This window comes from Haliotis rufescens, unplaced genomic scaffold, assembly GCF_023055435.1.
Source record: "Haliotis rufescens isolate VD_foot unplaced genomic scaffold, xgHalRufe1.0.p SCAF_10, whole genome shotgun sequence".
NCBI lineage: Eukaryota > Metazoa > Mollusca > Gastropoda > Lepetellida > Haliotidae > Haliotis > Haliotis rufescens.
The window spans coordinates 41,185,901-41,310,171 of record NW_025963780.1 but is presented as its reverse complement, the minus strand read 5'-3'; the positions used below and the strand labels follow the sequence as shown (position 1 = coordinate 41,310,171).

Sequence of the window (124,271 nt, the reverse complement as noted above, 5' to 3'; positions counted from 1 at the left end):
TAAAATTATTATACTTATTAAAAGATAACACATGGCATCACTTACTTTATGGTGGTTTATAAGGCCAGAAAACATATATTATTGCCTCTCTGCATTTCTTTCTTAACGGTCCTTAAAAATATAAACAAATATATTTGGTGCGGGCTGATTAAAGTACAGCTTAATATGTATATATAAATACTGACTGTTCACACACACACACACACACACACACACACACACACACACACACACACACACACACACATATATATATATATATATATATTAAGCTGTATAGTACTATTTATACTGACTTTATACAGCGCACTTTCCAATTTATTACTGCTCAAATGCGCCTCGACCATCATAGATCTTGTTATTATTCCGCTCACTTGTCAGTGTGCAATGATTCGTGAGAAGGTGGATCGTCACATAACCATCTCCTACCGGGTATCCATTCACAGCTGGATGAACAGGGGCATACTTCGAACAAAGTCTGAGGACACCACATGTGTTACATGTGATTGTGTGTGTCTAGCAGGTAAACCCAGCAGGTCGGAGTCATGCAGCCGAACATGGTCACATGTAACGTCGTTACGTCGGCCGAACATGGTCACATGTAACGTCGTAACGTCGGCCGAACATGGTCACATGTAACGTCGGCCGAACATGGTCACATGTAACGTCGTAACGTCGGCCGAACATGGTCACATGTAACGTCGTAACGTCGGCCGAACATGGTCACATGTAACGTCGGCCGAACATGGTCACATGTAACGTCGTAACGTCGGCCGAACATGGTCACATGTAACGTCGTAACGTCGGCCGAACATGGTCACATGTAACGTCGGCCGAACATGGTCACATGTAACGTCGTTACGTCGGCCGAACATGGTCACATGTAACGTCGTTACGTCGGCCGAACATGGTCACATGTAACGTCGTAACGTCGGCCGAACATGGTCACATGTAACGTCGGCCGAACATGGTCACATGTAACGTCGGCCGAACATTGTCACATGTAACGTCGTAACGTCGGCCGAACATGGTCACATGTAACGTCGTAACGTCGGCCGAACATGGTCACATGTAACGTCGGCCGAACATGGTCACATGTAACGTCGTAACGTCGGCCGAACATGGTCACATGTAACGTCGGCCGAACATGGTCACATGTAACGTCGTAACGTCGGCCGAACATGGTCACATGTAACGTCGTAACGTCGGCCGAACATGGTGACATGTAACGTCGTAATGTCGGTCGCGCTGAGTCCTTGGATGGGGGACCGCGTTTCGGCAGCTTGGCTCCTGAGAGTTTCTTGGGTTTGCCCTACACTGAAGGACATGCAACACATGTGGCGTCTCCTTGGACCTTGTTCGAAATGTGCCTCTGTTCACCCAGCAGTGAATGGGTACCCGGTAGGGTGAGATGTTAGCCTTCTAGCGCATAACAGGCAGCTCTGGTTGTATACTCCCCAGGGAGCTGAGAATGATTCTTGAGTACACAATGACCTAGTGACCGGGGTAATAATAGCGCTTTGAGCAAGCCCCTGAGTGGTGTGGAAATATTCTCAATATAAATAGCCTGTTATTATCATTATTATCATTACTCTACGCGACCGACTTTGCTTAACTTCTGATTTGTGACCTGTGCTCTCTACACTATACTACGTTCCGTCACACGTTTCATGAGAACATTGACGCACATCACCCATACAGGAACTCGCTGAATTTCAACATGTCCATGATGTAGAGAAGGGTGACCGACGTGTGACCTTAGTGTTGTTTCATAGGTGAAATATACACGCACACTGTGATACTAAGTGTCACGTTTCCCGTCAGCTGTGACGAGTGCGTCGTTCCCAGGCCTGGCAGAGCTCGAGGCACAGAAAGCAAGCTGATTTTATGAATGCTTCTAATCCTTCATCACGCGCATGACATCAACGAGGAGTTACAAGGAAATGTTGTTGTTTTTACAAAATCTTGTAATAATTCTGAAAGTTCCAGAAATAAGCCGATAGTAAGGTGACGTTTGGTGAAAGTGATCGTTGGTGGTGACATTAAATGAAAGTAATGGTCGTGGTGACATTAGGTGAAAGTAATGGTCGTGGTGACATTAGGTGAAAGTAATGGTCGTGGTGACATTAGGTGAAAGTAATGGTCGTGGAGACATTAGGTGAAAGTAATGGTTGTGGTGACATTAGGTGAAAGTAATCGTCGTGGTGACATTAGGTGAAAGTAATGGTCGTGGAGACATTAGGTGAAAGTAATGGTCGTGGTGACATTAGGTGAAAGTAATGGTCGTGGTGACATTAAGTGAAAGTAATGGTCGTGGTGACATTAGGTTAAAGTAATCGTCGTGGTGACATTAGGTGAAAGTAATGGTCGTGGAGACATAAGTTGAAAGTAATGGTCGTGGTGACATTAGGTTAAAGTAATGGTCGTGGTGACATTAGGTGAAAGTAATGGTCGTGGTGACATTAGGTGAAAGTAATGGTCGTGGAGACATTAGGTGAAAGTAATGGTCGTGGTGACATTAGGTGAAAGTAATGGTCGTGGTGACATTAGGGGAAAGTAATGGTCGTGGTGACATTAGGTGAAAGTAATGGTCGTGGTGACATTAGGTGAAAGTAATGGTCGTGGTGACATTAGGTGAAAGTAATGGTCGTGGTGACATTAGGTGAAAGTAATGGTCGTGGAGACATTAGGTGAAAGTAATGGTCGTGGTGACATTAGGTGAAAGTAATGGTTGTGGTGACATTAGGTGAAAGTAATGGTCGTGGTGACATTAGGTGAAAGTAATGGTCGTGGTGACATTAGGTGAAAGTAATGGTCGTGGTGACATTAGGTGAAAGTAATGGTCGTGGTGACATTAGTTGAAAGCAATGGCCGTGGTGACATTAGTTGAAAGTAATGGTCGTGGTGACATTAGGTGAACGTAATGGCTGTGGTGACATTAGGTGAAAGTAATGGCTGAGAAATGGTCACCAACCCATTTAGAGTAAAGTTGAACATAGTGAGCGCGTGCTAGCTGTTTGGTGTGTCAACAAGGTCAATGGGGGTCTGTGGTTGAAACTCGCGCTGGTGATCCTTGCCCTCAGTCCCACACTGGTCATCTCTGCTGGGCTTAAAATAGGGAACACGAGTGACTCGCAGTACCGGTTAAACAATAGTTTGTTGATCAACATCACAATCAGCAACATTCCAGCTTTATGACGGCGGTCTGTAAAGATTTGAATCTGGACCAGACAATCCAGTGATTGACATCATGAGCATCAATCTCTGCAATTGACATGCATCATCCAAGTCAGTAAGCTTGACCACTCGATCCGTTAGTCGCCTCTTACGAAAAGCGTGAATTGCTGAAGACCAATTCCACCTGGGATCTTCACAGGCCCTGCTGAGCTTGACCAACCGATCCATATGCTCGCCTCATACGACCAGCAGAGGTTACTGGTGATCTAACCGGCAATATCTATCTCTGTATAATAGGGACTTGATACTTGAGTCTGTCAGTGGATATCAATATAAGTCACAGTCAGCACTATTCCCTTGTGAGCAACCATCCACGCTATCGGGTTTGATGACAGGCAATCAACCAAGTCGCCGAGCCTGTTTGTCTGTTGTGTAACGCCTCACAGCTATGAAACAGCAGTGGACATAGATTAACCCACTAGTCCCAGTTAGATACTAGTAGTTATATTGCGAGAGTACATGTTTTTTTAAACATATGTAAATGAGCGGTAAAGATACCATTCCGCAATTTAACATAAATATCCCACTCAGACACAGTGTACTGATTCCGAGACGACCAGTCCTTGTTTAAGCACCTTATGACGAGCGCCAGGCAAGATAACATCAAGTACCATCTTTTAACGTCTTTTGGTGTGATGAGGCCAGGGATTGGCTCTCCGGGCGGACGCTCTGCCACCGGACCACAAAGGCGGCGGTATTTGAGCAACTTTTTCACCGAATTTATCAATATCACAGCGTACATCTGTGCGTGTGTGTGTGCATCGGTGCCCATGCCTGCTCGTACTCGTCTATACTTACACCAGTTTAACAGTGCTAGCCAACTCATTACATGGATACTCCAATTAAGGACGCATATGTAATACATGTACTGACTTTGAACCAACCAGTCTTTGTTTTATCCCCTTATAGCCGACCACCAGGCAGGGTAACAACAAGTTCCAATAACATATTGTGTTTGGGGCGTGTTTTCATTTCACCTGACTATAACAGTTGCCAAAAATATTTTTTTGTCAACTCTTTTACTTTCTTTCTAATTTCAATTGTCTGTTTTTTGTCTGTCTGTCCAACAACAAAAATAGTTAGCCACACACAACTGTTACTTCTGCATCTTTAGAGGTGGTCGGGTAGCCTAGTGGTTAAAGCGTTCGCTCGTCACGCCAAAGACCCGGGTTCGATTCCCGACATGGGTACAATGTGTGAAGACCATTTCTGGTGTCCCCCGCCGTGATATTGCTGGAATATTGCTAAAAGCGGCGTAAAACCATACTCACTCACTCACTCTGCATCTTTACCAATGGAATTTGTGCAAGCAGGGTGACAATCAGTGTGACCTCATGGAAACAAAAACAAGAGATTGTTGAATATATAGAGATCAAGTTTATTTTTTTATAAACAAATACCAATATAAGTAACTGACAAAACAACAACTGTGATTTGTTTTTGTTATATCAACACTTCAGAATTCTTAAGGATCGCTGTACAAAAATTATAAAAAATATTACTTGATTAAAGATAAATAACCTGTTTTCACTGTGTGCATGTCTTCATTACAGGATTTAGGAACCCAATTTACCAAAACAGATACCGGGTAAGGCAAAAGGTGTTTTTAAATCACGCCAAACAAAACAGGCAAACAAACGTGGCCATGGCTTCTGAATAATAACATACACAGAGACAAAAATATATATGAAACTCCATGTCACTCTTATTCACCTCGTACTTTCCTTCTGACGAAAGATATTCATGGTTTAAAACAAAACTTCACTGAAAAAAATATTTGTAATTGTAATTTGTAAAGATTTGGGCAATATTCTTGCATTAAAATACTGAAAACCTACAAATCTAAACACATTTTAAAAAATGCATTTCCAAGAAAACTCTGGATTAACCTTACCTTCGTCTAAATTATTAAAAAGAAATGGTTTGGTGATGCATGGAGCAATACATTCTGGGATGTTTAATTTTACATACATGTACTGGTATTTAATAAGATTGTCAATACAAGTTTCAGTGTTGGCTGCTAAATATGGTTAGTCACATAAACTTCTCCTCAACGCCGAGTCTCAATAAAGTCCTCTAATTTCAAAGCTGCATTGTAAACGTCCCTGTATTGACATATTAGTAGTGAGCATGACAACATACCAGTTCCCCACAGACAGATCACTGGCGAACAACGGCTGAGATTCTTGTACTGGTTATCTCCCCTGAATACATTCAACACTTGTCTTGGTTCTCAGACAACAAAACTATTGCGTTGGACAGAAGAAACATTTGGGACACAGATTTACATCGAAATTTGAAGTTCGAATAAATACTGAAATTGTATGCCTGCTTACTGTAAATCACCTCTCTACATGTACTACAAATGAGATTTTGTTTTGTTTCTTGATTAACGCTGTACACAGCAATATTCCAGCTATATAACCATGGTCTGTAAATAATCAAGTCGGGACCAGACAATCCAGTGATTGACATCATGAGCATCAATGCATGCAATTGGGATACGATGACATGCATCAACCAAGTCAGCGAGCTTGACCACCCAAGTCCTGTTAGTCTCCTTTAAACATTCAAAATAAATCACTATCATGTACAATAGTTGACATCTAATTTGCATCCAAACATTTGATTATGAAATATTATGCGATTTCAATATGCAAGCTGATTTGTTCACAATATTATTTGTTTGTTTGTTTGTTTGTTGTTTAACGCTGCACTCAGCAATATTCCAGCTATATGACAGCGGTCTGTAAATAATCTAGTCTGGACCAGACAATCCAGTGATTAACATCATGAGCGTCGATCCACGTAATTGGGATATGAACAAAAATAACAAAAAAATGTTTGTCAAGAACTTGTCTCCTTAAAGAATACGTAAACTGAGCCCTGATCCCAGCAGGCAGATTTATGTGTGTGTGTGTGTGTGGGGGGGGGGGGGGGGGGCACAAAAAATATACTACTCATAGGAGTCAAAGAAAACCTGATTTTCTCATATGACTTTGTAATCTGTCTGTGTTCTTAACTTCTTTTGAGCAGTATACATCTGAAGTATCACGTGTAAATATCTTATCCAAATTTGTCGACCACACACTTCCCTCAACTTTTCTTTGGTTAAATTTAATCTCGGCTACTTAATGAATTGGCATTGGTTGGTTGATTGTTATGGAAAACTATTGTCAATACTTCCCAGCTTTCCATACACACCTTTATCCACATGTATACTGTTTCCGCCATTTTAGGGTCTGGAATAGGCCTGGAAGATGGGCCAATTCTAATAATGCTTCTTTTGGTGAAAAAATGACTTTCCACATTTATGCAATTTAGAGTCAGCGGATCCGTAAACCAAGGAGTAATAAAACAAACACCTCGCGTGTACAGGACACGAGTCCAGGTCAAATTACTCCTTTTCTTAGTTTCTTGACAACAAGGGGTGGTCGGGTAGCCTAGTGGTTAATGCATTCGCTTGTCACGCCGAAAACCTGGGTTTCGTTTCCCCACATGGGTACAATGTGTGAAGCCCATTTCTGGTGACGCCCGCCGTTATATTACTGGAATATTGCTAAAAGCGGTGTAAATTCACTCACGTATTCACTCACTCTTGACAATAAAACAAACTTTATATTTAAGGGCTGATCAGCTAAAACACATTTTTCTCAATCAACCACACAATTTCAATATTACTATGTTTACCTTATCCTTGATATTACAGTAAACACAAGAACACACAAAAAACAACTGGTCTGGCCTCAATTAGTTATGTAATGTCACATTCTGCAATGTGTATTCAAAACTTCCTGTATTCTATTTTGATTCTCCTCATATCAACTTAAACTGCTCTGCAACAAAAACAAAGCAACACATATTAAATGCATAAAACGTGCCGAGTCAATGAGGTATTAAGTAACTAATGCGAGAATCACATTCATTAACAACATTTGACACATGGAAATAGTTTTAATTTACAAAATGAACGTGAACATTATGTACATTCACTGATGCACCAGGGACACAGTTCATTACCATGGTTACTTCAAGAATCAGAAACGGAAACATTTGTCAAAGTTTTACACAGGAAAATGTGATAATTTTATTATAAGTGACAAAATATATATTTTGTAAATACTAAAAGTTTAAGGACATTTCTTATAGCACATGTTAGTATCTGGTGCAGTAATTACCGTGGACAATTTTCCCTTCAACTCATCCCAAATCTGTATGCTTCAACTTGTATGGTTTCAGTTCAATAAAATTTCTAGGAGATGGACTGATTGTCATGAGATATCGTTCAAATTTGCTTCAAATGTTACGTGAAAATTTCCTATTGCAATTTGTCTCCAGGAAAATCACTGACTTTGCAAAATTATCCTCATCCAGGGATGCCTCCATTACAAGAAAAATAAAATATATATAATATAAGATGAGGTCCAAAGTTGTTGAACTTAAGATCACTTGGAAGTTAAGTTAAATAAAGCATGTGAGAGAATCTGATGATAGAAGACGTTACGACAATGGTGATGCTGGCATGGACAAGGGACTTAACTCTGCACAGGGACTAGCAGTGTAATGAACCATATAAATTTAGATGTTTGGAACCTGCTTTCTGCTGATTCTAAAACAGCTTGTGAAACCCATAAGCAAGGCAGTGCTGGCAATCTAAAGATACGATCGAGGCAAAACCGTTTTTAGTACTATCAGCAGATGTTGGTACCAAGGGACACAACTGTTACCAAATTCGGCATTACGCCACTGAGCTGAAGCAGTTTTTGTGAAAAACAAATAATAGATTTATTGCATTGCCAGTAAGTTGATGGACCCATGCAAAATATGTCGTTATGCAATAAAAATGTTATGCCCACATATATAAACACATCTTTAAGTCCATACCAGAGAAGTAAATAACTGTTTAAAAGGCAACAAAAATATGCCTAAAAAATTATCGGTAAAGGTTTGTCCAGTCAGGCATAAGTTCTTTTCTCATTCTGGACATCAAGAATTTGGGCAAGGTGACAAAGGAAACACAACCAGTTCAAAGGTCAGGGAAAAAACACATTTACTGTTAAAATATTAATATTTGTGAGATTTGCACAACAGCTTTTTATCTGGGAGGTTTCTGACTAATTTGCTACAAGTATTTGAGATGGTTTGCTCCAAATGACACAATAAGGCAGGGGCAGGGTCTTGGATGCTCAAAACTTCTGGCCCAATAACAAATTACTGTTCCCTAGACCAATGTGTGAAATAGCTGCCTGCCCAGTAGCCCGTGGCTAGCAAGGTATTCTGAATAATTCCTCGTCTGACTGGCTACTGCCCTCAAACACACATGTCACACAATCATATACACCACAGCAATTTCTCCCTGAACGTATCCTAGAAAAACAACATCATTTGTCTCACTTCATACCATGTCGGATTATCAGGATTAACTACAGATTGTGATCAACTACAGATTGTGATCAACTACAGATTGTGATCAACTACAGAATTGTGATCAACTACAGAATTGTGATCAACTACAGATTGTGATCAACTACAGAATTGTGATCAACTACAGAATTGTGATCAACTACAGAATTGTGATCAACTTCAGAATTGTGATCAACTACAGAATTGCGATCAGGACACAGGACAACTGTCACAGGTCATCTGTCACAGGGCAACTGTCATAGGGCAACTGTCACAGGGCAGCTGTCACAGGGCAGCTGTCACAGGTCATCTGTCAGGGCAACTGTCACAGGGCAACTGTCACAGGTCATCTGTCACAGGACAACTGTCACGAATGAGTATCAATCTTGAGGACATCACATTTAACAAAGTAGTCCTGAACAAATCCGTGCCTTAAATTGGCAAAGGAGGACTGGCTATTGAGTAAGTATGATAAAAACACCTTTAAAAGCTAACCTAATTCTGGAGACATGTTGCTATGTCTCGAGCCAAACAGCATGACCTGTGTCACGTCCCAACAACGGCGGGAATAACGAAGACGTCGCGGTTCGGAATATGGACTATAACTTGTGGACCTACAAAACCGTGTGAAATTCAGCACATGGATAATGATGCCATGTGATTTCACCCGATCATAAGAATATACTTTCAGTCCAAATTAACACATTACTTGTTAATGATGTGAGTACTTGTGTATCCTTGATATGTGATTGTCTGACCAATGGTCAAGTTGTATATTACAATTAACATTTCACCCTTTCACTCCAGTAACACCTGTAGTCTCAGACAACAAGCCATTTGCCGAACCAGGCTAGAATTTCTTGGCTCGATCGTAGCGCCACCAGTGGCTATTACGAGTGATATCACTTGCATTTGCTTCAAACAAAATGGCGGTGCCCAGTCAAGACGATCTGATCGATAATCAAGATCTTTATTGTAATAAAACAGAAGTGCATCAAATCAGTTGAGCACCTTGACTTAAAACATGAAAAGATTTGGAAAAATATGAGTGGACACCCAGTTGACGATGCACATGCTCTGCAAATCTTGCAATCAAAACATTCGGCACGGCAGTTTATGAATCAGATGTCGATATCGTTACAAGATTGGGATTGGAGTATGCATAGACTCATTAAACCAGCCAAAATATAACTCCATAATTCCAGCCTAGTTTGGCAAGGGTGGAAACTGAACTTTTAAAGTGAGTAAACCCTCTTGCCTTGGTATGATGGTCTCATATAACACACTGAAAACAATAATGACATAAACTAGGGGCTAGTGGTCCACGAACAGTGTAGAATATGCTTAATTCTACCAGATATTACACAACAATTGCAAAAAGTAGTTAATCAATGAACTGACAACATCTTCTTAAAGCTGCAATGCTATTTCAAAATTAGGATAAAATATATCCCCACTTTACTATTGGAGGAGAGATAACAAAAACAACAGCTTGACAAATGCAGTCACAGAATCAACGTGGCAAAGGCTGACCTCACACTCACTCTGAAACACACTGAGCGCCATCAACAAGGGCAGTTACCTCGCTTGCTGAGGAGACGGCACCACTGATAGCTTTGTTCAAGTGTCACTGAGGCTTAAAGTACATATGCATCATGAAAGCTTTGGTTCCATATGGTCTACTTCTGTTTTATCTGGGCCATATTCAGCTTGTAGTAGAAACCTTGCTTGGCCATAAGGTCAGTGTGACGCCCCTGCTCCGCCACCTTGCCGTTTCGGATGACGACGATCTTGTCTGCGTTCTGTATCGTTGATAGTCTGTGTGCTATCACAATGCTGGTGCGGCCCTCCCGAGCCTTGTCCAGGGCTTCCTGTACCACCTGTAATGCATATGTGAGACCATCAGGTGAGGTGAGGTGAAATGGTGTTTAACGTCGCGTCCAAGATTATTGCACTTATACAGCAACGTGTATGCATTGTGTGTGTGTGTGTGTGTGTGTGTGTGCGTGTGCGTGTGCGTGTGTGCTTGTACGAGTCCGTATATATCACGTCATATATGTTAGAGGTAACATGCCGCAGTTTAACAAATAATCCAGTCTGGACCAGACAATTCAGTGATCGATATTGCAATGAACGATCCATGCTGTCAGGGTACCAGGACCAATTGTAACCCACAATCCCCATGGGAGACAAGCATGGGGAAAGGGTTTATCATTGCAAAATACTTTAAATCCCAAATTTTAAGACACTTGAATAATTTCAGGTCCTGAACAAACACAGGAGCATGATCCTCACCTTTTCACTTTCCGTGTCCAGGGCAGATGTGGCCTCGTCAAGCAGCAAGATCTTGGGGTTCCGGACTAAAGCACGGGCAATGGCCACCCTCTGTTTCTGCCCCCCACTCAGCTGGGCTCCCTTGTCTCCGACGTTCGTCTCATAGCCCTGTCAACATGAGGTACACATCTCACACCACATCAATGTGAGTCTCATAGCCCTGTCAACATGAGGTACACATCTCACACCACATCAATGTGAGTCTCATAGCCCTGTCAACATGAGGTACATATCTCACACCCCGTCAACGTTCGTCTCATAGCCCTGTCAACATGAGGTACACATCTCACACCCCGTCAACGTTAGTCTCATAGCCCTGTCAACATGAGGTACACATCTCACACCACGTCAACGTTAGTCTCATAGCCCTGTCAACATGAGGTACACATCTCACACCACATCAATGTGAGTCTCATAGCGCTGTCAACATGAGGTACACATCTCACACTATGTCAACGTTCGTCTCATAGCCCTGTCAACATGAGGTACACATCTCACACCACGTCAACGTGAGTCTCATAGCCCTGTCAACATGAGGTACACATCTCACACCCCGCCAACGTTCGTCTCATAGCCCTGTCAACATGAGCTACATGTCTCACACCACATCAACGTTAGTCTCATAGCCCTGTCAACATGAGGTACACGTCTCACATCACGTCAACGTGAGTCTCATAGCCCTGTCAACATGAGGTACACGTCTCACACCACGTCAACGTTAGTCTCATAGCCCTGTCAACATGAGCTACAAGTCTCACACCACGTCAACGTTAGTCTCTTAGCCCTGTCAACATGAGGTACACATCTCACACCATGTCAACGTTAGTCTCATAGCCCTGTCAACATGAGGTACACATCTCACACCACGTCAACGTGAGTCTCATAGCCCTGTCAACATGAGGTACACATCTCAAACCACGTCAACGTGAGTCTCATAGCCCTGTCAACATGAGGTACACATCTCACACCACGTCAACGTTAGTCTCATAGCCCTGTCAACATGAGGTACACATCTCACACCACGTCAACGTGAGTCTCATAGCCCTGTCAACATGAGGTACACATCTCACACCCCGCCAACGTTCGTCTCATAGCCCTGTCAACATGAGCTACATGTCTCACACCACATCAACGTTAGTCTCATAGCCCTGTCAACATGAGGTACACGTCTCACATCACGTCAACGTGAGTCTCATAGCCCTGTCAACATGAGGTACACATCTCACACCACGTCAACGTTAGTCTCATAGCCCTGACAACATGAGGTACACATCTCACACCACGTCATCGTCAGTCTCATAGCCCTGTCAACATGAGGTACACATCTCACACCACGTCAACGTGAGTCTCATAGCCCTGACAACATGAGGTACACATCTCACACCACGTCATCGTCAGTCTCATAGCCCTGTCAACATGAGGTACACATCTCACACCACGTCAACGTTAGTCTCATAGCCCTGTCAACATGAGGTACACATCTCACACCACGTCAACGTTAGTCTCATAGCCCTGTCAACATAAGGTACACATCTCACACCACGTCAACGTCAGTCTCATAGCCCTGTCAACATGAGGTACACATCTCACACCACGTCAACGTGAGTCTCATAGCCCTGTCAACATGAGGTACACATCTCACACCCCGTCAACGTGAGTCTCATAGCCCTGTCAACATGAGGTACACATCTCACACCACGTCAACGTCAGTCTCATAGCCCTGTCAACATGAGGTACACATCTCACACCACGTCAACGTCAGTCTCATAGCCCTGTCAACATGAGGTACACATCTCACACCACGTCAACGTGAGTCTCATAGCCCTGTCAACATGAGGTACACATCTCACACCACGTCAACGTTAGTCTCATAGCCCTGTCAACATGAGGTACACATCTCACACCACGTCAACGTGAGTCTCATAGCCCTGTCAACATGAGGTACACATCTCACACCACGTCAACGTTAGTCTCATAGCCCTGTCAACATGAGGTACACATCTCACACCACGTCAACGTCAGTCTCATAGCCCTGTCAACATGAGGTACACATCTCACACCACGTCAACGTCAGTCTCATAGCCCTGTCAACATGAGGTACACATCTCACACCATGTCAACGTTAGAGAGGAACATCAATATTCCACGTTGCCAAAATGTACAGCGAATCCAAAAGTGTAATGTCTCGACTCATCATTCCTTCAAGTTGTATGGCTATAACTCAAATATACAATGATGTTCAGACATACGGGGGTAGTATATAAAGGTAGAACATAAGTACCTGATAAAACACATACAGTCAACTACGTTTATGACGAACACGGTTATAACAAAATGATGGATATAAAAAACTTATTTTTTGGTCCCGGTCGTTTGTTTATATGCTGTATTTATTATGCTCATAACAAACTGCGGTTATAACAAACTAAAATTAGTGGTCCCTTTGAGTTCGTTATAACCATAGTTTACCGTACTACAATGGGGATCGTACATAGACTTCCCTGGGACGAGCATGTTTCTAGGAAGACATGAACAAGTCTGAAAACACTTCTACCAGACCGATATTTATACTAACTTACACATGGAATACTCATGGTGTGGGCAAGTTGACAAATGACAACAAGGTTAGGTTGTGTGGAACAACCATATTAGAGATAAACATTTAGCTGACTGTTATGTTATGGTTTTGAACTACCGTATTCGACATAAAAAGCGCCAACATGACAACTTCTTTAATACTGTAAAGGCTACGTTTTGGTAAAGATCCTTATACCGTCAAGCTTGACAACGGATTAAGGAACTATACCGTAACGTCACCTTTACAGTATTAAAGAAGCTGTTATCCATAAATTGTTTCTACTTTGTCACCCATCAAGTTCTAAGTAATGCCTATCAAACAGTTAGCAAGTGATATCAATTGTTATAGATGAATATTGCAGGGTATTGAATACATGTGTAGAAGACATTCATTTCTTTAGCAAGGGTAATAGCTTCATTTTGGGCTCAAAATCGTAACGATGACGCCAGAATCATACATGTTGGCACCTCTGTGTGAGTGATATTCTTCTTTAACATCGTAGTCAGCAATACTCCAGCTATATCAAGGCAAGCTGTTACTATTGTTTGTTCGTTGTTTTACGCCTCACTCAGCTATATGACGGATGTCTGTAAATAATCAAATCTGGACCAGACAACCCAGTGAATGACATGAGCATCGATCCACGCAATTGAGATCAATGACATACATCAACCAAGTCAGCGGGCCTGACCACACGATCCCGTTAGTCGCCTCTTACGACAAGGATAGACAAGACTAGCAAGCTATTAATAATCAAGTGCGGCCAAGCCAACCAGTGACTTTTAGGTCAGTAAATATTCGAGTCTGGCCCAGATCATCCAGTGATTGATATCATGAGCATCGATTCATGCAATTGGGATTGATGACATGCATCAACCAAGTCAGCGAGCCTGACCACCCGATCCCGTTAGTCACCTCTTACAACAAGCATAGTCACCTTTTACGGCAAGCATGGGTTGATGAAGACCTGTTCTACCCCAGAATCTTCACGGGTCCAATTAGCACCATCAATGGAATTCATACACTGATGTTGGGGATCATTTCTGATCCAGAATCCCCATTCAGTTTACCAGCAATGAAAGTGATGGGAACAAGTCAAATTTTTAAGACTTCATGATTTGACAAATGCAGCTTACCGCCGGTAATGAGCTGATGAAGGAGTGGATGTTGGCAGCTCTTGCTGCTTCGATGATTTCGGCCATGGTTACCTCCCTTGAGTTATCACCATATGCAATATTTTCGGCAATGCTGGAGTCAAAGAGAACCGGTTCCTGAGATACTATACCGATCTGAGATCTCAGCCACTGGAGATTCAACTTCTTAATGTCGTACCTGTCCAGGCTCTGAAAAATAGACATCAGACTTTATGAGAGAGATGGCAGCAATCCCAACAACGAGCAAAATGGGGGAAAATTTAGCTAAAATGTTCAAAATTGGGATTTTTAAAAGTTCTTATTTTCCTAAAATCAGATGCAAATTAATTCTATCAGGGCATTCAATCCAGTATAAACTTAACAATAAAGCATCTTCCTCTATATTGGTCCTGTTATCAATGAAATAGTAGTCACTTTGATAAAGACAAAGCAATAGTTCTATAACTGCATGAATTGGGAAATGCTAAATTCCAAATTGGTAACTTTCACTGACATTTGCTGCAGACTTGGGGCCGAATATCGGCCTCTGAGCAGGTCTGGATAAATCCCTACTGGAGCACCATACACAAGGGACCAGCCACGGCAGATAACCCCGTTATGACATGGACCCCCTACTATACTTACCACAACACCGGCTTCAGGATCGTAGAAGCGCTCAATGAATTGTACCTTACAGTTATGACATGGACCCCCTACTATACTTACCACAACACCGGCTTTAGGATCGTAGAAGCGCTCAATGAATTGTACCTCACAGTTATGACATGGACCCCCTACTATACTTACCATAACACCGGCTTCAGGATCTTTGAGTGCTCAATGAGCTGTACCTCCGCGAATATGACATGGACCCACCACTATACATACCACAAGACCGGCTTCAGGATAGAAGGAAGCGCTCAATGAGCTGTACCTCACAGTTATGACATGGACCCCCAACAATACGTCCCACAACACCGGCTTTAGGATCGTAGAAGCGCTCAATGAGTTGTACCTCACAGTTATGACATGGACCCCCAACAATACGTACCACAACACCGGCTTCAGGATCGTAGAAGCGCTCAATGAGCGCAACAGAGGTACTTTTGCCACACCCACTGCTTCCTACGAAGGCCAGAGTCTGACCAGGTTCTATGTCCACCGTCAGACCCTGCAGAACCGTCACGTCTGGGCGGGTCGGGTAGCGGAACCTCACGTCACTCAACGCCACCTTACTTGAATAGTTATCCTGAAAGTGAAGCCAAGAATCAAACACCAAAAGTCAAATCTTCAAACTCATTGAAAGTTAAGTGTTAACACAGTTAAAGTTTGTAGACGTTTACCAGTTTGGAGAAACCTACAAGGACTAAGATTCATACTGGGGGAGAATCTGGGATAAGAACCCATGACCAGCAGATCCTGCCCAGCAAAGGGAGGCAACTGCCTACCACTTACCCCGAGCTTCTCTCCTTCTGTGGACTCACTGTCAATAGTGGGTTCGCTCTTAAGTAGAAAGACAATCCTCTGTGCAGACACCTTGGCCTTGGCAGCGTCGGGGGCGAAGGCACTGGCCTGTCCAATGGCCATGGCGCCAAATACAATAGCACCAAATACTCTGTGTGGAAGATGAGAAGGACTCAGTGAGAAATGACAACAAAGTAGAATCAAACATCTAAAAGGTCTTGTTATTACGTCGGCCATATTTGGTGGCGGGGCTTACTAAAATCACAGACAATGAGTTACATTTGTTGTGGCTGTATGTTGAGAAGGACTCACTTGAAGACATCTACATAATCTGCCTCTCCGTTCTTGATAAGGTAGGCGCCAAAGTAAAAAGCAGCTGAATGAGCAAAGAAGACAATAGCCTGGGACACCCCGAAGGATATTCCAACCATGTGAGCTTTCCTGAGGGCTGCGTTGTAAGGGATAGTCAGCTTCTGCTGGTACAATGTGTAGAACGTGGGCTCTCGACTCAATGATGCAACTGTGCGGATATTCTCAACAGATTCAATAGCCACCTGTAAATGGAAAATATCAGGAACAGGTGTAACGGTTGAGTATGTATGATGCCACTTTTAGCAATATTCCACCAGCATCACGGCAGACGGCACCAACAATTGGCTTCACATATTGTAACTAGGGGTGTCACGATAAATCGAAATATCGATATATCCCTATTGGTAAGCACTTAAAGTCAATAAATCAATTGTTAAATCAGTTTCCAATCAATAGTATCGATTTCAATTAGGAATATCGATAGTTTCGATTGTTTTAGTTTCAATAAAATACATGAAATGCTGTTCAAATTTGTTTTTCATTTGATCATGAGTGGTAGTAATTTACACATGGTAATGTTGAAGTTTCTTTTTCTTAAATTATTAGGGTAAAGAAAAAGCAAATCAGTCATATCTCAAACTTTACTTTTTATTTGTTGTTATGGTTATCACATTCAAAGAAAACTTCAGTTCAAAGGTTTAATTCAACTCTAAAATCCATCTAAAACGATACACTGAAAACTATCGATATTTATCGCAATAGTTGCTTGCAATATCAATAGTTATCGCAATAATTTCTTTCAATATCAAAAGTTATCGCAATAGTGATTTCCAGACCAATAGTCACCCCTAATTGTAACCTAGCGGCGACTTGAACCCACGCCTTTAGCATGGAGAGTGAACGCATTACCCGTGAGGCTCCCACAAGGCCCTGTTGTACTGGGGCCAGTCAGTGTACTTGTTTGTTTGTTTGTTGTTTAATGCCTCACCCAGCAATATTTAGCTGTATGATGTTGGTCTGTTTGTTTGTTTGGTTTGTTTGTTGTTTAACGCCGCACTTAGCAATATTCCAGCTATATGACGGCGGTCTGTAAATAATCGACCCTGGACCAGACAATCCAGTGATTGATATGAGCACCGATCCACGCAATTGGGATCGACGTTGGTCTGTAAATAATCAAGTGTGGACCAGACAATCCAGTGATTGATATCATGAGCATCAATCGAAGTAATTGGTAAATAATGACATGCATCAACCAAGTCGCCTAAACATGGTTCAAAGCACCATTTTCAGTAGGGTTTAGTGTATTATATGGACCTCTTAGCTGAGCTTACTAGACCAAATAGAATCGTACTGGCTCGGTCAGGCCTTACTAGTGGGCCAAAGTAACAGGGCATCACCTTGCCAGCATCCTCAAGAGCTTCTTTGTTCTTGCCGGCAACTCCAGCCAGGACCTTCATCTCGATGAAGCCGGACGCCATGATGAAGGGTACAAAAGCCAGGATGACCAGGGTCAGTTTCCAGCTGAAGATGAAGGCGATGACAATAGCACTGCCCATGTTAGCCAAGTTCATGACGACCATGCCAAGTTGGACACCGGTAGCCTGCAGAGGAAATCAGTGGATATCAAATAATTATTTTCGATGAAGAGTGTGTGAGTATGGTTTTACGCCGCTTTTAGCAATATTCCAGCAATATCACGGCGGAGGACACCAGAAATGGGCTTCACACATTGTACCAATGTCGGGAATCGAACCCGGGTCTTCGGCGTGACGAGCGAACGCTTTAACCACTAGGCTACCCGACCGCCCCTTTTTCAATTATGAATTAAATGAGGTAGGTGGAACGCTGCCCTGAACAGTATTTCAGTTATAGGGTCCTAATCAGGGCAAATCTCAGATTGGAACTCACAATCAGCGGATCCTGCATATGTCCGGTGTGACAGACCAAGGATCCTAATCAGGGCAAATCTCAGATTGGAACTCACAATCAGCAGATCCTGCATGGGTCCGTTGTGACAGACCAAGGATCCTAATCAGGGTAAATCTCAGATTGGAACTCACAATCAGCGGATCCTGCATGGCTATGGTGCTGACAGACCAAGGATCATATATAAGAAGTCCATCATCCACTTACCCCCTGCACTCTTGAAGCATCTGTGGCCAGTCTGGTGGTCAAGGCGCCCAGGTTATTCCTATGGTCATCAAACCAGGAGATCTCCTACAAGGCATCAGTGTACAATGAAGAACAGTTCCATACAGTGCTTAAAGACAGACTACGCCAATATTGCCAGTCCCAAGTAAATTGTGCAAACATCACTTTGTACTGTAACAGAACTAGAAGCTGAAAAATTCACTAATTACACGGAGACAATGTGTCAGCAAAAACAAAAAAGCAGCAGATTCTGATACATCACACTTCCTTGTTCTCTAATTTTCTGGGGAAATATGAACAGTAATATCGTCAGGATTGATTTAGGGTTAACTCCCTATAAAAGAAAAAAAACTATTTCTTTCATTTATCCAAATTGTGCACCACTTAAGATAGGCTTAGCAGTAAGACAGTTGAATAATTTGAGCTGTCCTTATTTAAAAATACATCAACATATTCATTCATGGACATACTGAAATGAAATAACCGAAAATGTTGGAAGGATAAATTCATCGGCATTTTCTTTCATGGATATAATGACAAGAGTCATCAGGAGATCACAAATCCCCCCCACACACACACCCACCCCAACTTCAGCCCTTGGTTGATATATGTACCAAGTTTGGATGAAAATGTTTCACGGATTTCAAGTTATGATCCGGAAACGAATTATGGATGGACAGAGGGATGTATGGACATACAGACCAGATGATGACCACATAAAAAGTTACAACAGACTGACAGCCTTCACGAGTCAGCATGCTTGTTTTAAAAGGCGACTATGCTCGTTGTAAGAGGCGACTGACAGGATCAGGAGGTCAGACTCGCTGACTTGGTTGATGCATGTCATTGATCCTAATTGCGTGGATCGATGCTCATGATATTAATCACTGGATTGTCTGGTCCAGGCTCAATTATTTACAGGCCGCCTCATATAGCTGAAATATTATAGCTGAGTGCGGCGTTAAACAACAAACCAACCAACCAATCACGAGGCGGCTTATTCTTACCTGTCTCAACATGGCCTTGAAGACATTCCTCCGAATTCTCACTGTCATGTTCTCACCAGAGATACCAAAGAAGGCAGACTGAAACAAAGATGGATTCCCCATGACACTTGGATTATTTACACACTGATTGTTGTCAACAGAAACTCTCTTAACATGAATCTTATGTTGTCTTTATACTGCGACTACTGTATTGTTTCACTATAAGGCATACCAATGTTTTTATATTTTTCTGGTATATATTGCAATTCATAAGTTCGTTAAACCACTGGGTTGAAAATGTAAAATCTTGAGCTCGCAGTTGCACATTTTCAACCAAGACCTTAGAGTGATTTAACCATAACTAAAAGTGAGTGAGTGAGTGAGTTGGGTTTAACGCCGCTTTTAACAGCATTCCAGTTATATCACGGCGTGTCAGCTTAATGTGGGAGGAAAGCCCGAAGCGATGCAGGTCTCAGACGTTTACCACTTCGGTGAAACCCACCGTGCTGACAAACCTAGAAACATAATCGTGGCGAACCAAGATTCGAACCCACAATCATAGGTTTCTGGTGTGCCCAAGGGACGCAACTCTGCACAGCGAATCGCGGTGCCTTAGACGCCTGGGCCACCCGTGCCCCCCATAACTAAAAGGAAGTCAAAAAGTGATACTCAAGGCAAGGACCAAAAGTAACAAAGTCGGCGACTTCAATCCTGCTTGGACTAAATAGCTCAGTTAATAATAGTCAAAGAAACAAGACTATTTGCCTCTGAAAGAAGGCGATGAACAACTTTATCTGTACCCCACCTGGATCTTTCTCAATGTCAGCAGTGCAGTTACAGAATACAGGCATGTTTTGTTTGTTTGTTGTTGAACGCCCCACTCAGCAATATTCCAGCTATATGACGACAGTCTGTGAATAATCAAGTTTGGACCAGACAATCAAGTGATTGACATCATGAGCATCAATCCACGCAATTGGGATACGATGACATGACATAATCAAGTCAGCGAGTCTGACCACCTGATCCCGTTAGTTGCCTCTTGCGACAAGCCTAGTCGCCTTTTACGGCAAGCATGGGTTGTTGAAGACCTATTCTACCCCGGATCTTCACGGGTCTACAGGCAGGTGATTAGTGTGTCTACTCTATAGGCTGTGCTCACCTGTGCACAGGTCTACAGGCAGGTGATTAGTGTGTCTAATCTATAGGCTGTGCTCACCTGTGCACAGGTCTACTGGCAGGTGATCAGTGTGTCTACTCTATAGGCTGTGCTCACCTGTGCAAAGTTGGTAAACAAGGACAGGACTCCAAGTCCCAAGAGGATAAGGGCATACATTCTCACATCCCTGTCTTGTTCCTCGACAGATTTCTGGTAGACCTGCAACAGGAAATGGCATCCTAGTTTGATTCTCATCCACGTGATGTTTCTACACTCTTCCTTACAACACCTCCAGGGTCACTTGTGGCAATAATCAGATACGCTAGACTCTGATCATAATTGCAGTGATAAAACGAGAGAGCGCCTCCTTTTTCATAACCAGAAACATTCATGACCAACTCGTGTTATTCCGGGACAAGCCAAATAGCGACTCGTGACCCTCTCATGGCCATTTTTTGCAACAGGGTTCCGTCTTAGTGCAAAGGGGCATAGCTAAAAGAATTGTCAACTCGTTGCGTAATGATTCACGTATATTTCCCACATGTCATATATATTCCAGATGCCATTTAAGACACATCGGGACTTAAGGTATTATACAGTATGATTGAACACATTTAACTGTGTCTTGGGTATATGTTTAGATGCAAGAGATATGTAAATCAAACATTATTCCTGAGGGATTCTTTGGCGGAAGTACTTGAAGTCACACGCTCATTTTAATTGGTTTGTGGTATTTTCGCAAATAACATTCATTGACTGGGAGACAAATTTTCTTGCAGGTTACGGAAAGAGGCGAGTGGTGACGAATGAACCAGAAAGGGAGAGTTCCGTTCAACCAGAGGGGGCTGTATTAAACTAGTCATAGATGTAGTTCCATATACACGTTATATGAAATAATCAAGTCTGGATCAGACAATCCAGGGATTAACATCATGAGCATCAATCAATACAAGCCTTAACCACCACATCCCGTTCGTCGCCTCTTACAACAAGCATTCGTTGCTGAAGACCAGTTCCAACACGGATCTTCGTGTTGGCTTACCCCAAGAATATCTGCAAATATGACGGAGAAAGCAGGCTGGATCCCGCCATTGATGACAGCAGCAAAACAGCCGAACAAGATGTAAAGAGCTTCCGGCGAGTTCAACCTCAGGATCTCTATGAAGGACACTTTGGGCAAATCCTCAGCCTCTTCTTCCTGGTGAAATAAAATCAGATTGATGAAAAGATCTCGTTAGTTCACAAGTTTCCGTGATGTAAAGTTTTGATTTCAAAGAACAATGGTGGAAGTGATCCCTATTGGCAACTTGACACTTGATGTGGCCTCTGAGAAAGAGATTCTTAATAATTGATAAGATTTTCAATTAAAACAAAGATCATTCTTGATTGCAATGTTCCCTGGCAACATCCACATAATCTCAACACACGTAAAAAAAACCTGTTAGTCTAGGACTAAAATAAGCAAAGAATTGGTTCTCAGGCAATGACTTTTGAAAATATAGTGAGGACGGGCCGACTTATTTTGTTTTTTTTTTGCTTGTTCAAACTAGTATGTACATGTACCCAAATAAACAGTTGTGTACCATCAACCTTGGAAAGGGCCTCCCTATGTAAACAAGATAACAAATTCCTATTGCCGCCATGACCACAACACGAGATGCGCAGTAAAGCAGTGTGCATTCAAAAGGAAATAACTTTTTGCCATATTGGATCGCATTGTATTAGGATTTTTACATTTTTTTGAAAATGGAAATAAAAACGAAACGTGCGGCAGACTTTATGATGCTGTGGGCGGTGCCTGAGAACCAAGACTACTACATTTTTTAGCCTTATGAGAAAAATTCAGTGATCTGTACATGACCACAATGTTTTTTTGTGTTTTTGGAACAAAAACATACCTCTTCCTTCTTGTCCTTGGACTCTGAAGTCAGTCTCTGACGTGATTTCTTCGGGGTCTTCTCTTCCACAGATACTGCATGTTTCAGATCCACTTTGCGATCTCGCCCGGATCCCACTCGAACCATCATCTCGATCTCATCATCCTCATCTGGAACAACAACCCAGGGCATCAAACATGCTGCATGCTTCAGACTGGATTGCCACTATACTGCTGAGATATTTGGAGATATTCGGTGAGGTGAGGTGAAAATGGGTTTAACATCGCGTCCAAGATTATTGCGATTATATAGCGACGTGTGTGTGTGTGTGTGTGTGTGTGTGTGTGTGTGTGTGTGTGTGTGTGTGTGTGTGTGTGTGTGTGTGTGTGTGTGTGTGTGTGTGTGTGTGTGTGTGTGTGTGTCTGCTTGTACTAGTCCGGGCTGATGCTGATTTATAGTGCTAGCACACTGAGATACCATGCCGCAGTTTAACATGAATAACCCACTCAGACACAGTAAACTGACTCCGAGCCGACCAGTCCTTGTTTTAGCTCTCTAATGCCGAGCGCCAGACAGGGTAATAACAAGTACCATCTTTTAACGTCTTTTGGTATGACGCGGCCGGGGATCGAACCCCGGACCTTCTGCTCTCCGGGTGAACGCTCTACCACTAGACCACGGAGGCGGTGCAGATATATTTGGAGCTGCAGAGCAGAACATGTGACATCTTCACATCTTTGAGCAGTATATGTTTATTTCGACCAAACAAAACAAAACAGTTAGATGAAAATCTTTAAATCCTAAAGTACACAAACAGTATGATTCCCCAAACCCAGGAAGCTGTGATCAATGATGGTTATATTACCTGGAGTTGCCGCCTCTTCAGAGAGCATGATAAACACAAATATGAGAGATGAACTCAACATAGACGACGCAAGCAGAAACACTTGGAATAATTTACATAAAGCAATAAGATTTTCAGTTAACTACGTTCTTAAATCATTGTTTATTTCATCTGTTATGGCATCTGTGTTTTGTTTGTTTGTTTGTTTAATACCGCACTGAGCAATATTCCAGCTATATGAGGGTGGTCTATATAAAAATCGGGTCAGGACCAGACAATCCAGTGATTGACATCATGAGCATCAATCCACGCAATTGGGATATGATGACATGCATCAACCAAGTCAGCGAGCCTGACCATCCGGTCCTGTTAGTCACAACTTACAAGCATAGTCGCAAAGGCATCTGTGGCCACTGCTAATGCACACATAGGATGAATGTTTAGTAACAGAATATTTCAACAAGTAAAGGATGAGGTGAAATGGGGTTTAATGTCGCGATTAAGATTATTGCAATTATATAGTGACGCGTGTGTGTGAGTGCATGGATGCTTGTACTAGCCCGGATTATTGCCAATTTTATAGTGCTAGCTCTCCAGGCAGACAGTCTACCACTAGACCACGGAGGCATCTCTAGGCAGGCGCTCTACCACTAGACCACGGAGACATCTCCGGGCAGGCGCTCTACCACTAGACCATGGAGACATCCCCGGGCAGGCGCTCTACCACTAGACCATGGAGACATCTCTGGGCAGGCACTCTACCACTAGACCATGGAGACATCCCCGGGCAGGCACTCTACCACTAGACCATGGAGACATCCCCGGGCAGGCGCGCTACCACTAGACCACGGAGACATCCCAAGGAGGGAGCTCTACCACTAGACCACGGAGACATCCCCGGGTGGGCGCCCTACCACTACACCACGGAGACATCCCAAGGAGGGTGCTCTACCACTAGACCATGGAGACATCTCCGGGCAGGCACTCTACCACTAGACCACGGAGACATCCCTGGGTGGGCGCTCTACCACTAGACCACGGAGACATCTCCGGGCAGACGGTCTACCACTAGACCAGGGAGACATCTCCGGGAAGGTGCTCTACCACTAGACCACGGAGACATCCCCGGGTGGGCACTCTACCACTAGACCACGGAGACATCTCCGGGCAGACGGTCTACCACTAGACCACGGAGACATCTCCGGATGGGCGCTCTACCACTAGACCACGGAGACATCCCCGGGTGGGCGCTCTACCACTAGACCATGGAGACATCCCTGGGAGGGCACTCTACCACTAGACCATGGAGACATCCCCGGGTGGGCGCTCTACCACTAGACCATGGAGACATCCCCGGATGGGCGCTCTACCACTAGACCACGGAGACATCCCCGGGCAGGCGCTCTACCACGAGACCACGGAGACATCCCTGGGTGGGCGCTCTACCACGAGACCACGGAGACATCTCCAGGCAGGCGCTCTACCACTACACCACGGAGACATCTCCAGGCAGGCGCTCTACCACGAGACCACGGAGACATCCCCGTGTGGGCGCTCTACCGCTCTACCACTAGACCACGGAGTAAACAGACGATACATACCATCTTCTGGTTTCTTTTCCCTGGTCTGAAAGTAAGATCGTAAATTTTCAGTTCTACATATTCAAATCTAGGTATTATCAAGGAACATTGTTACAATTATTTCTCCATGAATATTAGAATGACTGATGTACAAGTTAACAGAAAGAGTTGCATGAAACGTGTAGTAAAAGCCAGGACATACCAGTTCACAGAAACTAGGACCAGGTTAAATGAAAGGTAAACAATGAAACGACAAGATCGACGCAAAAGGAGAAAAAGGATTTAGGTCGATACATGAATTCTTTGTACTTGTAACTGATTGGATGACTTAATTTTACTTTTTCCAGTTTCTACTGTTAAATTTGGTTGAGTAGAAGGGTTGAGTTAAGGAGTTGAGAGGTTGAGTGGAGTTGTTGAGTTATGGGGTTGAGAGGTTGAGTTGAGGGGTTGAGTTGAGTGGTTGAGTTCAGTGACTGTTCCCATTATGCTTATGAGAAAGTGTGAAGATGGTTTAAAATGCTGAAAATATAAGGTTTTGAAGGAACTGTTCACTTGACATGATATTGCACAAGAAGCAGCAAGCATTTTTTTAAGCATGAAAACAACAAAAGCAAATGAACACAAACATTGGAATTTATCCCAAAACAAATATTTCCAATTTCTTTAAATTATTCAATTATCATATTATATAAAATAATTAATTTACCTATTTATAAAATTAAACAAAATGTGTTGTATATTCATCCCAACTGGACAAAGCTTAATGCCGGGGGGGAGGTGAAGGCCACAACATGGTAATTGAAGCAAAAAAGAAAATAGTGGAAATTGAAAGGGATAAAATGCAATTCAAGAATTTTGAAAAAAAATGTGAAATATTCCAAACAGGAGCAGTAACCATAGTAACAGATCGACAAACCACCGACAGTGTGAAAAAATTGTTTCATGACACAAACAAACTCAGCTGAATCTCTTTGCCAAAGTATTCCTTGGTGTAAAAAAACAGCTTTGCTTGCCCAACTCACCAGGCAAGATACATGCTACATTCATCCACAGCTGATCTATGTGGTGTTGAACTCTGATTTATCAAATTCTCAGCTGTGTGGAACTGATTGTCCAGCACTGGCCAATCCTTCAATCTTATCGGAACTCTGATATGTCAAATCTGATGGGTGAAATTTTCAGTCGGCTCAAATTTATCCTGTTGTCTGTACCAAACAATTTAACCCAAACTTGGCTCTTTGCATAAATTTCAGTACATTTCTGCTTCATCAGCATTTATTAGCGGATCTTACAAAACCAAACAGAATTTTACTAGACAGGGCTCCTGGTTAGTGGCTGAAGTCTCAGACTGATACTGTCTGTCTAAACTGAGAAATTACAGAGTCATTTATTATCTGGAGTCAAAACCTGAATTCGCTGCATGTTTAACATTAACTTATTCATTCCGTATGACAGATCTTTCTTCTTCTGTTGTGAATGATGGACTCAAACACCCGGAGAGTCAAACTGTTTCTCAGGTTCCTCAGAGTTTGACACAACAATGTTAAACCATGTGTTATTTTTTTCCACACTTTTTACACAATTTATTATTTGTCTGGTTTGATGAATATGTATGGAATATGATTTGTCTAGTGACTTGAGCCAATCTCATTAAAATCAGATCTTAATTCTCGCTACTGCTAAACAAAGATCTGAGGACATCCCATTACGGGTCACGTCAGAACGACCTTTCGCGAATTTTGACCGACCAATGAAATGACTGACAAAAAATCTACATTAAACAATCAGAAGGCAGCTTTCTTGAGCTTACGACACTAGTTTCAAACTGGCAACTACGCTCCGAAACATATTTTGACGTATTCTTGATTAAAAATTCTAAAACTGATAAGAACATTCTGGAATTGCTCATAGATGGCCGAGATTGTAAGGATATAATCATAAAACCCGAAACTGTCGTTCGGAATACCCCGTGTTAAATATATCGTGGTTGCATGATCAGAAAACACATTCCTACTGTCACTTTCATGATCTGGTAAGCGATGCTCTGATTGGTTGGATGAAAGGTCGTTCTGACGTGACCCGTGAGGGGATGTTCTCAGATCATTGTTTAGCGATAGTGAAAACTAAGATCTGATTTTAATGAGATTGGGGACTTGAGCTTACTGGGTGGGAATGACAGCAGAACTTGATGATGGAAAATTGATAATTTCATTAAGAAGCATAAATAATTCTACTTGTCCATAATCATGTTAGAACTCTTTCAAAGAATAGAAAATTAAGACATATATGCAAGGAAAAGGTTGAATTACAGAGAAACTGAGTGATAGCGGTAAGTTGAATTACAGAACAAATCGATCCGGGGTAGAATAGGTCTTCAGCAACCCATGCTTGCCGTAAAAGGCGACTAGGCTTGTCGTAAGAGGCGACTAACGGGATCGGGTGGTCAGGCTCACTGACTTGGTTGATGCATGTCATTGATCCCAATTCCGTAGATTGATGCTCATGATATTAATCACTGGATTGTCTGGTCCAGACTTGATTATTTACAGACCGCCGTCATATAGCTGGAATATTGCTGAGTGCGGTGTTTAACAACAACAAGCAAACAAACAGAACAAATCTGAGTAATAGAATAAAGTGGATTTACAGAACAAAGCTGATTGTTAATAGAACAAAGGAACATGTCAATGTGGAAAGAGAATCAATGAACCAGGAAACATGACAATGCGGAAAGAGTATTAATGAACCAGGAAGCATGACAAACAACATCAGGGAACATGGCATCATCGATTGTACCAGTGTATTAGCTCTCCAGTCTATAGGAATACATACCCTCAACCCATTCACCACTACAGCTTCATATAGGAAGCAATGCCACTAAGTCCATCTCTCCAAAGTCATTGCCTAAGAACCTATTTTTTTAAGCCTTAACAGTTTCTGATTTTTTCAGCAAAGGGTGTCCCCCATTTAGGTAAGAAAGCATTAGCTGCCGAAATAGAGCTTAATTTCAGGTAACATTTTAAATGAGAAAGTGCTTTTTTCTGTAATTAGGCCCGGGGCTTAAATCCAGGAAGTCCTGGTATGACAGTGAAAAGTCCCAGGAGGCAATGGAGCATAACACACTGGATGATCGAGTCTTGTTATCATCATCAACAATATGGATACAGTTGAACCTCTTCAAAATTCCTCATCAAAATTTAGACAGATCGTGGTGATTCGAATTTATATGAAACTCCGGACAATAAGAATTGTTCATTAGAAATTACATTTTGTATCACTTAACTGATGATGGCAACCAATAAAAGCATGTGATGGAGATGGCGAAGCTACAGATTGTATCTAGCATGAAACAAATGTCTAATGGACACTGCAAACATTGATGGTAACTGATACCCACAAACAATAAAACCTGTATATTGATAAATGTGTCTGTTTTTTAATAATACCAAATTACTATTTCATGTCTTTGATTAAGACATTGAGATTCAAGTGTGATATTTCCCCATCCTCTTGTTCTGCTACTGGATTACATGCAGGAAAAACTTTCAAAAACAAAACCTTCAACAAAAAAAAGGGGCAAATTCCTTCTGGTAATATTTCCTACATTGCAGTGCTGAGGACCAATGTTTCCTGCTTAACGTCGCTGGGAACAGTATTCCAGTTATATCACGGCGTGTCAGCTTCATGTGGGAGGAAAGCCCGAAGCGATGCAGGTCTCAGACGTTTACCACTTTGGTGAGAGCCACGAGCACGGGTATGGTGCTGACAAACATGGAACCATATCCAGACCAAATAAAAAAAGACAAAACTCCTTTAGATCAGCCACCATTCTAAATATGGGCAAAAATAAATCACACAAAAAAGTCATCTACCTCATTATACCAAAAAAAGGTAAATCCTAAAGTTTGTAACTACAACTAACATTACCCATAGTGAGTTGGATTTCCACAGCTGTGAACAGCATTGCAGTTATATCAACGTCTGTCAGCTTGATGTACAATATATGTAGGTGTACCGTTTTCCACGTTTTGACTAAACCAAACGATTCCCTCTAAATACCTTCCAAGAATGTGAATAAGTAATGGTACTTTTTCAATAGTCAGAGCTTTTCATTCAATAACAAGGTTTCTTAATATAACATATAACAACATATAATATAATATAATATAATATAATATAATATAATATAATATAATATAATATAATATAATATAATATAAACTTATATAAACTTATATAAACTAATATAATATAATATAATATATATAACAACAAGCAGGACCTTTACCTATGAGATATCTACCATTATGCAGATTATGTAATACAACCAATCCATTGAATCTCTAATTGTGTTCTATACCATTCTTCACGGGTTACAAACATAACAAAACCATGGAAACATGGAAACAGAATGCTTACATCGTCTTTGGTCTGAAAATACAATGACAGTTACACATTAGCAGCTGGGTAGGAGTGTTGAGATATACAGAGTTCGAGAAGTTAGGAAAGTGAGGTATTGCTCTACTAGCACCATCTTACAGAGTGAGTGAGTGAGTGAGTGTGGTTTTACGCCGCTTTTAGCAATATTCCAGCAATATCACGGTGGGGGACACCAGAAATGGGCTTCACACATTGTACCCATGTCGGGAATCGAACCGGGTCTTCGGCGTGACGAGCGAACGCTTTAACCACTAGGCTACCCGACCGCCCCAATCTTACAAAGGGGTTAGAGGAAGTGAGTTAGTGCGGACTTTTCCGGGGTTTCAAATTGACTTTATTACTTCCGGTCAAGTAATTAATAATCATATCTGATGAGTGATAAGTTCCAGATGTAGCGTGAGTGAGAGTGTTAGGGACAGCACACTTTGAACAGTATTTCAGTTCTATCAGTGTATAAGCTCAAATTACTGTTGTGCAAATACTTGTCATTAGGTCGTGAAACCCAACACTGTTATGGTGTTGACAAACCCAGTATCATATTCAGGGCAAACCTGGCATTCAAACTGACAAACATCAGAATCCTGCTTGACAAAGGGAGTGAACTCTGGAATATTGAGCAGAGTGACAGGCATATTGCCAGACATATTAATAACAAGTTGATCTTGAAGCTCACCTGGTTCGTAACAAGCTGATAATAGATGCCCTGCTTGGCCATCAGGTCGTCGTGAGTGCCCTGTTCGGTAATCACACCCTCATTGAACCCAGCGATAATGTCTGCTGTCCTGATCGTCGAGAGACGGTGAGCAATAACAATGGTCGTCCTTCCTTCTCGAGCCTGCAACACAAGTAGAGTGAGTGAGTGAGCTTGGTTTTATGCCGCTTTTAGCAATATTCCAGTAATATCACAGCGGGGGACACCAGAAATGGGCTTCACACATTGTACCTATGTAGGGAATTGAACCCCAATCTTCGGCGTGACGAGCAAACGCCTTAACCTCCAGGCTACCCGACCGCCCGCAACACAAGTAGAAAACAGTCTAAGAACAAACACTAAAATATTTCTGTTTTTCTGATTACATGGGCCAAACAGGTGTAGGTCGATAAAAAAGTAGTAAAATATTAAGTTTTTTCTGACAATGTTCAACACAAATGGCTTGTTTAGTACTGATGTTCGTGCAATGTTCAGCTTGAGTTTCTCAGACACTGACTGATTGTTATCCAACATGTCGTGAAGATGACTTCTAAATAAATCCTATGGAGGTGTCTTACTGATAACTAGCAATCTTCTATGGAGTTGCCCTTAAATCTTAACCATGAGTCCCCTCAGTTCCGGGGACTAGACTGCCTCCGTGGTTTAGTGATAGAGCGTCCACTCGGAGGTCCCCTCAGTTCCGGGGACTAGACTGCCTCCGTGGTTTAGTCATAGAGTGTCCACTCGGAGGTCCCCACAGTTACGGGGACTAGACTGCCTCCGTGGTTTAGTCACAGAGTGTCCACTCGGAGGTCCCCACAGTTCCGGGGACTAGACTGCCTCTGTGGTTTAGTCATAGAGTGTCCACTCGGAGGTCCCCTCAGTTCCGGGGACTAGACTGCCTCCGTGGTTTAGTCATAGAGTGTCCACTCGGAGGTCCCCACAGTTCCGGGGATTAGACTGCCTCCGTGGTTTAGTCACAGAGTGTCCACTCGGAGGTCCCCTCAGTTCCGGGGACTAGACTGCCTCCGTGGTTTAGTCATAGAGTGTCCACTCGGAGGTCTCCACAGTTCCGGGGATTAGACTGCCTCCGTGGTTTAGTGATAGAGTGTCCACTCGGAGGTCCCCTCATTTCTGGGGACTAGACTGCCTCCGTGGTTTAGTCATAGAGTGTCCACTCGGAGGTCTCCACAGTTCCGGGGACTAGACTGCCTCCGTGGTTTAGTCATAGAGTGTCCACTAGGAGGTCTCCACAGTTCCGGGGATAAGACTGCCTCCGTGGTTTAGTCATAGAGCGTCCACTCGGAGGTCCCCTCAGTTCCGGGGACTAGACTGCTTCCGTGGTTTAGTGATAGAGTGTCCACTCGGAGGTCCCCTCAGTTCCGGGGACTAGACTGCCTCCGTGGTTTAGTGATAGAGTGTCCACTCGGAGGTCCCCACAGTTCCAGGGATTAGACTGCCTCCGTGGTTTAGTCACAGAGTGTCCACTCGGAGGTCCCCTCAGTTCAGGGGACTAGACTGCTTCCGTGGTTTAGTGATAGAGTGTCCACTCGGAGGTCCCCTCAGTTCCGGGGACTAGACTGCCTCCGTGGTTTAGTGATAGAGTGTCCACTCGGAGGTCCCCACAGTTCCAGGGATTAGACTGCCTCCGTGGTTTAGTCATAGAGTGTCCACTCGGAGGTCCCCACAGTTCTAGGGATTAGACTGCCTCCGTGGTTTAGTCATAGAGTGTCCACTCGGAGAGCAGAAGTTCCAGGGTCCATGGCCAGGTCATACAAAAGGACAGTCAAAGATGGTATTTGTTGTTACCCTGTCTGACGTTTGGCATTAAAGGGTTAAAATAAAGACTGGTCAGTTCAGAGTCAGTATATCTGAGTGGGGTATTCATGTTAAACTGCGGCATGGTATCTCCGTGGACAAGCACTATAACTGGCATTAGTACGTATTGTGCAAGCAGCCACACACACACACGTGCATGCACGTCGCAATTGCGTGGATCGATGCTCATGATATCAATCACTGGACTGTCTGGTCCAGACTTGATTATTTACAGATCACCGTCATATACCTGGAATATTGTTGAGTGAGGCGTTAAACAACCAACCAACCAACCAACCAACCAACCAACCAATCAATATAAGTGCAATAATCATGGACGCGACTTTAAACCCCATTTCACCTCACCTCCACTGGAGTGTAATATATCTGAAATATACACAAATACTCACATGATCTAGGGCATCCTGCACAATAGATTCACTCTCAGTGTCTAGAGCTGACGTGGCTTCATCCAACAGTAGGATGCGGGGGTCTCGCACCAGAGCTCGGGCGATAGCGACTCTCTGTTTCTGACCTCCACTCAACTGGGCGCCTCGATCACCAACCATAGTGTCGTACCTCTGAAAACAAATACAGGGTCATATTTACACAATATGTGGCACTGAAATACTGGATCGGCTTTCTTGGAAATATTGGCTGCAGTGTCCTGGGGACGGAATAATAGCAACCAAGAATTCCTGTCTGAATACAGGAGGCAGACAGCTAATGACATGGGAGATATCAACTGAAGACAAGCACTGCAACTCACGGCACCAGTATTGCTGAATATCAAAAAGGGACAGTCAAGATACATTGAACACAAAAATTCAAGTATAGTTCCACCACTATATACATTCTTTTGAAAAAGTAAACCTAGGGCTGTGCATTGGCCAAATTTATTTATTGCAATATATTGTGATACAGTTATCTGTATTACGATACATATTACGATATATTGGGTGGCCCATGATAAAGTCGTGAGTCACCTTACCTCGGGGAGGCCCATGATAAAGAAGTGAGTCAGCTTACCTCGGGGAGGCCCATGATAAAGTCGTGAGTCACCTTACCTCGGGGAGGCCCATGATAAAGTCCTGAGTCAGCTTACCTCGGGGAGGCCCATGATAAAGTCCTGAGTCAGCTTACCTCGGGGAGGCCCATGATAAAGTCATGAGTCAGCTTACCTCGGGGAGGCCCATGATAAAGTCATGAGTCACCTTACCTCGGGGAGGCCCATGATAAAGTCATGAGTCAGCTTGCCTCGGGGAGTCCCATGATAAAGAAGTGAGTCAGCTTACCTCGGGGAGTCCCATGATAAAGTCGTGAGTCAGCTTACCTCGGGGAGGCCCATGATAAAGAAGTGAGTCAGCTTACCTCGGGGAGGCCCATGATAAAGTCGTGAGTCACCTTACCTCGGGGAGGCCCATGATAAAGTCCTGAGTCAGCTTACCTCGGGGAGGCCCATGATAAAGTCCTGAGTCAGCTTACCTCGGGGAGGCCCATGATAAAGCCGTGAGTCAGCTTACCTCGGGGAGGCCCATGATAAAATTGTGAGTCAGCTTACCTCGGGGAGGCCCATGATAAAGTCGTGAGTCCGCTTGCCTCAGGAGCCCATGATAAAGTCGTGAGTCACCTTACCTCGGGGAGGCCCATGATAAAGTCATGAGTCAGCTTACCTCGGGGAGGCCCATGATAAAGTCATGAGTCACCTTACCTCGGGGAGGCCTATGATAAAGTCATGAGTCACCTTACCTCGGGGAGGCCCATGATAAAATTGTGAGTCAGCTTGCCTCAGGAGCCCATGATAAAGACGTGAGTCACCTTACCTCGGGGAGGCCCATGATAAAGCCGTGAGTCAGCTTACCTCGGGGAGGCCCATGATAAAATTGTGAGTCAGCTTACCTCGGGGAGGCCCATGATAAAGTCGTGAGTCCGCTTGCCTCAGGAGCCCATGATAAAGTCGTGAGTCACCTTACCTTGGGGAGGCCCATGATAAAGTCATGAGTCAGCTTACCTCGGGGAGGCCCATGATAAAGTCATGAGTCACCTTACCTCGGGGAGGCCTATGATAAAGTCATGAGTCACCTTACCTCGGGGAGGCCCATGATAAAATTGTGAGTCAGCTTGCCTCAGGAGCCCATGATAAAGACGTGAGTCACCTTACCTCGGGGAGGCCCATTATAAAGGTGTGAGTCACCTTACCTCGGGGAGGCCTATGATAAAGTCGTGAGTCAGCTTACCTCAGGGAGGCCCATGATAAAGTCGTGAGCATTGGCGTTTTTGGCAGCAGCCTCTATTTCACTCTGCGAGACGCCCTCCCGGCCATAGCGGATGTTTTCAGAGATGGAGGTGCCAAACAAGATAGGTTCCTGACTGACGATGCCAATGTGTTCACGCAGCCAACAAATATTGAGATCTTTAATGTCGATGCCATCAAGCATTACCTGAAAGTTCAAACGAAGTTAGTGGTATCATGGAAATGTATTATCTAGATATCCTTAATATATATTTTTCTCTTTACAGAAATATCCTTACTTGACCTGGGACCCGTTTCACAAAGTGATTGTAGCGCTACAACTATCGTAAGTCTATGTTAAAGTATAGGAGTACGATAGTTGTAGTGCTACGATCACATTGCAAAATGGGATCCCCCTTTTTTCAGTTTGTCTGAAGCTTAAATATAATGTTGTATCCGGTGCCTTGTCTTTCCAGTCATGTTTCAGCAGGAATGCAATGTACTGTAAATCATGAAATTATTGTGAGCAGGAAATTAATCTCTCATGAAAATGAGAATAGTAAACAATATTTTTTAATCAAATTGACGAAACTTGTGAATTGCCGTGCCTTAGATTATTCGGTCACGAAACTTGTGAATTGTCGTGCCTTAGATTATTCGGTCACGAAACTTGTGAATTGTCGGGCCTTAGATTATTCGGTCACAAAACTTGTGAATTGTCGGGCCTTAGATTATTCGGTCACGAAACTTGTGAATTGTCGGGCCTTAGAGTATTCGGTCACGAAACTTGTGAATTGTCGGGCCTTAGATTATTAGGTCACGAAACTTGTGAATTGTCGGGCCTTAGATTATTCGGTCACGAAACTTGAGAATTGTCGGGCCTTAGATTATTCGGTCACGAAACTTGTGAATTGTCGGGCCTTAGAGTATTCGGTCACGAAACTTGAGAATTGTCGGGCCTTAGATTATTCGGTCCCGAAACTTGTGAATTGTCGGGCCTTAGATTATTAGGTCACGAAACCTGTGAATTGTCGTGCCTTAGTTTATTCGGTCACGAAACCTGTGAATTGTCGTGCCTTAGTTTATTCGGTCAAGAAACTTGTGAATTGTCGGGCCTTAGATTATTATTTGGTCACGAAACTTGTGAATTGTCGTACTTCAAATGACTCAGTCACCCCATACCCCGCGGCAAAACTGTTTACTCACAGATCCGCTGGATGGGTCGTAGAATCTCTGGATGAGCTGCACAGTGGTGCTCTTACCACAACCACTAGCTCCCACCAGAGCCACCGTCTGACCTTGACGAACCTCCAGGTTCAAGCCATTCAGCACCTGAAATAGTGTGTGGTATGCATTGTCATTACAGTAATCTTGAAAAGTTTCCCTGTAACCCCAAATGTTTGTTTGTTGTTTAACACGCACTCAGCAATATTTTAACCCCAAATGTAGAGACATTTATATGTTCGGGTGTGTCTTTCGGAACGTCCCTATCATGATAACCGTATTCGATGTAATAAGTGCCCCGCACTAATAAGCGCCCACGGCGATATTTGATAATATATGGCTAGTGAACAATACCAGTTAGCACCCTTCCTGAATGATCAATGTAAACAAGAATTATTGATTCGTGTATAATACTCTCTCATGTGTTATATGCACCCTTATTATGCACCCTAATTATGGGCAATTAAATTCTGGAAAAATATATCTGTCGTACATAAACATTTCAGGCTGTCTGCATAAACAGTAAAATTTATCTTTCAACTGTTTTTTCACTAAAATAATATTCTAATAAGTGCCCCCTATGTCAAATTTTTATTACCTCAAAGACAGTGTAGTGAAATGGGAAAAAGTTTACAACTTACTATTTCCCAGATGAATTTGAGTGTGTTTGATCAGTGGTTCGAGATTGCAGATGAATGGAAAAGCATTTCTCACTGTATTACATTCTCACTAACTAATTACATGAAAGCTGAAATGTAATAAAAACCCAGTTGAGCCGGGGGAAGAGTATTCAGCACCGTAAAAGTCATGACAACAGTTGGTAGAGAGGTCAACTCCATGCATGGTTGTAGGCCGCCTAGCACAGCGGGGAGCTGTGACTGGAGGCATGATAGTGTAAGAGCTCCACGAATGGGCTGTTGTTGTGAGGAGCTTCAGGTCAATGACTTATTCCAGAATAGGGGACGCATTTGTTCCCAGAAATGCAGCGCAACATAACCTGAGTACTACGCACCTTGACATCTGGACGGGAGGGGTAGCTGAAGTGAACGTTGTTGAATTGTATTGTTCCACTCAGAGACTGTGGCTTCTTCCCTGCAGGGGAGCTGCTGTCTATCATCGGTTGCTACAACACACAATAGGGGGACGTAAGTAATTGTTCCTTAATGTCGCAGTCAGCAATAGTCACTAAGAACTGACTTTCACTGACTGTCTATCATCGGTTGCTACAACACACAACAGGGGGAAGTAAGTAATTGTTCCTTAATGTCGCAGTCAACAATAGTCACTAAGAACTGACTTTCACTGACTGTCTATCATCGGTTGCTACAACACACAACAGGGGGACGTAAGTAATTGTTCCTTAATGTCGTAGTCAGCAATAGTCACTAGGAACTGACTTTCAATTTGTAGGAGTTCACTGGAGTATGAACCTTCATTAGAGAGAGGGCCAAACTGTAGTTTGAACAAGCAACAAAAAAAACCTGCCCACACTATGTTTTCAAAAGGTATTGCCTGAGAACCAATTCCTTTATTTTTTTAAGCCTTATGCCTACCAGATCTATGAGCTTGAAGATCGTGTATGCTGCTCCTCGTGCTGTGGCTAGAGCTTGAAGACTTGGAGCTGCATTTCCCAGGGAGAACGCCCCAATCAACACGGAGAAGAACACCTGTAAGTACACATTGATGCATCTCAGGAGACATCTATGACATCAATATTGTTCCAAGGCTGTTGTGTTGTCGAGTTGCAAATTTCACTTCAAAATTTGTCTTGTTCCTGATTGGTATCTGATATTGATCTTGAGAAAGTAAGTTTACCTCAACTCCCAATGTGTAACATGCCTGGTCTTAGAAATGCCTCATGGCGCCAAGTTTCGAAGTACATGTATTTAAAAGGTCGTGTAGCCATGTTAAGAAACAAACCTGGTCTTTGGTCATACTATATTCGGCACCCTCACGACCCTTGTCTTGAAGAACTTACAATGATGATGTAACCTTGTCTTGAATTTACAATCATAATGTACCCTTGTCTTGTAGAACTTACAATGATCATGTACCCTTGTCTTGTAGAACTTACAATGATCATATACCCGTGTCTTGAAGAACTTACAATGATCATGTACCCGTGTCTTGAAGAACTTACAATGATCATGTACCCTTGTCTTGTAGAACTTACAATGATCATATACCCGTGTCTTGAAGAACTTACAATGATCATGTACCCATGTCTTGTAGAACTTACAATGATCATGTACCCGTGTCTTGAAGAACTTACAATGATCATGTACCCGTGTCTTGAAGAACTTACAATGATCATGTACCCGTGTCTTGAAGAACTTACAATGATCATGTACCCGTGTCTTGAAGAACTTACAATGATCATATACCCTTGTCTTGAAGAACTTACAATGATCATGTACCCGTGTCTTGAAGAACTTACAATGATCATGTACCCATGTCTTGTAGAACTTACAATGATCATATACCCTTGTCTTGAAGAACTTACAATGATCATATACCCTTGTCTTGTAGAACTTACAATGATCATATACCCTTGTCTTGTAGAACTTACAATGATCATGTACCCGTGTCTTGAAGAACTTACAATGATCATGTACCCGTGTCTTGAAGAACTTACAATGATCATGTACCCATGTCTTGTAGAACTTACAATGATCATATACCCTTGTCTTGAAGAACTTACAATAATCATATACCCGTGTCTTGTAGAACTTACAATGATCATGTACCCGTGTCTTGTAGAACTTACAATGATCATGTACCCGTGTCTTGAAGAACTTACAATGATCATGTACCCGTGTCTTGAAGAACTTACAATGATCATGTACCCGTGTCTTGAAGAACTTACAATGATCATGTACCCGTGTCTTGAAGAACTTACAATGATCATGTACCCGTGTCTTGTAGAACTTACAATGATCATTTTTCCGGCCTGGTAGTTCTCTGGCTCGTCCCTCACCAGCTTGGTGCCGTACCAGAATCCAAGAGCGTAAGCCGAGAACATCACCAGCCACACCAAACCCAGGGACAGCCCGTTGGTGTAGCCCTTCCGAACCCCAAATGCTTTGGCCTCATGAAGGTTAGAGCAATATCTGAAGAAAGCAGTATCATATCACTATAATGTTAGGCTAATCTACCAGACATTGTGTCTTTGCGAAAAATTGTCTTTGCCAAACATTGTGTCTTGGTAAACATTGTGTCTTGTTAAACATTGTGTCTTTGCCAGACAATGTGTCTTTCCTGAACATTGTGTCTTGCCTAAACATTGTGTCTTGGTAAACATTGTGTCTTTGACAGACATTGTGTCTTTCCTAAACATTGTGTCTTTGACAGACATTGTGTCTTGCCTAAACATTGTGTCTTGGTAAACATTGTGTCTTTGACAGACATTGTGTCTTGGTAAACATTGTGTCTTTGGTAAACATTGTGTCTTTGGTAAACATTGTGTCTTTGCCAGACATTGTGTCTTTGTCAAACATTGTCTTTGTCAAACATTGTGTCTTTGCCAAACTTAGTAAAATCTAAATATTTTTTACATTTGTATACTTATCCTGCATTACTCCGTATTGCATTTACTGCTATGTTTGACAGAGAGACGAACTGTGTGAGATCCAGCTGCTGAAGAAAGTTGTCCCAACCAGCCCAGGAGGCAGCGCCCTCTCACAGTCGGCACGTGACCCGGAAGTCATGACGTCACACCAAAAGACATAACTGCTTTAAACATAACATCTGAAACTTCGTGGGGAGGTAGCGTAGCGAAAGGGAGGGAACTTAGACTTCGTAATGCAGGATAAGTATACAAATGTAAAAAATATTTAGATTTTACTAAATTTTTTAACTTATCCTGCATTACTCCATATTGCATCTTTATCAGACGGCTTGGCCGGTGGGCATACTTGCAGATGTGAACCATATTAAACCCTCGTCAAGGTCCGATGAATCCGCACCGCATACAAGTGATGACCGGAACATCTACGACCATTCCTGTCTTCAGGAAACAAGAGTCGATGCAAAAACGAAACGCCCGAATAGGTAACCGAAATACAATGAGGCGTGTAGCCAAAATATATAACTTACCGAAGAGCGAAAGCGAAACGCAGTAGAACCTAGAGCTAATCTGAGGTGATAAACACCAGAGAGTTCGACGGGCCCCGCTCGGGGAATCGAAGAATCAGCGGCGTCGGCGGCAAAATCTACGACCAATCCCAAGAGCGAATGCGAAACGCAGGAGAGCCCTCTAGGCTGGAGGCAACACCGATGAGGTCGACGGGCACCGCTCAGGTACCAGAGAAGCAGCGGCGTTGGCGTCGGCGCCGGTGTCCACATCTACTACCATTCCTGTCGTCAGGAAACGAGAGTTGATGCAAAAAGTAAAACCCGGATAGGTGACAGCAATAGAATGAGTCGGGTAACCCAAAACTAAAACTGACCTAAGAGCGAATGCGGAACGCAAGAGAGCCGTCTCGTCTGGGGTGATAAACACCAGAAAGGTCGACGGGCCCCGCTCAGGGTATCGGAGAATCAGTGGCGTCGGAGATAGATGACCTGTTGGGCTACAACCAGGGACCAAAACTGTGAACGCCGGCGACAACTTTCAAGGCTACATCACGGAAGTAGTGGTTGGTGAAGGCGGTGTCCGATCGCCACGAACAGGCTTCCCTGAACGACGGGATGGAACAGTATACCGTGAAGAACCAGTGTAAATACGATCGCCCTGATCTGATTTTATTTCAGGTAATAGCCTTTGGGGGGAGGGTCCAATCCGGCGGCTCATACGCTTTAAGGATGACCGCCCGGAGCCACAGGGAAAAGTATTCCGGCTGACCAACGACAGCGACGAAGGGGAGACCGGCAGAAAAAGGTGTTTCCTAGACTTGCGGCAGTCTTTAGATCGTAGAATAACCTTCAGTGCCCTTACTGGGCATAATGACGCTCATCCTCATCCTCGGCACCCACACTGGACGAGGGGGGAGGGGACAAGGAATGATCTATCAGGCTGTCCTGGGAGTTGAGTCTTTACGCTGACGTCCAAGTACGGTCCATGATGAACGGCGCCCTGGGTACCGCATTCGAACCGGGCATGGGAGACGTCGAGGGCGTGCTGTACATGGACTCGAGCGGCAGTAGTCAAAACCAGTAGAAACACCCGTCTTCTACTTAAGGTCGAAGAAGGAAGACGAGGGGAGTGGTTCGAAGGGCATTGAAGACCACATTCAGATCCAACGCAGGCGGTCCGAACTTGGTCTTCAGGTCTTCAAGACTGAACGAGCGCAGCCAGGCCCGTAGGTCGGGAATTTTCGTCTTTCTCCGATCGTCCGGGATGGCCAGAACGGAGTACATGGCGACCAGGTATGTGGGGGTGGTAAGCCCTTCAACCGATGGGTGCTACACAAGTACAGAAGGAACTGATCCAGGATCTGCGGTGACGCTGTCATCGGATCCTGGTGTTTGTCAGAACAAAATGCCTGGAACAAGCATCATTTATCAGCATACAGTCCCCCTGTAGATGGACGGTGGGCTGAAGCAATAGCCTTGGTCGCTCTAGCTGAATAGCCCTTGGCTTTCTGCATGTGTGTCAGGCGTGCAGACGATAACATGCGGGTATGAGGGTGTGGCAACAGACCGTGTGGATGGAGCAGAAGGTTGGACCACACCGGAAGTTCCAGGGGTTGTCTCTGGCTATGTTTCGGAGGTCGATAACCCAACTTCTGGCTGACCAATAAGGCGAGACCAAAGTCAATGGCAGGGGTCGAGTGGCCTGGATCTCTGAAGAACCGTGGGAGGGAGAACCGGAGTCGGAAAAGCGTACGCGCGTAATCCTTCTCAGGAACGATGGAAGGCTTCGACTGCCACAGCGGCTCTCGGCACAGGTGGAATGGAAGACGACAGCTGGCCACATTCAGATATGAGGCAAACAGATCTAGGGTTGGGGTGTCGACCGTTTCACATAGTCTGGCCCGAGGCGCCGGAGAGGGTGAGGCGTCGGAGAGCTTGAGGCGCCTGGAACGCCGAAGATGGTGATTCTCGGGGGCGCCGGTCGAGTTTGTGGCGCCGGGAGAGGGGCGAGAACTCTGGGTCTGCAAACACCACACTACGGTGACGTCGTCAGTGGACACGATCAACAGGGCGTGACCGAGAATGCACTGTCAGCAAGTGCCGTCCTGGATAAGCATTTATCTCGAGGCTGTTGCTGTGCCAATGGTGTTGATCTCTGGATCACAGGTGGTCACAATGTGGGCTGGCGTGGGCCACTAGCCACTGACAAGGTGGCAGGGGAGGTAGTCAGCAACAGGGGTCTGCGATTGCGTACCGTCGGTACGATTCGGAAAAAGGTGTGATCGCCTGCGAGCCAACCTCAAGTAGACGAAGTAAACCAGCTTCACAATCGACCGCCGGGGCATCGACGTAACCGGGTAGTAGGAAGTCGAGGCAATATGGCCATTGCACGAAGTAATGAGATCGTTTTCATCCCTGAAGCGGCGTATAAGTACTCCTGTTCTTATATCGAGGTGACGATGGAGGACGACAACACGATACGAGGCAGGTATGCAACAGGGGTCAGTGGGACGGCCGAGGGACTTTAAGTATCAAATCGACACTGTGTCCGGTAGTCAAGGGGGAAGATAGGAAGGTGTCGTAGTCGAAAAGATCAAACCGGACGAAGGAAGGCGATCTTTTCCATCCCTTGAACGCGCTATCGTTCTTATAGCGAAGGGTTGATGAAACAAGGTTCCTCGTGACAGCCGTGTTGGTAGAGGAGGTCTATTGTTTCCAACATCCGTGCATGGATGGACTGCGACAGGCGCCTGGTTGAGTGGTATCACCAAGCGTACAGGTAGACATGGAAACCAATCTGTAGAAATACATGGCACCCCTTGCCATGGTAAGTTGACCTAAATCCGGTCGGAGTTGTTGACAGTCCGAGTACTTGACACGTGACATGTAAATCACTCTGCGCAGTAGCCGAGAAAACCGCCTTGGAGTCGGAACTGAGGTGCAAACTCCACACACAGACAATCCTCAATGAACTGTGTGAGAGACGATCAAGTGGTGTACCCGAGTTTTGCGATAAAACACGGAACCCCATGGGCGTCGTGGAAAACCCGGGGAGCGCCGAGGAAGAGTCTCTCTCAGGAACGCTGGCGCTAGGGTAGGGTAGAACAGCGTTGATGTCTGCGATGTCGACGAAGTAAACTCTTTGTAAGTGGATGTCGTCGTCGAATCTGATACAGACGCTGTTCACATGACGCTCTGTTTCGATGGAAACCCGCAGGTCATCTCTCCGGAATCATAGCGCTTTAAACGACGGGATTATGGATAACGTCTCAGTGGGCAAGTTGAATCAGACCAACTGTCTATTGGTTGAAATGATTCCACCCAGGAAGTAGAACGATAGTCACGATCCCGAAGACCGACGGGAGAGTAGCGAAAGGAGCGGCGACAGTTGTTTCACCATGCTTCTCCGTGTGACGAGTTATGAGACGGCAGCAAGAGAAGAGGGCAGTGGCGCCGGGGAGGCGATTGCCGATGGTGCCCCTTAAGCCGCAGTAGAAGATCGGATGATCGGCTCGTTGATCTGAGCTTGATAAAGCTTGTTGATCTGAAGCTTGTTGAGCGCCGAAGACATCAGAGGATGCGGAGGCGCCGGAGCGCGGAGACATCAGAGGCGCCGAGACATAAGCGGCGCCGAGTCATCAGAGGCGCCGGTGGCGCCGAGTCATCAGCTTGTCATGAACAAGTCATGAAGCTTGTTGAGCACCGAGTCATCAGAGGCGCCGAGTCATCAGAGGCGCCGGGAGCGCCAAGACATCGGAGGCGCCGAGTCATCAGAGGCGCCGCGTCATCAGAGGCGCCGGGAGCGCCGTGTCATCGGAGGCGCCGAGTCATCAGCTTGTCATGAACAAGTCATGAAGCTTGTTGAGCGCCGAGACATCAGCGGCGCCGAGTCATCGGAAGAGCCGGAGGCGCTGAGTCATCAGAGGCGCCGGGAGCGCCGAGACATCGGAGGCGCCGCGTCATCAGAGGCGCCGGAGGCGCCGCGTCATCAGAGGCAAGTTGGCAAGCCGGGAGCGCCGGGAGCGCCGGAGGAGCCGTGTCATCAGAGGCGCCGAGTCATCGGAGGCGCTGGAGACATCAGCGTTGATGGTGTTGGAGACCGTGAACGTTCGTATGTCGTGCCAGGGGAGGCAGACTCTACGTTGGGAGCGCTGGAGCCGCCGGTGGAGTAGGAGACCGTGAACGGTCGTATGTCGTGCCATGGGAGGCAGACTCTACGTTGGGAGCCGCCGTGAAGCTCCGCTGAGCGCTGCTGCCGTCAACGTAGGTGGGGGTCGACGAGCACGTTGAGCGAGGTGTGTCCTGGATACTCGCATGAGCTGAAGGACCACAGCGACGAATGACTGCAACATCGGCACTGCCTTGTGAAAGTACAGGGCGTCGTACAATCACGGCAGAAAGGGGCGGCCCCGACCAGATTTGTTCCCGCGGAAACAAGTGCAGCGAGGCAGAAAATCTGGAATTTAAGCAAAACATAACTATGTGGCAAAGCCACAAAGTGCGGGAAGCATAATGTGTGGCCAATCACAAAGTATGGGAAGCATAAAGTAACTCAAAAACAGTATATTTTATTAAAGTTTATGAGATAAACAAGTACGCTAAAAGGGAGCGAAAAGGCAAAGCCTTAAGCAAACACGTAACCATGTGGCAAAACCACAGAGTACGGGAGACATAATGTAACTCATAAACTTCGTATTATATTGAAGTTTATGAGAAGAAACAATTACGCTGAGAGGTAGCGAAAAGGCAAGGCTTTAAGCACACCAAAACAACATACATAAATGTAATGTATTACCCAAGCCAAAGAGAGAATTCAAAACGCAGAACACGACATTACGTGGCCACGTGGTGAATGGCCAAAATGGCGGGAAAGAAAACAAAATGGCGGGAACAACATTGCGCCCGTAAATTACTGTGACGTGAGCCACAGACGAGCGATAAACGTTACAATTTACGAATGGGAAGACCCTAAGGTCACGGCCCATAACAGGTAACAATGTAGCAGCATATAATGAATGTAGAAACACGCAAAATATAAAAAACAAATAATAAGCTTTAATTTCCACAAGGGATACAAAGTACGTCCGTCCGTGGAGGTGACAAAGCAGTTATGTCTTTTGGTGTGACGTCATGACTTCCGGGTCACGTGCCGACTGTGAGAGGGCGCTGCCTCCTGGGCTGGTTGGGACAACTTTCTTCAGCAGCTGGATCTCACACAGTTCGTCTCTCTGTCAAACATAGCAGTAAATGCAATACGGAGTAATGCAGGATAAGTTAAAAAATATTGTCTTTGTCAGACATTGTGTCTTTGCCAAACATTGTCTTTGTCAAACATTGTGTCTTTGCCAAACATTGTCTTTGCTAAACATTTTGTCTTTGCCAGACATTGTGTCTTTGGTAAACATTGTCTTTGTCAAACATTGTGTCTTTGCCAAACATTGTGTCTTTGCCAAACATTGTATTTGTCAAACATTGTGTCTTTCCTAAACAAACACTGTGTCTTTGCCAGACATTGTGTCTTTCCTAAACATTGTCTTTGCTAAAAATTGAGTCTTTGCCAGACATTGTGTCTTTGCTAAGCATTGTGTCTTTGCTGAACATTTTGTCTTTGCCAGACATTGTGTCTTTGGTTAACATTGTCTTTGTCAAACATTGTGTCTTTGCCAAACATTGTATTTGCCAAACATTGTGTCTTTGCCAAACATTGTATTTGCCAAACATTGTGTCTTTCCTAAACAAACATTGTGTCTTTCTTAAACAAACACTGTGTCTTTGCCAGACATTGTGTCTTTCCTAAACATTGTCTTTGCTAAAAATTGAGTCTTGGCCAGACATTGTGTCTTTGCTAAACATTGCATCTTTGCTAAACATTGCCTTTGCCAAACATTGTGTCTTTCCTTAACACTGTCTTTGCCAAACATTGTGTCTTTGCCAAACATGAGTCTGGTATCATACTGAGTGGACGTCACATAAAAACTGGTGACACAATCATGATACGCTAGTCGGACGTAACAGTTGGTTGGTTGGTTTGTTGTTTTACGCCTCACTCAGCAATTTTCCAGCTGCATGACAGCAGTTTGTAATAAATCGAGTATAGACCAGTCAATTCATTGATTGATATCATGAGCATCGATCCACGCAATTGGGATCGATGGGAGGCTTCAACCAAGTCAGCGAGTCTGACCACCCACAACAAGCATAGTCGCCTTTTACACAATCATGGGTTGCTCAAGACCTATTCTCTACCCAGATCTTCACGGGTCAGTAATTCATGTAATGGTCCCTCAAACCATCATACTTGCATCAACTTACAACTGCAGACAGGCTTTGATTGACCGATTGACCACTGACTGACTTACCGGTTACATTCCTTCTCCTGGCCACCGAATGCTACAACGGTTCTGACAGCGCCAAGGACCTCCTCTGCTACGGCTCCTGCCTTTGCATACGCTGCTAACTCCTTACTGGTCATGGATGCCATCAGCTGCAATACAAAACCAGAAAGTGCAATGGGGTTTACGTAGCGTTTAGGATTATTGCACATATACAATGATGTCTCTGTTGGTATGACACATATTTATTTGCACAAGTGGGGGGCACGGGTGGCCCAGTCGACTAAGGTGCCGCAATTGGCTGTGCAGAGTTGCGTCCCCTGGGCACGCCAGAAACCTATGATTGTGGTTCGAATCCCGGTTCGCCCCGATCATGTTTCTAGGTTTGTCAGCACCATACCCTTGCTCGTGGGTTTAACCGAAATGGTAAAGGTCTAACACCTGCATCACTTGGGGCTTTCCTCACACTTTAAGCTGAAACGTCGTGATATAACTGGAATACTGTTAAAAGCGTCCTCCTGCTCACCCATAAAATAAATGGATCAACGTTAGAACGTAGAACAAGTCCTGCAGTCCTTTCGCTATAAGGTATCATCATAAGGACTTGTCGACTAAATACTGTTAGTTTCCATCGCTGTGGGTGAGTGTGATGAGTTTAACACCATGTTCAACATTGCAGTACTGTGTATTTGGCATAAGGCAAGCATACTGGCCGAGGGTGATGACTCGTGATGAAATTGTGTTTTTCAAGTCCATAAAAACAGGTATTGATCACATATTTTAGTAGTGATGTGGTGTATTTAAATTTTATATATAAAAAAACACACCAAAAAACAAAACAAAACAAACAAACAAAAATTCTCTGTTCAAGAATAACGTCCGAACACCATAGCGATAGAATTGAGAATGACGGTGCTAGATATGTCAGTTGATCAGGTCGCTGGGGTCGTGTCGCACAGGATTTTAGTGGTGCGTGAACCATGATCACAGTGGTGATTGGTGATGTAAGGGATGTGTTTGGGTGAGTGGTGTTTTTTGAAGCTGGAAACTTTGTTCTAGGACATTTCCACACCTAGATCGAAGAATAAGAAGAAATGCATAGTGTGAGATAGGATAAGTATTAGATAAGTACAGGTATTCATCACATATATAGTGTATGATTGTTTTGCTGTATGATAACTAGACAAACGTCTGTCCACTCACCCTACTCATGAGCGTAGCAGAGATGACCAGTGCGGGGCTGATGGCAAGGATCACCAGCGTCAGTTTCCAGCCGTAGTAGAAGCCGATGATGAACCCGGCGAGGGAGCATGACAACCATTGCAGGAAGTTACCCATCTTGTCCCCAATGCCATCATGGATCTTGTTGATGTCACTGAAAAGAGAAAACGAACCACACCACATATATGATGATAAATATCAGTGATTTTGTTTGTTGTTAAATGACTCTCTCCGAAATATCCCAGCGATTTGATGACCGCCTGTAAATAATTAAGTCTGGTCAACACAATCCAGTGATTAATATTGCAAGCAACATTCCTCACTATCAAGGTACAATGACATGTTATAAACCAAATCACCAAACTCGAGCGTGCAATGCATGAGGTGGCCTTTGACATTTAGCATAGGTTGAGGAGGAATATCAGTGATTATCATCAAGCTCTTAGCTTTCAAGAGACCTCATCTTCTTGAGGCAAGGGAGTTAAATGACTATGAAAGTCCAGTTTCCACCTTGCTGAACTAGTTATGTATTGGCTGGACTAAATGAGTCAAAATAGCAGAACAAAATCAACATCCTGTTCGTAAAGTCGTGCAGATTTCAGTCGATTGCAGGATTTGCAAAGCATGTGTACCGCCAACTCGGTGTCTCCAGATATTTTTCAAATCTTTTCATTTTTTAAATTGAGGTGCTCAAGTAATTTCATGCATTTCACGAGGAAAGACCTGTTTTATAATACTATGGATCTTTATTATCGATCTGACTGCCTTGACTAGGCGCCGTCATTTGTTCTTAAGCAAAGGGACATAACTTGTAATAGCCATTGGTGGTGCTACAATTGAGCCACGGAATTCCAACCTAGTTCGACAAACTGGACTTCGATGGTAAGTTAACTCCCTTGCCTCGGGAACATGAGAGACCTGTACCCTGGTCCTCGCCACGACAGACTTGCATCCTTCAGGAACGTTGATGTTATCAATTAATTTCTGAGGTTTCTTATTATTTGGGGGTTCAAACACGCGTAATGTTAACAATTACCCAATCTCTATTTTCATGTATAGCTTGAACTATTTCATTTTGTTTGTTGTTTAACACTGCACTCAGCAATATTTCAGGTATATGATGGCGGTCTGTAAATATTCGACTCAGGACCAGACAATCCGGTGATTGATATCATGAGCATTGATCCATGCAATTTTGGATATGATGACATGCATCAACCAAGTCATCGAGCCTGACCACCTGATTCCGTTTACGACAACTATTTCATTATCTGACAAAAAATAGACACACTTCATTACGACACCTCAAAGCTGTCTTATGGATTCACAGGTGATGGAGAAATGCATTGCATACAAACTAGCATACAAACCAGCAAGACCCGTGAAGATCCGGTGTAGAATAGGTCTTCAGCAACCAATGCTTGCCATAAACGGCGACTATTCTTGTCGTAAGAGGCCACTAATGGGATGGGGTGGTCAGGCTCGCTGACTTGGTTGATGCATGTCATCATTTCATGCATAGAAACATGCATGATGTCAATCACTGGATTGTCTGGTCCAGACTTGATTATTTACAGACCGCCGTCATATAGCTGGAATATTGCTGAGTGCGGCATAAAACAAACAAACAAACAAACAGGCAAAGTTTTATCAATGACCACATCCATCTTCTCCATCAATGTCTACCAACAATTGGAATATCCAGATGAAAACAAGACTCACTCAGACAACCTGGTGTTCAGCTCCCCGACCTCATTCACATCATACCAGCTGATGTCTTGGCGGAGGATGTTCTTGAGGAACGCCAGTCTAATCCGATGTGATTGTCTTTCGGCGGCAGTCATCCAGAACGCAACATGGCCGTACCCCATCACGATCACCCCCAGAGCAATATCTGAAGATCATAGAATCACAGCACGACATGTTCATCGATGTTCCAGCCTGTGTAGAGCATTTTCAACAAAATGATGACACTTTGCAAGGCCGTAAGACAAGAATTACAGACAATTTCACACGGAAAGCTGTCTTCGAGATTATTAAAATTCACCTGTAGACAGTTAGATCTATGGCTGTTGAATCTAAATATCCATCTGGCCAATAACATCACAGTTACTCCATACAACCCATATCATCATAGTTACTCCATACAACCCATATCATCATAGTTACTCCATACAACCCATATCATCATAGTTACTCCATATAACCCATATCATCACAGTTACTCCATACAACCCATATCATCACAGTTACTCCATACAGCCCATATCATCATAGTTACTCCATACAACCCCATATCATCACAGTTACTCCATACAACCCATACCATCATAGTTACTCCATATAACCCATATCATCACAGTTACTCCATACAACCCATACCATCATAATTACTCCATACAACCCCATATCATCACAGTTACTCCATACAACCCATACCATCATAGTTACTCCATACAACCCCATATCATCACAGTTACTCCATATAACCCATACCATCATAGTTACTCCATACAACCCCATATCATCACAGTTACTCCAAATAACCCATATCATCACAGTTACTCCAAATAACCCATATCATCACAGTTACTCCATACAGCCCATATCATCACAGTTACTCCATACAACCCATATCATCACAGTTACTCCATATAACCCATATCATCATAGTTACTCCATATAACCCATATCATCATAGTTACTCCAAATAACCCATATCATCACAGTTACTCCATATAACCCATATCATCATAGTTACTCCATATAACCCATATCATCACAGTTACTCCAAATAACCCATATCATCACAGTTACTCCGTACAGCCCATATCATCACAGTTACTCCGTACAGCCCATATCATCACAGTTACTCCATACAGCCCATAACATCACAGTTACTCCATATAACCCATATCATCACAGTTACTCCATATAACCCATATCATCACAGTTACTCCATATAACCCATATCATCACAGTTACTCCATACAACCCATATCATCACAGTTACTCCATACAGCCCATATCATCATAGTTACTCCATATAACCTACATCATCACAGTTACTCCATATAACCCATATCATCACAGTTACTCCATACAGCCCATATCATCATAGTTACTCCATATAACCCATATCATCACAGTTACTCCATACAACCCCATATCATCATAGTTACTCCATACAGCCCACATCATCACAGTTACTCCATACAGCCCATAACATCACAGTTACTCCATACAACCCCATATCATCACAGTTACTCCATACAGCCCATAACATCACAGTTACTCCATACAACCCCATATCATCACAGTTACTCCATACAACCCATATCATCACAGTTACTCCATACAACCCATATCATCATAGTTACTCCATACAGCCCATATCATCACAGTTACTCCATACAACCCATATCATCACAGTTACTCCATACAGCCCATAACATCACAGTTACTCCAAATAACCCATATCATCACAGTTACTCCATATAACCCATATCATCATAGTTACTCCATATAACCCATATCATCACAGTTACTCCATACAGCCCATAACATCACAGTTACTCCATATAACCCATATCATCACAGTTACTCCATACAGCCCATATCATCACAGTTACTCCATATAACCCATATCATCACAGTTACTCCATATAACCCATATCATCACAGTTACTCCATATAACCCATATCATCATAGTTACTCCATATAACCCATATCATCACAGTTACTCCATACAACCCATATCATCACAGTTACTCCATACAGCCCATATCATCATAGTTACTCCATACAACCCCATATCATCACAGTTACTCCATACAACCCATACCATCATAGTTACTCCATATAACCCATATCATCACAGTTACTCCATACAACCCATACCATCATAATTACTCCATACAACCCCATATCATCACAGTTACTCCATACAACCCATACCATCATAGTTACTCCATACAACCCCATATCATCACAGTTACTCCATATAACCCATACCATCATAGTTACTCCATACAACCCCATATCATCACAGTTACTCCAAATAACCCATATCATCACAGTTACTCCAAATAACCCATATCATCACAGTTACTCCATACAGCCCATATCATCACAGTTACTCCATACAACCCATATCATCACAGTTACTCCATATAACCCATATCATCATAGTTACTCCATATAACCCATATCATCATAGTTACTCCAAATAACCCATATCATCACAGTTACTCCATATAACCCATATCATCATAGTTACTCCATATAACCCATATCATCACAGTTACTCCAAATAACCCATATCATCACAGTTACTCCGTACAGCCCATATCATCACAGTTACTCCATACAGCCCATAACATCACAGTTACTCCATACAGCCCATAACATCACAGTTACTCCATACAACCCCATATCATCACAGTTACTCCATACAACCCATATCATCACAGTTACTCCATACAGCCCATAACATCACAGTTACTCCAAATAACCCATATCATCACAGTTACTCCATATAACCCATATCATCATAGTTACTCCATATAACCCATATCATCACAGTTACTCCATACAGCCCATAACATCACAGTTACTCCATATAACCCATATCATCACAGTTACTCCATACAGCCCATATCATCACAGTTACTCCATATAACCCATATCATCACAGTTACTCCATATAACCCATATCATCACAGTTACTCCATATAACCCATATCATCACAGTTACTCCATACAGCCCATATCATCACAGTTACTCCATACAACCCACATTATCACAGTTACTCCATACAGCCCATATCATCACAGTTACTCCATACAACCCATATCATCACAGTTACTCCATACAGCCCATATCATCACAGTTACTCCATACAACCCACATTATCACAGTTACTCCATACAGCCCATATCATCACAGTTACTCCATACAGCCCATATCATCACAGTTACTCCATACAGCCCATATCATCACAGTTACTCCATATAACCCATATCATCATAGTTACTCCATACAACCCACATCATCACAGTTACTCCATACAGCCCATATCATCACAGTTACTCCATACAACCCATATCATCACAGTTACTCCATACAACCCATATCATCACAGTTACTCCATACAACCCACATTATCACAGTTACTCCATACAGCCCATATCATCACAGTTACTCCATACAGCCCATATCATCACAGTTACTCCATACAACCCATATCATCACAGTTACTCCATATAACCCATATCATCACAGTTACTCCATATAACCCATATCATCATAGTTACTCCATATAACCCATATCATCATAGTTACTCCAAATAACCCATATCATCACAGTTACTCCATATAACCCATATCATCACAGTTACTCCATATAACCCATATCATCACAGTTACTCCATATAACCCATATCATCACAGTTACTCCATATAACCCATATCATCACAGTTACTCCATACAGCCCATATCATCACAGTTACTCCATACAACCCACATCATCACAGTTACTCCATACAGCCCATATCATCACAGTTACTCCATACAACCCATATCATCACAGTTACTCCATACAACCCCATATCATCACAGTTACTCCATATAACCCATATCATCATAGTTACTCCATATAACCCATATCATCATAGTTACTCCAAATAACCCATATCATCACAGTTACTCCATATAACCCATATCATCATAGTTACTCCATATAACCCATATCATCACAGTTACTCCAAATAACCCATATCATCACAGTTACTCCAAATAACCCATATCATCACAGTTACTCCATATAACCCATATCATCACAGTTACTCCATACAGCCCATATCATCACAGTTACTCCATACAACCCACATCATCACAGTTACTCCATACAGCCCATATCATCACAGTTACTCCATACAACCCATATCATCACAGTTACTCCATACAACCCATATCATCACAGTTACTCCATACAGCCCATATCATCACAGTTACTCCATATAACCCATATCATCACAGTTACTCCATACAGCCCATATCATCACAGTTACTCCATACAGCCCATATCATCACAGTTACTCCATACAGCCCATATCATCACAGTTACTCCATACAGCCCATATCATCACAGTTACTCCATACAGCCCATATCATCACAGTTACTCCATACAACCCATATCATCACAGTTACTCCATACAGCCCATATCATCACAGTTACTCCATATAACCCATATCATCACAGTTACTCCATACAGCCCATATCATCACAGTTACTCCATATAACCCATATCATCACAGTTACTCCATACAGCCCATATCATCACAGTTACTCCATACAGCCAATATCATCATAGTTACTCCATACAACCCATATCATCACAGTTACTCCATACAGCCCATAACATCACAGTTACTCCATATAACCCATATCATCACAGTTACTCCATACAGCCCATATCATCACAGTTACTCCATATAACCCATATCATCACAGTTACTCCATATAACCCATATCATCACAGTTACTCCATACAACCCATATCATCACAGTTACTCCATATAACCCATATCATCACAGTTACTCCATACAGCCCATATTATCAGTTACTCCATACAGCCCATATCATCACAGTTACTCCATACAGCCCATATCATCACAGTTACTCCATACAGCCCATATCATCATAGTTACTCCATACAGCCCATATCATCACAGTTACTCCATACAGCCCATATCATCACAGTTACTCCATACAGCCCATATCATCACAGTTACTCCATACAGCCCATATCATCACAGTTACTCCATACAGCCCATATCATCACAGTTACTCCATACAACCCATATCATCACAGTTACTCCATATAACCCATATCATCACAGTTACTCCATATAACCCATATCATCATAGTTACTCCATATAACCCATATCATCATAGTTACTCCAAATAACCCATATCATCACAGTTACTCCATATAACCCATATCATCACAGTTACTCCATATAACCCATATCATCACAGTTACTCCATATAACCCATATCATCACAGTTACTCCATATAACCCATATCATCACAGTTACTCCATACAGCCCATATCATCACAGTTACTCCATACAACCCACATCATCACAGTTACTCCATACAGCCCATATCATCACAGTTACTCCATACAACCCATATCATCACAGTTACTCCATACAACCCCATATCATCACAGTTACTCCATATAACCCATATCATCATAGTTACTCCATATAACCCATATCATCATAGTTACTCCAAATAACCCATATCATCACAGTTACTCCATATAACCCATATCATCATAGTTACTCCATATAACCCATATCATCACAGTTACTCCAAATAACCCATATCATCACAGTTACTCCAAATAACCCATATCATCACAGTTACTCCATATAACCCATATCATCACAGTTACTCCATACAGCCCATATCATCACAGTTACTCCATACAACCCACATCATCACAGTTACTCCATACAGCCCATATCATCACAGTTACTCCATACAACCCATATCATCACAGTTACTCCATACAACCCATATCATCACAGTTACTCCATACAGCCCATATCATCACAGTTACTCCATATAACCCATATCATCACAGTTACTCCATACAGCCCATATCATCACAGTTACTCCATACAGCCCATATCATCACAGTTACTCCATACAGCCCATATCATCACAGTTACTCCATACAGCCCATATCATCACAGTTACTCCATACAGCCCATATCATCACAGTTACTCCATACAACCCATATCATCACAGTTACTCCATACAGCCCATATCATCACAGTTACTCCATATAACCCATATCATCACAGTTACTCCATACAGCCCATATCATCACAGTTACTCCATATAACCCATATCATCACAGTTACTCCATACAGCCCATATCATCACAGTTACTCCATACAGCCAATATCATCATAGTTACTCCATACAACCCATATCATCACAGTTACTCCATACAGCCCATAACATCACAGTTACTCCATATAACCCATATCATCACAGTTACTCCATACAGCCCATATCATCACAGTTACTCCATATAACCCATATCATCACAGTTACTCCATATAACCCATATCATCACAGTTACTCCATACAACCCATATCATCACAGTTACTCCATATAACCCATATCATCACAGTTACTCCATACAGCCCATATTATCAGTTACTCCATACAGCCCATATCATCACAGTTACTCCATACAGCCCATATCATCACAGTTACTCCATACAGCCCATATCATCATAGTTACTCCATACAGCCCATATCATCACAGTTACTCCATACAGCCCATATCATCACAGTTACTCCATACAGCCCATATCATCACAGTTACTCCATACAGCCCATATCATCACAGTTACTCCATACAGCCCATATCATCACAGTTACTCCATACAGCCCATATCATCACAGTTACTCCATACAGCCCATATCATCACAGTTACTCCATACAGCCCATATCATCAGTTACTCCATATAACCCATATCATCACAGTTACTCCATACAGCCCATATCATCAGTTACTCCATATAACCCATATCATCACAGTTACTCCATATAACCCATATCATCACAGTTACTCCATACAGCCCATATCATCACAGTTACTCCATACAACCCATATCATCACAGTTACTCCATACAACCCATATCATCACAGTTACTCCAAATAACCCATATCATCACAGTTACTCCATACAGCCCATATCATCACAGTTACTCCATACAGCCCATATCATCACAGTTACTCCATACAACCCACATTATCACAGTTACTCCATACAGCCCACATCATCACAGTTACTCCATACAGCCCATATCATCACAGTTACTCCATATAACCCATATCATCACAGTTACTCCATACAACCCACATTATCACAGTTACTCCATACAGCCCACATCATCACAGTTACTCCATACAGCCCATATCATCACAGTTACTCCATATAACCCATATCATCACAGTTACTCCATATAACCCATATCATCACAGTTACTCCATACGACCCCATATCATCATAGTTACTCCATACAACCCATATCATCACAGTTACTCCATACAGCCCATATCATCACAGTTACTCCAAATAACCCATATCATCACAGTTACTCCATACAACCCACATTATCACAGTTACTCCATACAGCCCATATCATCACAGTTACTCCATACAGCCCATATCATCACAGTTACTCCATACAACCCATATCATCACAGTTACTCCATACAGCCCATATCATCACAGTTACTCCATATAACCCATATCATCACAGTTACTCCATACAGCCCATATCATCACAGTTACTCCATACAACCCATATCATCACAGTTACTCCATACAGCCCATATCATCATAGTTACTCCATACAACCCATATCATCACAGTTACTCCATACAGCCCATATCATCACAGTTACTCCATACAGCCCATATCATCACAGTTACTCCATACAGCCCATATCATCACAGTTACTCCATATAACCCATATCATCACAGTTACTCCATATAACCCATATCATCACAGTTACTCCATATAACCCATATCATCACAGTTACTCCATACAACCCATATCATCACAGTTACTCCATATAACCCATATCATCACAGTTACTCCATACAGCCCATATTATCAGTTACTCCATACAGCCCATATCATCACAGTTACTCCATACAGCCCATATCATCACAGTTACTCCATACAGCCCATATCATCATAGTTACTCCATACAGCCCATATCATCACAGTTACTCCATACAGCCCATATCATCACAGTTACTCCATACAGCCCATATCATCACAGTTACTCCATACAGCCCATATCATCACAGTTACTCCATACAGCCCATATCATCACAGTTACTCCATACAGCCCATATCATCACAGTTACTCCATACAGCCCATATCATCACAGTTACTCCATACAGCCCATATCATCAGTTACTCCATATAACCCATATCATCACAGTTACTCCATACAGCCCATATCATCAGTTACTCCATATAACCCATATCATCACAGTTACTCCATATAACCCATATCATCACAGTTACTCCATACAGCCCATATCATCACAGTTACTCCATACAACCCATATCATCACAGTTACTCCATACAACCCATATCATCACAGTTACTCCAAATAACCCATATCATCACAGTTACTCCATACAGCCCATATCATCACAGTTACTCCATACAGCCCATATCATCACAGTTACTCCATACAACCCACATTATCACAGTTACTCCATACAGCCCACATCATCACAGTTACTCCATACAGCCCATATCATCACAGTTACTCCATATAACCCATATCATCACAGTTACTCCATACAACCCACATTATCACAGTTACTCCATACAGCCCACATCATCACAGTTACTCCATACAGCCCATATCATCACAGTTACTCCATATAACCCATATCATCACAGTTACTCCATATAACCCATATCATCACAGTTACTCCATACGACCCCATATCATCATAGTTACTCCATACAACCCATATCATCACAGTTACTCCATACAGCCCATATCATCACAGTTACTCCAAATAACCCATATCATCACAGTTACTCCATACAACCCACATTATCACAGTTACTCCATACAGCCCATATCATCACAGTTACTCCATACAGCCCATATCATCACAGTTACTCCATACAACCCATATCATCACAGTTACTCCATACAGCCCATATCATCACAGTTACTCCATATAACCCATATCATCACAGTTACTCCATACAGCCCATATCATCACAGTTACTCCATACAACCCATATCATCACAGTTACTCCATACAGCCCATATCATCATAGTTACTCCATACAACCCATATCATCACAGTTACTCCATACAGCCCATATCATCACAGTTACTCCATACAGCCCATATCATCACAGTTACTCCATACAGCCCATATCATCACAGTTACTCCATATAACCCATATCATCACAGTTACTCCATATAACCCATATCATCACAGTTACTCCATATAACCCATATCATCACAGTTACTCCATATAACCTACATCATCACAGTTACTCCATACAGCCCATATCATCACAGTTACTCCATACAGCCCATATCATCACAGTTACTCCATACAGCCCATATCATCATAGTTACTCCATATAACCCATATCATCACAGTTACTCCATATAACCTACATCATCACAGTTACTCCATACAGCCCATATCATCACAGTTACTCCATACAGCCCATATCATCACAGTTACTCCATACAGCCCATATCATCATAGTTACTCCATATAACCCATATCATCACAGTTACTCCATATAACCCATATCATCACAGTTACTCCATACAGCCCATATCATCACAGTTACTCCATACAACCCCATATCATCACAGTTACTCCATACAGCCCATATCATCACAGTTACTCCATACAGCCCATATCATCACAGTTACTCCATACAGCCCATAACATCACAGTTACTCCATACAGCCAATATCATCACAGTTACTCCATATAACCCACATCATCACAGTTACTCCATACAGCCCATATCATCACAGTTACTCCATATAACCCATATCATCACAGTTACTCCATACAGCCCATATCATCACAGTTACTCCATATAACCCATATCATCACAGTTACTCCATACAACCCACATCATCACAGTTACTCCATATAACCCATATCATCACAGTTACTCCATACAGCCCATATCATCACAGTTACTCCATACAACCCATATCATCACAGTTACTCCATATAACCCATATCATCACAGTTACTCCATATAACCCATATCATCACAGTTACTCCATACAACCCACATCATCACAGTTACTCCATACAGCCCATATCATCACAGTTACTCCATACAACCCACATCATCACATTTACTCAATACAACCCATATCATCACAGTTACTCCAAATAACCCATATTATTACTCACAGACATAGTAGAGAGAATATTCCTCCATCTTGCTCATAAACACCGAAGTTAAATCTCCCTGGAGAGAAGCACAGGTGAGAGTGTTGTTGTAGTAGGCCGCCAAATCGGCACATTTACTCCTGAAACAGTTGGCAGAGGTATGAAGGACACTCGGTTCTTCTCAAGCCGACAAGTGTCATTGTCAAACCTGGCAAGGAACAGTGTTAATCAAGAAAGAATGTTAAGTCACCCTTAAAGCTTAAGAGTGAGTGAGTGAGTGAGTGAGTGAGTGAGTGAGTTGGGTTTAACGCCGCTTTTAACAGTATTCAAGTTATATCGCGGCGTGTCAGCTTAATGTGGGAGGAAAGCCTGAAGTGATGCAGGTCTCAGACGTTTACCACTTTGGTGAAACCCACGAGCACGGGTATGGTGCTGACAAACCTAGAAACATAATCGTGGCGAACCGGGATTCGAACCTACAATCATAGGTTTCTGGCGTGCCAAAAGGATGCAACTCTGCACAGCGAATCGCGGCGCCTTAGACGACTGGGCCACCCGTGCCCCCTAAAGCTTAAGAGAAATAATTGATGTGGTTCAGTTTACCTGACCTCACTTGACTCGGAGAAGGTAAGCTAAGAATGCTTACCAGGGTTGGTACTTTACACTAGCTTGCTAGCCTGGGGCTAGTACAATTTCATGTGGGCTGGTACAAATTTCCCCATTTCCCCATGGCCATTGTGTTAACAGTACAGGGGTGTGTTATTGAGTTTTGAGTAAAGTTCTAACCCAGCTTCCCCTTCTCTCCTGGCCTAGTGAGTGAGTGAGTATGGTTTTATGCTGCTTTTAGCAATATTCCAGTAATATCATGGCGGGGGACACCGGAAAATGGGCTTCACACATTGTATTCATGTGGGGAATCGAACCCGGTTTTCGGCTGTCCCTCCCTGGCCTAGTGATGGCAAATGGCCAACATAGGTTTTCAAAACATTAACACAAATTTATCAGTCCAAGTTCTTCATGTGTTTTTTTTAAATCCCTCTCTCAATAGTGCAACAGTGTGTAGGAACTGAACATCTACACCGTATTCCGGGAATTTCTGGGATTTCTGTGAGAGTATGTTTTCTATCCCTGCTTGAAGACATACAAAATGCTTTCATTATTATTGAAACCACAACACATTGTCTGGACCATTATTATTGAAACCACAACACATTGTCTGGACAATCTCATGATCCATTGAACTAATGCTTTTGTGTGTAAAACCAGAAATAAAAATATTTTCTGGAACAAATCATTAATATGTACAAAATGGTGCTGTCGGACCACAGCTCATTACTGATTTGACAAGAACCCATTAGCAGTGGATTCCGGCACCAAAAAGGAGAGCAACTCTGCACAGACTATTATCATGCTGTCAGACCACAACTCATCACCGAGTTGACATGAACCCATCAGCAGCGGATCCTGACACCAAAAAGGGGAGCAACTCTGCACAGACAATTATCATGTGTCGGGCAACTGGTACCTCAGACAAAATATCTCCCTTACTGTATTATTGTGGGGTCTGCTATCACCATGCCCGTTGTGAGGTTCACGGAGTCAAGGAAGTCCTTTATCAAATCCACTTTGCCTGTTATCTGGGCGTTGTTTACAAAGATGTCGATCATTTCGCCGAAGATGATGATCATAGCTGGAAGTGCTATTCCATGAATAGCAGCCATTATTGAGCCCAAGACCATGAATAGCCGATCCATGCAGTCTGCGAACCTGAACTGTAATGAAACAAGACAGTGACAGAATGAATGTTGATTTACGCCGCAATCAACACTGAGTGCTACTCCAGCTTGAATACAACCCAGTCAGCACAGGGTAAAACGGTGTTTGGTAGTGTCAGCCTTAGAAATGATTGTTTTTACGACTAGCCAGAAGACTAGTGAAAGCTTTATTTCAGTCGTCATCAGAGTTCAGTGCTCGTCATCTTTGAACAAACAGGAATGTTTACGATGTTTACATTTTCTGTCAGTTTTATTCAGCTCCAATTTGTTTGTTTGTTTGTTTGTTTTGTTTGTTTGTTTGTTGTTTAACGCCGCACTCAGCAATATTCCAGCTATATGACGGCAGTCTGTAAATAATTGAGTCTGGACCAGACAATCCAGTGATTGATGTCATGAGCATCAGTCCACACAATTGGGATACGATGACATGCATGAACCACGTCAGCGAGCCTGACCACCCGATCCTGTTAGTCGCCTTTTACGACAAACATAGTTGCCTTTTAGGGCAAGCATGGGTTGCTGAAGACCTATTCTACCCTGGGTCTTCACAGGTCACCATGTGTCAAGCCATTGATTTGACCATGTGTCAAGCCATTGATTTGACCATGTGTCAAGCCATTGATTTGAACATGTGTCAAGCAATTGATTTGAACATGTTAAGCCATTGATTTGACCATGTGTCAAGCCATTGATTTGACCATGTGTCAAGCTATTGATTTGACCATGTGTCAAGCCATTGATTTGACCATGTGTCAAGCCATTTATTTGAACATGTGTCAAGCAATTGATTTGAACATGTTAAGCCATTGATTTGACCATGTGTCAAGCCATTGATTTGACCATGTGTCAAGCTATTGATTTGACCATGTGTCAAGCAATTGATTTGAACATGTGTCAAGCAACTGATTTGGACATGTGTCAAGCAATTGATTTGAACATGTGCCAAGCAATTTATGTGGACATGTGTCAAGTGGCACATGCCCTTGACAACAATCACTCTTTCTTAGAAAAAAGGGACCCATTTCAGAAATATATCTTCACTACAACTTTTGGGGAAAGTTAACCATAAAACAACCATGATTCAAAACCTTTTTTTGTTTTGCATTCCCTGCCTCTTGGCTTTTATTACTGGTCTGGCCATGTTGGTTTGGTGTTTAACGCTGCACTCAGCAATATTCCAGCTATATGACGGCGGTATGTAAATAACTGAGTTTGGACCAGACAGTCCAGTGATAGTTTTTGTGAACAACGATCCCTTCTGTCTGGGTACGGTGACACACACAATACCAAGTCACTGAACCTGACCACCAGATCTGTTTCGTTGCCTCTTACAATCAGTAAAGGTTACTGGGGGCCAATTCTAACATAGAATCCCTATGGGGACAGCAGGTGAGTGAATAGTGTTTTACACCACTTTCAGCATCATCCCAGTAACATCACTGTGGGGGACATCAGAGTGAGTGAGTGAGTATGGTTTTAAGCCGCTTTTAGCAATATTCCAGCAATATCACTGTGGGGGACACCAGAGTGAGTGAGTGAGTATGGTTTTAACCTGCTTTTAGCAATATTCCAGCAATATCACTGTGGGGGACACCAGAGTGAGTGAGTGAGTATGGTTTTAAGCCGCTTTTAGCAATATTCCAGCAATATCACGGCGGGGGACACCAGAAATGGGTTTCACATATTGTACCCATGTCAGGAATCGAACCCGGGACTTCGGCATGACGAGCAAACGCTTTAACCAGAAGGCTACCCGACTGCCCTGGGACACCAGACATGGACTTCACACGTTGTACATATGAGGGGAATCAAACCCAGGTCGACGTGACAAGTGAACTTTTCAACCAACTGGCTAAACTATCAATAATCCTTAAAAAGAAACTTACAACTTCGAAGACTCCCACTTGTTTCCCAGCATCAGGGTTTTCTTCTTTCCCATCGATCAGCTTGCTGCTGTCGCCGCTACCCTTGCGTGCACCATCCGCAACCTTTCCATTCTTCATTTCGGTTGCTGCATCAAGAATTGTTGTAAGATAAATCTCACGGAACAAACAAAACAAACTGACAACATAAAGACGATCAGTAAGCATGTCTTTCTTCAACAAAACATACCTGGGATTTACAGGATGCGGAATCCTGCATCCCACACAAAAAACAATGGAAAACAGATACAAATTGCATCCTATAAGAATTAAATTTGGGGCCCTTGGGATCCATATGTAATGTGAAAGACACAATACACCGTCACTTGCTTCACCATCTTAAAGCACCAACACTTGTAGACCTGTTTTAATCTCATTAAAATCAGATCTTAGTTCTCGCTACCGCTAAACAAAGATCTGAAGCGTCCCATTAGGGGTCACGTCAGAACGACCTTTCATCCGACCAATCGGAGAGCGTTGCTTACCAGATCATGAAAGTGAGAGTCGAAATGTGATTCCTAATCATGCAACCTCGAAAACTTTAACATGTCGTATTCCGAACGATAGTTACGGGCTTAATGACTGAATCCATACAATCTAGACCATCTGTTAGCCATTCTAGAATGTTCTTTTGTTCAGGTTTCAAATTTTTAATTGAGAATTTGTCAAAATATGTTTCGAAGCGTAGTCGCCAATTTGAAATTAGTGCAGTAAGCACGAGAAAGCTGCCTTCTGATTGGCTAATGTCGACTTCTTGCCAGTCATTCAATTGGTCGATCAAAGTTCGCGAAAGGTCGGTCTGACATGACCCGTAATGGGATGTCCTCAGATCTTTGTTTAGCGGTAGCGAGAACTAAGATCTGATTTTAATGAGATTGAGACCTGTTTCAGTTGGGGAACTCTGCAGGGCTTTATCTTGACCTGATAATAATAGTGTGGGCTTCACACTTTGTACCACTGTTGGGAATCGAACCAGGTCTTTGGTGTGACGAGGAAGTGCTATAACAACTAGGCTACCCAGTGCCCTCCTATATATTACATAATATATATCTATATTTTAAAATTATGACGATAACCATAACAATTTGAAATTCTGATGCAATTTTTTTTATATATGTTACTGAATGTCTGAACATGCTGAAAGGGTGACAGAATTAAAAATAATGAAATTTGTTAATGTGTTTTATTTGTATAGGTATTTGTCCACAATAACCTGAAGGGCCATATCACTTTACTTCAAGGTTGAACGCAGCAGGTGAGAGTCACTGATGCATAACGATGTTTATATAACACTGTATAGTCACAGGGCCATATGACACAGTTGAACCAATCAACTCAACTCGAAAGGGTACACGGGAATCAGTCACGATGAGACGCCCAACGCTTACACCATATTCGTGCGTGCGTGATTCCCGTGCACCCTTTCGAGTTGAGTTGATTGGTTCAACTGTGTCACATGGCCCTGTGACTATACAGTGTTATATAAACATCGTAGCATTATGCAGATTGCTTTCAATGAATGCTCATTCCATCCGTGACGAACAGGTATGGTTGTTAATGAAATATAGTGATAGCTAAATAGACAGATTTTTTATTCATGCACCGATTGTCTTTTAATGTAATATTCAGTTATGTATGACTGTTTAATAATCTCATACCAACTTTGACTTGAGTAGGTCCGATAGTTTTTCAGATATTGTAGTAAACGTCGGTACCTTAAATTACCTTCTAACGGTAGTGTATGGTGTACATGGTGTAGGGTAATGAGATCTCACTAAGTGGGTAATTACAGCCCTATCTTGAGGTCCTTTCAATTGAAATAGTGAGCTGCACTTTTTCAGCCTCGCACACAGACCACGGTGGAAAATTCTGTAATGGCTCATGAGAATTAAGTATGGCGTCCTAAAAGAACATAGTAAAAAACCTATTTTTTCTGAAAGTTGCTGTGGTTTAACATTGTTTAAGAATCAAATATATGACACACCTAGGATACAAAAATAAAATGATATCAAATTTGATCAGAGTCATTATTTTGATAGCTGTATCATTAAAACACATGTTGTGTTGTTGATAATTCATTAGATTTTGTTGAAGTTTCGTGGCTGCAAATATACAGGGCACAACAAGAAACTGTGCACTTGATAAAATCAGGCAGTCTCTTTTACAGTGCAGCATATGATGAAATAAATTGTTTGATAGGCATTACTTAGATGTTGACGGATGACAAGATAGACACAATTTTATGGATAACAACTTCTTTAATACTGTGAAAAGCGACGTTTTGGTATAGCTACCGATGTAACCCCACTCATGTATGCAATTGTTATCACTGTTAATCCTCCACCTACTATATATATTCTGTACTATGTCCCTCATTCAGTCTTGCTTGACAACGGTATAAGGATCTATACCGAAACTTCGCTTTTCACAGTATTAAAGAAGTTGTAATCCATAAAATTGTGTCTATCTTATGATGAAATAATCAAGAATTACAGATTTTTAATTAAGTATTTCATTTACACGTATGTTGACAAAAATGTGCAATTAACTTACACCACAAGATCATGAGTGAGTGAGTATGGTTTTACACCGCTTTTAGCAATATTCCAGCTATACCACGGTGGGGGACACCAGAAATGGGCTTCACACATTGTACCCATGTCAGGAATCGAACCTGGGTCTTCGGCGTGACGAGCGAACGCTTTAACCACCAGGCTACCCGACCGCCCCACAAGATCATGAACTTACCATAGGTCTACACTGACTATTAAACAAAGGCTATGACCTTGGCTTGTACACTGAATTGGTTTTTTTCATCATTACTCAATACATAATGACAACAGAAAGCTAACCAAAATTAAAAGAATCAGACATTCAGAATAAAAAAATTACTCACAATTATCACATCGGAAAACCATAAAATATCCAAAATATCAAATTGACAAAAGAAAGTGTGAAAATATGTAAATGACTTATTCCATGTGAGCAAAGTGGCCTTTATTTTACCTATCATGGACCAAATGAACAAGTTTTAAACCCAAAATCTAAAGGGACAAAAATAACTATTACTCACTTTATTACCAAAACATACTTGTATATACAGAACATTGATGCCGATCCACATTCCTGTCAGAAAGCATCCTGGAAACAACAGCCCTACTTACCATAATACTGGCGATGTCGTGTTTTGCTCGCCATAGCGATACCGGATTAATATTAATTTCCTCTTGATAACAGATGCCACAAATCCTATAACGTCATCACGATCTGTTTCTTTCCAGTGGTAAAACACCTACGACACTATCCACTCGTTACCAGAACAGAACAGCGAACTTGTGACAATATCACTGCATTTGATTCACATGGAATAACACATCCAGTTGCTATGACACATGGTCAGACGTACATTTGACAGCTGGAAAATGCATGTAACATGCACGGAAAGTGATGATGTCATCACTATGTGAGCACAGGTATGACAAAGCCTGCTCTTTGAGGAAGAAAAGTACATCAGTTATTCAAGGATGATTATTGATTGGAGAGCCGGTCACGAACGCCATGAGCAAAACTATTGATTGATTCCTGGAGTACCTACAACATGTACAATAAAGTTTATCCAGCTGTACTGTACATGCTGTATACTGCTTTTACTTTAAACACAAAGAGCCTGGAGGCTGTAAACATTTAGTTACAGGTAGATTATAAAGATGTCACCACACTCAATACAAGCACTTGTTCAAATTAAGAGATTGTATGACAAATGGAAATGAAAGATTTAGAGCTTACCAATTGTCATTATTGTTATTTACATCGAGTGGTAATTCCCTGTTCATACTGAGAAACCACATGTCAAGTTAAACATAATCTTTAATCTTTTGTTTGGGATCAATACTTGTAAACTATTACAAATATGCCAAAAGAAAATTCTGATACGCTAAAATGTCGACAAATGCTGAGAAACCAAAGGATATATACAAAATATTTCCTTTTTTTCAATTTTAACACAAATTCTGAGAAATTATAAACATGTGATGAAAGCTGTTTACACAAAATACTGGCATTAATTTTTCATCTGAATAACATAAAATCAATATTCATATTTTTTCATTAATCATGATAATTTTATGTCTACAATTTTACAGAATTGATGAGGCTAGTATACTCTCTCGAAGTCCTGAGCTACTAGTCTGGCTAAAGATGCAAGCAATGACTGAAAATATTTCATCATTCACAATTAACCTGACTTTTGACCTGTTGATGGTGGCAGGCTAATGGCTAACTAGTAAAAAACCAGGTGAGGTGAGAAGGCTGTTCTTATCTTAGCCTTGCTTCCACTTCCAGCTACTTAAATCTGTTCTGTCAGTTTATCCATTGGAATTTCCACACAGTGACAAACATAAACAATCCTCAAATGTGAATTAGTGATGAAGCAATGCACAAAGAAGTTCAGGAAAAAATCCCAAATCCCATTTTTTCCTCATATTTATAGTTTCTTGCAATAAGGGAGGTAACTCTAATCTTGAAGTGCAGGGGCCTCTTTAAGGTTGGATCTCTCAAGGCTGTTTCTAAATAATCTTCATAATAAAGAATGGATGAGCAAGTTTTTTTCAATAATGTCATGTATGTTCTCATAATACCATAGCTTTATCAAGCAGTAAAAATAGATAATTAAACTCATAATATCAAATAACGGTTGGAACCTGAAGAAGCATTGTTAACAAATATAAACCCGATTGTGACTTTATTATTATTATTTAGGGTGGAAGAGTCAGAATTTTTGTCAAAAATAGATGAAAAACAAAGAATTAAGAATTGACTTCAATATTGTTTTAGCGTTTATGGAGGTAAACATCAACAATAGTGGGCACACTAACTTTCATGTTAATAATTCCATGAATGCAAAAACATTCTGAAGTCAATTCTTATCAATAAATACATCGAAAAATTCCCAGAGTGCTAATTAATCAACACAAAAACACTGTAGACAAAATAGACAACAATACTAAATCACTGACATCGTTCAGCGCAATAACGGAATGCAAGCCACGCCCATTCTATTATCAGCCAATTAGGGAAAGAAGGGTGGGCTTCCCGGACACCAGGGTCTGGCCAAGCAAGGTCGGACTGTTCTAAATTCACTTTCGTAAAACATCAGCATTAATACCGGACAAAATAGTTTTTTAAAGGACAAATAAAATTGACAGTATACAAAAAAGAAGAAGAAAAAAGATAACATTCAGCTAGAAATATAACATGCTGTTGCAAGTTACAACATAATGCATTAGTGCATTAGACAGGAATCAGAAAGATACATTTTGCATACAAATTGCAATCATAAAGAATACTTCTGTCTTGGGCAACAAGACCCTGCTGTTTGAAGGTAGGCAAAGAGAGAGGCATATTTTTAGTGTTCGAAATTAAGAAGAGTCCAGGGGTCCTTGTTGATTTTCCCTTGATTATTTGATTTCGGAGATATTGCTAGTGAAAAAGAATCATAAGGACATTTAATGATTTTAGCAAATTTTCTGTATTTTTCTTTTTCATAAAATCATGTACAGTACATAATTGAAAAACATCTTCAGGACATTTTGGTTGACAATAGGTCAATGACCTAGGATTTATTTGTTTGCTTGTTGTTTAACGCCGCACTCAGCAATATTCCTGCTATATGACGGGGGTCTGTAAACAATCGAGTCTGGACCAGACAATCCAGTGATTGACATCATGAGCATCGGTCCACGCAATTGGGATACGATGACATGCATCAAACAAGTAAGCGAGCCTGACCACCCAATCCTGTTAGTCGCCTTTTACGACAACCACGGGTTGCTGAAGACCCATTCTAACCAGGATATTCATGGGTTCAATGACCTAGGAAATTAACCAACCTATAACACTGGAATCTTAGGAGGCCTTAATTTGTAACTTTTAACATAGGGGTAATGACAAGGAAACCTTGACTTCCATGCTTAATTTCGAACACTGGGTGCATACATAATAACATATTCATAAAATAACAAAACACATTTTCAGTCACAGCTTTTTAGCAAGGTCTGACTGAATGGCTGTAACCATGGTAACAGTGAGTGAGTGAGTATGGTTTTACGCCGCTTTTAGCAATATTCCAGTAATATCACCATGGGGGGCACCAGAAATGGGCTTCACACATTGTACCCATGTCGGGAATCGAACCCGGGTCTTCGGCGTGACGAGCAAACGCTTTAACCACTAGGCTACCCGACCGCCCCAACCATGGTAACAACAAAGTGTTTTCTAACTAAATATGCATAATAAATAACCATAGCCAATAAGACTACATTCAACTCAAATTGGAACAAAGTGTTATGAGAGAAATAATAAAAATATATTTGGAAGTAGCAAACCTTTACAGATACAGAAGGAGTGAGTGAGTGAGTTTGGTTTTACGCCGCTTTTAGCAATATTCCAGCATATCACGGCGGGGGACACCAGAAATGGGCTTCACACATTGTACCCATGTCGGGAATCGAACCCCGGTCTCCGGCGTGACGAGCGAACGCTTTAACAACTAGGCTACCCGACCGCCCCTGATACAGAAGGAGAGTAAATGATGTTTTTGCCAGCCATCTTCAGCTGATGGTCAGTCATAGTTTCTGGTGGTGTTGTTGCCTCACCACACCAAATACTTCAAAAAAAATCATAAATCATATAATCAAATTAAATTAATCTCTAACAATCCCGAATGACTGACTTTGAAGGCTAGTGGTTGGACACTGCTTCCATCCCTCTCTGTGACTAACACTGTGTTCCAATTGGGTTTGTTGCATGTTAACATCGATCAAGCACAGCAAGCTGAGCGGCAATCACACACTGATCATATTTTTTTCTTTTGTTTTTTCTTGTAAGTGTAGCCTTTTCACTGACACCTGCTGTGGCAAAACACCCCACTGTATGTACAGAGTTTCCATGTTACTTTAAATTTGTTTCTAGGAAACTTCAAACAAAGCCTTCAATACCATAGTGTCACCAGATGTCAATTTTAAATGGAAATGAAAATAGAAAAAAATTTGTGCTACTGTTAAACAATAAATTAACGTTCTTATTTTCGTAAATTCTGAGGAATTTGAATTTTTTAATTAAAACTGTGAAATTTTGGTGTCATTTGCTGCATATTTGGAGCCATATATTTGCCTCTGAGCAGGTCCAGATGAATCCCTGCATATACCTTATTCGACGTAATAAGCGCCCCGCTCTAATAAGCGCCCACGGCGATATTTATTAATATATTGGCTTGTGAACAATCCCAATTAGCACCCCTTCCGATTGATCAATGTACACAAGACTTATTAATTCGTGTATTATACGCACTCGTGTGTTATATGCACCCTCAATTATGGGCAATTAAATTCTGGAAAAATATATCTGTCGTATATAAACATTTCAGGCTGTCAGCATAAACCACGAAATTTATCTTTCAACTGTTTTTTTCCCACCAAAATACCATTCTAATAGAGCCCCCTATTTCTAATTTTGAGAGCGCCCTGGGCGCTTATTACGTCGAATACGGTACATGATAAATGAGAATAGATGCAAATTATTTGCACTGAAAGTCCCATGCAATGCACAACGGTATATCTGTTTGAATCACTATAACACATTCAAATTTAGCCATCCTAGCATTCACATATATTTTACTGTCCATGTCTGAATGTCTTCACGCAATCACAAAGTCTTGTTTCAAGCAAGGAAAACCCCATCCATGGTTTTATGTTCCATGTTAATTGAAGGTGTAATAGAGGGCACTGAGGGTGACAAGGTGACAAGGTGACAAGAGTGACTAGGAGGTCTCACGATTCACATATGTAAAGGCCCAGGTCAATACTTGCTCCAATCACAAGATTATAAAATCTGAACATGTAGAAGGGTGTGACTGAGAAGTAGGTGAAACTATCCTGATGATACTGTTTGTTTGTTTGTTGTTTAACGCCACACTAAGCAATATTCCAGATATATGACGGCAGTTTGTAAATAATCGAGTCAGGACCAGACAATCCAGTGATTGATGTCATGAGCATCGATCCACGCAATTGGGATACGATGACATGCATCAACCAAGTCAGCAAGCCTGACCACCCGATCCAGTTGGTCGCCTTTAAAGGCAAACCAGGGTTGTTGAAGACCTATTCTACCCTGGATCTTCACGGGCCTGTGAAGATGTAACAGGGTGAGACTGGGAAGTAGGTGAAACTATCCTGATGATGGCCTTGTTGGGTGAGGTGAGGTGAGGCTTCACTACAGAGACATTGTGCATGCATGCTTGTACTAGTCCAGGCCAATGCGGGTTTTATAGTTGTAGCCCACCGAGATACAATACCACAGTACCACATTGATACCGACTCTGAGCCAGCCACTCCTTGTTTTATCTCTTAATGCCGAGCACCAGGCAGGGTAACAACCATCTTCCCGAGGCAAGGGAGTTAATTTACTGTAAACGACCAGTCTCCACCCTCACCAAACTAGGCTGGAATTTTGTGGCTCAATCGTAGCGCCACCTGTGGCCATTACGAGCCAATCAGATTCCCCCTCTCATACCACTTGCGTTTGTTTCAACCCAAATAACCTTCATAAAAAAAACATGTACAGATTTGGAAATTATCTGTCAACACCCAGATGGCAGTACACACGCTTTGTAATTCTGCAATCGACCAATATCTGCAAGGCAGTCACCATGTTGTTTACTGATGAATGTTGATTTCGCTACACCATTTTTGACTGGACTGTGCATTCCCCCTCTCATACCACTTGCGTTTGTTTCAAACCAAATAACCTTCATAAAAAAAACATGTACAGATTTGGAAATTATCTGTCAACACCCAGATGGCAGTACACACGCTTTGCAATTCTGCAATCGACCAATATCTGCAAGGCAGTCACCATGTTGTTTACTGATGGATGTCGATTTCGCTACGCCATTTTTGACTGGACTGTGCATGGACAAATTAGTCCAGCCAAAATATAACTCAGAAATTCCAGCCTAGTTCAGCAAAGGTGGAAACTGGAGTGGACTCAGTAAATTCCCTTGCCATGGGTATGACACTACCAGACTACTAGGGGATCAAACCACCAACCTTCTGCTCTCCGGGCAGACGCTCTATCCACTATAGGAAAAAGGTGATTTTATCGGAGGAAACCCTGATCACATGGTTAATCTGACTGATAACGATATTGATCAGGTTGTGCAAAATTTATTGCTGAAAGTCTGCTGACACTTGGCTGAGTCCCCAAAGCTAAAGGTCACAGGTCAGGGTGTAACAATTGATCGAATTGTTATTGGGGTACCAGGTATTACTAGGGCACCAGGTATTACTGGGGTATCAGGTGTTACTGGGGTACCGGGTGTTACTGGGGTACCAGGTATTACTGGCATAGGTATTACTGGCATACTAGGTATTACTGGAGTACCAGGTATTACTGGGGTACCAGGTATTACTGGGGTATCAGGTATTACTGGGGTACCAGGTTTTACTGGGGTACCAGGTATTACTGGGGCACCAGGTTTTACTGGGGTACCAGGTATTACTGGCATACCAGGTTTTACTGGGGTACCAGGTTTTAATGGGGTACCGGGTGTTACTGAGGTACCAGGTATGACTGGGGTATCAGGTATTACTGGGGTACCAGGTTTTACTGGGGTACCAGGTTTTACTGGGGTACCAGGTATTACTGGCATACTAGGTATTACTGGAGTACCAGGTATAACTGGGGTACCAGGTATTACTGGGGTATCAGGTATTACTGGGGTATGAGGTTTTACTGGGGTACCAGGTATTACTGGGGTACCAGGTTTTACTGGGGTACCAGGTTTCAATGGGGTACCAGGTATTACTGGGGTACCGGGTGTTACTGAGGTACCAGGTATTACTGGGGTATCAGGTATTACTGGGGTACCAGGTTTTACTGGGGTACCAGGTATTACTGGGGTACCGGGTGTTACTGGGGTACCAGGTATTACTTAAGTACCAGGTATTACTGGGGTATCAGGTATTACTGGGGTACCAGGTATTACTTGGGTACCAGGTATGACTGGGGTATCAGGTATTACTGGGGTACCAGGTTTTACTGGGGTACCAGGTTTTACTGGGGTACCAGGTATTACTGGGGTACCGGGTGTTACTGGGGTACCAGGTATTACTTGAGTACCAGGTATTACTTGGGTACCAGGCATTACTGGGGTATCAGGTATTACTGGGGTACCAGGTATTACTGGGGTACCAGGTATTACTGGGGTATCAGGTATTACTGGGGTACCAGGTATGACTGGCGTACCAGGTATTACTGGGGTACCAGGTATTACTGGGGTACCAGGTATTACTGGGGTATCAGGTATTACTGAGGTACCAGGTATTACTGGCATACCAGGTATTACTGGGGCACAAGGTATTACTGAGGTACCAGGTATTACTGGAGTATGAGGTATTACTGAGGTACCAGGTATTACTGGGGTATCAGGTATTACTGGAGTATGAGGTATTACTGGCATACCAGGTATTACTCGGGTACCAGGTATAATTTGGGCACCAGGTATTACTGAGGTACCAGGTATTACTGGGGTACCAGGTATTACTGAGGTACCAGGTATTACTGGGGTACCAGGTATTACTGGGGTACAAGGTATTACTGAGGTAACAGGTATTACTGAGGTACCAGGTATTACTGGGGTATCAGGTATTACTGGAGTACCAGGTATAACTGGGGTACGAGGTATTACTGGGGTACCAGGTATTACTGGGGTACCAGGTATTACACCGGTACCAGGTATTACACCGGTACCAGGTATTAGTTGAGTACCAGGTATTACTGGGGTATCAGGTATTACTGGGGTACCAGGTGTTACTGGGGTACCAGGTATTACTGAGGTACCAGGTATTACTGGGGTACCAGGTATTACTGGGGTACCAGGTATTACTGGGGTACCAGGTACCAGGTATAACTGAGGTACCAGGTATTACTGGGGTACCAGGTATTACTGGGGTACCAGGTGTTACTGGGGTACCGGGTATTACTGGGGTACCCGGTATTACTGGGGTACCAGGTATTACTGGCATACTAGGTATTACTGGAGTACCAGGTATTACTTGGGTACCAGGTATTACTGGGGTACCAGTTTTACTGGGGTACCAGGTATTACTGGTGTACCAGGTATTACTGGGGTACCAGGTATTACTGGGGTACCAGGTATTACTCGGGTACCAGGTGTAACTGGGGTACCAGGTATTACTGGGGTACCAGGTATAACTTGGGTACCAGGTATTACTCGGGTACCAGGTGTAACTGGGGTACCAGGTATTACTGGGGTACCAGGTATTACGGGGGTACCAGGTATTACTGGGGTACCAGGTTTTACAGGGGTACCAGGTATTACTGGGGTACCAGGTATTACTGGGGTACCAGGTTTTACTGGCCTACCAGGTATTACTGGGGTACCAGGTATTACTGGGGTACCAGGTATTAATGAGGTACCAGGTATTACTGGTGTACCACTGGGGTACCAACAAAAAACAAATACAAACTATGTCACATGCTTCTTTTAGAAAGGGATGTCCTTGTTTGATTTGAAACTTTGTGATTGAGTAGAGAAACTATGACAAATCTGAAAATGGACTATTTCTTATTAAAAGATATCTCAAGAGATTTGCATGTCTTGACATTAATACATGCAATAAATAAACACTCAACCAATGAGCAATACATTCTTGTTTTAACTTTAATAGACAGTCCTACTCTAAATCCGCAAAAGTAAATACACCTTAAATGTCTAAACAGTGTTATTGATTTCAACATACATTAAAAATAAATTTTTGTTTATTTTTAAAAATAATATTATTTTGAAAGATTTTTTATAAATCTTAAATTGAACTAAGAAAAAATTATATACTAATTACTTTCTATTTATTGCCTCTTGGTACATTGACCAAGGAAATATGTAAACTAAAAAAGCTTGAGATAATTAAATATTTCTGTTGTCCAAAAGATGAGTACAGATTTTCTTTTAAAAATCCAGGTTGGCATGTGGGAAGTAAGTCATGATGATAATACGATTTTTTTTTAAATATATAAACATTCCAATGATGTTTTGTGTTTTTCAAAAGTTATCCAAAGTTATTTCGTATTGTATCAGGGTGTGAGGTGAGGATTCCTTGAGGTGTGTGTGGTATTTGAATCTGGGCACCCCCAAATCCTTTAGTTTAAGGGTAACCGGAGGAGTTTCACCACAAGGGGTCAACATGAATTGGGAGATATTTAATTCCAATACTGACATTTGCTGCAGACTTGGGGCCAAAAATCATCATCTGAGCATCTGAGCAGGTCTAGATACGCCCCCCACCACCCCCCACCCCAATAGTTCACTAGTTTCACGAAATAAAACTGTTTGTTACTGTTAGATTGGCATTGTAGAAGTTGATAAGAAAATAACAAAACACAACTTTATGGATAACAACTTCTGGTTTATCAAATGTTATCTTTTCGATATCACATTTTATTTAGTAAAGTACAGACTCTCGTAGGGTTGAGTCCCATCTGGGATTCGAACCAATAAGAGTGAGGCATCTAATCGCCAGCTCACAAAGTCAAATTCCGACTGGTAGTCCATATCACATACTTTGTGTACACCCCTGACAACTTCTGGTTCATTGCACATAGCGGCGCCATGAAATGCAAAAAAACAGCAGTTGCTATCCATAAAGTTGTAGTTCTTCTCAGAGTTGATTCTAGCTTTCTATGCAGCAAGCACAACCCTGGCACAATCTCATTAAAACCAGGTCTTAGTTCTTTCTATCGCAAAACAATGATCTGAGGACATTCCATTATTGGTCATGTCAGACCGACCTTTCATCGGACCAATCAAAGCGTGTCTTGCCAGATAATGAAAGTGACAGTCGGACTGTTTTCTAATCATGAAGCATGGAAAATTTAACACTGGGTATTCCGAACGACTGATCCCGTCAAAATTATCATCAATCTCTCGCTTCTGCAGGATAAACATTTGAACGGAGGAAGCGAGGCACTGCCATACAATTAGACATTCCTGAATGTTTGTTTGTTTTAACATTAATCGAGAACTGTGTCAACATATTTTTCAAGCGTAGTCTGAAATGGAAGTCGCAAGGTTGAAACGAGTGCCATAAAGCTCAATAAAGCTTAAAAGTCAAAAAATCGATTGTTAAATCAGTTTCCGATCAATAGTATCGATTTTAGTTAGGAATATTAATAGATTTGATTGCATAAATTTACAATATCTCGCAATTGAGTAGCAAAACACGCTCGTGAATACAGCCGAGTGAGATTAGAGTTAACTGCCCTTGATGCTTAGCAACCGGTCTTTCTTTCAGTAAAATCGCGGAAGGTGACAGTCAAGAAGAGTTTGTGGCAAACTTGGGTGGAAAATCAAGTGTTTGGAAGTGTGTTATCACATTCAAAGGAAACTTCATTTCCAAGGTTTAATTCAACTCTAAAATCCATCTAAAATGATACACTGAAAACTATCGATATTTATCGCAATAGTTGCTTGCAATATCAATAGTTATCACAATAGTTTCATTCAGTATCAATAGTTATCGCAATAGTTATTTCCAGACAAATAGTCACCCCTACTTTCTAACTGGCTGATGTCGACTTCTTGTTAGTCGTTTCAGTGGTCGGTCAAAGTTTGTGAAAGGTCGTTCTGACGTGACCCGTAATCATGGTAATGGGATGTCGTCAGATCTTTGTTTAGGGGCAGCAAGAACTTCAGTCTGATTTTAATGAGATTGGACCCTGGCAAGGCATCTGTGTGTCTAGAGAAACTAGTGCATCAGTGTGTGACTGCCGCTCTGTGCAAAGCGTGGCAAGCTATTACCTGGAAGAGTGTGTGAGGTGTCTATTTGTTCGACAGGTGTTAATCCATTCTCACCTGACTTCTCAATAACATCCACCTGATTGATGTATGTCGGAGATGATTTACCTGAAAAAAGTCACAATGTTGAAAGTATATAACACAAGCATTGTTTGTAAACATCACATTGTTTGTAAATGTCACAAGCATTGTTTGTAAACGTCACATTGTCTGTAAATGTCACAAGCATTGTTTGTAAACGTCACATTGTTTGTAAACGTCACATTGTTGGTAAATGTCACATTGTTGGTAAATGTCACAAGCATTGTTTGTAAGCGTCACATTGTTTGTAAATGTCACAAGCATTGTTTGTAAACGTCACATTGTTTGTAAATGTCACAAGCATTGTAAATGTCACAAGCATTGTTTGTAAATGTCACAAGAATTATTTGTAAATGTCACAAGCACTGTTTGTAAATGTCACATTGTTTGTAAATGTCACAAGCATTGTTTGTAAATGTCACATTGTAAAAGTCACAAGCATTGTTTGTAAATGTCACAAGCATTGTTTGTAAATGTCACATTGTAAATGTCACAAGCATTGTTTGTAAATGTCACAAGCATTGTTTGTAAACGTCACATTGTTTGTAAATGTCACAAGCATTGTTTGTAAACGTCACAAGCATTGTTTGTAAACGTCACATTGTAAATGTCACAAGCATTGTTTGTAAACGTCACAAGCATTGTTTGTAAATGTCGCAAGCATTGTTTGTAAACATCACATTGTTTGTAAATGTCACAAGCATTGTTTGTAAACGTCACAAGCATTGTTTGTAAACGTCACATTGTAAATGTCACAAGCATTGTTTGTAAACGTCACAAGCATTGTTTGTGAATGTCACAAGCATTGTTTGTAAATGTCGCAAGCATTGTTTGTAAACATCACATTGTTTGTAAATGTCACAAGCATTGTTTGTGAATGTCACAAGCATTGTTTGTAAATGTCACAAGCATTGTTTGTAAACATCACAAATATTGTTTGTAAACGTCACAAGCATTATTTGTAAACATCACAAGCATTGTTTTTAAATGTCACAAATATTGTTTGTAAACATGGTAAATGTCACAAGCATTGTTTGTAAATGTCACAAACATTGTAAATTAGGAGTCAAACGAAGGTCACGATACAGGTCAGAATACAATACATATCGCGATACTCATGTTCACGTCAAATGGCGTGGAAACTTCTGGAATATATATATTTCAGAGCAAGTTAATGAATCGTCATCCGAGTTACATATTGCCCAATACTTAAGGCATCATAACCACATAACCAGTTTTAAGGGTTTTTCTATGTTATCATTATAAGGACTAGTGGCTTAAAAATGTGAGTTTCTACTGCTGTTCATTGACATTCTAAAAATTGGTGAGTAAATAAGAAAACACAACCCCATGGATAATAACTTCTGCTTCTTTATCTTAGAAAGTGTATCATCTTGTATCGATAATGAAGAAAATGTATTGTGTATCGTATAATTTATGTTGGCATGATAACTCGCGATGCATCGTGTATGGGTGTATCGTTTCCCCCTTACTGTAAATGTCACAAGCAGTGTTTGCAAATGTCACAAACAATTTAGAGGTGGGCCGATTCCCACACAATGCAATTCAATTCGTTTATCAATTTTACATGACCGATTCAATTTGATTCAATCAATTCATGATTTGACTACTTCAGTTGGTATCACTTGTTTTATAACATTTTTTTTCAAACATTTGATTATTTATAAATTTGAATTAAAAGAAAGGTCCATCTTTTGTCTTACAGAATCATGTTGAACGAAAATAATTAAAAAAAACACCCTTTGTTTTCTGTTTTATTTGGTGTTCAGTTTCAGCATAACATGGCATAATGCAAGTGAATATTAACGGCCAAAATAACACTTCAGGTATGACGAGGCGGAACAGCACTTACCCGGTATGACATGACTTCAGGTACTACTTAACTCTTTCAACACCAGTCAACCAGAAGCGTTTACTGCTGTAACACCGAGTTCCAAAAGACTCTTGTGTGATAGATGAAGCCAACATTTATCAAAGAAAATATCTGCTTGTAAAACATCTTTGCTACTACAGTATATGTTATACACCATTTTAAAGGTCTGATCCTATTGTTTATAAATTTGAAATGTTTGTCATATTATTTAAATAATGCATTTACAACTTAATTAAGTATGTTGTAAATAAAAATATGTAAGCTAACACATTCATGATGTTCACATTAAGGGCCAAGGAATCAAAAATCCACTTACCTATTTCTTTTTTACTTTCATTGTTAACGTTATTGAAAAAGCATTTGAAAAAGAATTATAAAGAGTATCTGTCATCACCCATTTCCCGATAACAGCGGCTGTCCGCTCAGTAACATGAAGAAATACCCCTGTTTTCGAGGCTTCGTATGAACAACACATTCGTCAAAGACTGGCATATGACACATCACTAGAAAGCTTATTCTTTTATCTACATGCTCGTAATAACGCCTAGATTCTTTCCATAGTTAAAAAAAAATTCATTTGATAAAAATTGGTTTCTAATGACGTTTTCTTGCTGAAATCTGCTACAAGGTTCGTGATTGGTCAAATTTATGCACGTGACCTAAGGCAGCCAATCAAATTACAGCTAAGGTACCGTCCTCATGTATGATTGACTTCAGATTTTGACAAAAGGTTTTTGATAAATTGTGCTATTCTGAATGTTTTAAGCAGAAAATCGCGATCTATATTATAAATATTGAGCTTCGTGGATGTATCAAGCTAGGTTACGAGCTGTGATAAAGATTGTTAATGCATGTATTTTGGCATTAAACATTGTGTCCGAGCCGAGAACTCGATGTGACAAAAGCCGAGATGTCATTTGATTTACATTATACGAGATCGTAAAAAAAGAAGGAAATAATAACTTAGCTGTAAGTTTGACAACTTTAAGATATATTTTTGTTGATTTATTACTTTGTATACTATATTTAAATTTTTGCTTTTTGCTTGAAACGTCTTAATTTCGCTCTTTGACATGTTGACATGTGGACCCGTTGTGAAAGTGTGTCCGAGAATTATATTTTCAATAACATTGTTGGAAATATTGAATAGTTTTTTAATCTATTGATCAAAAATGATAAATTGGAATCGAATATGTAAAAAGTAAAATACTTATATCATTAACATAGAAATATTTTAAGCATGTTAAACTTGATAAGCATGAATTGTTTTACCGAATCGCTATGTAAGGAAATTAAAAAAGATTGATGTATTTGGGGATCGATTAATCGTCCCGCCTCTAACAAACCTGGTCACCTTTGTGAAACATGCCATTACAATTGCACAGATCTAATTCTGTCAAGGACCTGTGAAGGCCCTGGGTAGAATAGGTCTTCAACAACCCATGCTTGCTTTAAAAGACGACTATGCTCGTTTTAAATGGGGACTAACAGGATCGGGTGGTCAGGCTCACTGACTTAGTTGATGCATGTCATCAATCACATTTGCGTAGATTGAAGCTCATGATGTCAATCACTCGATTATCTGGTCCAGGCTGGATTATTTACCGACCGCCGTCATATAGCTAGAATATCGCTGAGTGTGGCGTTAAACAACAACCAAACAAAAGTTACGCCAAGGTAAACACATGTATCACAAATTGACCCTTGAGATAACAAAATCTGCAGAATGCTACGCATCCATGAAACGTTCGGATCCATGATGATAACAAGTTATTTTCATGATAGATACGTCCATACAAATTACAACCATTCTTTTAAATATTATGTTACAGTTTAACTGCATAAGGGTGCCGTAGCAATTTGTAAAACTTACCTTGCAATCTGACATACAACAAAACAATCAACTTTTCTTGGTATTAAACTACTTAAACACTGCCTCAGTTCTTTGTGCCGAGTACCTGAGTGACCCAGGCTCGGGTTATCATATGGTTTGAGTAATAGCCATATTGATTGGTTGACGGTTGCCTAGCAACCAGACAGTGGTGCCTATGTTTGTTCTGCCTATCTAAATGGAGAACCAGGATATGGAAAGAACATGTCAAGTGCTGTGTCAGCACAAACATGCACATTATTGACAATGCTGATCGTTCAAATTTCCTCAACATTTTGACTGTTATTACCATTAAGAGGTATGACACTAGAACCTATTACGAGATTTAGTCTTCTGAAATGATACCTTATTCAGAGTTGCTAACCGTGCTAACAATCCTCAAAAACATGGCAACACCCTAATCAATCTCATTCAAATCGGACGTTTTACTGGGACAGATCTAAGGACACCTATATCATGTCTAAAGATGATTGTGTCAATTGACAAACTCAGCAAATTTTGACCACCCAATTTAACTGAGGATTGTTTTACGTCCCTTTTAGCAATATTCCAGCAATATCATGCTAGAGGACACCAGAAATGGGCTCCACACATGTACCCATGTTGGGAATCGAAACCGGGCCTTTGGTGCGTCAAGCAAACGCTTTAACCACTAGGCTACCCCACCGCCCCAATTCAAATAATGGTGTGTGGCTTCTTTTTCATTTTTTTATGACCTCAACTCGGATATTTCAGTTATAAATGAAAACACAGAAAACACAAATAATCCCTCGCTATTACTCCATGTTGGGTGTAGATGCCAAGCCGCTCAGGAAAGACAGGATGTACTTAATACATACACAACATAATGAAGCAGCCCTTTTTTTCTACATTTCGGAACTGTCTTTTCAGTTCGTTTCCGAGATACAGACATCAGGCATGCTTGTCTGAATGGAGATCTATGCCAAAAAGTCATCTTAACTGGTTAGTTGATTAATTTGAAGCTCGTGAGCAAAAGAAATTACCATGTTAGGTCAGTGGTAAGAAATGGAGCCGGTCACTTCCGGTGACTTTGCTGGACACAATTACCGTCAAGACATTGTCATGAGAAAAAATGTTTAGGACAATCAGACAATGTCCTTGAAAAACTGACCAATCTGAAACCCTGCAATTTGAATACCAAGTTACGGCAGCGATAGAAACTAACATTTTTAGACCACTAGTCCTTATAAGGATAACATATACCGGTAACAAAACCCTTAATAATTTTTTACTAATCCTTATGAAACCTTAACTATAGGACTATAGGCAGGATAGGACAAGTGCCAATTTCTAAGTCTGATTATGGTGATGAATGTGTCCAGGGTAGTTAGTACAACAGAATGGATATAATGGTAAATACCATGGATAAAAGAGGATGAGATGACACAGATGCACCACCACCTACCTGATACAACTCCATTTTGATTTTCATTGACTTCTTTCGGTGTGTAGGACTTCAGTTCTGCCATTTTGTTTCAGTTTTCTCACGTCACCATAAATATCTGAAATGAAATCATACAATCACATTAGGGATAATCATTAGTTGGTTGGTTGGTTTGTTGTTTAACGCCGCTCGCAGCAATATTCCAGCTATATGACAACGGTCGGTAAATAATCGAGTCTGGACCAGAAAATCCAGTGATTAATATCATGAGCATCGATCCACGCATTTGGGATTGATGACATGCATCAACCAAGTCAGCGAGCCTGACCACCCGATCCTGTTAGTCGCCTTTTACGACAAGCATTGTCGCCTTTTACGGCAAGCATGGGTTGCTGAAGACCTATTCTACTCCGGATCTTCACGGGGCAGGTATAATTATTAAGCGCAATCTTACCTTTGTAATAGTCTCGTGGTATAGTTTCAAAATAACCCTCCAGTCAAACAACTGGTGCTGAAGTCACTGATCAAATAACCGTTTAATTTCACCTACACATTTTCGACTTTCATTCAAGAAACATCTAGATTTGATGATGACAAATGAAATATGAACATTAAAACGGATCGATTATGTTACTTTTATGTGTTCTTTCATGTTAATTCGTAGTATGTGATGGTTATTTATTTTTTCCTATTTTAATTGACCTATCATTTTAATGAAAACAAGCATGAAATACTCACATCCCCCGCCAATATGACATGTCGGGTATGTGCAATGCATTAGCTACTGTGAACTATGTCCACTGGGCCTTTTTGTAAAGAAATATAGTACGTTTTTCAAGATCTGCTCCGGAAACGAAGACTACCGCCATTTTCAGTCTAAATCAAAGTCGTTGCCATGGAAACTCGAAAAACAATTTTTTTTAAAATCCTAAACTATCAAAAGGCACCAGTTCACCACTAGACCTATCTATGTGCCAAGTTTGGTGAAGAAATATGGTACGGTTTTCAAGATCTGCTCCGGAAACGAGGACTACCGCCATTTTCAGTCTAAATCAAAGTCGGTGCCATGGAAACTCGAAAAATAACTTCTTTAAAAATCCCAAACTATCAAAAGGCACCAAGTCACCACTAGATCTATCTATGTGCCAAGTTTGGTGAAGAAATATGGTACGGTTTTCAAGATCTGCTCCGGAAACGTGGACTACCGCCATTTTCAGTCTAAATCAAAGTCGGTGCCATGGAAACTCGAAAAATAACTTCTTTAAAAATCCCAAACTATCAAAAGGCACCAAGTCACCACTAGATCTATCTATGTGCCAAGTTTGGTGAAGAAATATGGTACGGTTTTCAAGATCTGCTCCGGAAACGAGGACTACCGCCATTTTCAGTCTAAATCAAAGTCGTTGCCATGGAAACTAAAAAAATAAATTTTTTAAAAATCCCAAACTATCAAAAGGCACAAGTTCACCACTAGATCTATCTATGTGCCAAGTTTGGTGAAGAAATATGGTACGGTTTTCAAGATCTGCTCCGGACTGACAGACGGACTCCACCCAATCCTATATCCCCCTTCCACTTCGTGGCGGGGGATAATAATTGTGAGAGCGCAGTTTGCAAAGGATACAAAGTATGTGTATTTTGTGAAACACTAACTTTAAGGGGCTCTCTGCTAGTGAAATACTAGTAAGTATAGTTATTTGAAATTGTCATATAATTATACTTACTAGTATTTCTTCTAATTATTTCCTAAAGGTTTCGAGATGAACTTAAGATACAACAAATGTTTCTATGTATTTTTTTAATTCAACTTTGAAAGGAACACTGAACACACCTTTGACCTTGAAAAAGGAATCAATAGTTCTATAATGCACCCCTGATTCAGGGGTAGAAACTAACATATTTAGTCCACTAGTCCTTATAATGAGAACATATAGCAAAATTCTTGAAAATGGCAAATTTCTACATGTATTAGTCCTTCTGATACCTTAACTATTGGCCAGTTTTCCAAGGACTACAGGACGAGTGCCAATTTCTAACGCTGCTGATTTCAATTTTAGGATACTGCAGTTGAGAATATCATATTAAACAGACAAAAGTTGCTAGTAGACTACTAATGGGCTATTAGTTCGTCATAAGTCTGCACGCGGATGTCATGATCTAAAACAGCCTTTCAATCTTTGTTCACGGTCAATCTTAACTATGTGCATCATTTAAAGAAAGGGACATCACCCTCACAACTTGATAAACCATCTACCACTATAATCCTAAAGTGCGCAAGATTCCGATTTTCAAGTTAGACATTAAATGCCATGTACTACTGTGTCGAGTTTGAAATAATAATTTACTGTAAGATTGTAAATGTGCTTTTTTTAGGTGTAAAAAAATTGCTTTTTTAAGGAGTAAACAATTTTTTTCTGCTACAGTGGTAGTTTCGCCCCTGATAAACATGGGGACAGGAAGTGTTCGCATTAATGCACTAAAGTGTATTTCATGAATAAAAACAACAAAATATGCATGAGACATTTTAGATGCATTTTGCATTTTGGATGTTTTTTTATTTACTCAGCAACTTCTAGAATGACAATCAAACAAACATTTAAAAAGTTCTCCTTTCTTATGAAATTGCAAGAATGGTGTGTCTGTCCTTCAGGGTGGCAAATATTACAAGCATCATCAAAGAGTAATGGTAAATGATTCCAAAAGCTGAAGGTGATTCTAATAAACAGCACGACACACATAGTAGCCCAACTGTTGAAGTGACCATAGATTAAACTGTAAATGTCACTGTAGACTGTGTGTTGTCAAAGATAGAAAGCCAAAGTCAGTATTTTTACTAGGGCTGTTACGATTCACTCGGTGTATGGAACCGTATCCTTTCATGAATTGAAGCAGAGCATCAGATAAGCTTTTGGTGTTGTGGGTATTTTACCCATGCATTTTAAAATCATTGGGTATCAGTAATTCTATCTGGGTATTCAAATTTTTGTTATATACCCACTAGATTTTACACATGTGGGCATTTAAGTTAAATATTTAAAAACACAATTCATCTAGGCCCTGCAAACTGGTGTCGTGTGGGTTAGAGAGCTTAAAAGGACTCAAAAATACCATGATACTTCCAGAAGAAAGTGTGATGGCAAATGATTGTGATGTAACTGTCATCGTGGAGTTTGGCAAGGTTGACGGAATGCCCGTTTATGATTTCAAAATAAGTTGCTGATTTGCTAATCGAATACGGCTAGTTACTTCACAATATTTTGATGATACGCACAAGTTTTAATTTTGTAGCTTATCTGTAATGTTTGTTGCGTATTTGATACGCTTGGATTTGATTTTACTGCGTAGTTCTGCATTTCTGAAGCATATTTTACGCAGATACGCAGCTTATCTGGAGCTCTGTGAAAGCGTAATGGTAAATGATCTGCCAAAAGCTGAGGGCGACTCCAACAAACAGCATGACACACATAGTAGCCCAACTGTCTAAGTGACCATAGATTAAACTGTAAATGTCACTGTAGATTGTTTATTGTCAAAGATAGAAAGCCAAAGTCAGTATTTTTAGTAGGGCTGTTACGATTCACTCGGTGAATCAAACCATATCCTTTAATGAATTGAAGTCATTATTCGTGGCCACTAGGATCAAATATTTAGTAATATGCAGTCATGTACATTTACACACTCTGTACCTAAAACTATCCATGAGAACATATTATATGCATCGATTTCTTCAAAGACAACACTCTTATAATATTTAATTTGACAGTATTGTGGCCACTGGTCATTGTCACATTTGAGCAGATACTTGTACCTGGATAAGTGTATAATTGTATAATATATTAATTGTTAACAAACCATGTCAAATAATTTATGTGGTTATTGTTTTACTGAATATAACAAATAATACATCAACTGCAGACTTGTTATTGTATTCATAAATAAATATTTGTATTCGTTACCCTATATTGGTGATATGAATTGTATTCGCACCATAGCGTATTCCTTGCACCCCTAATATGGACTTATGTTACCAGACTAGTTTTTACTGAAAATTGTCGCAGCAGGAGATGCTGAAACTGTCACAAAAGCAGTGGCCCTGAAGGCATTGAATTCAGCAAGGTCGTCGGATTAGGCTCAGACGAGGACCAATGATGACACGGTGTCTGAACAAGGTTGGGGTTAAAATGAAACTCTTAAACGTGTTTCTTGTCCGCACAGGGAGCCACTGTCAACAAGTGATCCTGCTAAAAATGTCAACAATGTAGCTTCTTACAAGCTAGTCAACATCTACAATTGTTTAGAATATTCTTTTCAGCTGCTAGATATGGGCGTCTTTAGGGCTGGGAGGGGTAACTGGGCTACCCGGGTCAGGTGGTTACTGAGTAGGACCCGGGTACCCGAAAGACTACCCGGACCCGTGGTTAGTCATGTGATATATTGTTTAATGACAAAAAATATCTAGAACTCTATGGTTACACTAAAGTCACTAATGTTCGCATTTCTTTCTGACTATGCACCCATTCCTTGATATAGCTGAATTCAACTTCAGTGTATGAATGACCAGATTGCTAAATACATGTATCTAAATACGTTTTGCCAGGGCTGTGCTAAAAATGGTCCCAATCGACATTTTGAGACATCTCCTGAGACCTACAGTGGGTCCCCAGGTAGGGTCGGGTAATAGGGTGGTGGGTACCCGGGTAGTAAATTTGGACTTGTCCCAGCCCTAGGCGTCTTACAGAACTAAACAAAGCTCTATACAATGACCACATTGATAAATGTAAGTCTGTTAAGGGTATTCACCAAAACTGGCCATCTCTGTGTGTCAAGCTGGATGAGTGAGTGAGTGTGTATGGTTTTACGCCACTTTTAGCAATATGCACGCAATATCACTGCGGAGGACATCAGAAATGGGCTTCACACATTGTACCAAAGTTGGGAATCGAACCCAGGTCTTCAGCGTGACGAGCGAACGCTTTTACCACTAGGCTACCCGAACGCCCCCCAGCTGGATGAAGATTCTGTACATGGAAACAGCTGAGCTGATGGGCTTGATAACCAGACACAGCTTATAGCAATGCCCTGTTTCCTTAGAGATGTTCTACCAATCATCTTACGTCTATATGCTTGTCGTAAGCGGCAACCAACGGGATCGGGTGCATGTCATCGTATCCCAATTGTGTGGATCAATGCTCATGTTGTCAATCACTGGATTGACTGGTCCAGACTCGATTATTTACAGACCACTGTCATATAGCTGGAATATTGCTGAGTGCGGCGTTATACAACAAACAAACAAACCTACAGCGCATTACTCGACATCATGACTAAGCCTAACAGGTCCGCCAGGTCCTAATGAGTGAGTCAGTCAGTGTCAATCCACTATAAGCAATATTCCAGCAATATCACAGCGAGGGACACCAGAAATACCCAAATTGAGAATCAAACCCGGGCCTACACCGAAATGACTTGAGCAAATGCCTTAACCACGAGGCCAAGTCCAAGATTCAGCAGCTTGCTGGGAAGATGCTATGAAATATGGGCATTTATAACCTCGATTATTGTCAAACATAGAATTATGAATTTTATTCATTAATTGTGTGTCTCTTCAAGCTGCTTTTTGTACAAAGATGGATCATGGTGTTTAGCCATAAGAAGTGTTTCTTTACAAAGCATTCAAATAATTTTCAACTTAATGTACTCTTCATTTATATCACAAAAATTAATTCAGGGTTTGAAATTAACATATGATACATACACCTGCCTGAGTCAAGAACCAAGAAGGACTGATAGCATTTCCTTGTGGACTACCACTTTTACCATCAGATGGCAACTCAGTAGCAGAGAATTATTGCAGAATAGTCAGTCAAAAACTCATGGGTCTACTACACCAAACATGGGTCTTAACATGCTTAATTAGAGTTTAGTGTTATTATTTTTAACTGAGCTTACTAGACTAAAACATAGAGTTACAAGACTTGGGATTTGGACTAGTGGTTCAAGTTGGATAATGGTGAAATTAAGTAGTACTTTCTGCTAGGGCTGGGACGGGAAACTCAGGGCAAACACAGGAGTACCCGGACCCATGGTTAGTCACAAGATACATTGTTTTATGACAACAACCATGACAACAGTAAACAACAAGTCACATTTCTTTCTGACTTATATGCTTATGACAATGTTAGTTATGTATAATGTAAAGCGTTCATAGGTATGTCATGTGTAACGCATAATTCATGTTTTCTAAGGTAACCTGTTTTACCTAAGTAAGTATATTTGTCTTTGTCTTTGTATTTAGATGCAGGCATCATAAGTCCTGTCAGTTGTGTTGGTGAACGCAGTTCTCGCCCCAGTTTCACCTACAGGGGCGTTTGTTCTGATAATTAATCCTCATGACAAATAACGACCTGTGTTATTCATGAACACCCCCGGTTACATAAAGATAAAGTTCTAGTCAAAATGATGACCCCATTTCATACATGTATCTAAATACAATGTTTGCCAGGGCTCCAGGGAAACAATTCCCAACTGGACATTCGGACCCATCTCGAGACCATTTGTAGTGTGTGTGTGTGTGTGTGTGGGGGGGGGGGGGGGGGGGGGGAATGTGCATGAAAAAAATAGCCTAGTGCATGTATTTGGGGAAAGCATGAACACATCTTACATTGGCCCTAGGCCTATATCAAAGGAATGGATGCATAGTCAGAATGAAATGTGAACATAAGTGACTTGTATTATAACCAGAGTTCTAGATAATTTTTGTCATTAGACAATATATCACATGACTATAACAACGGTCCGGGTGGTCAGTCCTGTGGGTACCGAGGTCTAACTCAGTACCCAACCGACCCGAGTTACCCGTCCAGCCTTATGCCTAATACTGTCCCTAAGAAAATGCCTCACCTACCTCCACACAACACCCCGACTCCTAGGCCTATACTAAATTACCAGTTCCTAACTAGAACTGTTTCGAACTGTCAAAAACATTCCAGTTGGGTTATCTCAAGCCACGTTGGTTTTGCTGTACAGCCACGCTTACCCATCAATGCGAAGCTCCGCGTTCTAACCAGTTATCTTCGGGTGTGCACACATTCACGACAGTTCAACAAACAAACCGATCCAGTTTGTAAACGATCACAGATATAATTCCTACTGCAAACACAACAAATGACTACACTGACAGATAGAACTTGATCAGATTATACAATTACGGCGTTGTAGAGAATGCTGTAAACTGTCATGAGACATTGAGTCTATCAACAACACAGGTGCGAAATTCTTGGAGGGAATCTTGCAATGCCATTGTCAATCGGACAAAATTTCAAGTGACTTTCCAGAACTTGACCAAAGCTTACCTTTTCACAATGTAGAACTAGCTGGTGAAACTGTTTAACTCAATTTAATGGGGTATCCAAGAGAAGAACATTTCACCATGACTTAGATCCGTGACGTCACATGAACACTCTCAGCGCCACTAGATCTATAGTTTGTTTCGAGATAGTCAAATAACACGCGATATATAGTGTCAAGCACACGTGACCAATCGGATTGGATTTAAGCCAGGGCAAGTTGTGGGGACGAAACAAAAGTTCTCTAACAACCGACAGCCGCGGCCTTCAACAACCAATACTCTTCTGGTGATTACAACATACTATTATATATAACACATATGAATTCACAAAGGATCTTCTGGATTTTTCACGGTGGATTTGACCATGATGAAATTTCAACGTAAATGGCATGTGACTAACTCGCGATCGAGTTGAAACTGGTGCGCACAAATAAAGCACGGTTTCAGAATGACACATAGCATAGATAGATAATTATGAATCAGGATATATCCATGTGAGTATATATAACTGCACAGACGTAACACACATAGTCTCTGAAATGAAAATATTTTATGTAAAAAAATGTTTAACTTATGATCTAATAAAATATGCCGAGAGTATCTCATCATTAACAGATTGTGGTAATGTAGACTTGCCAACTATTATATATACTTGTATTGGCTGTATTGGATATAATATATTTGTTTCATTCCATCATGACTGAAGGCTAACGTACACCATCATCATCATTTGAAATGCTTGAATTGACTGAAAACATGTTCCTTACACAGTGCGGTAGGATATAGAGAACAGTTTTATTTGAATCATGAAAATACAGGTTGTGGACAAGTGATACTTGTACACATATTTTGCCCCCCCCCCCCCCCCCCCCCCCCCTTGATATGGTGAGATATGTTTCACAAAGGTTATTCTTGCCTAATTATTTATCTATAATTTGTCACATTCTGAAATCATACGTCATCACTAAGAACGGCATAAGGTACTTACTTAATATTGTCCCCGTTATTGGACACGGTGTGATTGAATGGTACTTCTTGAAACTGCATGCTCAGTTAATTCTTTTATATCGTTTATCCTTTTGCATTAATCACGACTATGATTGCCTGCATGGAAGCTATTACTAAAATATCATTAGCAAGGTAATGTACCCGTGAAGACCCAGGGTAGAATAGGTCTTCAAAGCAACCCATGCTTGCCGTAAATGGCGACTATATGCTTGTTGTAAGAGGCGACTAACGGGATCGGGCGGTCAGGCTCGCCGACTTGATTGATGCATGTCATCGATCCCAATTGCGTGGATCGATGCTCATGGTGTCAGTCACCGGATGATCTGGTCCAGACTCGATTATCTACAGATCGCCCCCATCATAGCTGGGATATTGCTGAGAGCGGCGTTAAACAACAAACAAACAGCAAGGTGATGAATTCGAAAATATAAGTCTTAAAAAAATAAAAACAAGAAACATATCATGAGGATAACGCAGAATGATAAATTGGTTTTACTTATGATGAGGGCAAATTAAGTTTATATATCCCCGTGTTATTGGTTTTCGGACGCTTACGAAACATTCGTAGTTTTCTCAGATTATAACAATTGTAAAACATCTCACTCACTTTCGCAAGACAACTTATTCTTAAAGACAAGCCATCATCTGAGTATTAACAATGTCTGTGTGACGTCACACGCCCCGTTATAGCGCGAGTTATCGCGATAAACGTGGCAGTCCAAAAATGGATGATATCCGAAAACCCATGATCCGTCGACAATATATATTTAGCTAACGCGTGAGAATGTAAAATGGCTCGCCTCCGACGAATATCTAACCCCGACCCGCTCAAGCGTATATATGTATCGATTTCGGTTGGATAAAGCTGTTGTTGTGACTATATAGGGCAACTAGACTTGACTCAAGGCATGGAATAGCACAAATGCTCCAAGCAGTCGTACCCTCAAGTGCAGACATACTCAAGTTCGACCTTGATAAGGTCACGTTCCAGTTGGTTTATCATCTGTTAAGATATTGAACGACTGTTGTGTAATGGATGGCCACTACATGTCTACATGTTTGAAACGCTATATTGGCAGGTGCTCGCTTGTCCTATTTGTTAATCATTGATCGATTTATATACATATGCATGTTGGAAAAAGCCTTGGCAGCATTGGCAAGTATGTTTGTTTGTTAAGTAAAGATAAGAATTTATGGATGAACAACTTCGTTAATACAATTAAGAGCGACGTTTCGGTGTAGGTTCTAACAACGTTATCAAGCAAGTGATATACAGAGTGTGGTTGGCAAGTATCTATACAAGTAGGAGGCAATGTTTATACAGTAGATATTGTTATTCTGGAGTAGAGAAGCCTGTTATGTACACACAAGGGTAGTGATGACAATCATCGGTGAAGTTAGTGATATAAACAAAGGATGAAGCCAGTGATATAGACAACGGGATTATGGCTGATTGGGGTCTTTGATGAGTTGATGGTACGCCGGGGGTATGTAATAGCCTTGGTCACGGTTGATTGACGGCTGAAGTCTTTTGATGTTGATGGCTTCTTGTAGTTTCCTGATTTTGAAGACTTTGAGGTTGGTGGTGTGGGCTGTGACTCTCTCCCACTGATATATAGAGCTGATTTAGAGTCATCTTTGGAGACTGAGCTTTGATGTTCTTTTATTCAGGTTTTGAAGGGCCGATATGTTTCTCCTGCTCCTGATGGTTCTAGCTTGTGGCTGGATGGTGGTTTCCCTGTGGCTTTAATTGTGTTCTGAATGGTCTGACTTCTCTTGATCTCGAGAACTTAGAACTCCAACTTCTAAATGCCTATCAAAGAAGTTAATGATTGTTTGTTGTTTAACGCCGCACCCAGCAAAGTAACCCCCAATTACACACACACACACACACACACACACACACACACATATACACACACACACACACTTTAATCTCGACGTCTGCCCCTAAGAAAAATAACCAATAACCAGTCCCTCAACGAATTGGGATGATATTGATACCGATAATATCTTTGGCATATTACACCCAAACTTACACTGACGGTCATCTTAAAATAAAGATAATAGCTGTTTGGAGCCACTGTTTTCATTCACGAAGTCAAGTCCATGCACGGATCGATCGTTATAAAACATCGCCACGCCCATACGGTAGTTTTCAACCGAGGTGTCTCGCCGCGAATAGCTGGAAAATTGCTGCTGTGGCGTAAAACAATATTCATTCATTCAACCGAGGTGTACAGCACATTCCGTCGTTTAGAATCTCCGAGGCGTCCTCCCGGTGTCGCGAAAAGGATTTGGTTTATTAAAAAACCCAGAACGGGTCGTTATGTATACTAGCGTCATGGTCAGGTAAGTCCACCCGGCCGCCATACCTTGTATGGCATTCGTTGGTGAAGGCGAGCAATTCATCCCTTCAACCTTCGCTTGTTTTGAATAGACCGAGTGAAATACTATAGCCTGTTTCACAAGCACACCCGCTCTGCGTCAGACACAAACACACCAGTTTTTGACCTTGAAACTAATCGATGCGCTATCTTTTGCTATTTGTATCCTGTGACCAAAACGGACGTTTTCCTGTTTCCAGCGATATAGTATTTTAAGGATTGCTTTGACGAAAGTCGTTTAATGAGGTTTCAATTGGACGGGTGTATATTCCATTTAGAGTTAAACCTGGTATTTCCGGACGGTACCGTCCCAAATGGACTTAACATATTTCCGTTAAAAGAATCCTTGTTAGTGATCAAAATCCTGTACGTTCTTGTCGGCATCGCCCGGAAAGCAGAATATCCCGACTAACGGGGTACGATCGGCAAACCTCGCCCATTTCCGTGACCGCAGAAATAACCGATCGTTAACGAGTTTACACTTTCGCTTCGCACATTGTACCCATGTCGGGAATCGAACCCGGGTCTTCGGCGTGACAAGCGAACGCTTAAACCACTAGGCTACCCGACCGCCCCTCACAGTGTGGAGACAGTGAGAGCTTCTTTATCACATAATGTAAACCATGCATGTTCAGCGGTATTAAGAAAATGGATATTCATCTCGTTAAGACAGTGGGAAATGTTTGTTTATCTCGATAAGACGGTGGGAGATGGAGATTTGTTGATGTTGCTGATGCTGTTTAGGCAAGCCGTTATACACACAATCCCATTCACAAAAGTCGGTTAGCCTGTCTCATGGACTGATCAATGGTATTTTTTCATACACCCACCCCTTCCTGTAATATGCCATAGCGCCAAATAAAGCAAGTCTAGATTTTTCACAGGTTCTGAACGTCTCTGATCTATATTATTTCCCCTTTTGCTCAGCGCTGACTGTAAAGCCATGGCTCTAAATGAAGCAAGTCTAGATTAACCATCTCCACTCTCAGTGGGGCTTCTTTTCAATTTAAATGTACAGTAAACTACGGTTATAACGAACTCGAAGGGACCACTAACTTTAGTTTGTTATAACCATAGTTCGTTATAAGCATATATACAGCATAACTATAGCAAATAGTCGGGACAAAAAAATCAGTTCGTTATATCCGTCAGTTCGTTATAAGCGTGTTCGTTATAAGCGTACTTTACTGTAGTTGCTTGTTTCTGTCAAAATTATATATTTTCAGACTAAGCGTTAGTCTAAAAAGTCAGCATTTTATGCATCATGTGTTCATCCCACCCCACCCCCATATCCACCCCCACCCCCTCCCAAATACATGTTACCTGCGACCCCTACATAACCTTTTAGTTGAAAAAATCGAACTGTGTTATATTTTCATCATTGTGGAAAAAATATAACTTTTGTTTTCTAATTTCAATAATTATGACCACTTCAAAATGGGTTAGTGGGAAACTGAGGCAAGCTCTCGGCCTTTTATTAAAAACTACGTATTGTTGTTTTGTTTCATAATTCAAATAGTGAGTGAGTGAGTATGGGTTAACGCCGCTTTTAGCAATATTCCAGCAATATCACGGCGGGGGGACACCAGAAATGGGCTTCACACATTGTATCCATGTCGGGAATCGAACCCGGGTCTTCGGCATGACGAGCGAACGCTTTAACCACTAGGCTACCCGACCGGCCCCATAATTCAAATAGCTTTACACGTGAGTCTGGAACATACGATATACGGACCCGAGTGCAAATGGTGGACGAAATACTCCACAGCGACAAGAGCCACGCCATAACTGTTACAAGAACGCTGTGTGGAGTCGAAAATCTTTAAACCATAACCGTGTTCCCCGATTCATATCAGTGTTGAGACCAATGGATGCGTGCAGGTATGCGAGATGTAAACTCTGAAACACCACCATTGCAGGGAATGTTTACATGCACCCCCACTTGATGTACACCAGACGCCTAGTCTGCCTCACAGTCCTTGAACCAATTATTTTCGCTTCCACCAGCCCTTACTGTAATACGAAAGCCCTAAATGAAGCAATTCTAGATTTTCCTCAAGTTCAGAATCTCCCATTCTTTTTAATTTAAACGGAGTTACCTTTTTCCATCAAAATGATATAGTTTCAGTGATTAAGCGTTAGTCTATTCAGATGACCCGCGCGAATCGCCGACTCGTTTTCTCCGAACACGCTTATCTCCGCCGAATGTTTAAAATTTATGTCTGCGTCCGTCAAGTGCCAGACTTGGATCCTGTCTATATATGGCTTAGAAGTGTGCTAGGTCTCTCGGTCTTCTAATTGGTTAACCGACAATGAAAGGTATCAAACAGCCACATCTGTGGTGTTTTGCGTTTATAACAAAAACAAATCGTTTGAAGATTCTTGGGCTGAATCATTCACCAAAATACCGATTAAGTTACCAATTCTTTGAGTTAGTGACTGACTATTATTTTGTGTCACGATCAGTAATGTTACAGCTTTATCACAGACGTTTGTAAACATTCGAGTCTATAGGTCAAATAAACAAATGGTTACTAGTATGAGCAACAACCCTGTCAGCGGGATACGATGGCAGACAATCACTCAGGTCAGACATTATAACCACCCAATACCCTTAATAGTCTTCTCATCCGACAAGAATAGACCACTGGGGATTTGCCCCGGGTCTCTTAACTTTGTTTTGTTTAAAGCCGCAATCGCCAATATTCCAGCTATATATGACGACGGTCTGTAAATAATTGAGTCTGGACCAGACAATCATGCATCGATCCACGCAATTGGGATATGAGCAAGTGTAGATGTGACCTTCCACTTTTATAGGTACTCTTAACTCGACCGCAAGGAAGCAGGCGACACAAAGCCTACATCGGAGCCCTGTTATCACTTGTGGTCGCCATCACGTGGTTGTATTTACAGACGGAACGAGGTTTGTTCTGTTGTAATCAGGTTTTGTTTGTTCAGAGGTGGGATAGGTAGCTCGGACTTCCAGAATAGACTTGATTACCCCACCCCAACCAGGTGGAGCGTTCGTCTTGGCTAAAGATGCACATTGTTCGATACAATTCCATGTCGGAAAGTATTCACAGAGGTCAGTAGACTAAAATCTAGTCTCTGAAATGAACATATCGTACATAAAAAAACAGTTGTTCAGTTATCTTAATAAAAATATAATAAAAAGGAGCCAAGTGACTCTCTTCATTTTCAGATACTGATACTGATACTGCAGTGATCTAGACTTGCCAAACATTATAGACTTGCATGGGCTGTATTTGATATATATTTGTATCAGGGTCTGTAAGACAGACTAAGAGGTCAGCTGTCAATGTCTAAACACGTTGGTTTAACAAGGGGTAGATTGACACAATCTCAACAGTACGGCGTTTGAAAACAACTTAAAGCCTTTATCAATGTAAGTCGCAATGTGCATCCAGAGTGTCCGTTGCTGTCTTTTGATTTGGGGGAGGGGAGGGAAGGGATTTTGGGTGGTGTGGGGTGATGCTAGGGACAACGGTTTTTTTCGGTCACTGTCCCAAGTCTGCATTTCAAGTTTCTCCGGACGTAAAAGGGACATTTTGGGGAACCACCATTTTTTTAAGGACACAGTGAAATGTGTTTTTTTCCGTGTACATCCGAAATACCACCACCACTACCCCAGACTGTATTTGACATTTTAATTTCGGCTTTCAGGAGCGAACGCGCACTTGTGACCTAGTCTTCGTTGCAATCTCAACTGACATATATATAGCATATTTACACTGCGGCAGACCTCGGGGGCCGGGCTGTACATACACCCAACACTGTTTACGTATGTACTTACACACGATACAACGACGTCGGTACCTCTCGAGCCGTCACGGCAGTACACCATCGATGATTAATAGTACTACATTGTGACTATCGGCAACAAATGATGTGTACCCGTGTATATTTAGTAGGGATGTGAAAACAACTTTATATGTTTCTCTCGAAATAGCCCCCAGAAAAATTCAATCTCTTGACATTTATAAGAAGGCATGGGCAGGCCAGAATCCTATGGTTGTGGGTTCGAATCCCGGTTCGCCCTGATTATGTTTCTAGGTTTGTCAGCACCATACCCGTGCTGGTGAGTTTCACCGAAGTGGTAAACGTCTGAGACCTGCATCACTTCGGGCTTTCCTCCCCCATTAAGCTGACACGCCGTGATATAACTGGAATACTGTTAAAAGCGGCGTTAAACCAAACTCACTCACTCACTCACCATAAGAAAGCATGTCAACCAGATTATGTTGTTTTATTATTATTATTATCTTTTGGGCAAAAGAAAGTATACACCTATGTTCGTAATATTTCGTTTCTAATTTTGCCTTAACATCGGTCTGATATCGACACTATTTAACGCCGTGATATAACTGGAATACTCTTCATTTAACCCAACTCACTCACCCACCCAATTAGTTCAGATAGGGGCTAACCTATGTGTGAGAGTTTTCGCAAATCATTTGGGACTATATGATAAATGGGACGGTTCACTCAAATATTGTGTTATAAAGATACTTCGTTGAGTGAAAATAGGTTTTTTATCTTGATGACTGTAAGAATGACATTGTATGAAATCTTTGATAGGCATTTAGAAGTTGGAAGAACAAAAAGAAACGAAACTTCTTATGGCTAGAAGCTTCGACATTACGATGAAGAAATCGCTACCTCGTGCGTTTTCGTATCGTAAATACCGAACGTAAAATATATTAAGAATAAAAAATATTTTATTCCTAATATCATAATTACGATACGGAAACATACTAATATAACAATTAATGTATTTTCGATTGTGTCAAGGACTTGAAATGAACAAAGTTTCATGATTGTACTACACATTTTCGGGTTGAATCATTCGTCTCTTTCCGTGAATATCACGAAGATGCACGAATGAACCAAACGGGCAAAGCAAAGCAACGTGGCCCATTGTCACCCTAAACGCTGAGGATACCATGTTCCTGATAAAATACCTGATACGCATTCACCAGACACCTTCATATACTTGACCTATTTAACCTGTTTTCTTGACCTATCTTCTTATAATACGAGTGAAGTGGGCCATTCTGCGAATTCCTTGATTGAACAAGCCCCTCGTGGCATGTGTAACATCTATGTGTACATACTGACACTCTTAAGTGGTGAACAGTGACACGGTAGGATAGCAGTATGTGCGATATGTACGTTATTATATTCATTACAGGCCCGCGCCATTCACAACTTTTTGTCATATACAGAGTAACGTCGAGTCACGACAGTGGTTAAAGTGTTCGCAATCACGCAGAAGGCCTGGTTCGAATCCCAACATGGGTACAATGTGCGAGTCCGTTTCTGGCAATATTGCTTAACTCCTACTAAAGGTTGCGTAAAACCATACTACTCACTTGGGGGCACGGTCGACCAAAAGGTTTCGGGGGGACGGGTGGCCCAGTCTAAGGCGCCGCGATTCGCTGGGCAGAGTTGCGTCCCTTAGTCCCGCCAGAAACCTATGGTTGTGGGTTCGAATCCCGGTTCGCCCCGATTATGTTTCTAGGTTTGTCAGCACCATACCCTTGCTCGTGGGTTTCACCGAAGTGGTAAACGTCTGATACCTGCATCACTTCGGGCTTTCCTCCCACATTAAGCTGACACGCCGTGATATAAATGGAATACTGTTAAAAGCGGCGTTAAACCCAACTCACTCACCCAAAGGTTTCAGGCTATTCTCTGTACAGAGTTGCGTCCATTAGACGTGCCAGGATCCGTAGGTCTCAGATTCGTCCTGATTATGATCCTTCATTTGTCGGCGTCATACCCGTGCTCATGGGTTTGATCAAAGTGGTAAACGTCTAAGACCGGCACCACTTTCCTTTAACGAAGCTGAAAGCCGTGATAACAAAGCGGCGTTAAACTAAATTCATTCAGAACTGGTTTAGAGCGGGTTAGAATAGGTCTTCAGCAACCCATGCTTGCCTAAAAAGGCGACTACGCTTGTTGAAAGAGGCGACTAACGGGACTTGGTTGATGCATGTCATCATATTCAAACTGCGTGGATCGATGCTCATGATCAACCACTGGATTGTCTGACCGCCGTCATACAGCTGGAATAGTGGGACTACAAAACACAGCCGTCATATAGCAGAGATATTTTTTAACGCGGCGTTAAGCACAACTCACTCGCTCACTAAACATATATGCACTGATTAATCAAATTTTGTATGTTTGATGCATAGAGATTATTAATGTTCTTAAGCACAAGGTTCTCTACACAGAGACCAGTTGTTATTTTATAAATGCATCAATATTCAGAATGTCATTGACATATCGGCAGTGGTGTCATGTTAGACTTATGACGAATGTGGTAACACCATTGACAATTGAACAGTTATATAAATATTATGTTATTGATAAATAGTTCAATTATAGTTTGATAAACGTTTGATTCATTTCAAATATGATCAAGTCCTGAAAGGAAATTGAAAGAAAATTAAACATTCAGCAATTGTGTAACTTACTTTGATTGATTTGGTTACACCATTGACAAAATTCATGTCCCCACCGACACTTTAGCGATATTTCATAATGTGGTCGTTCTAATAAAACAAATCTATGTGTTTATTGTCACGGTAAAGCTTTAACAAACTGAAATGAATTATTTGATAAAATCATCATAATCATTTTTGCAAAAGAGAATTTATGATTACCTGACAAAACTACTGTTATTCCAATAACTTAATTTGTTACGCCACTGATATTATGAAATGTCTAACATACTCTTTTATGAAATGTAAAAAGTACATTGCGTTTTAAGGTATCACAGAAAGTGAATATTAATTATTTTTTGTGTGTGTGAGAACAGCATTAAGACACCATACTACATATCTTAAATAAGTGTTACAACAGTATTATATTTTGCTGCACCAATGATAATTGAACGTCAATTTTATATTTTACATTAATTCCATTGTTCTGATAATCTAGTAATGGGTCTTATGGCAATATATCATTCCAGGTTTATTCGAAAATGTGTTACTTTATTTGTAGAAATTTACAAATTCTAATTTTCAGTGTTGTCTTTTTTTAACATAACTGCACTAATCGTTAACTTCTTTGAGAGGCATTTAGAAGTTGGAGTACTAAGTAAGGATAAGATATATGGATGCACAACTTCATTGTTACAATTAGGAGCGACGTTTCGGTGTAGGTTCTAACACCGTTATCAAGGTGCACCTATCATAACCTATTGAAGTGAACAATAATCTGAAAAATGAATATAAACAATGTGAACTATATGAACTTTGTTATTTGAACTTACCAAGCAGAAACGTACATGTTCTCCAAAACAATGTTGTATTCCACAAATATATTGCTGTAGTGGACAAGGCAACCCCAAACAGCCCGCCTGTGCATGACAACTTCAATTAACTGTATTAGCCAGCGTATACAAACAGGTACATTGTGGAAATTTAATTAAACAACAGTATAACTGAAGCTTTGCCTGCGACAGGGTTCCATAAACTGCAAGGGGCGTCACCTCGAACAGCACGTGGATCTTATATAGCCACTTAATAATTACTTTATACAAGCTGTGTTTTCGACAAACGCACATCGATGCAATATATCCATATTAGGCGATGCACAGCTACGTATTGACCTTATATGGATACTCGTGAACCGACTGTTAAGCGACTGCTCTCAAAGTGACTTTAGTACGGATTAACTCCCATGCACGGTTGTATACAGACGAGTGCACAGGTACTCGACGCCCGCGGTGATTAGCGTATTGACCGCTGAAGGTGTTTGTATAGTGGGGCGATGGTTTGCAAACGACATGCTTCGCGTTAAATTCAGATTAGTGTAAATATCGTGTCCTATATTTATTAATCGATTTTTCTTATCAACGTTAAATGGAATTCCACAATTAGACTATACTGCATTATCGCTATCTGTATTTCCTTCTAGCTATGCAGAGCCACCCTCTTTTTTCGATAGTATGGTTTTCGTATTTTTTGCAAATTAGTTAGCGTAATTAGGTTGAAATACAAATAAATTTAGTTCAATACTTTTATTGATTATGTTTCATTGTTTTCATTGGTACTGCTTTTCATTATCTTTTTTACGTTTTCGCATTTCAATGTTTTGTAGTCGGCGGTTTCGTAAAAAAGGTCTGTCCTCAGCTGACCTGATAGATTGCACCATGTAGGCATTATACCCGTGAATATCTGGGTCAGAATCATGAAAAGCTGGGTGAACTAGAAGTGTGTCATGAAACCACCGAACAAGGTTTATTCTGCATCACTCGCTGTTGGACTGGAACCAGTCTGTCTTCTAACAAAAAAATAAATTAAAAAATACGAAATATATTTTTAGCCTCTTTAATGGCATTTTCTGAAAGCATTAAACTCATCTGAAAAAAATCTGAAGTATTTAGATGGTTGCATTGTGTTTGTTTAAGAAAATGGAAGACTTTAATTGCTTTATTTATAATAAGACGGAGACTGGTCCAGTCTAGGTTTGCTCAGTAGGGCCATTACGCATTGGTGTGTGGGACAAAATGTACAGGAATGTTTACTTAGGAGATCGTTGAGGGTATAGACACCCGGTAATAATGCACCCGACAGAGGGAACTATTTCAACGATCTAATTATAGTACATTTCTATTTTGTTTAACCAGGACTTCCTTCGTGTTTGTGTTTAACTGTGTGTGAATGACGGAAATGTGACCTTTAGCTTGCTTTATGGTCTAAGGGGACGGTGAGGTGGCCTAGTGGTTAAAGGACTTGCACGTCACGCCGAAAACCCGGGTTGGTTCCCGACATGGGAACATGGTGTCAAGCCCACTGGATTGTCATGTTGTGGTATTCTACTCAACGCTACGTAGAACCTACCCCTTACTCTTCAACTTGACATGCGAATTTAGTCGATATCTATCAATTTATTTATGTTATGGCCGGGCGGTCGTGTGGCCTTGTGATTAATCCTTTCGCTCGCAACGCAAAATGGCTTCAGGTTCTATACACCTCGTGGGTACAATGTGTGCATCCAATTGCTGGTGTCCCCCGCCGTGATATTGCTGGTGTCCCCCGCTGTGATATTACTGGTGTCCCCCGCTGTGATATTGCTGGTGTCCCCCGCCGTGATATTGCTGAGTTATTATCAAATGGGGCGTGACCAGACTCACTCACTCACTCAAGTTATGGTCTAGGAAACAGGTCAGTTTAAGTCATATGTCATTTAACATCGATGTTTGTTTTAGACTTGTTGATTTGCTTACAATAACTGGACAAGTTAACTCATTATTACCCTGAAACCACTGGGTCGGCCGTAACTCAAGTGAGTGAGAATATTTTTCACCGCTTTTAGCAATATTCCAGCAATATCATGGCGAGGGTCACCAGGAATTGGATTCACACATTTTACTCATGTGAGGGATTTGAACCTGGGTCTTCGGCGCGACGAGCGAACGCTTTAACCACTAGGCTACCCCACCGCCCCTGTGTGTGCCCATGAACACCTGAATGTAAATGATAATGCGATAATTTCTAGGACGTTTATGGTCAGTTAACTCCCTTGTCTCGGGGAGATGCTTTTAGCAATATCCTAGCAATATCACAGCGGGGGACACCAGACATGGGCTTCAAACATTGTACCCAAGCATAGAATCAAACTCGGGCCTTCGGCGAAATGAGCGAACGCTTTAACCAATTGGCTACCTCACCGGTAAAAACCGTTCAAGTTCTCTAATTTCACCAAAACCACTCACAGTAGTACCCGGTACAATTCAGTAATTGTATGTATACCACTCAACATTTACCAAGGGTCACATATTTGACTTAATACGGCTATTTTGGTCCTTAGGAAAATATAGGAGTTATTGAGACCATGAGTTGAAACTGTCAAAAGAAAATTCACAAAAATCGTCGTTTCCTAAAATTCGCCCCTTGATTTTAGTTCGTGTTATCTAGCACGTGATTGAAATGCTGTTCTAAGATTCTTACACAAGCATTCCCATGATGCCGCAGTCCGGTAACCCCCTACCACACCAGAGTACACGAGCACCCCACACGGTGCCAGCTACTGGGGCGTTGATAAGTCATTGATACCACAGCGGTTTATAATGCATGGGGTAGAATCGATTATTACCAGAGGTAACCTTGATGAGTAAGATATTAACACTTCAGCAAGCGGGGATTGAACCACACGGACATAATACAAATCTTGCAATAGTCCATAAACCTGCCACAGGTATACAATAGCCTTTATGGCATGCAAATATACCATGGCTTGGGATGATCGATTGTTCCCAAGTCGTCGTCGTTCGGCAGAAGTATTTTTGTTTGCGGAGTTAGACAACAAGCAAACACTTACCTTTTTAGGGTAATTATATGAGGGACTGGTGTTTCCAGTAGAGCAGGTTTTTGGCATCGATCCATTCATATCATTTTCATCACTACTTTTGCGCCCAATGGAATCTATCTCGGCAGATCAACGATACTGATAATTCTGTGGCCTGACCGTTTTGAATTGAATATATGCATTCAGGCAAGGCAGTAGGGACCAAGGCACACGGGTTCCCCGGGTACCCCGTTCACATGCGCCTCTACGCATATGTGTGTATATGTGCATACGTGTGTAGAAATACATACGTGAGTATACTTGTCATGTGAACGCGTTTACTCATGTGTGTATATTTACACCAGGAGCAAATTTGCATCATGTCTGGAGCAGGTGCAAATGTAAAATTTGTGTGCATATGTTGCAATGTGAACGTTTATGTTAACGTAAGAGGATGATCTAATTATTATCTGTTCGTTTGCCAACACCAAACAAATTGTCAACAGTTACCAACTTTTATGCGTATATACAGACTTGAGCGGATGGTGTTTTCATTTGGTTTCAATGAGTCACAACATTTACAAATTAAATCAAACACATGTTGCTTCACGCGAAAGTTTTCAGTGAAGTTACTCTCTTTTATTTCAACTTTGATGGGAAAACGACCTGTTTTGTGTTGAAAGTCGTAAACAGACTGACGAATATGTGTGCCTTACACAATTTACATACTATATTTACACACTTAAGATGCTTTTCATGTGAACGCATAGTAAATTTACATTTACACACGTATGTATAGTTACACACGTGCAAAATTACTTACGTAAATGTTGTGCATGTGAACGGGGTATAAGTCCTCTACGGCATCGCAGCTGTGCAGAGTTGCGTCCCTTATCCGTACTAGAATCCTATTATAGTGGATCGCCTCCGTGGTCTAGCGTCCGCCCTGAGCGCGGAAGGTCCGGGGTCCGATCTCCAGCCGCGTCATACCAAAAGACGTTACTTGTTGTTACCCTGCCTGGCGCTCGGCATTACGGGGCTAAAGTCGGCTCTGAGTCAGTATACTGTGTCTGAGTGGGGTATTCATGTTAAACTGCGGCATAGTGTCTTAGTGTGCTAGTTCTATTAAATCGATATTAGTCCGGACTAGCACAAGCAGACACACACACACACATGCGCAAGCACGTCGCTATGGAAGTGTAATAAGTGTGTGCGTGCGTGCGTGCGTGCGTGCGTGTGTGCGTGCGTGCGTGCGTGCATGTGCGTGATGCCACGAAAACAGTCGCCGAAACACTGCAGACTTTAGGGTCCAAAACACAACTATAATCAAATACATCACCATCGAATAACCATTTCTTGTTTGTTTCATTTTTTAGCCACAATCATAGGTGTATATACTTTCTTTTGACCTTCAGTTTATATCCTCTCCTCCAAAGCTTATAATATTAAAGGTCTCATAAATGTTTATGCTTCAAGCAAGCAATAAATTGTTTTGATGTCTTGTATAGTGTAAGTCGTATATTACTTTTCTTTAGAATTGTATACCTCATTCTCTTATAAAAACATGTGGGGCAGCCCTGTTGTTTAAGCGTTGGCCCATCACGTTAAAACCCGGGTTCGATTCCCCACATGTGTATGGGCACTGTGGGTATATTTTTTGAGCCTCAACCTGGCCTAGATGGACTAGCTCACTTTCCCGTAATCGTTTGATCGTCTTTTATTATCCCAAACTGACTTCCACAGGCGATGTAGCTTGGGTGAGATCATGCGATCCTAGGCATGGGCGGATGCACCCCCGCACCCCACCTTTATATTTCGAAAAAAATCTTTATTTCTTCAAAACTACCATCAAAGACAATAAATAGATCTTAATTGTGCACCCCTCCCCCCCCCCCCCCCCCCCCTCTCCCCTTTAAAAAAAGCTGTATCCGCCAATGCTAGATGATATCGTATAACGACATTGTATCACACCGCTTTGCAAACCAATGTGACGTCATCGTACCATCTTGCATGTCATCGTACCCCGAAGACGTGAGACGTTGCTCATGATATCCATCACTTGGTTGTCTGGTCCAGATTCGATAATTTACAATCCGCCGTCTCATATCTGGAATATGCTAGTTCAGTATGCGCGTCCTAATCGAATAATTATTAACCTACATAGAGTGAAATCAATATTAGATCTGTAAAAATACACAGTTGCCAAGGGGTTTCCTATCTTTTAATGACGTTTTTTGTTTTTCCTTTATCAAAACCATGGATAAACAGTATATGATCAATTAATATCACAGACGTTAAGTCGCCGTGTTTAACGACAGGACCCTCCCTTCCCCATCAGTGAAGACTTGGCCCACTGCACAGCGCCTCCGCAACGTACTGCAGAGTCAAGGACGCTGTGGACGGAACGGGACGCTGCTACTGTCGGCGAGAATAAATGTGGTTAGAGAAAAGAGTGTAGATGCCCAGACAGAAACACAGACAGATGGATATATATTGAGTATAAGATACCTAATACAGTTCCGTAAGGTACTAATAATTACAATCGATTATTAACATTAACTTTGTTGAAGTTTAGAGACACATTAACTACTGTACAACTAGGTCATGTGATATAGAAACTTGTTTACGGAGCATACATTTCAAATGTATCAGAATTTCATTTAAGAATTGACCTTCACTTGTTTGAGTTCATTGGTGTATGAACCTTCATAGAGTGAGGGTCAAACTGTATGAACATCGGTTCCTACAATGTTTAGCCCTCATTCTGTGGTAAGCGGTTCTGAATTTATTCATGCTAGGGACGTCCTAGGGGTTTTCCCAGGAATGTGGAATTAGTCTACCAGTGTTTACGTCCTTTCAAGAATAAATAGTCTCGTGAAAATAGTATGAACATCAACATGTGCCGTCCATACGCTTATGAACGTCAGTTTCGCAATGTTTACATTTAATCATATTGACAATATGAATATTGCCATTTTAGAAAGTGGTCAAATGTAACAAATGTCATATTTGGAATGGCTCTTTCTTAGTAAAGTACAGATTCTAGTATTTTTTTAATTTATTTATTTATTTATTTTTTAAATTTATTATTATTATTTTTTTATATTATTATTAATTTTTTTATTATTTTTTTTTTGGGGGAGGGGGTCCCAATATGTAATATGATATGCATTATATTTTTAAACTGTAGTACCTTCACACACAACACATTCATGGAACGCCTGATCCCACTTGTATAAAGCGATCTTAGCGCTGAGACTATTGTAAGCCTATGTTAAAGCATGGGAGTTACGATCATCTTAGCGATAAGATCGTTTTGTGCAAGTGAGCCCAGATACACAAACGATAGAAGTAGCGGAAACAAAATGTCGGGCAAAAGAAAAGTTACACATGACAATTGAATTTGACCAAAGAATGATACACGTTATCAAAGCTAAAATACAGTCGCCAAACACTGCAAACTTAATGTCTAAAATTCAACTATCACACTTTAAGTCAACATCAAACAGGGGGTATAGTTTCTTTTGACCGGCATTTTAGCTTTAACATCTTTTGTTTTACGGAGAATATCAACCTTAAAATTATGAAGTGATATCGTAAAGTTACAACACAAACATGTAAATGATTTATCTGAAAAGTGATCTGATACCATTTTCATGAATTGCTTTGACATATTATAACACTGACAGGGGTGCTTCTATTTTCGGAGGCACGGTTGGCCCAGTCTTATGCCCCCTTTCACAACGACCACGAATATCCCGAATCACCCCGAATCGGAAACTTTCGAAATTCGTGACCATTCGGCCGAAAATGCAAACTTTCGTGTCAAATCGGGTTGCAGAATATGAAGAATGCCAGGAAAGGGGTTAAGAAACGTGTTCGAATTACAAGATTCATGTACGGATCATGCACGAAGTGTGAGAATCACCTACGACTAAGTTACGAATATGCCACATGTTGTTCTTACTTAATTCTTACATGATTTGTAGTTGACTCGGGACATTCGTGGCTGTTTCGGGATGTCGATTACCGAGCTTTTACGGAACACAAGAATTAATTACGAATAAATTACGATACAGCCACGAAATTGCAATTCGGGGACCCTTCCACGAAAGTTTTGGATAAATAAAAACTTTCTCGCCGATTCGACGAACTCCCACGAACTGTACGAATGTTTGGGAATCAAATAAGATTCATTAAAGAACTTCAAGAAATGTTTGAGATTTATCCACGAACCAGAAAAAAATCCTATTCGTGGTGATTCGGGATATTTGTGGTCGTAGTGAAATGGGGCATTAGGCGTCGCAATTCGCCGTGCAGATTTGCGTCCTTGGACACGCCAGAAACCTATGATTGTGGGTTCGAATCCCGATTCGCCCAGATTATGTTTCTAGTTTTTTCCAGCACCATACCCGCGCTCGTGGGTTTCAACAAAGTGGTCTCAGACCTGCATCACTTAAGTCTTTCCTCCCACATCAAGCTCACCGTGATATAATACTGTTATAACCCAAAGGCGTTGAGAGCCATCACACTCACTAAATCACTTCATTTTCCGTAGTTTTAACCGATAATTATTTCAACAATCGGGCCAAGTCAGGCTGACTATCGCCTGTATTTGTACGGTCGCATTGTAATAGTTAAAATCACTATAAGGATAGTATTGCAATGGGCACAACCAATGGAACAGTGGTATCGAGGGACACGGGCGTCCCAGTCGTCTGAGGCGCCGCAATTCGACGGCAGAGTTGCATGCAAGAAACCTATGATCGTTGGTTGGAATCACAGTCCGCTCTGATTATGTTTCTTGGTTTGTCAGCACTACACCCGTGCTTGTTGGTTTCATCAAAGGCTCAAACGTCAAAGACGTGCATTACGTAGAGGGGAATATCCGAGTAACTCTCCATTCCTTAAAAATAATGGAGCAGAGGCCCCGCAGGGGACGAGGCCCATTATTTTTAAGGAATGGAGAGTTACGAGGATATTCCCCTACTTAAAACTCATCCCTACTTTTACACTTTGACAAAATATTCTGTAGTTGAAAATATTTGAACAATTCAAATGCTGCTTCAAGATAATGTACGGTTGACAAGCAACTCTCCATTCCTGAAAAATAATGGAGCGTTCAAACAATAGAATGACGTCACAGATGTGTTTTAATTCGGGCTTTCCTTCCACATAAAGCGGACACATCGTGATATAACTGGTATATTGTTCAAAGCGGCGTTCAAGCAACTCACTCCCAAAAGTACTCGTATGCGGTATGAGTCCGGGCCTTTCAGTGACGAAGACTTGCTTTATTTGACACGATGGCAAAGTCTTAGAAGTTATCATGTCCTAGATTCAGCTATGAACATACTGTCGGACTAATGAGTGAGTGAGTGAGTATGGTTTTACGCCGCTTTTAGCAATATTCCAGCAATATCACGGCGGGGGACACCAGAAATGGGCTTCACACATTGTACCCATGTCGGGAATCGAACCCGGGTCTTCGGCGTGACGAGCGAACGCTTTAACCACTAGGCTACCCGCCCGCCCCCTGTCGGACTAAAGAATGTATACATTTATGTTTGATGTTGGCTGAAAATGAACCAAAACAATGGTGATGTATTTGATACTGGTTTCATTGTTGTATTTTGGACTGTAATTTGGCAGCGACAGTTTTCAACTTGTCATAACGTGTGTAATTGCTTGGGAAAATCCAGTGTTCAAGTATATACTTATTTTTGCCCGCCATTTTCCAGAAATATATCAAGAGACCTTATAATATTATACGGGTAAATTTATATAGTAATTATTTCGTTTTGAATGAAAATCGTCCAGTCCGTATAAGCGGGGCATGACTGTATATATATTATGTAAAATGTGCCTCTGTTGATACACTGACAATGACAATAATTTTCTATTGATATGTCCTGCCTATGAATATCTATATTCCTGACATGATGAAGATCTGCTCTGCCCTACAACATACGGGTCATACTGAAGATCTACTCGGTCCTACAACACATGGGTCATACTGAAGATCTGCCCTGTCTTACAACACATGGGTCATACTGAAGATCTGCTCTGTCCTACAACACATGGGTCATACTGAAGATCTGCCCTGTCTTACAACACATGGGTCATACTGAAGATCTGCCCTGTCTTACAACACATGGGTCATACTGAAGATCTGCCCTGTCTTACAACACATGGGTCATACTGAAGATCTGCCCTGTCTTACAACACATTGGTCATACTGAAGATCTACTCGGTCCTACAACACATGGGTCATACTGAAGATCTGCCCTGTCTTACAACACATGGGTCATACTGAAGATCTACTCAGTCCTACAACACATGGGTCCTGCTGAAGATCTACTCGGTCCTACAACACATGGGTCATACTGAAGATCTGCTCTATCCTACAACACATGGGTCATACTGAAGATCTACTCGGTCCTACAACACATGGGTCCTGCTGAATATCTACTCGGTCCTACAACACATGGGTCCTGCTGAAGATCTACTGTCTTACAACACATGGGTCATACTGAAGATCTACTCGGTCCTACAACACATGGGTCCTGCTGAAGATCTACTCGGTCCTACAACACATGGGTCCTGCTGAAGATCTACTGTCCTACAACACATGGGTCATACTGAAGATCTACTCGGTCCTACAACACATGGGTCCTGCTGAAGATCTACTCGGTCCTACAACACATGGGTCATACTGAAGATCTACTCGGTCCTACAACACATGGGTCATACTGAAGATCTACTCGGCCCTACAACACATGGGTCATACTGAAGATCTACTCGGTCCTACAACACATGGGTCATACTGAAGATCTGCTCGGTCCTACAACACATGGGTCATACTGAAGATCTACTGTCCTACAACACATGGGTCCTGCTGAAGATCTACTGTCCTACAACACATGGGTCCTGCTGAAGATCTACTCGGTCCTACAACACATGGGTCATACTGAAGATCTACTCGGTCCTACAACACATGGGTCATACTGAAGATCTGCCCTGTCTTACAACACATGGGTCATACTGACGATCTGCTCGGTCCTACAACATGTGGGTCCTGCTGAAGATCTACTCTGTCCTACAACACATGGGTCATACTGAAGATCTGCTCTGTCCTACAACACATGGGTCCTGCTGAAGATCTACTCGGTCCTACAACATACGGGTCATACTGAAGATCTACTCGGCCCTACAACATACGGGTCATACTGAAGATCTACTCGGCCCTACAACATACGGGTCATACTGAAGATCTACTCGGCCCTACAACACATGGGTCATACTGAAGATCTGCCCTGTCCTACAACACATGGGTCCTGCTGAAGATCTGCTCTGTCCTACAACACATGGGTCATACTGAAGATCTGCCCTGTCCTACAACACATGGGTCCTGCTGAAGATCTGCTCTGTCCTACAACACATGGGTCATACTGAAGATCTGCTCTGTCCTACAACACATGGGTCATACTGAAGATCTACTGTCCTACAACACATGGGTCCTGCTGAAGATCTACTCGGTCCTACAACACATGGGTCATACTGAAGATCTACTCGGTCCTACAACACATGGGTCATACTGAAGATCTACTCTGTCCTACAACACATGGGTCCTGCTGAAGATCTGCTCTGTCCTACAACACATGGGTCATACTGAAGATCTACTCGGTCCTACAACACATGGGTCATACTGAAGATCTACTGTCCTACAACACATGGGCCATACTGAAGATCTACTCGGTCCTACAACACATGGGTCCTGCTGAAGATCTACTCGGTCCTACAACACATGGGTCATACTGAAGATCTGCCCTGTCCTACAACACATGGGTCATACTGAAGATCTACTCAGTCCTACAACACATGGGTCCTGCTGAAGATCTACTCGGTCCTACAACACATGGGTCATACTGAAGATCTACTCGGTCCTACAACATGTGGGTCCTGCTGAAGATCTGCTCTGTCCTACAACACATGGGTCATACTGAAGATCTACTCTGTCCTACAACACATGGGTCCTGCTGAAGATCTGCTCTATCCTACAACACATGGGTCATACTGAAGATCTACTCGGTCCTACAACACATGGGTCCTGCTGAAGATCTGCTCGGTCCTACAACATGTGGGTCCTGCTGAAGATCTGCTCTGTCCTACAACACATGGGTCATACTGACGATCTACTCGGTCCTACAACACATGGGTCCTGCTGAAGATCTACTGTCCTACAACACATGGGTCATACTGAAGATCTACTGTCCTACAACACATGGGTCATACTGACGATCTACTCGGTCCTACAACACATGGGTCCTGCTGAAGATCTACTCTGTCCTACAACACATGGGTCCTGCTGAAGATCTGCTGTCTTACAACACATGGGTCATACTGAAGATCTACTGTCCTACAACACATGGGTCCTGCTGAAGATCTGCTGTCCTACAACATGTGGGTCCTGCTGAAGATCTACTCGGTCCTACAACACATGGGTCCTGCTGAAGATCTGCTGTCTTACAACACATGGGTCATACTGAAGATCTACTCGGTCCTACAACACATGGGTCCTGCTGAAGATCTGCTCGGTCCTACAACATGTGGGTCCTGCTGAAGATCTACTCTGTCCTACAACACATGGGTCCTGCTGAAGATCTGCTGTCTTACAACACATGGGTCATACTGAAGATCTACTCGGTCCTACAACACATGGGTCCTGCTGAAGATCTGCTCGGTCCTACAACATGTGGGTCCTGCTGAAGATCTGCTCTGTCCTACAACACATGGGTCATACTGACGATCTACTCGGTCCTACAACACATGGGTCCTGCTGAAGATCTACTGTCCTACAACACATGGGTCATACTGAAGATCTACTGTCCTACAACACATGGGTCATACTGACGATCTACTCGGTCCTACAACACATGGGTCCTGCTGAAGATCTACTCTGTCCTACAACACATGGGTCCTGCTGAAGATCTGCTGTCCTACAACACATTGGTCATACTGAAGATCTACTCGGTCCTACAACACATGGGTCCTGCTGAAGATCTGCTCGGTCCTACAACATGTGGGTCCTGCTGAAGATCTGCTCTGTCCTACAACACATGGGTCATACTGACGATCTACTCGGTCCTACAACACATGGGTCCTGCTGAAGATCTACTGTCCTACAACACATGGGTCCTGCTGAAGATCTACTCGGTCCTACAACACATGGGTCATACTGAAGATCTACTCTGTCCTACAACACATGGGTCATACTGACGATCTACTCGGTCCTACAACACATGGGTCCTGCTGAAGATCTACTGTCCTACAACACATGGGTCCTGCTGAAGATCTACTCGGTCCTACAACACATGGGTCATACTGAAGATCTACTCTGTCCTACAACACATGGGTCATACTGAAGATCTACTCAGTCCTACAACCCATGGGTCCTGCTGAAGATCTACTGTCCTACAACACATGGGTCCTGCTGAATATCTACTCGGTCCTACAACACATGGGTCCTGCTGAAGATCTACTCAGTCCTACAACACATGGGTCATACTGAAGATCTACTCAGTCCTACAACACATGGGTCCTGCTGAATATCTACTCGGTCCTACAACACATGGGTCCTGCTGAAGATCTGCTCTGTCCTACAACACATGGGTCCTGCTGAAGATCTACTCAGTCCTACAACACATGGGTCATACTGAAGATCTACTCGGTCCTACAACACATGGGTCATACTGAAGATCTACTGTCCTACAACACATAGGTCCTGCTGAAGATCTGCTCTGTCCTACAACACATGGGTCCTGCTGAAGATCTGCTCTGTCCTACAACACATGGGTCATACTGAAGATCTGCTCTGTCCTACAACACATGGGTCCTGCTGAAGATCTGCCCTGTCCTACAACACATGGGTCATACTGAAGATCTACTCTGTCCTACAACACATGGGTCCTGCTGAAGATCTGCCCTGTCCTACAACACATGGGTCATACTGAAGATCTGCCCTGTCCTACAACACATGGGTCCTGCTGAAGATCTACTGTCCTACAACACATGGATCATACTGAAGATCTACTCGGTCCTACAACACATGGGTCCTGCTGAAGATCTACTCTGTCCTACAACACATGGGTCATACTGAAGATCTACTGTCCTACAACACATGGGTCCTGCTGAAGATCTGCCCTGTCCTACAACACATGGGTCATACTGAAGATCTACTCTGTCCTACAACACATGGGTCCTGCTGAAGATCTGCCCTGTCCTACAACACATGGGTCATACTGAAGATCTACTCAGTCCTACAACACATGGGTCATACTGAAGATCTACTCGGTCCTACAACACATGGGTCATACTGAAGATCTACTCAGTCCTACAACACATGGGTCATACTGAAGATCTACTCGGTCCTACAACACATGGGTCATACTGAAGATCTGCCCTGTCCTACAACACATGGGTCCTGCTGAAGATCTACTGTCCTACAACACATGGATCATACTGAAGATCTACTCGGTCCTACAACACATGGGTCCTGCTGAAGATCTGCTGTCCTACAACACATGGGTCCTGCTGAAGATCTGCTGTCCTACAACACATGGGTCATACTGAAGATCTGCTGTCCTACAACACATGGGTCCTGCTGAAGATCTACTGTCCTACAACACATGGGTCATACTGAAGATCTACTGTCCTACAACACATGGGTCATACTGAAGATCTACTGTCCTACAACACATGGGTCATACTGAAGATCTACTGTCTTACAACACATGGGTCATACTGAAGATCTACTGTCCTACAACACATGGGTCATACTGAAGATCTGCTCTGTCCTACAACACATGGGTCCTGCTGAAGATCTACTCTGTCCTACAACACATGGGTCATACTGAAGATCTACTGTCCTACAACACATGGGTCATACTGAAGATCTACTCGGTCCTACAACACATGGGTCATACTGAAGATCTGCCCTGTCCTACAACACATGGGTCCTGCTGAAGATCTACTGTCTTACAACACATGGGTCATACTGAAGATCTACTCGGTCCTACAACACATGGGTCATACTGAAGATCTGCCCTGTCTTACAACACATGGGTCATACTGACTATCTACTCTGTCCTACAACACATGGGTCATACTGAAGATCTACTCGGTCCTAAAACACATGGGTCATACTGAAGATCTACTCGGTCCTAAAACACATGGGTCATACTGAAGATCTACTCGGTCCTAAAACACATGGGTCATACTGAAGATCTACTCGGTCCTAAAACACATGGGTCATACTGAAGATCTACTCGGTCCTACAACACATGGGTCATACTGAAGATCTACTGTCCTACAACACATGGGTCCTGCTGAAGATCTGCCCTGTCCTACAACACATGGGTCATACTGAAGATCTACTCGGCCCTACAACACATGGGTCATACTGAAGATCTACTCGGTCCTACAACACATGGGTCCTGCTGAAGATCTACTGTCCTACAACACATGGGTCATACTGAAGATCTACTGTCCTACAACACATGGGTCATACTGAAGATCTACTGTCCTACAACACATGGGTCATACTGAAGATCTACTGTCTTACAACACATGGGTCATACTGAAGATCTACTGTCCTACAACACATGGGTCATACTGAAGATCTGCTCTGTCCTACAACACATGGGTCCTGCTGAAGATCTACTCTGTCCTACAACACATGGGTCATACTGAAGATCTACTGTCCTACAACACATGGGTCATACTGAAGATCTACTCGGTCCTACAACACATGGGTCATACTGAAGATCTGCCCTGTCCTACAACACATGGGTCCTGCTGAAGATCTACTGTCTTACAACACATGGGTCATACTGAAGATCTACTCGGTCCTACAACACATGGGTCATACTGAAGATCTGCCCTGTCTTACAACACATGGGTCATACTGACTATCTACTCTGTCCTACAACACATGGGTCATACTGAAGATCTACTCGGTCCTAAAACACATGGGTCATACTGAAGATCTACTCGGTCCTAAAACACATGGGTCATACTGAAGATCTACTCGGTCCTACAACACATGGGTCATACTGAAGATCTACTCAGTCCTACAACACATGGGTCATACTGAACTGTGTGTTTCCAAAGAGCCTTTTATGAAATCACGTGTTTGTCCTCACATTGTACAAATATAAACGGACGCATGATATATTGTGTGTGTGTTAACTATAAACCCACGAAGTCACCATACCTTCAGTCTCCTTACAGGACCTTAGCAACGACTGCGGGTTATTTGGTGTCCAGCGTTTAACGATCATAAAAGCTAAACGTGGTGCTGTGAAGTTTCAGTTGGGAATGAATGTTGCCATTTACCGCCTCAGCCAGCAGTACCCAAGCTATGATGGCGGGATGAAAATACTCGAGCCTGGACGAGACAAATCAGTAGTGAGTGAGTTGGGTTTAGCGCCGCTTTTAACAGTATTCCAGTTATATCACGGCGTGTCAGCTTAATGTGGGAGGAAAGCCCGAAGAGATTCAGGTCTCAGACGTTTACAACTTCGGTGAAACCCACGAGCACGGGTATGGTGCTGACAAACCTAGAAACATAATCGGGGCGAACCGGGATTCGAACCCACAATCATAGGTTTCTGGCGTGCCCAAGGGACGCAACTCTGCACAGCGAATTGCGGCGCCTTAGACGACTGGGCCACCCGTGCCCCCAGATAAATCAGTAACTGAAGTCAGATGCAAAGATCACAAAATCGGGATACTTTGACACGCAGTCAGCCAGGTCGCGGAGCTTCACCACAAGATATTAATTTTCGTCGGCTCTTACAAGAATGGTCTACTAGGGCATCCATTCTGATGCAGATTCTCCACTTAAGTACGAAAAGAAAAGTATTTGTTTTAACGCCGCATGTCAGCCGTTAAGCGAAACTGGTCGTAAAAGTTTACCCTGCACTTTTGTTCAATCTACTAGCATAGGCAGGGTGCTGAGCGACAATTGTTGATAATCTGCGATTCAAATCCAGCAGCTCCTTGTTCTGTTAAGGGACGTAACTCTGCAATGAGTTCTGGCATCTTACAGACCAAGGGGCTATGTGTATCCGGGGTGTCGCGTGGCTCAGTAAAATGCATGCACATGCAGCCAAGCATGGTCGGGTGCTGAAGGGGGTCCAGATGTTACATGTGTCATCGATCGTATCAGACGCATTTGGGGTGACGCGAGTCGGTCTGTGAGTGAGGGAAGATGTCAGCGCAGTGACACTGTTTTCTCCAGTGATCAGTTTACGTCGTTATAGATGTGTAACTTGTCAGCCAAACTGGTGTCGCAGTTGAAATACACTTGTTAAGACTTTCCCTTACAAAATAATCATTCCTTGAAATATGCGTGCGCGCTCAACAGAGTGACGTTATTACGTTACGTGAAATTAGTTGTTTTTTTTTTAATCGTTAATGATTATCTAAACAATAAGGGAGGTGGTTAATGAGTAACCAAAGCAGTGAGTGACAGTGTGAGTGAGTGACATTGTGTGTGGGTGTGACTGTGTGTGAGTGAGTGAGTGAGTCAGTGACATTGTGTGTGGGTGTGACTGTGTGTGAGTGACATTGTGTGTGGGTGTGTGCGTGTGAGTGTATGTGCGTACGTGCGTGCGTACGCGCGTGTGTAGTCGGATGGGGGGATCGTTGAGAGAGGACGCGATGCACACCTTGCCATTGTGTTACATGCACGAACACTGATCTAGATGTAATAAACCCTCTGGCAGAATAATACTGTACATGTAGCCATGTTGAAAATTGAAGGGAAAGAGCAACAAACCTATCTGTAACTTATTTGTTGGCATACATTTACCTGAATATCTATATCGATTTGTTTCTCTGTAGCTGCAATAAAATTAATGATTTAAATGAATTATGTATATAGAGATGTGTGTGTGTGTGTACGTGCGTGCGTAATGGGGAGTGTGTGTGTGTGTGTGTGTGTGGGGGGGGGGGGGGGTGTCATTGTACATGTGTTTTATGCACGAGTGAGTATGGTTTTACGCCGCTTTTAGCGATATCCCAGCAATATCACGGGGGGGGGGGGGGGGAGACACCAGAAATGGGCTTCACACATTGTACCCATGTCGGGAATCGAACCCGGGCCTTCTGCGTGACGAGCGAACGCTTTAACCACTAGGCTACCCGACCGCCCCGTTTTATGCACGAGCACTCGTCTAGGTCTACTAAACCATCATCTGGCAGAATGATACTACTGTACATGTAGTCATGTTGATATTGCAGGGAAGGTACAACAAGCACATCTGTTACACATGTGTAAATTTACATTAATATTTAAATAGATTTCATCTCGTTGTATAAATCATATTGCAACTACAATAAAATGAATGATTAAATGAAGCATGATATGAGGACAATGTTTACTGGACATATGACACTGAATAAACGAGGCTATGCTATACGGAAAAATGTCTATTACAAACATAGGCTGCATCGGAGTGATGTCGAATGGGAGGAGAAAAGCCTTCTTTAATTGGATACGGAAAGATGCGAGCGGTGCTGAATGGATCAGATTGTGTACCTAACGTTGAAACGGACTATAGAGCGACAGGTGTGCTCATTGTTGCAATGGTATCTGGAGAAGTCAATTGTGAGCGCATGAGCAAGGTTCAACGGATAGCTGGTATTGTCAGTGGACACGTTTTCCTTGTCCCGTCCTCTGTGGCCGCACACACACTTGTTGTCGTGTACAGCTTGTAAATAGTCATCGCTGAAGCCGCATGTAGTTGAAAACGTGTCCTCAGTGCAGCCACGTACATTGTACGTGTTAATTTGTTGTTTCGAACGCGGGAACATTCATACTAGACTGTCATTTAGTCCCAGAAATAAAGTTATATTGTTTAAACATCTACATCCCTTAAATATAAAGACCCGTGAAGCTCCGGGGTAGAATACATCTTCAGCAACCCATGCTTGTCACAAAAGGCAACAATGCTCGTCGTAAGAGGCGACTAACGGGATGGTGGGCTCAGGCTCTCCGACTTAGTTGATGGGATTCATCGTATCCATATTGCCTAGGGGGGCACGGGTGGCCCAGTCGTCTAAGGCGCCGCGATTCGCTGTGCAGAGTTGCGTCCCTTGGGCACGCCAGAAACCTATGATTGTGGGTTCGAATCCTGGTTCGCCCCGATTATGTTTCTAGGTTTGTCAGCACCATACCCGTGCTCGTGGGTTTCTCCGAAGTGGTAAACGTCTTAGACCTGCATCACTTCGGGCTTTCCTCCCACATTAAGCTGACACGCCGTGATATAACTTGAATACTGTTAAAAGCGGCGTTAAACCCAACTCACTCACTCACATATTGCCTAGATCGATGATCATTCACGGCAATGTCTGGTTACAGACCGCCGCGATAGAGCTCATATCAATAAGTGCGGCGTTAACCAGCCAACAAACAAACAAAAACTAAATGTTAAATCAAATCCAAAAAGAGCCCAGAACAGAGATGATGTCTAGACTTGCCAAATCATTCTAGACTTGAGTTGGACTCCTTTTTGAATATATTCTCTAGGGTCTGGGAGACCGACTACATTCATGCTCTGTCACGGCGGCCTGCATGTAACCGAATATGGGCATGGCAGACCAGTGGTCGATTGCATGAGCAACGATCCATACCAAGACACGGAATCAGTTACGTCACCGAGCCTGACCACCCGATACCCTTGGTCGCATCGTTCAAGCATTGGCTGCTGGATACCAATTCTAAACCGCCTTATTCTATGCCGTCAGGTTAAAACAGTGAATGAGTGAGTGAGTTGGGTTTAATGCCACTTTGAATAGTATTCCAGTTATATCACGGCGTATCAGATTGATGTGGGAGGAAAGCCCGAAGTGTAAGGTCTTACACGTTGAAAACTTTGGCAAAACCCACAAGTACTAGCATGGTGCTGACAAAGCTACAACCATAATCGGGACGAACCGGGATTCGAACACCCGATCATGTTTCTGGCTTGTTCATGGGACGCAACTCAGCACATTGAATGGCGGCGCCTAAGACAACTTGGCCACCCGCGTCCCTGTCAGCTTAGAATAACAAATAATACGTTTGGACTTCAGTTATACAGATCCACGCGTGTCCATTGAACCCTTCTAAACCGGACCGTCATGATGCTGATTGTCAGGTGTCCGGGACAACAAACATAGTAAAACACCAAGTAAATAAGACACGTGAAGATCCGGGGTAGAAGAGGTCTTCAGCAACCCATTCTTGCCGTAAAAGGCGACTATGCTTGTCGCAAGAGGTGACTAACGGGATCGGGTGGTCAGGCTCGCTGACTTGGTTGATGCATGTCATCGTTTTGCAATTGCATAGATCGATGCTCATGATGTCAATCACTGGATTGTCTGGTCCAGACTCGATTATTTACACACCGCCGTTATATATATAATGTACTGAACCGCAAATGAAACGTCACCCCAAGTAACATTGCATGAAAAGTTGTTATTTAAATATCTGGGTCAAGGTTTCTAAAATTTAACATTGTACGGAAAAATGAAATTTGATGATAAAAAAACAAAAGCAGATGGCAGAGAGAGAGTGAGTGAGTGAGTGAGTGAGTCCATTGTCTCAGAGACTTATGTTGTGTTTCACTTTAAGAACATTTGACACTGTAATTTCAACCTTGATGATCAGTTCTGCCAAGTTTCATCTTTTTAATATGTTTCAAAGTATGTTTACAGTGTTTGGACAAATAAGGTTTTTCTCATATATCTATCCATGGTGACGTTTCTTTTGCGGTTCAGTATATATTGCTGTGTGCGGCGTTTAACAACAAACAAACAAACCAAGTAAATAATATGCTATGAAGTGAAGTAATTCAGGGTTTTGAAAAGAAGAAGGGTGCACTAAATCACGAAGGAACTTGGCCGCCGCCGCAGTTAACATGTCAAGTGTCTGAAAGTAGGGGATACCGCTACCCCGCTCTGGACCCGCCAGTGTCGTGTGTGATCCTGCTTGGAAGATACAGTATTGTAGGACTAGTATGTGCTACTTTACATGGCCATAGTAACACAATACTATCTTTGGACAAGGCTGTACACACGGGCTTTATTTACTTAAGGATATTACACCAAACACAGTCAATCACTTGTACCTATGTCGGTATATGTACTTCGCCGAATATGGAGTTACTTTTCGCTGATAGAAAACACAGTGAAACTATTGGCCCGGATATATGTGATCATTCTTGTAAGCCCTTAAAAAAACGACGGAAACTGATATGCAGGTTAGCCATGCATCAGCGCACTCAATTAGCTCTTCCCTCACGTTATTGAAGGAGTGGCGATGCATTTGATGTTGACTATACTACACCAACCAAACAACCCCCCCCCCATGTCCTCAAGGTAACAGGTGCGGACACAGATTTTTGCGTTAGTAATATGTTTGTTTGTTGTTTGTTGTCTAACGCTGCAATATTTCAGCTATGTGACGGCGGTGTGTAAATAATCGAGTCGGGACCAGACATCTCATGCATGTGCTACATATAATTTGTGTTGAATGCAGTAACCAGAGGCGCAACTAGGCTAATTTATGTGTAAGCAAAACCAACCCCCAACTCACCCCGTCCAAAAAAAATAAAAAAAATAATAATCTAAAAAAAATAAAATTAGATGCTCTTAAATCCTAAATGTATTTCCTGGATGTGGGACCGTGTATGTTACATTTTATTTGCAACAAATATCAGTAATTTCATATATATATTTTATTAGAAATACATATGTACGTGTTTCACCAACTCATTTTCGCCTTTCATTCAAACATTAAAACGAATAGAGAATGTATATGATGGTTATTTATTTGTTCCTATTTTAACGCGAGCCGACCTATCATTATAATGAAAATAACTGTGATCGCGAATTGCTCACGTCACAAACCATCCACAGTACAACACGGATATAACGAACTACTAGGGACCAGAGAAATCAGTTCGTTATATCCGTTGTTCGTTATACACGTTTTCGCTCGGAAATGTCCGCCATCTTGGATAAGACAAAACACAATACACACGTAACTGCAGCATTGAATTGTATTAGCAGTGATCATTCAGTTGATACCAATTTACAACATTCATTTAATAACATTAAATTCATAACATTTTCTGAAGATTGTTATCAAATACATGTACAAAATTTAAACATATTCATCATTTTTCAATTTACATACGAGATGTGTAGTCTGTGATTTTACTTTGGCCACGTTTCGCTGACTGCATTCTTGAAACGGCATCGTTCAGATCCGCCAAACTGTCAAAAGAGGTCATGTCTGTTGCTTTTTGCGTATTCAAGAATACCACTAAAATCCTAGTGTGTTGTGAAGATTCCGATGTTCAAGTTAGACAATAAATATCACGTTCGACCATGTAGAGTTTAAATCAATAATTTACTGCATAGATGGTAAATTGAGGTTTACTTGTGTTTTTTAGTTGTTGGTGTAATAAGATTGTGTTCTTTTAGGTGGAAGCAATTGCTTTTCTGCTACAATAGTAGTTTCGCCCCTTGTATCCTTATAGACATTTCTGTAATGCAATTCTAAATCTAAAAATCCTCGTATTAATGATATTGTGTTGTGTTCTGGTTGTAATTGAGAGCCTAAAATTAGGACGATATAGGAAAAGGGATGTATATTAAGACAATGCTTTTTGATGACGCCATGTTGGAACAGTAAGTCCTTCATTCTTGCTTTGCAACGTTTCTAAGACCAACGGTCAGCTGAACAGCTTGTGCACGGAGCCATTGGCGAGGGTGGCCCACAGAGTCTACTAGGGACCTATTCTGCCCCGGAATTTCCTAGGTGAGATACGCTTTTGGAAATAGGGACCGCTGATGTAGATACATTAGATTCAAACGTTATAATGCTGAATTTAACGAAGATCCTATTTATTTCAAATCAGGAAGCTTTGAGTTAAAATAGTACTGTATCATTTAATAAACTGTGACTCGTGAGATCATATATACTGAGTGACTCACTCAGCCACGTCAACATGACTGTCGTTTCTAATTATAGTTCTGAATCATACTCCTTCACTAGGGTCCTGGTGCCACATTCATTACATTGCACTGAACACCGACTCTAAGATAACAAATCTAACAAACAAACAAAAAATCACATGAAACTAAATGTACTTCGATTTTTACTCTGGGGCGGTGGGGTAGCCTAGTGGTTAAAGCGTTCGCTCGTCACTCCGAAGACCCGGGTTCGATTCTCCATATGGGTAAAATGTGTGAAGCCCATTTCTGGTGTCCCCCGCCGTGGTATTGCTGGAATATTGGTTTGTTTGTTCTCCAACGCCGCACTCGGCAATATTCCAGCTATATGACGGCGGTCTGTAAATAATCGAATCTGGACCAGACAATCCAGTGATTAATATCATGAGCATCGATCCACGCAATTGGGATACGATGACATGAAATCAACCAAGTCAGCAAGCCTGACCACCAGATCCCGGTAATATTGGAACTCACTCGCTCTTGATCTTTGGGATAAATCAAGTCCCCAATTTATTTGTCTAGGACAAATCCTTTTGTCTGACAATCGCTATTGTTATGCACTTTTATCCAGCCGCAGCCCTGTAAAACGAGATCAGGCCTATTGCGTAAAATGGCAGTTAATTATTTGCCGGAATTGTAATATATCTGGATCGGTAGTCAGGCTAGGTGATTTTGTTGATTTCATGCCATCTTGGATCGATGCTCATGATGTCTGTCACTGGATTGACTGTTCCAGAGTCAATCATTTACACACCGCCATCGTACAGTTTGGCTTTAAACAACGAACAAGCAAGCTTTCTACAAAAATAATTAGGAACGCAAAATATTTCGTCTTGCAAATAACTCGACACTTTTGATTCGTGCACATCCTTTACAAGTTTCAACCACAGGAGTTTCTGACATGAAAAGTTGGTAAATTCTTTTCACAAGATATCGTATCCTAACTGCATAGAGTATATTTGTCTGTTATTGTCAAATAAGTTCATCTCATCGCGAGTGACCTGCAAAGTTGATATTTTCTTGAGTGGCACATGAGAAAATCTACTGGTATATTTGAATCTTAGACGTATATTTGGCAATGAGGAAAAATAAATTGACAACTAAGCATCTTTAATTTACACATATACCTCTAATTCATCAAGAAATCGACCCGTGAAGATCCGGGGTAGAATAGGTCTTCAGCAACCCATACTTGCCGTAAAAGGTGACTATGCTTGTCGTAAAAGGCGACTAACGCGATCGGGTGGTCAGGCTCGCTGACTTTGTTGATGCATGTCATCGATCCCAATTGCGTGGATCGATGCTCATGATATTAATCACTCGATTATTTACAGACCGCCGTCATATAGCTGGAATATTGCCGAGTGCGGCGTTAAACAACAAACCAACCAACCAACAAAAAAACATCGAGAAGTCAACATCCACAATTTCAAGCGCAAAGCTTTGTCACGTGAAGATCTGATGATGATAGTAAAGTGAACTTTAAAAGCAAAGTGCTGAGTCTGCGTTACTATTATTATAACACCGTCACTCTAACCTCCTGTTGCCGGAGCCCACACCTCTTCCCTCGACCGGTAACACTCCCACCCCCAAACACTGTAGGACCGTTTTCTAATTTTAGGAATTGTGCAACACCTTATTGTGCAGGTCCGTCTCTTTGTATGCGCAACACGTGGTGTTTACGAGATACACTGACACAGGCTCTCCTGCCGCGGTATTCAGACATTTGTCATAAAAACTATTACCAGCACATTACCATAAAAGTCTTCGATGTGCCGTGGTGATATGGTTTTGTTTACAAGCCAAGAAACTATCAAATAATACCCTCCACATTCTCAAGAGGCCAAGGATTTTGGGAAGGAGTGGTGAGGTGAAATATGGTTTAACGTCGAGTTCAATATTATTGTATTGTTTTACCCAGTATCTAACCCTCGGAGCAAAACTGAATACTTCAATAAATTCCTATTCCAACGTGTCGTAAAATGATAAATTTCGCGATCTATTAATGTCAAAATTGTGAATCCTGTATTTCTTCCAACGAAATATATAGTGTCTATGACAGTGTAATATTTATAGCGGTACTCAGCTCAAGATCATAGTGGTGGATATGGGGGTCCAGTCGTCTCAGGCAATATTCGCTGTACAGAGTTGTGTCCCTTGGGC

At 41.9% G+C, this 124,271-nt stretch overlaps 1 protein-coding gene across 8 annotated transcripts; it reads right to left on the bottom strand.

Moving 5' to 3' along the window:
- Positions 1-7,053: 7,053 nt before the first annotated feature.
- LOC124146737 (ATP-dependent translocase ABCB1-like) lies at positions 7,054-100,038 on the bottom strand. 8 transcript variants are annotated; one of them, XM_048390702.1, is made up of 31 exons: positions 100,018-100,038; positions 81,990-82,086; positions 76,701-76,805; positions 62,789-62,913; positions 60,676-60,899; positions 59,149-59,267; positions 48,817-48,988; positions 47,077-47,248; positions 45,901-46,025; positions 38,400-38,577; positions 37,021-37,134; positions 36,480-36,590; positions 35,450-35,575; positions 34,248-34,451; positions 32,421-32,591; positions 30,175-30,336; positions 29,481-29,492; positions 25,083-25,107; positions 23,503-23,517; positions 22,659-22,807; positions 21,803-21,958; positions 20,878-20,979; positions 19,623-19,700; positions 18,598-18,681; positions 17,862-18,065; positions 16,462-16,703; positions 16,141-16,300; positions 15,737-15,934; positions 14,689-14,895; positions 10,936-11,082; positions 7,054-10,520 (listed from the first exon to the last, which is right to left on the bottom strand). In XM_048390702.1, exons 2-31 carry the CDS (start codon positions 82,051-82,053, stop codon positions 10,320-10,322), a joined length of 4,152 nt encoding a protein of 1,383 aa, XP_048246659.1. In that variant the 5' UTR covers positions 82,054-82,086; positions 100,018-100,038; the 3' UTR covers positions 7,054-10,319. The 8 variants fall into 8 exon arrangements, with proteins under 8 accessions (XP_048246659.1, XP_048246651.1, XP_048246673.1 ...); XM_048390694.1 differs by lacking the exon at positions 100,018-100,038 and adding an exon at positions 89,321-89,553; XM_048390716.1 differs by lacking the exon at positions 100,018-100,038 and adding an exon at positions 89,321-89,552 and having other exon boundaries at positions 76,755-76,805.
- Positions 100,039-124,271: the final 24,233 nt, after the last annotated feature.

Excerpts from the sequence above, each read along its gene's own strand:
- LOC124146737 (XM_048390702.1), bottom strand. The coding sequence starts at position 82,053 with ATGGCAGAACTGAAGTCCTACACACCGAAAGAAGTCAATGAAAATCAA. Across the intron at positions 21,959-22,658 it reads CCAAGGACAAGAAGGAAGAG|GAAGAAGAGGCTGAGGATTT; the intron begins GTATGTTTTTGT and ends TTATTTCACCAG. Across the intron at positions 18,066-18,597 it reads ATGCTTCAAGAGTGCAGGGG|GCTACCGGTGTCCAACTTGG; the intron begins GTAAGTGGATGA and ends TTTCCTCTGCAG.